The 120482-nt window shown below is 49.2% G+C and overlaps 9 protein-coding genes and 1 pseudogene across 14 annotated transcripts; 4 read left to right on the top strand and 6 right to left on the bottom strand.

Moving 5' to 3' along the window:
* Positions 1-1660: 1660 nt before the first annotated feature.
* MOSPD3 (motile sperm domain containing 3) lies at positions 1661-4935 on the bottom strand. 3 transcript variants are annotated; one of them, XM_087815565.1, is made up of 6 exons: positions 4885-4935; positions 4163-4428; positions 3195-3270; positions 2746-2975; positions 2009-2173; positions 1661-1886 (listed from the first exon to the last, which is right to left on the bottom strand). In XM_087815565.1, the coding sequence occupies exons 2-6, from the start codon at positions 4365-4367 to the stop codon at positions 1855-1857; spliced, it is 708 nt and encodes a 235-aa protein (XP_087671691.1). In that variant the 5' UTR covers positions 4368-4428; positions 4885-4935; the 3' UTR covers positions 1661-1854. The 3 variants fall into 3 exon arrangements, with proteins under 3 accessions (XP_087671691.1, XP_016073226.1, XP_087671692.1); XM_016217740.2 differs by lacking the exon at positions 4885-4935 and adding an exon at positions 4593-4616; XM_087815566.1 differs by lacking the exon at positions 4885-4935 and having other exon boundaries at positions 4163-4514.
* Positions 4936-6877: 1942 nt separating this feature from the next.
* Positions 6878-11999, bottom strand: PCOLCE (procollagen C-endopeptidase enhancer). Of its 2 annotated transcripts, XM_087815564.1 has the most exons (10): positions 11821-11999; positions 10877-10985; positions 10175-10433; positions 9898-9972; positions 9182-9306; positions 8519-8655; positions 7898-8181; positions 7560-7637; positions 7252-7422; positions 6878-7113 (listed from the first exon to the last, which is right to left on the bottom strand). In XM_087815564.1, the coding sequence occupies exons 1-10, from the start codon at positions 11913-11915 to the stop codon at positions 6947-6949; spliced, it is 1500 nt and encodes a 499-aa protein (XP_087671690.1). In that variant the 5' UTR covers positions 11916-11999; the 3' UTR covers positions 6878-6946. The 2 variants fall into 2 exon arrangements, with proteins under 2 accessions (XP_087671690.1, XP_016073227.2); XM_016217741.2 differs by lacking the exon at positions 9898-9972 and having other exon boundaries at positions 11821-11994.
* A 1189-nt stretch (positions 12000-13188) lies between these two features.
* Positions 13189-21956, bottom strand: FBXO24 (F-box protein 24). Its single transcript, XM_087815196.1, is given in 11 exon segments — positions 13189-13620; positions 13939-14109; positions 16650-16781; positions 17039-17160; positions 17420-17578; positions 18431-18665; positions 18889-19127; positions 20314-20497; positions 20598-20696; positions 20954-21095; positions 21934-21956. Coding segments are annotated over 11 exon segments (1869 nt in total). The 3' UTR covers positions 13189-13257.
* A 1372-nt stretch (positions 21957-23328) lies between these two features.
* On the top strand, positions 23329-33493 carry LRCH4 (leucine rich repeats and calponin homology domain containing 4). Its single transcript, XM_016217850.2, has 18 exons — positions 23329-23563; positions 27181-27325; positions 27482-27608; positions 27800-27905; positions 29632-29768; positions 29911-30026; positions 30171-30270; positions 30516-30603; positions 30694-30770; positions 30888-30949; positions 31048-31185; positions 31324-31392; positions 31485-31594; positions 31702-31785; positions 32004-32089; positions 32276-32413; positions 32513-32590; positions 32873-33493. Exons 1-18 carry the CDS (start codon positions 23344-23346, stop codon positions 33068-33070), a joined length of 2079 nt encoding a protein of 692 aa, XP_016073336.2. The 5' UTR covers positions 23329-23343; the 3' UTR covers positions 33071-33493.
* A 1065-nt stretch (positions 33494-34558) lies between these two features.
* On the top strand, positions 34559-36327 carry SAP25 (Sin3A associated protein 25). Its single transcript, XM_016217853.2, is given in 6 exon segments — positions 34559-34819; positions 35055-35155; positions 35239-35345; positions 35438-35591; positions 35715-35875; positions 35877-36327. Coding segments are annotated over 6 exon segments (1038 nt in total). The 5' UTR covers positions 34559-34625; the 3' UTR covers positions 36198-36327.
* A 362-nt stretch (positions 36328-36689) lies between these two features.
* On the bottom strand, positions 36690-38721 carry LOC148093520 (uncharacterized; annotated as a pseudogene).
* Positions 38722-38840: 119 nt separating this feature from the next.
* AGFG2 (ArfGAP with FG repeats 2) lies at positions 38841-65067 on the bottom strand. Of its 3 annotated transcripts, XM_087815563.1 has the most exons (13): positions 64632-64852; positions 56306-56399; positions 55059-55174; positions 53853-53982; positions 53102-53267; positions 52283-52408; positions 51555-51587; positions 45694-45814; positions 45426-45508; positions 45164-45247; positions 44509-44637; positions 44154-44239; positions 38841-43797 (listed from the first exon to the last, which is right to left on the bottom strand). In XM_087815563.1, the coding sequence occupies exons 1-13, from the start codon at positions 64850-64852 to the stop codon at positions 43738-43740; spliced, it is 1449 nt and encodes a 482-aa protein (XP_087671689.1). In that variant the 3' UTR covers positions 38841-43737. The 3 variants fall into 3 exon arrangements, with proteins under 3 accessions (XP_087671689.1, XP_016073334.1, XP_016073333.1); XM_016217848.2 differs by lacking the exons at positions 51555-51587; positions 64632-64852 and adding an exon at positions 65012-65067; XM_016217847.2 differs by lacking the exon at positions 51555-51587.
* A 28302-nt stretch (positions 65068-93369) lies between these two features.
* On the bottom strand, positions 93370-100221 carry NYAP1 (neuronal tyrosine phosphorylated phosphoinositide-3-kinase adaptor 1). The gene is made up of 6 exons (XM_087815091.1): positions 100149-100221; positions 98407-98762; positions 96428-97942; positions 95328-95546; positions 95033-95142; positions 93370-94482 (listed from the first exon to the last, which is right to left on the bottom strand). The coding sequence occupies exons 1-6, from the start codon at positions 100214-100216 to the stop codon at positions 94225-94227; spliced, it is 2526 nt and encodes an 841-aa protein (XP_087671217.1). The 5' UTR covers positions 100217-100221; the 3' UTR covers positions 93370-94224.
* Positions 100222-104526: 4305 nt separating this feature from the next.
* Positions 104527-115124, top strand: TSC22D4 (TSC22 domain family member 4). Its single transcript, XM_016217854.2, has 5 exons — positions 104527-104993; positions 105412-106450; positions 108732-108898; positions 113993-114041; positions 114458-115124. The coding sequence occupies exons 2-5, from the start codon at positions 105689-105691 to the stop codon at positions 114665-114667; spliced, it is 1188 nt and encodes a 395-aa protein (XP_016073340.2). The 5' UTR covers positions 104527-104993; positions 105412-105688; the 3' UTR covers positions 114668-115124.
* Positions 115125-115403: 279 nt separating this feature from the next.
* SPACDR (sperm acrosome developmental regulator) lies at positions 115404-119721 on the top strand. The gene is made up of 3 exons (XM_087815562.1): positions 115404-116398; positions 116664-116987; positions 119369-119721. Exons 1-3 carry the CDS (start codon positions 116345-116347, stop codon positions 119600-119602), a joined length of 612 nt encoding a protein of 203 aa, XP_087671688.1. The 5' UTR covers positions 115404-116344; the 3' UTR covers positions 119603-119721.
* Positions 119722-120482: the final 761 nt, after the last annotated feature.

The raw sequence follows: 120482 nt of genomic DNA, 5'->3' as shown, positions 1-120482 counted from the left end.
ATTTCCCCACATCTTCAGGAACCTCAGTGTTTCTGACCCATGGAAGTTGAAGTCAAAGGAAGAGACAAAATAAAAGCAGATAAAGGGACAAAAAGGCAGAAGAGGGTTCTGGGGATTGGAAGTATCCAGGCAGCCCTGGCAAGAGGCTCAGATGGCTCAAGACAGTGAGACTTGAGCTCTATAGCAGGTGGTGTTTTTTATCTTAAGGTATGTTTTAGCTTAGGTACATTGGCATAGGGACAGGATCTTTTTTAAAAAAAATTTAAATTTTTTTTTTTTTTTTTAGAGAGAGGGTAAAGGAGATAGGAACATCAATCTGCTGCCTTCTGCACAACCCTTACTGGGGGTCAAGCCCCTAACCTAGGCATGTGCTCTGACAGAGAATGGAACCGGTGACCTCTTGGTGCATAGGATGACACTCAACCAACTGGGCCACACGGGCCAGGCCAGGATCCTATTTTATAGGGCTAAAGGGGTTCTTTTTAAAATCCTCACCCAGGCTATTTTTTCCATTGCTTTTTAGAGAGAGTAGAAGAGAGAAAGAAACATTGATGTGAGAGAGGCACATTGATTGGTTGCCTCCCATACATGCCCCGACCAGGGCATGAAACAATGAAACCTGATTGAGCCTGAAGCGGAGGTATGTGTGACCTTGGCTGGAACTGAACCTGGGACCCTTCAGTCCTCAGGCTGATGCTCTAACCACTGAGCAAAAACAGCTAGGGTGCTAAAGGGGATCTTAAGAACTAACTTTCACCAGGGTCGGAATGGCTGAGTTGGCTGAGCATTGTCCCATGCACAGAGAGGTCGCCGGTTCCATCCCTGGTCAGGACAAATGCCCAGGTTACAGGCTTGATCCCCAGTAGGGGGCATGCAGGAGGCAGCCAGTCAATGTTTCTCTCTCTCCCTTCCTCTCTAAAATCAATACTTTTTTTTTTAAAGTATCAACTTTCCCAGAGATTGTAATTTGGTGCAGCCACTATGTGAAAAGTAAGAAGATTCCTCAAAAAATTAAAAATAGAGCTCCCATATAACCCAGCAATACCACTTCTGGGCATTTATCTGAAGAAAACAAAACAATACTTTGAAAAGATATATGTACCCCTATGTTCATTGTGGCATGCTTTACAATAGCCAAGACATGGAAATAACCTAGGTATCCATCAATAGGTAAATGGATAAAGATGTGACACATACACACAATGGAATATTATTCAGCCATAAAACAATGAAACCTTGCCATTTATGAAAATATGGATGGACACAGAGGGCATTATGCTAAGTGAAATAAGTCAGACAAAGACAATGTATTTCACTTACATGTGGAATCTAAAACTCAAAACAAGCAAAAAAAACAAAACAGAAACAAACCCATTAAATAGAGAACAAACTGATGTTGCCAAAGGGACGGGGGTGGGGGTTTGGGGGGTAAGTACCAATTTTCTCAATTCCCTCATTTAGTGGATAGAAACTGAAGCTCAGAGAAATTAAAGGACTTGCTCAAGGTCATAGTTTTTTTAGTGCAGCCCCAGAACTAAAACCCAGGTCTTTTAAATTCTTGCTGGGCCTCTTCACTGGCCCAGGTGCCTGGGTCCCCTGGGAATGGGTGTAGGAGGAACTGGAGGAAAATAAGTATGAAGAAAGGGGCATGTTCCCTACATTTCTCAGTTTAATATTGCAAATTTATTTTATTCAACTTGGAAAATGAATACAAATCCCTGGGTAGTTTTTGTCCAGGGTGGAGGGAGTGGCAAGAAGAAGGGAATAGGAGCCGAGGCAAGGTATGAGCATCACAGTGGCTGTCTCATGTCCACACCCCTGCCTAGGGAGGGGGGTGGAGGCTGAGCAAGGGACTCAAGTCCGGAGGAAGACCATGGTGAGGAGGCCTGGAGAGGGGAGAAGAAAAGAGCAAGGTCATGTGAGCAGCCCTGGAGCTCTGGGAGCCTTCTTCCCAGCCCCTACCCCTCTTTCTCCGGGGCCCAGATCCCCTCAACACTACTGTGCTCACCCAAGACATAGGCTGCCACCAACTTTTGTCCCAGGGAGACATGCAGGATTTGGGGCAGCTGGCTGCCGAGTTCATCCTGGAGTGGGAGCAGCAGGAAGGCCACGGAGACTATACCGGCCAGCAAGAACAGGAAGAAGGAGCTGGTGGCCAGTTGTGGTTGGGATTCTGGGAAACAAGGCTTGTCAGAAGCTCTAGCCCCAACTCCTCCCCAACCCAAGGTCCTCCTGGGAGGAGGCTGAAGATGGAAGGTGTATCCACTTTTTATTGCCCTCCAGGACACTGCCAGTGTCCTCTTCTCCCTGGAGCCTCTGTCCCCACAGCCACAAGAAACCCTCTCTCCTCTGGTCCCCCAGTATTTTTTTTGCTCTTCATTCTGCCTGATTACTGGTTTCTGTGTACCTGTCTGTCAGGCAGGGAATTCCTTTTCCCAGGCCCAGCATACAACTTGGTGTGGCATAACTGCTCAGTACAAGTTTCTGAACCGAACTGGCAGATGATAGGAATATTGAAGCTAAAGCTAAGGAAGAACTTTTCCATCTAAGTAGAAGCCAGAAACCAGGGAAATAACAAAATCTGCTTATTCCCTAACCTGATATAAAATCTCATCTAAGAACATTTCCACAAAAAAACAAAAGACTAAACCAGAATATCTCTGCAACTCCAGCTGAGCTCATCTCTAAGGTAATGCTAGGTCCTCCCTCCCTACAGAACTCAAAAATTCCCATCCCCCAACTCACTCTCAGGGAGGTGTCTGGTCGTGGGTGGTGCTGTCCAGGAAGGAGGCCCTGAGTGGGGCGTTGGGTCAGACTGTTCCTGAAGTTCAAGGGGGTAGGCTGGGGCCCTCAAAACCGAGGTGATGTCCTTGCGCCCCAACACTTGGCCCTCAGCTCCTTCCTTAGACAGCTCAATGCGGAAGCGGTCCTGGACATCATAGTGGCTGGCAATGGGGGCCACATGGCGAATCACACTGGTCCCAAGATGGGAGAGAGGTCCATTGAGAAGTGAGTGACAGGCAATGATCCAAGTGCATCCAGGCCCCACCCTCCCAGGAAACTTTCCCATAGGGTTGCTGACAGAAGGTTGAGAAAAAGGCTTGAAGAGGACCAGGTTTGAGACCTTAGACCATGGCTCAGTTAGTCAGAGAATGGTAGCAGCGACTTCTGGCTTCCCCACATTCCCAACTCACATGTCAATGCAGGACTGAGGCTTCACATATCCTTCTGCGTCAAAAACAGTGTATTTGGCAGGTGCTGTGCACAGAACTGAGGGATAAAGGCACAGAGAGACTGACTATTGCTTATGAGATGCTACACAAACCTTTCTCATGAAGGGACAATAGAGTCTCCCTTGCCTTCTACCCCCAGGGCTGGACATGACTCTTCCAGTCCGCCAAGGCTGGACTTCAGTCCATACTCATCTGACTCCTACAGCCCACACAGGCCCCTATGGAAGAAAAGGGGCCACATGCTAACCTGACAAGCTCAAGGAAGGCCTGTGCAGCGGCCTTGCAAACTCAGAGACCTAAAGTAACTAAAAAGGATGGTCTGAAATGAAAACTTTTTAACTAAAAGCAGTTTATGGCAGGTAGTCAAGTTCTAGGCTAGAATCTTCTTTGACAAATGTCAATCTTGACCTTAACTAAGCCTGTCTATAGTCTTTTGCATCCAAGATAACATTCCTTTGGGAAGTCAGGGTAACTCCCCTTTTCCCAGATCCCTCAGGGCAAAACCAGTGCACCAGGGTGGAGACCATAAATCCTCATAATTACTGTTATCATGTTAATTGTTGACTATTAACTATCCTGTACCCACTTAAGTAAAAGATGTACGTGTCTATCATTTTACTTTTCATCCAATCCCAGAAGTTTCCCTGCTTTGCTTTCTCTCACCTCCGTAATCTGTCACCAATGGATTTCATATAACCCACTACCATATTCTTTTTTGATTGTTATGTATAAAATAAAGCGCAAAACTGCCATTCTCTGGGGCATTATCTCAATCCCTTGAGATTTTGCTTCCCAGCAACTGTTGGCAGTTTGGCTCAAATAAACTCACAAAAATCCTCTGTAGGTTTAAAAGTTTCTTACCAACGCAAGACCCCCAATGTCCTTCCGCCAGCCCCCAGACCCCTAGCATGAGGCGCCCATCCCTTCACCTCGGAAGCGAAGCGCGGCTCCCGTGGGGTTATAGAGGGTCAGCAGCTGCCTGGGTCCACTCCGTTGGTCCGCCCTGAACACTAGATCCGGGGGAAAGACGAGGACCGGGACAACAGGTCCAGAGGGAGGAGGGGCGCCCCGGGACACCTGCCCAGGGGCCCCGGAACCCACGAGCTCCTGGTCCTGAGGCGCCCCGCGGCGCATGCAGGCTCTGGGCGGTGGACATCCGAGGGCTGAGCTCCGGGCACAGGGGCCTGGAGTCGAGCTAGGGGCGAGGGGCGAAAGGCAACGATGAGATCGTGGGGCCGGCCTGGACTGATGTCACCGCCACCGCGGAACTCGATTACATCGGGGTCCCTCAGACCAGGCCCAAGCCTCGGAAACCTTCCTTTCCAGCCCTGCCCCTTCCCTTTAGGCCCCAAGCCCCACCTCAATGGTCACGCCCACCCGGCAAATCCGGCCCCTTGCAGCTCCCAACAAGGGGCCCGGCCTCTAGGCCAGCTCAACAACTCGGAAAGCTCCGCTCCACTAGGCCCCGCCCCTTCCGGAGTTCCGCCGTGTTGGGCCTGGAACCGCTAGCCCCAGCGGTCTTCTCCGGAGCTGCTCTTTCCGCCGCTTGCCCCGCAGAGACGTGTATCTGTGCCTCCGACCCCTCCCTCAGCTCGGGCCAGTGCTTCTTTGGCCTTCCGCCTCCCATCGCCGCTCTTGCTATGATGCTCACCTTCTGGTCACAGCACCTGCCAATCAATTTGTGACCAGGCCAAGGCTGCCATCTGCTCGAGACCGTTTTGGCACTTCCGCCATTCGGTTTCTGTCATTGGCCAGGAAGGCCTCGTTTCCGCCATAAGTACACGCCGATTGGTGCGCTTAAAGACGGGCTTGACTAGATCGTAGGAACAGAAACTACGGGTGTCGTCTGGAACTCTAGCCCTGCAGTTACCCTGGGAAACCCGGACGGCCTTTGTTCCTTCCTCCCCACTCTGAGACCGTCCAGATCGCTAGAATCCCATCCCACAAAGAAGCCCTGTCTTTCTCCACTTCGATCCCAGGCTCTCCTAGAAACCTCTGCAGCGACCAAAGCCGTTTTCTACAGTACTAGTTGGAGGTTGGACTCGTCTCATCCTCGGTTCCTCTCCTGATTCCTTAATACACGGGACTCGGAAATCACTCACCTTTACGCAGGGAATTAAGATTTACCAACGCTGCCACTTACATTATCACTCTGAATCTTCAACTCTTACAGACAAGGAAACCTCAGCAAGGTGAAGTCTTACCCCAAGCTACACAATTGGTTAGCAGTGGAGCAAAAACAAAGTCGATATTGTCCGAAAGCATTCCCTGAGCACCCTATCAAATGTAGAATCCCCCTTTGTTCTCTTAATCATGCTTTTGTTTTCTTCATAGCACTCATAGAGCTACTTGTCCTTATGTTTATTTCACCATATCTCTGCTCCACAAGAGCAGGGACTTTGTTTTGTTGTACCTTTGGTGCCTAAAACAGTGCCTAGTCATTTATTTTTATTGATTTTTGAAAGAGAGAAGCATCTATTTTTTATTCCACTTATTTATGCAATCATTGGTTCTTGTATATCCCTCACAGGGGATCGAACCTGCAATCTTGGCATATCAGAGGACACTCTAACCAACTGAGCTACCTGGCCAGGGCTAATGCCAGCCATTTGGAATGAACAAATGACTAGAATGAAATTTGAGCTGAGATCTGATTGAAGGCAGGAATGGAGCCAAGAGATACCTATTGAAGAGAATTCCAGATAGAGGGAATAGCACAGGCAAAGCCAGTGAGCTAGAAATAGTTCAAGGAGCCAGTGTGATTGGAATAGTGACCTTAAGGGAGACAATAATCAGAGACGCGGGAGGGAGGAGGGTGAAGGATGCAGATAATCTAGATTCTAGAGCCTTCTAGCCCACAGTAGCATTTTGGATTTTATTCTGAGACTGATGGAAAACTATAGGAGAGTATTTAAAATTTCTTTTTAACAGCTTTGAAATGTCTTTGACATAAAAATTGTATATATTTAAGGTCTACAACTTGGTTTGTGTACATTGTGAAGATTACTATAATCAGGCTCATTAATATATCTATTACCTCTAAATACAAGGTGTCCCCAAAAAATGTATACATACTTTAACAGTTGATAGCTCAATTTTGAAAATGAAATGTATTTTTTGTTGTTGTTAATCCTCACCTGAGGATATTTTTTCCACTGCCTTTCAAAGAGAGTGGAAGGGAGGGAGGGGGAGAGAGAAAGGGAGAGAGAGAAACATCGATGTATCAAGACACATTGACTGGTTGCCTCTAGCATGAGCCCCAACTGGGGCAGGGAGCAAACCTGAAACCCAGGTACGTGCCCTTGACTGGGAATCGAAACCACCACCTTTTGGTGCTTGGGCCGACACTTTAACCACTGAGCCACACTGGCTATAGCAAAAATGAAATGTATTTTAATAAACACTGCCTTTATAATTATTCAAAGTGTATACATTTTTGGGGGACACGCTCTAGTTACCAGTGTGTGTGTGTTTGCATGCGTGTGGAAAATATGGGGAGTTTTGAGCAAAGGAGCGACAAGATCCAACTTAGATTCTTAAAAGATTATTCTGTGTAGTAAATGTCTGTTGAATTTAATGAATGAATGAAAAGAAATCTCCAAAGTGGGCACCAAAACCATAGAAATGGATATGTGAGCCCTTCCTCAGTCAAGGAATATTTATTTGGGTAAAAAATGGGTCCCTAGGGCCAAGGGCCAAGGCTAGCCTGGATTTCAGGCCTGGGACCTAGCAGCCCGAACAGGCTGGGAGGTGCACCTTCTCTTGCTGAGGTTGGTGAGGATCTGGTCCTGGTTGGGCCGGTAGAGAACCACGAAACTATCTGGAGGAAGGATAGGACCTCTGTTCTCTTCCACCTGGCCCATCAGCAGATAACTGGCTCCTGGAAGGGGGAGAGAGAGATTGAGGGCTCATGTTATATACCTTGAAGATGTACTTCATTGGAGCCCCTTATATTCTACCATCTCTATCATTTCCATGAAGCTAAGTACCCCTCTCCTCTACCCCACATCCCTATTACCTTTCTTCATGGGGGGGCACTGCTTGCAGGGTACATAAAACTTCAAGGAGGTGCCAGTGGGTGGAGAGGGCAGGTCCAGGCCTCCAGTTTTGTAAGCACCAATGAGACTGACAGTGACAGTGAGGCCTTCCCCTGGGCCCCGAACCATGGACTTCACTGTTGCGGTCACCACTGTGGGAGAGTGAAGGTGAGAGGTGAGGAGACAGGAGGCCAGGACAGGGCTGGAACCAGGAGGAGGAGGCACTTTGGGGACAGGAGGGCAAGTTAGAGGATCTGGAAATGTAGAGCATGTACATGAGGCTTCTTACCCAGGTTGCTGGTACAGAAGTTGCTCTGCAAAGTGCCTGTCCTCCTGCACTGCTTTGGGCAGCTGACACTGGGTGCATCTAGGAGGGGAAGGGGACATTGTTTGTGGAGTGTGACCTACCCAGCAGGTAGGAAGGACTACTTTCCCCATAAAAGCCTCATCGATCTGAACTTGTTCAGAGTTCTATCCAGCTTTGGGTCTCAGCACCCAGTACCAGCCATTGTTAGCACAGAGGTGGCACCTGCGAGTGTTGTATGAATGAATGAATGAGCCCAGGAAGGAACTCTTGGATACAGTTCTCCCAGTCTGAGTTCCATTCCTCCCTCTTCCCAGACTCACCAGGGCCCACAGGGGTTGCCTGGGCCTCAGGCGAGGCTTTTGGTTTCTCCGCAGGTGGGGGTTCCGGTATGACTTTGGGCGTGGCTCCGGGCTTGGGGCCCAACTTGGGGCTCAGGCCAAGGAGCGGGGGACCTGGCCGGGCGTCCTCCCCTGGGCTCCGAGCCGGCCCTTCTTTGGCAGCGCCCCGCGGCAGGGTCCTGTAGGAGGCTGAGAATCCATCGGCAGTGACGCTGAGGTCCGAGACGAACTGGACGAGGAGCTCATTCCCTTCAGAGGAGATAGGACTGCAGGCGGCGGCAGGGCATTGGGGGAGGCGTCAAGTGGGCCTGCACCCTGCCTATATTCAGGCCGTTGGCCTTTTAACCTCTGCCCCCACCCCAAGTTGGCTGCATTAGCTCCCGGACTTCGTAGGCCCCACTTGCCTCTTTATCCAAGGGCCACATGACTGGTGCCGAGTCTGGTACCCTACCTGCTCCACCCACTGGCTTGAGGCTCACAGATGCAGATCCTACCTCTTCAGCTAAGTCCCTCCCATCCCAACAGCAGCATGGGGTCAGACTCCAGCACCTGGAGAGGTGGAAACACCTTGACGGGCCACCCACCCAGGTCCCGCCCCCTCACCCTGGGGCTGTGTCTCCGCAGAACTTCCCCAGCCTCTTAGCGTCATCGCTCACAGCTCCATTGAACACGCTGACGGAGTCATAGCGGCAGTAAGTGTCGGGCTCCACATCAAACTTCCCGAAGGTCAGCGAGATTACCTAGTGAGATGGCAGAGGCTGCTCAGCGACTCACCTCCTCCACCTACTATCCCCTTGGGGATGCTTATAGAAGCCTCTTCTCACTTCCCCGGTCCCCTCGCGCCTCCTCTTAATGCATTCACACCACAGCTCGGAGGATCACATACACGGGAAGCCTGCAGTGGTGTCCCCCGCAATAGTGGGCAAGGTCCAGTCCTGGCTCATTCTCAAGGAACAGACCCAGAATTCACCTCCTTCTCCACCTCCTCCACCACCTCCACCTCCACCATCACCACCACCACAAACACACACACACACACACACACAAACACACACACACCACAGTTTATCGGCATCAAATACCTCGCTGAGCACAGGTGTAATTTTACATTTTTTGTTTGCATGCAAGCACGTTGGGTCTGTTTTTGCTCCCCACCAGCGCAAGCTCAGTGCTTAGGACATAGTAGATGTTCAATAAATCTTTGCTAGCTGCACCCTGGACGACGCCTGCGGAGCCCTGAGGGCAGCCCGGGCAGGGGGTCAGTACCTGGTTTGGGGGCGCAATGATGTGCCAGGAACAGCTGATGCCCGGGGGGTAATCAGACTCGGGCCAGTTGGGCGTGGTCAGCGTTCCCTGGGCCTTTTCCAGCCGCCCCCCGCAAAATTGGTGCTCTAGGGAGGGGAGAGAGGAGTGGGGGTGGGGGTAGTGGAGACCCTCAGTCAGCTTGAGAAAGCTCTAGGTTGGGAGCTCGTGCAGGAAGGTCGGATGTCGGGTCTCAGGATGGGGGGACGAGAAGTGGGGAAGGAAAGAGATGGGTAAGTTAGCAGAGGAGCAGCGAGGCACAGGGAAGTCTAGGACCTCCGGGCGCCCAGGCAGGCGGTGGAAGGGGTAGGAGGAATTGGTTGGACACACCCCTTCTTGCCCCTCCCCCTGACCCGCTGCCACACCGTTCCTCTTCCCCTGGTAGATCCCATCTCCCCCTCCCGGCAGAGAAGTCCCCTTTGCAGGTTGGAGAGTCCCCACGCTGCGAGTGTCCCCTCAAATCGGGGCATAGCCACCTAGGCCCTTTTGGGAGGTCCCTGCCTTAAACATTTTAGGGGAGACTTCTGCCGCCAGGAGGGGGTGATGGGACCGCAATCGGGAACCCCGGGCTGGGTGTAGGGGGGCCCTGGGTTGGAGGAACCTGGTCCCCCTTCCCGGGGTTGCCCCCTCGCGCCCGTCAGAGGGAGCCCGATTGCGGACGGGGGCGGGCAGTTACTCACCGTCCCAGTAACCCCAGGCCGCCCATTCCACCCGCGGGTCGGTGACCCATTTCCGCCTCGCGCCTGGGGTGGGGCCTGGAAGAGGGGGGTGGGTGGGAGCGGGAGAGGGGAGAGAAGACGGGGAGGAGGGACTGGAGGGGCAGTTAGTGAGGAAAAAGGGAAAAGGAGGCAATGGGGACCTAGGGTCTTGGGGTGGAGGTTAAGGCTGGGTGTGGGGACTTGCCAGGGCGGGGCCAGGAGAAGGGGAAGGGGAAGGTGAAGGTGAGGGAGGTCTCACCAGTGCCCGAGGTGGCCCGCCCGCTGTACCAGAGCAGGAAGCCTCTTCCTCCCGTGCCCTCGTCTGCTGTCATCTTCAGGGTCACCTGGTTGCCTGGGGCGACTATGGGGGCCGGCCGGAAGGTCCCGCAGAAGCGTCCTAGCCGCTGGCCTGAGGTTCCAGACCCGGCAAAGACCTCCAGAGCATCATATCGGCAGGCAGGGTGTAGCTCCAGGTCAAAAACGCGGAAGGAGAGGGACACAGTCTGGCCTTCAGGTACCTGATTGCAGAAACAGGGGAGGGGACCTGCAAAGTCAGGTTATACACAACCCAGGAAGAGGGCACTTCTCTTTTTCCAAGCATTTCCTAGAGAAACTTGGGCCTGAACAAGATGGGGGCCTGAAGGGACCCCAACAGGATGCAGAACAGAGGGCCTGTGCTCTGCATCAGGCTTGTGGCTTGTGCAGGGCACAAGACTTAAGGTCAGTAGAGAGATTACAGGGGGGCAGGAATGAAGTTGGGATGGAGTAGACGACTTTGAATTAAGGCCTATGAGTGAGGACACTTAGCACATATTATTGTGGACATTTATGCCATCAGTGACTGGAGGGGAGGGGCTTGGACTTCCCTAGGGAGAAGTGGTGCTGGGGGAGGGCCTTTGGCTGCCTGGACCCAGGCCGTGGAAACTTTGACAAGGGGTAGTGACCAGAGGGGCCTTCTCACCGTTATTGTCCAGATGCACTCCTTATTGGGGGGGTAGAGGTTGGGAAAACTCTCACTTGCCACGTAACCTGACTCCCCAGTCACATCCCCTCCACACAGGAACACAGGTCTGGAGGATAGAAGAGGGGTCAGCCATGGGTGGGGGAGTAGTGGACAGACTGGGATAGGGTAATGATAGGGAAGCCTGGGGGATGGAGAAAGGCCTAAGGGATCTGGGAGGGCCTCAGCCAACCAAGATGGAATTGAGGTGGGAAATACTAGAGGATCAAGAAAAACTGGGGCCAGCAACTTGGCTATGCCTCCAACCCCCAGTCCCCACCCCCAACCCAACAGGAATTCCCGGAATCCTCCTCAGCCCCCCTTCTTATTCTCCCCACTCGCACTGCCAGGCAGTCCACAGCAGCTGCCTAACTACTTCCAGATGTAGACAGGGCCACGAGTCTGTGCGGGGGAGGGAGCAGAGAGTTGAGGGAGCAGCAGCAGTGATGGCCCTCAAATTGAACCTGGAGACCAGGCTCCCTGAATTCTCAGCCTTTTCTCTGCTTCTGTTCCAGCTAACTACTGGAGTATCTGACTCCCAAGTCTCCCACTTGCTGCCCCCGCTTTCCCCCATAATCTCTAATTCTTTCCTGGAGTCCAGATGTGCAGCTACCAGGCAAGTTCAAGGTTTTGACTTTCTCAGGTTCCATGGAGGGGGCCAAGGGTCTGGGTGAATTAGAAGGCAGAAGACAGAGGTTGAAGAAATGGGGAGCATTGGTGACAGTGCTCAGGAGACAGTGGTCTTGCAGTAGGGAGGATGGACTTGGGGGCCAGAGAGGGGTAGGGACTGGGAGATCGCTGGGTAATGTGTTAGCAAAAGAATCCACAAGATCTGTAGGTATAACCCCTCAGGAATTGGCTTTTGAAGCTCACTCAAGCTAACTGGAAGGTGCCAAGAGACCTACCTGGTGTAGTTGGGGGTCTGGCCCTGGGCGAAAGGCAGCAGGGCCCAGGCAGTGAGGAGGGGCCCCAAGAGGGAGGCTGTGGCAGCAAGCAGCATGGCTTGTGGGGAGAGGCGCTGGGGTCCTCAAGACAGAGGCAGCAGCTGAGTTTAGCAGCAGCAGCGGCGGCAGCAGCAGGGATAATCAGTGCCAGATGAGGCAGCCTCGGGTGTGTGGGCGTGGGGACTGGCCAGTGGGGAGGGCGGTGGGGAAGGCGGGACAGGGAGAGTAGAGCTGGGACAGTGGTGAGTCCAGGGGCCTCTCTAGGTACAGGACACATAAATATTGACCTAAGTAGTGGGTGGAGCAATGAAGAGCCAAGGGAGCACCAGGCCCTCAGCCTAATCTAGGCATCAAGTAATGTCACCTAGAAGCCCATTCGGTCCAGTGCCCAAGCATCCTGTGAACACAGCCTCTAGTCCTTCCCAAAGATGCTCCAGCCCTGCTCATGATCCTCTCCACTGCCGCTTCCTTAGCACCCAGAGGAAGTCCTTTCCTGGAATCCCAACCTTTAAGCACTCACCCCCCCCCTTCCTGACCACTATCTGCTCCAACTTATTTTCCACTTCATATTTCCACTATCTTCTCTTTATCCCCAAGGATAAAGAGAAAAGAATTCTGCTCACCCATTTTCTCCCAAATTATCTGGAGGTACAGAAGTGGGGCAGGGAAGCATGGCATGTGGATAAAGGGAGTGCTTCCCTTCTGGAGGAAGAAGAGCATGGAGTAGAAAGTAGGGGAAAAGGACGTGTGACCAGACTGGGAAGGCAAATAGAAGGCAGACAGGAGGGAGGTTGACTTCACAGGGATGAAGGAAAATGGATAGCAAACTGTTTGAAGTCAGAAGTGGCTTCCTCAGGATGGGAATAAGAGGATCTAAGTGGGGGGACCAAGTAGCATATGTTGACTGAGTTGTTTCAGAAGGTGGGGCTAGGATTTCCAGTCAAGAAGACAGGATCAGGTCCTGGGAGTGGAAGGGGAAAACAAGCTGAAGGATTCCGGTGCTGTCAGCTCTGTGGGGCCTGAAAACTTGAGCAGCTTCTGCTCTGCCTGCCCCAGTCCATGTTCCTGCCCTCCCTCACCCACTGAACTAAGCATTGGGTCCCCCATCCCTTGCCCCATTGTCCTCTCAGGCTTCAGGGTTCCAAACTGGGCCTCACTTCAGCCTTTTATTCTATTTGTCCATCAAATCTCTTGTCCATGATAGTAAGGTTGGAGGCCCCTCCTGGGCAGCCCCTGAACATTTTACAAAACAGTTCCCTCCCCACCCTGGCATATCTAGCAGTCCCCACCCCACTGTGTCCCCCTTCCCATGCACAGTGTTCATTACTACCACTTCATTTCTCCTTAGCTTTTGGACCAGAGCCAGACTCTCCCTCCAGGGGTGAGACTGGGGGAGGGTCAGCTCTCAGAGGTTGGGGGGCCTTGGCCAACCCCTCCAGCAGCCTTCTGTAGCATGTCCAGAGCCTCCCAAAAGAAATCCTTCTGTGCAGCCAGCAAGGGCATCCAGCCCACGATCTCCTTCATCTTTTCCATGCGGTCCTGCAACGTGGGGCAACTGTAGATCTGGCTGAGGTACTCCTTACAGGCCCAAGCTGTCCCCCCAGGGTCCTGGAGTACTCCGGACCCTGGGTTGGGTTCAGGGGTCCCCACCACCTTGCTGGCTGGTAGGTCTCGGTAGGCAGGATGCTGCTCAATGTCATAGCTGGACAGCATGTAGAGACACTCTCTGGTAGAGCAGAGGGAGCAGGCACATAAAGGGACCTTGGAGGAAAGAAGGGGCATGGCTGAGTGGAGCCTTTACTGAGGGTTCCCACAAAGTCCCAGCTGTTGTGTTCCTTCCCTTCAGACCAGCCCTGAGCCAGCAAGTGAGCTGGCTGACTGAGCCCCAAGGTTGTGTGAGGTCAGAGAGGGCCAGCAGAATCTGCTAAGGGACAGAGCCAGGAGCCATGGTGCATGGCAGAAAAGGGAGGTGGGTGGTACTGGGGAAATAGGGCCCCTGGGTCCCTGAAGGAGCCCCAGCTACAATCCTGTGGGCTACCTGCCCTCCCTGGTTGCCCATTAGCCTGACTGTGCTCTGACCTTGACATGGAGTTTGACGAAGGAGGCGCTCCCCTTAGGCCAGCCGGGGAGGCGACCTCCAGCCCCACAGCCACAGCCCAGCAGCTCCTTGCTGAAGTCCAAGCCCTGGCTCAGCACCAGGGAGTGGTTGAGGCCACACCACAGGGCAATGGGGTGTTGTAGATAATACACCTGAGGATACAGGGCCAGGGTCCCTAAGGGGGGACACCAAGGGACTGGGGGCCCAGGTCAGGGAAGGTTGACAGGAAGGCTGAGGGCAGAATCTAGGGAAACTAGGAGAGGAAAGAAATGGGACCCAGCCCACCTTCCTCAGGAGGTCTGCCCTGCTGGATGAAGACCAGCAGCAGTCTTTCCCTACTTGGTTTTCCTGCAACCCCAGTCTGACTACACGAGATCTAGCACTTCTGTTGGTTTCTCATCTTTGCTTCCCAGGAAATAGGTTATTTGCCTGAAGCCAGGGCCTGCTGTTTATTCTCTCATTCTGATACCAGAGGCCTCAGCCAGTCCAGCCTCTCATCCAGCTTTCCAGACTCAGGGTGAAGAATATCCTCCCTCTTCCCAAGACTTAAAGACCCAATCTCTCCTTTGCAATCCAGGTTAGCCCCCACAAGAAGGTAGTCCTATCTTCCCTCTCTAGTATTTTCAGTTTTTCATATTATCTTTCCAAATAGCCACCCTATTTTGAAAAACATTTCTTCCTGATTCCTGCAGCCTCCTACCTCTGTTTTTTAGGCAGAAGAACTGGTTACATGACCACACTGAGGTTGACCACATTCTTGTTCTCACCACAGCCAGTCTTTCCTGAACCTTTTTGTGATCTGGCTTTTCTCCCTACTATGCTACTGACATGTTCTCCAAATGCACTTGACCTACCAGCTGCCAAATCCCAGGGCCTCTCCTGCATGTTTTCTCCTGACAATGTTAGCTCTTTTATTTTGAAGACATAGACAAGCAGTTTATGGTTAGTATAGGAACATTATAAGATATTGGCAAGCAAAAATTAATTTAAAAATCACAGGAAATCCCACCACTCACTATTAACCTCTTGCTGGATATCCTTCTTCATTGTTGCCTATACAAATGTATACAGTTGACCCTTGAACAATACAGGTTTGACCTGCACAGGTCCACTTATACTCAGATTTAAAACACAGGTCCACTTACATGTGGATTTTAAAAGTCTATATAAGTGGACCTGTGAGGTCAAACCTGTGTTGTTTGAGGGTCTACTGTATTTTCAATTGTGGTTGGGAATCCAAATATGTGGAGGGCCAACTTAAGTTACATGAAGATTTTTTAATGCATGGTGGGTTGGTGTCTCTAACCCCAGTGTTGTTCAAAGGTCAACTGTACACGTAAGTTGTCTTTTTAAGCAAAAGTGGGATCATACTATGTAGACCATTTCATCTTTCCATGTCAGTAAAGTATATTCCTACATTATCACCGTCACCATGAATCACTTCCTCCTGTTTGAAACTTCCTGTGCTTCTGGGACAGGGCATGCCTCCTGTGTCAGTGACTTTTTTATTCCCTCTGCCTATAATAGAGGCTCCCACCCAGGTTTGCTCCTCTCTCTCCTTTTGTCATTTCAACTTTTTCCAACTTGGAGCCAAATTAACAGTGAATCATTTCCACTTTACTGTCCTACTCTCACTGCAAAAAAGTCCAAATTCATGTTCTTTACTCAAAGCAGCATCCCCTTCCAACTTACATGTTTGTTGCTGATACCATTTTTCTTCAAGGGAACTACTTGCCAGAGCCACCATTGTCCTACACCCCACTACTCATAACTAATCAGTTTTCCAGGGCCTCTTCATTTATTTTTTATTTTTTTTAATCCTCACCTGAGGATGTTTTTTCCATTGCTTTTCAAAGAGAGTGGAAAGGAGAGAGAGGGAAAGAGAGAGAGAGACATGCACATACCCAGACCTGGGCTGGGGATTAAGCCTGCAACTGAGGTATGTGCCCTTGGTTGGAATCAAATCTGGGACCCTTCAGTCCGTGGGCCAAAGCTATAACCACTGAGCCAAACCAGCTAGGGCTTGTTCATTTTCTTTTAAAACATCTCATGTATCCATTCCTTTCTATTCTTGCTGCCACTGTACCAGCCACAGGCCCTTGTCTCAAGTGCTATTGTCACTCAACAGCCTCCTAGTGAGCTTCTCACTCGCAGCCTCCTATACACGCTAGCCAGATGATCTGTTCTCAATCACCCATGTGGGTTGCCTTCTCCTGCTCCAGAACCCAAAATGACTCTTTCCCTTATCTCACACCCACCTATACCACCTCATATGTACCTATTTACAAAATACTCTCTCCCCTTTAATCAGGCCAGCCTTTTCACTGTCCGTCATGTGTAAACTTTGTCCTCATCCCAGTTACGCAGATATGTTTCTCTATCCCCACCTGAATCCTTTCTAACCCACTAGGCCCTGCTCACATCTCACCTTTTCTAGTTACTACATCTCACCCAGGTCTCCCCTGCTTCACTAAATTCCTATTACACTTACAGCATGCACTGCACAGTACAAACTTCATAGTATCAATCCTGGATAAGACACGCAAAATATGATGGCCGTTACATACTGGTTGGCTTAACTTCCTAGGGAGTAGAAAGTGGATTCTATGGAAATTAGAGAAGTGGAGAGCTCCAGGGATCAGGGAGTTGGAGGAAGGGGGTCAGGGTGAGAAATGCTGGGGAACAGTCTCACCTGTGTGGGTTCCCCTCGGTCCATTTTGTCCCCTGTTCCCAGCTGCCCATATCTGTTATTTCCTTGCATAAAGATTCTGCCAAATTCATCTACCAAGCCAAGGTGATTGTAGCCAAGAGCACAGAATAGTATCTAGCGAGTAAGACAGAAAGGGGAGGTGGGCATTCAGTTCCCTCCAGAAGAATTCTGAACTCCAAAACCTCCCAACCACTAATCTGCTATCCCTGGCTGATTTCTTTTGGCCTTGCTCTCTATGCCACCCCTCTCTTTCAGTCCCCTGTCCTTCTCTGATCAATCATTTGATTCCTGCTTATATTTTAGACCTTCGGAAGCTTTCAACCCCTAAAGCCCTGCCTGCTATGATCTGCCCCATCCCTCTAGGATCCTACCTTGGCAGGCAGAGAGAGAGCAAGTGGCATCTGCTGGTCCAGGGGGTCAAAGGCTTGAAGGGTCCCAAAGAGATCACGATACACCCCTGGGGTATGCACCTCAAAATACACTCCCCCCTCATCTGAGGGGTCGGGTGCCCTCAGCTCAGCAGCTTTGGGCACCCATTTCCTAGGGATAAGGCCCCACCTGGGATGAAAACTACGAGATCCGGGGAGTCTCACACCCACTAGCAATGCACCAGCTATGATGTCTGGGAATCTAAACAACAACATCTTTCTAGGATGCCCTAGGGGTCCACCATAGAGCTGGAATAAGAATTGGGGGTATCTGGAAGATCTGTCCAAGGCTGGGGTCTGGAAAAAAAGGGAGGTGGTTCTTACCCGTAATGTATAGAGTACTGCTCTGGTTGGAAGCCATGCAGGCCACACGCAGGTGAGGCAGGCAACGGGACACCTTCCTCAGGGCCAGCTGAACTGTGTAGGAGCGTGGTTGGTCCAGCTGGGTTTCATTCACTACCAAAGAGTAGATCTTTCCTTCCTCTGGAGATTGGGGGGCAGACAATTATATGGGGGAAGGGACCCTCCAATATCCACATTAACTTCCCAACAGACACCCTAAGCCATACAGGATGAAACATTACCACCCTAGAGTGGGGTTGGAAGAAAAAGGGTAGAGATGAAATAAGGAAAGAGTGGCCTCAAATTTCCCAGATTCCCTTACCACCAAAAATAAACCAGGGAAGTCCTCTTCGGTGTGAGAGATGGAGAGAAAACCTAGTAGATTTAGCAGAATCCAGTCTGAATGTTGGGAATGATGTCTGGGGATTCAGGGCCTTGCATAGCATTAAGACGTCCAGAACGTCTCAGGCTTGGGAGCGTGGTCAAGTATAGGAAACATTGAGAAAGTAGGGGGGCAATTTGGGGTATAAAGTGAAGTGTCTGGCATGGAAGTTGGGGAGGTTAGAATTTATTTTTATTTATTTAAAAATATATCTTTATTGATTTCAGAGAAAGGAAAGGAGAGGGAGAGAGAGAGATAGAAACATCAATGATGAGTCATTGATCAGCTGCCTCCTGCATGCCCCCGACTGGGACTCAAGCCTGCAACCTGGGCACGGGCCCTGACCAGGAATCAAACCATGATCTCCTGGATCCTAGGCTGATGCTCAACTGCTGAGCCATGCCCAGCCGGGTGGGGAGATTAGAATTTAAAGCAGGGACCTTTGTGCATATGAAATATGCAGAATCTTATAGTAGGAGACAGATAAAAGCAGAGCTATTTGGTTTGAGATGGCATGCAGAACCCTGTCAGAGGCCTCCCTCCCCATCCCCTGCAGCAGGTCTTGAAGAATCTTCAGAAAACAATTTGTAAACCACTGCTTGAAGCCAAACCTGTGAGGAGCAGTAGAGCCCGCTGAGTCTCCTGACCAACCAGCACAATTTGTTTGAAGCTCATGGAGTGGTGGAAGGTCATTTTGAAGACCCGCTGCCCACTGGACTGCAGATAGACCTCGACACAGTCGCAGGCCCGGCTACCAGTTGTGCCTACCACTTCCAGCTGCTCCCGAGTGGCCAATACATAGAGGTATTTACGGTAAACTGTGTCACATCTTGGGTCTGAGGCAAACTGTAGGAAAAGACAAAGGTGTCTGGGATCTAGGGCTTGCAGTAGGATGAGGCTGCAGTGGGAGATGAGATACTTGGGTACGGAGCTGGGAAATGGGGACTTGTTTTCCAGTTCCTGGTATGGGAAGGCAGCTGTCCTGAGTAGAACACAAGACTAGTGTGGGCCCTGGGTCCCCATGTTCTTAGCTGCCAGAGTTCTTAGCTGCCAGAGTTCTGCTACTCACATCTTTGGCTCCTCGACACAATACAACATAGCGGCAGGCTCGCTTCCACTGGATTTGGCCAAGGGTGGAGGAGACCAGGGCATTTTTGAGGAAGAAGAGGGTCCCCGCATAGTCAAGAATGAAGATATGGTCCTTGGTGGGCAAGAAGCGGCGGTAGCCATGGGCTAGCAGAGGGGCTACACTCTTGCTAAGACAGCGGCGGCGGCCCCCAAATGCCTGGAAATACAGGCCTTTCGTGTCTGAAGAAGGGAAGAATATGGAAGGTTCAAGGGGTTGGGATGACACAAGGGAATCAGAGCTTGGGTGAACAAGGTTTCTCAGATACCCTGCTATTTAGCTCTTCTCTAACCCCAGGACTGGGAAATAGACCCTTTCCAAAGGATATATGGAGAGCTTAGAGGATATCCTTAATTATACCCAAAGTCTGAGTGTTAGTTTTCTGGCCCACCTCAGCCCAGGGCCATAAACATGTTTCTAATGAGCACTTCTTTAGTCCAAACTTCCATCAGAGACATCAAGGGAAATGTAATAGATACATAGAAAAGAAGCAGAGGAGGGGAAAAGAAAGAGTAAAAAAGATTGACTCAGAAAGACCAGTAACCCTCCCTCACCCCTAGCTCTGTATCTGCTATCCAGATCTCCCTTAACCTCTACTATGTAAGATGAAGGGGATAGGGGCTCCCTGGGAAGGGAGGGGGTTTAGAGCATGTTTCTCAATTTGAGGGAGAATTTATCCCTCAGGAGACATTGGTTGTCACAACTGAGGGAGGTGGTACTGGCATCTAGTGGGTAGAGCCCAGGGATACAGCTAAACATTCTTTAATGCACAGGACAGTCCCCCACTTCAAAGAATTATTTGGGCCCTGACCAGTGTGGATCAGTTGGCTGGGTGTCAACCCATGCACCAAAAGTTCATGGTTTGATTCCCGGTCAGGGCACATGTTCAGGCTGTGCCCATCCCCACACAGTGGGGATGTGCAGGAAGGAGCCCATCGATGTTTCTCTTCCTCTCCCTTCCCTTCTCTATCAAAAATCAAAAACATATTTTTTAAAAAAGTATTATTTGGTCAAAAACCTCAGTAGTGACAAGATTGAGAAACCCTGGTTTATAAGAGGGGAAACTTGAGGTTTGGGGAGTGGAAGATGTCTCTAGGGTAAGATCTGGAAGAGAGTTTGAATATGGAAGGAGACATGGCAGACATGCTAGTAATGGGGGCTCTGGGTGGGACATCTATCAGAAGGTGGCTCTAGAGACTTGAAGTATTCAATGGCATGTTTGAATCTAACAAGTTTCCTTCAGAGAAAGGGGCCCTGGAAGGTTGGCTGGGAATGCTGAGGTCATCAGAGAACTTTATGGAGCATGAGGGATCCCAGATAAGGTAGGTTCAGAGGCAAAGAGAAGTAGAGGTTCTGGGGAAGGTATACAGTTAAGAATGGCAGCTCTCTTCCAGGGCCGGACCCCAGAACCCTGCTCTCGTAGGCGAGGACTGAGCTTGCGACAGATGCGTCTCCACACTCCCTCAGCATCGCACACTTCGTGGAAGTAGTGGCAGGTCTGGCCTAGGGCAACTACATCTTTGACTGGGAGAAATGAGATGATATGTTCCACCTGGGGGGCAGGAAGGAGAAAGTGGAGGTCACTGGGGGCCCCTCAGTAGTCTGGCCCCCAGTCCTTTATTCTTAATACCTGCCCCTCCCCAAGGACTCACCAGCTCTGGGGGGAACAACTGAACAGATATAGGGTTCCCTCTTCCCTTCTTCTCTTCACCCCCAGGCTCTGGGCCACATGAAGGGCAGCTCCTCTTTACCTACCCAAGAAGAAAGGGGAGCACAGGGTTCAATGAGGATCATGCCTCTTTTTCTTCCTTCTCTCAGCCTGTGTTTCATTAACTACTATATTGGGGGCAGCTCTATCTTCCAGCTCTGTGCTGTCAATCCCTCTCATCTTTCTAGGTCCATGGCTTACTACTCCCTGTCTGCCCTGTTCCTTGGTCCAACTTCTCCAAGAACCGCTCCCTAGATCTCTTGCTGCCCTCTTCTTCCCCTTCTTTTGACTCACCCACACCACAAGCCCCTCCTCCCATCCTCACAGCCCAGTGAGTTTTTGCAGCTTCTGTCTCTGGCTTCTCCTCACCATCTTCACTGCCCACTCCCTGCTCCTGTCTTCATGTCTCTGGGCCCCTTGGCACCCATCTTGGGCCCCATCCCTGCAGCCTTTCCCACACCATGTCCCCTGCCTGGGCTTGGGGGACCTCTGGGGCCCCTCTGCCTCCTAGGCCCCTCCCCCATGGAGTCTGGGGCAGACAAACCTCTCTGTGACCTCACTGCCTAACCACTGTGACCTCTTTTCCCCAATCTTGGTGGGGATTTTCTGTCTTAGCTCCTTGGTTCTAGCTCAGCTCTAGCCACCCAATGGCTCATGGGATATGCATTTTACAGGAGAAATACAGTGTGAACTCCTGGTAGATGAGGCCTTTACTTTCAGGGAGTAGTAGGAGGTTTTTTCCACTTGAGGCCCTTTTAGCACTAACTCCTGTAGAAAAACACTGGTGAATTTTTCATATCTCAGCAAGCCACAGCCTCCTGGGCATTTGTAGCTCAAGAGTATAAACTCCAAAAAAAAAAAAAAGGTATAAACTCAGCTTGACAGGTGAGGGGGAAGGTGACCCTGCTAACGACCATCTATCTCACAAAAGCATGCACCAGATGAAAGTTGGAGCAATTCAGCACAGCTTCTTTAGTGTCTCATGAAAAATACACATCAAAAAGCAGACTGCTTTCCTGGGTCAGTAACATCACTGCATGTGTGAAGGGCAACCTATAATGGTGGAAGAAAAGGTTAGATTTACTCTGAAAGCTTAGGATATCTCCCAGAGTCTTGGAGTGGGGGAGTGATATTTATGAGAAACAGGAGTTGGGGTTGTGTCTGTCCAGGTAGGGGCAGATCTGCACCAATAAATCCAAGTAGTAGCTGGCTCTTCCAGGGGCACAAAGGAATCCAGTCTGGTCAGCCAGCCCTGAGCTGCTCACTATTACTTGGTTTACTGGGCGAACAGCCTGTCATCCATTTAATCAAACTTCCTTACGGTGACTAGTAAACAGCTGGTTTGGGCTACCTAAGATGAAATTTTAATAATTCAATAAATCTTTAGGAATGTCAACGTCCGAGATGTGATTTGAGTGGTTAGGCAACTATTAACATACTAAGGTGGACTATTTGGGTCCCCAAGGCATCTAAAAAGGATGTTAGATCTCTCAGCGGACAGAAAAAGCAGTCAGCTTCCTCTCATTTCTGGGTCCCTTTTATTTACTCTACTTCACTCCAGGCGGCAGAGGGTGAGAACAGAAAAAGCCCACGGTAAAAGCTGAGGCAGTGGGAAGCCTGGGCTCCAGTGCAAGCTGTCAGCACCTTGCTGTTTGCTCCTGCCAACTCATCCACTTCCCTCCACCTCAATTTCCACATTTGTAAAATGGTGGACTTCTAGATGAGAGACGGTCCCTTCTAGCCTAAAACCCCAGTCTTGTCATCACAATTCCTGCCCCGGCGCGCTCCTCTGGCTGGGCTGGCAGGCGGGCGGTAGCTCTCTAGGCTTTCCTGGGCTCCCGGAACGCTCCCTTCAGGAGATCTCCAGGCTCCGGGAAGCCGCCCGCCGAAGTTCCACATACACTGTCGCAGGGCCTCAGCCTCCGCAGCCAGAATGGCCTTCACAGTCGTTCCGGCCGCAACAACCGTCTGCGCACTAGTCTCGGCGTCGCTTCTCCCCAGTCTACCTCACGCCCTCAAAGCTGGCTCGCTCTTTAACACATACAGCTCGCACACACTACTTTTGCCTATGAAATGCTCCTAGCTCAGCCCCTGCGCAGCGCTCACATTTTTTACCTCAGTTCTAAATTTCTAGCTCACCCGCCTCCTTAGCGAAGGGACCGCCTTTTCGCCCATGCTATTGGTAGGTAGAGCCGTCCCTCAGAGAAGAGGTCGAACCAGGTTCCCTCCAGAGAATCTAATTGGCCTTCTTGACAGTCACTCGCCTGTATGTGGCTTGCGATTGGTCTTCATTAGAAGAGGACTGCGGCTTGCTGTCTCTCGGCCCCTATCACTTTTAGATGAGCGCCGGCGTCCCCGCCTCCTGGTTAAACCTTATTGGCTCCATCTCCAGCCCTAAGCAGTGTGATTGGATGCGGCTCCACAGGGCGAGTCAGGCTGAAGCGTCAGCCGTTGACGAGAGTTCCATTCTATTCCTCCTCCCTTCTTTCGCCTCTCCCCAGTGCTGGAGTCTCCACCCCCCGGGCGGGTTGTGATTAGCCACTTACGATATGTCTAGGGACCGCGATTGGTCCACCGAATCTCTGGTCCCACTTCCTCCCCCTTGAAGTAACTACGGCGGCTCCAAGGAGAGAAGGGGGGGAAGGGACGGCCGGTCCCATCAGTCAGGCTGCGGTAGCCGCCGGGAGCGGATGGCGGCGGCAGTGGCGGCCTCACTCGCCGCCGGGGGTGAGGAGGCGGCGGCCACGACCTCGGTTCCAGGGTCTCCGGGTCTGCCTGGGAGCCGCAGTGCAGAGCGAGCCCTCGAGGAGGCCGTGGCTACCGGGACCCTGAACCTGTCTAACCGGCGCTTGAAGCACTTCCCTCGGGGCGCGGCCCGCAGCTACGACCTGTCAGACATCACCCAGGCTGGTGAGTGCACCGGCCCTTGAGCCCAGCCGGGACCCTTGTTTGCATAACCCCGCCCCTGCGCTTGCTTCTCTTGGGGCTGGGGAGTCTCGCACTCCACCTGTCGGCGTTCTCGATCCTGCTGATTTGCATAAGCCTGCTATCACCCCCTCCCCACCTTAAGAACTACTGGAAGTTGAAAGTGTTTCTGGTTTGCTCCGAAAGCCCAGCGTTCCTAGCCTAATGTTGTGAGCCTCCCCCCCGCCCTCCGGTTCTCTTTATTTGCATATTGGCGCCTCTGTAGAATGGTCCCGCCCCTTACCTGGTCTGCTTATTTGCATGGTTTCTTCAACCTCAGTTCTGATCGTTCCATAAAGGAGCCCCCATGAACCCCTCTAATGACTCCTTTCTCTTCCTCCACTTCATCTGCAGCTCTTTCCCCATTCCACCGAGATCCCAGCAGATTTAGGACCTCCTCCCCATGGATTTGTCCCTAACAACCTGATGTTTCTGCTTACTTTGCTAGCAGTCCCGCCCCCTAAGGTCGCTGGCCCCTACACTCTTCGGCCAGCCAGCCTATGGGAAAGAAGCATATCTTCCACCTCCCCTCTGCTCCCCAACTCTTCCACCTATTATTCCTGACCCCCTTATCTGAGACTCCTCCTCCTTTCTGCGTGTGTGAGGTCACTATGGAGCCTGTGACCTCATAGGGACCCTAGAATTCCCATTTCTGTTTCTGCTTTCCCCGTGGGAAGAGACTTGAGGCAATTGCTAAAAGGAAGGAAATCTTATCTCCTGGCTCGGAGTGCTGGAAACCTAGAGACTGTCTGACTATCCTTCCACTCCCCACTCAAAGGATCCCTCTAATCATGCTTCCTCCACCCTGGTGTCTGTTGATGGTGGGGTTTGGGGGACTCTACTGTGACAGGTGAGTCAGGCCTCAGCTGCTCTGGAGACAACCTATGATCTTGGGCTGGCAGCTGTGTGTGTGTGTGTGTGTGTGTGTGTGTGTGTGTCTGTGTGTGTGTGTGTGTGGTGTGTGTGTGTGTGTGTGTGTGTGTGTGTGTGTGTGTGTGTGTGTGTGTGTGGAGGGGCTGGAAGAAGGGAGGAGGACTGCATTCCCGAAGCCTCACCCCAGCCTAGCCCAGGGTGGGACTTGGGGCTGGATGAGAGTGCCCTGTTGACACTGCCCTGGGACTGCATTTCTCCCCAGCAGGTGCCTACTAACCTGCAAACACTCAAGTGGGCACAGACCGACTCTCTTTCCCCACTGTCCTGGGGAGGACCAGTTTAAACCTTTCCATTTTTCTTGGGTTGCTGGGTAAACTGACTTACCCATTATACAGTGAGTGAGTTCAGGGAATGAGTGAGCCCCAAGAGCCATCCTCTATGTCTCCCTCAGCGCCTAACCTCCAAGCTCCAGATTGACCTCAGCAGCTGTGCAACACTCGATGTCTGTTCTCTTTCCCCTCCCCCTTGCTTGTTTTTTGACAAAGACCAAATGTTATTCTTTACTTCCTTAGGGCTCTGTCTCTGTGAGTGGACTCCTGGGGAAAACTACCAAGAACTCCCCGATCCTCCCAGCTCTCCCTCCCTCCCACTCTCCTCCCCCAGCATTCCCGCTCAGGGTGCAGCCAGTTCTCCTGTGAGTGAACTTGTGTGGTGAAGCGGGAAAATCCCAGCTTTCTGAGAACACCTCTCTGCCCCGCTCTCCATGCGGGAATTCTCAGAACTTTCAGGGCCCAGGTTCTAGGCCAGGTGGGGTCTATGTTGTCCAGAACTCTCTGTTTCCTCTCCTCAAGCAGGGTGCTTATAGCTTGGGGTGGAAAGGGGAAGTGACAAAAACACAGTGTTGCCCATACCCTGCCCTCCATACCTCTTACGCTCCAACCCAGACTAAAAACTTCATTACTCTGCTGTCAGAGTCATTTTCAAACTCCTCCTCCTGCTTTCCCAGCTCTTTCTGAATCAGTGTTTCCCATGTGTGTTACCTATGGTATAGGTCCCTGATATCCCTTGGACTCTATTCCTGATGCCTGATAGTAGGATGACTCCTGAGGTGGGAGGAGGGGCCACTCTCACAAAGGAGAAGTGCAGCTCATTCTCTCACAGACCACATCCTGTGCCCTGCCTCCTCTTGCCTGGGCTCCCTTCCGCTCCTACTCTTTGCCCCAGCCAACCACTTACTCTATCATAAATTGTTTTCCTCCCCCTTCATCCATACCTGTATCTGCACACACATTTGGTGGATACAGAGAAAGCAGGCAGGCAGACGGTGAGAGTAGGAGGACTGCATTTGGTCCTTCTGCCCTCTCTGGAACTGTCTTCTCTTGTGACAGGTCTGTGTGTACCAGGTTTGGGAGCAGAGAGGGAGAGAGAATGATTTCTGGGGCATCAGGCTGTCATCTGCTCTGGCAAACACAAGGCCCACCAGAGACAGAACCTGACAGATTGTTTTTACTTCATTTCCTGTCACAAGACTCATTTCCTTGGGGGCTATACCCCAGCTTCTCCTCCCCTCTGCTTTTGCTCACTCCTCCCTGGAGAGGACTATCTAAGAAGCTCACCCAAGTACTACTGCCCAGAACTTCCCCCAGCAGGCTGTAGGCCCTTCTTGATACAGGCCAAGCAGAAGAAACATAAACCCAGGCATAGAGGTCTAAGCAGTGAGTGCCTCCAGACTGGTGGGAACCCAAATGCCTGAGTCCTTGCATTGTACTGGCAGGCCACTACTTGAGTTAAGGGGACAGTAATAGACTCTACCCTCTCCTTTAGTCACTGTGTTCAAAGCACAGGCAAAGGACGTGATTGCTTGAAGTCTGGGGGCAGTAAGAGAGGAAGTAGAGGAGGGTTGGTAGGGCTATAAGAGGGTGGGAATGAGAGAGCCCTGAAGAAGGTGTGCTTGGATGGGAGGGATCAGAGGACTCTAGCTCTCACCTCCAGCTTGGTTGACTTGCCTTTCCTTCCTAGTCCTCAGGAGTCTATTACTTAATAGATCCTTGGACCTGGCTGGCTGTTTTCACAGGAGCTGGTGAAAAACCAGTCAAGTGTTGGGAACCTTAACTCCAGAGCCAGGCTCAATGATCTTTGTTTTTTCCCCCCTGGGTTGAATACAGGTTGAGGTTGGGAGACAGGACCCCTGAGGAAGGATAGGCTTTCTCATTGGTCTCCGCAGAGATTGTCCATATTCTTACCTTGAGCCTCCCAGTTCATCATCTTGCTGTTTTCTTCGGAACACTAGCACTTTCCTATGACCTTTGCCTTCCACCTCTTCTGGCATCACTGAGCAACAGGAAACTACAAGAGTTATAGAATCCAGCCACCCTTCCATTCCAGGATAGCCCTTCATTTGTTTGTTTGAAGACAGCATTCATGGCTTGTCCCCACCCCCCCTAGTCTGGGCTTCTCCAGCCCAGTGACCCTAAGGCCTTTGCCTTCCCTTGTTATTCTGGTCATTCTTGGAATGTGCTCCAGTTTGCCGAAGGCTTTGTTCTCTCTCCAGGTAGCCCAGGTTTATAGGCCTGATTCTTCAGGTCTGCTGAGAAGGTAGAGGGCTGGGCATATGGCTCTGGAGAAGTTCAAGGTCCTCCTGTCCAGGCTGGGCCTCTCCACAGCTCTCCCCTCACACTTGTTTCCCCTAGACCTGTCCCGGAACCGGTTCCCCGAGGTGCCAGAGGCAGCGTGCCAGCTGGTGTCCCTGGAGGGCCTGAGCCTCTACCACAATTGCCTGAGATGCCTGAACCCAGCTTTGGGGAATCTCACAGCTCTCACCTACCTCAACCTCAGGTAAGGAGACAGGGCCAGGGGAGGGTGCAGCTTATCCTTAGCCCCAAGCACCAGTGCACAATACCCTGGGAGACCCTCCTGGTGACCTTTAGAGGAGGGGCACACTTGGGATGCTCTGCCTGGGGAGTGAGCCCACTGCCTTTCTTCCTTCCACAGCCGAAACCAGCTGTCATCGCTGCCACCCTATATCTGCCAGCTGCCCCTGCGGGTACTCATTGTCAGCAACAACAAACTGGGAGCCCTGCCTTCCGATATCAGCACCTTGGGAAGCCTGCGGCAGCTTGTGAGAATGGGAGCTGGGCGAGAAGAGGGACTGTAGAGCCAGGCTCCAGGGACCTTTTTGGGGGAGAAGTTGAGGAAAGGCAGGATGTGTCCTAGGGGCAAGGCCAAGACTAAAGGAGGTAGCCAGAGATGGGAGACAGTTTCTGATGCCCCTGGTCTTGTGGCCCCTTTCTACTTTTTTCCTCATTCCAGGATGTGAGCAGCAATGAGTTGCAGTCCCTCCCCACAGAGCTGTGCAGCCTCCCTTCCCTGCGGGATCTCAATGTTCGGAGGAACCAGCTCAGCACCCTGCCTGATGGTGAGGAAAATGAAGAATTGGAGGTAGGGGGTGGAGAAAGAGACAGACAGACTACTTTGGAGAAGTCAGAAAAAAAGGAATCTTCCCCAGAAAAATAATGCTTAGTTGACCAGGGTTTTGCATTGTATAAAACAAACTAAATTACTTTATTTGTTCTTGACCAGCAACCCTCTGAGGCTGGCAAGGCATGGGTTATTAGCTATATTTTACAAATGTGGAAAAAGATACAGAAAGGGGACCCTGTAGAATCTCAAGGTCACAGGGGCTTTTAAGGTTACCCAGTGTCATCACTCACCCCAGGAGCTCTCAAACGCCTGAGTCAGATGATGCTCTGCATCTCCTCCCCAGAGAGCCTGAATCTGGGGCTTCATGTTGGATCCGAAGCAGCCCCATTTTAACAAGTTAATTGTGATGCACCCCAGCATTTGATAGCCTCTGCTCCAAAGCAGTCATACTTTTTTTTTTATTCAGCCCTCATTGTTTTGTGTATGTGTTCCCTGTGCTTTAGGTGGGGACCAGGTAAATGTGAGTGATGTCATTGAGATCTGGGGCCATCTCTTAAATTTTAATGGCTTAATTAAATCTTAATTTAATGGGAGAAACAAGCAGAGGGAAGTTCTACAACAGGATACTTTGAGAGCTACAGGACCTACACAGGGAGGCACCAGCTCTGTTGGGGAACTTGAGGAAGGTTTCACTTTAGAGGTGCAGCAGGAGCTGACCCTTAAAGGAGAGTTATCTACCCTCTGCATCCCAGGCAGAGGAAACCCCATGTACAAAGCATGTGGGTGGGAGCGAACCTGGTCCAGCATGGATGCAGTTAGAAAGGCAAGCCAGGGTTAGGCAGAAAGGATCTGTGCCATGCTAACCTTGGTTTTGAAGAACAAGGGAAAGGAGTCAGGTGGTCATCTGTTTTCTCTGGACTCCCCCTTACTCCTATGCTGGCTCTCTTCTAAGTCAGTTGGGGTACAAATAAGTTCTATCTGGGCCATAAAAAAGACCCCAGCAAAATGTCCTGGGGACACAGAGGAGGGAGCAATGAATTCCAATGTAGTGTCTGGAAAGATTGTATGGAGAAGGTGATGAACTGAACCTTGAAAGATGTGTGGACAGAACAATGGCATTCTCCTAGTTGAGCAAACAGCATGTGGAAAGACCCAGAAGCCAAGGGGCTGGAGGGTTTTCTGATGTGGTATGAGGATAGGCAGTGAGGTGGGAAACATGGGCTGAGCCAGATCAGACAAATATACCCCCTACCTGTGAGCAAGCACAGTCTCATCCAGGGGACAGAGCTTGGCTAGTGAATTGCGAGTGGGATTGTAGTCCCTCCTGCCTGGATGTCTTTGTGTGGGGCACAGCTCACCTATCCTCAGCAGCCTCAGCTGCTTGCTAGTCATGGAAAGTTTTTGAGCAACGTAGTATTAGTTTGGTTTGAGGCTTGTGATGATCACTTGAGAAAGAAGGAGTGGTTGGAGTGGGGAGTGCACAGGGAGGAGAAATGGAGGCAGTACCTGGGATGCATAGGAGGTGAAGTTGATAGATCTCATGAGGGAGGGGAGGCATGAAGGTGGGTCATATCTGCATGGGAAGAGGAACAGGGAGGCTATTCTTGGGTAGTGCCCTCAGCCAGCCAGGGATGACTAGCTGGCCAGAGCAGAGGGTAAAGGAAGTGAGCACAAGGTCCCCCCTTGGGCATACTCCTGACTCTTTCCTCACCCACCCCCAGAGTTGGGAGACCTTCCTCTTGTCCGCCTGGATTTCTCCTGTAACCGCATCTCCCGCATCCCAGTTTCCTTCTGCCGCCTCAGGCACCTGCAGGTCATTCTGCTGGATAGCAATCCCCTGCAAAGCCCCCCTGCCCAGGTAAGAGGCGGGCCTGGAGTGGATGTTGGAGGCATGGTTGAGGTTGGACAGGAGTAGGGGTGGGTCCCTTTGGTAGCCAAGCAGGATCTGGGGTGCCCCCTCGCTTCTCCCTAACTCCTTCCATGCTCCTCTTCACACTTAGATCTGCCTGAAGGGGAAACTTCACATCTTCAAGTACTTATCAACAGAGGCTGGGCGGCGCGGGAGCGCTGCACTGGGTGACCTGGCCCCTTCCCGCCCCCCGAGTTTTAGTCCCTGGTAAATAAGGATGTGGGAAGGAAGGAAGCTCCTAGATCCCTAATGCCCCTTCCTGGCACCAGGGTCCCCATGGTTTCCAGAGGGAGGATGGGGGGGGGTTGCTGCCTAGTATAGGACTGACCAGCTCTCCTTGGCTGGCCCTAGCCCAGCTGAGGACTTATTTCCGGGACGTCGGTATGATGGCGGGCTGGATTCAGGCTTCCACAGTGTTGACAGTGGCAGCAAGAGGTGGTCTGGAAATGAGGTAAGTGCCTCCTTTCCAAGGGACATTGGCAATCTCAGCCCTGAGGGAGAAGCTCTAAGTCAGGACCCTTTGCCTTTTACCTCTAAATCTCAGAGTAGCAAATGGCAGCTGGAGCTGTCTTCTTCCTTCCCTTGCCCAAGTATCCTGGGGAAGGGCTGGCTTAGCAGCAGACCCCAAGGCCCTGAACCCATGAGCCCCCAGTACTACAGAGGCTGTCTTCCATCTCTGCATTTCTGCATTTACAGTCAACGGATGACTTTTCGGAGTTGTCATTCAGGATCTCAGAGCTGGCTCGGGAGCCTCGGGGGCCCAGGGAGCGGAAGGATGGCTGTGGTGAGTGGTGGTGTCAGGGGCCCTGGGGTTGAGGGGAATGGACAAGCCTAAAGGCCCCCATCTGCTTGCTGATGTGTTCTGCCTCTCCAGCTGATGGAGACAGTGAGCAGATTGACTTCATTGACAGCCACATGCCTGGGGAGGATGAAGAGCGAGGTGCTGCCAAGGTGAGAGGTCAGCCCTTGTCCAAATGTCTATCTGCTGTGAGAGGAAAGCTGGAGGGAGGGACCAGTGCAGGCTTCTCCATCAGGTATTCCCTCAGCCCCTCTGCTGTTCTTTTTCAGGAGCAGCAGCCACCAGAATTAAGCCTTGCAGCAGGGGACAGGGAGAAGGCACCAAGCAGCAGGTACCAGAGCCAGCACCTCCTCTTTTTACTCCATCTCCCTGCACCCTCCCTCCTCTTTCCTGACCTGCTTTACCTCTCATCCTGCCCTTGCCCCTTAGGCGGGAGGAGCTGTCTGGAGAGGAGCGTCGGCGCCCTGACACCTTGCAGTTGTGGCAGGAGCGTGAGCGGCGGCAACAGCAGCAACAGCAACAGCAACAGCAACAGAGTGGAGTGTGGGGGGCCCCCAAGAAGGACAGGTGTGGGCACAGGGGTTACTTCTGGATGGGGGCCCTGGAAATGAGTGGAAAAGAGCCCTCCTGAGCTACTCTGCCCCTCAGGGTTGGCAGCCCCCTGCCTAACACTGTTGATCCCACATCTCTTCCTTCACTTTCTAGTTTTCTGAAGCTGGGGGTCAGGGCTGCTGGTGGAGGTGCTGCTGCCTCATCCACTCAGGCCACTTACAAGTATGTGTCCTCCCAGACTGCACCTCCCTGAGTCCTCTCCCTGCACACCTTCCCCCTGACAATTCCCTCTGATACCTGTTCTGTCTCCTCAGTGGCATGCCCAAGTCCAGTGCCAGCCCACTGGGAGCTTCAGGGGGACAGGGAGCTCCTGCCTCTGCCTCAGCCCCCACCTCTCAGGAGTCCCTTCCTATAGCTGGACCGGGTATGACAGGGGCTTTGGGAAGAGGATGGGGGCTTGTGTAGGTGAGGGGTGGTCTGAGGGAAGAGTGAGACACTGAAGGAATGTCTCTCTCACCTGCCCATCCCCAGTGACAACGCCTGCTCACCGGCCACTTGGCTCCATTCAGAGACCAAACAGCTTCCTCTTCCGTTCTTCCTCTCAGAGTGGCTCAGGTGGGTCACCCCTCCCCAATACTAACCCAGTGTTAACCCGGCACTAATCCCCAGGCTGCAATCACCCTTTTTGGCCTGGGAGTTTTTTGGTCAATTGTCTCTTTTTGTTGAAAATCCCATAAGCACAGAGACAGGAGATGTGGGTCCCAGACATTGCAACCCAGCTACAAAGTCAACAGTGGTAGTGGAGACAGCCCACACACCCTCCTTTTCTCCAGGTCCTTCCTCACCAGACTCTGTCTTGAGACCTCGGAGACCCCCCCAGCTTCTGGATGAGAAGGAGCTAATGGCTCAATTGCGCCAGGTAAGAGAGGTGGGATCTGCACGAGTGGGACCTGGGCTCAGCATGGCACCTCCTGGAGCTTCTTGGCCTTCCTCAATATCCTCTTTGTCCACCCTGGTGCTTTGGCTGAGGACAGGAGACGCAGGCTGGAGTTCCCTGCTGACTCTGATGTTCTCATCCCTCCACCCCCATTTCCCTCCCTTTCAGATCCTTGAGTCACGGCTACAGCGGCCCCTGCCTGAGGACTTGGCAGAGGCTCTGGCCAATGGCGTCATTCTCTGTCAGCTGGCCAACCAGCTGAGGCCCCGCTCTGTGCCCTTCATTCATGTGCCCTCACCTGCTGTGGTTAGTTGGGGCCCAGGGTGGGAAGTAGGGGATGGAACAGGGGACTTCTATGGCCTCTCCCTTACTCTCTTCTCTTCTTCCTTTCTTACACATCCCCAGCCAAAACTCAGTACCCTCAAGTCTCGGAAGAATGTGGAGAGTTTCTTAGAAGCCTGTCGAAAAATGGGTGTGCCTGAGGTATGGGGTGGTGATCTCAGGAGCCTGGGGCTGGTTTCTACCATAAGAGTGGTGGCATTTTGGGCTTAGTTGAGCCCTTTGCATGGGTGGCAGGGTTCCATTCATAGTGGTTATCTGCTCCCCAGAAGGAAGCCCCTATCCTGCATGTCTCCCTTCCCTGCACTCTGCATGTTGGCGTGGCTCTGGCCTTGGCATGTGAGGGCAGGGGGTGGAAAGAATTGTCCTGCTGCTGCTGATGTCTGCCCTTTGTCCTTGTCCATCTGTCCTACTCTCCCTTCCCAGGCTGACCTGTGCTCGCCCTCGGATCTCCTCCAGGGCACCGCCCAGGGGCTGTGGACCACCCTGGAGGCCGTGAAGCGGGTGGGGGGCAGGGCCCCCCCACCCCTCTGGCCCCCTTCTGGTCTGGGCGGCTTCATCCTCTTCTACGTGGTCCTCATGCTGCTGCTCTATGTCGTCTACACTCGGCTCCTTGGTTCCTAGGACCTGAAGTCACCTCTCCCCCACCACCTTGCCCTATTTCTATTTATAAGACTCATGTGTAACCCCCATGCCCACCAGTGGTGCCTTCAGCCCCTACCAAAGACACTAGTGAACCCCCCTGCCTTCACAAACACTGACCTCAGAGGCCCCACTCTGGTGCCCCCGGACCCTGGGCCCCCAGCCTCTGGCCCCTCCCATCTCAGCACTGATGGTGCCTTCATGCTCTCTCCCACCCAGCCCTGTCCTCTGCTCCCCCAGAGGGGATGGATCTTAACTTTCCTATTTTCACTCTATCTTCACCCCCTACTCCCTACCCCCTATATAGGGGGCTAAATTATATTTTGTAGAGAGAACTCTATATTTGTAGGAGATGCAGGGCCCAGGCTGGGTCCCTATCTCTTGTATAAATTGTACAGACTGTGACTGCCTGTGTGTGTGTTTGTGTCTGCTCCTACTGTGGCCAGGCCCAGTCCTGGCAGTGCCCATTGGGCTCTATGTGCCAGCCTGCCTACTCCAGCATTTCCCTCTGGAAATGACAGGTCTTTCCTCCCCCCTACGCCTTGGTCCCTGTGTCATCTCCCTTATGTTATCTGCTGGCAGCTTCCTTGCATCTCATTTGTCCCCAAGCCATGTCCAGGGTGCCCCTGACCTTCACCTCCTACATTTTTAAGGACCATCCTGTCAGCTCTCTTTGACCAGTCTCCTTTAGGGTGTCTCTCACCCTGCCCTCTGCCAAGGGCTGGGAAGCCCAGAGAAGAAGATATAAAGGGGTACTTAATCTGGGCCCCTCCCCACCAGGAGTCCCTGTGCCAGCCCCACCACATCCTGGAAGAGGAGGGGGCCCCGGGAAGGGGCCTCCCCTACATCGCTGCTGTCGTCCAAGCATTGCTGGAGCAGTCTTAGGGGTTGAGGTAGGGGCGCAGGGCCACGACCTGCCTAGGATCCAGGAAAAGAAGACAGCCACGCCTGGGCTCTGCTCTCTAGCGAGGACTGGTGAGGGTGGGCTGGTGAGGGCAGCCTCAGGCCTAGCCCTGTTTCTCATGCACCTCTTGTTCAAGGGGTTGGAAGCAGGCCTGCCCAGCAAGGCGCCTGGATTTCTCTGGGTGTGGCTGAGGGTCTGGAATGGAAGATGGGTCACCAGATGTTGTGTCAAGTGCAATAAAGAAGCCAGATGGTCTCTAAGTTGCCACTCGTTTGTCTGTGTCTGCTAACGAAAGTGGTGAAACCAATGCATTGTGGGAAAGGGGTCGCCTCCACGTCCACAGCTGGGTTCTAAAGTGACCTTTGCTCAGCGCCACCCTTTCACATGGTGCTGAAGGCAGGCCAGGCTGGGCTGACCCTGCCGACAGGGGTCGCCCGCGGTACCCCAGCGGGAGCGCATGCCACGTGGCCCGGAAACGCGCTGGAAACGCACTGAGCGCCGGCATTGCTGCGAGGCCCTGCGAGGTGGGTGAGGTGGGCGGGCATCCTGGGCTCACCCAGACCAGCAGGGTAGTGCCAAACGCTGAGGGAGGCTGATACTGAGTGCAGGCCAGGGGTGGGAGGCCTCGTTAGCATGGGGCACATAAGTGTGGCCCTGCGCTTCCCTCCCCCCAGACGCGGCATGTTGCCCTGGCCCTTGTGGCGATGGGACGGGGGCGAGGAGCAGGCGCCTGAGGAACAGGGCCCCTCACCATTCGGTGACCCTGGCAAGGCTTGGAACTCTGGAGGTGAAGCCCTGGGAGAGCCAGGTACACCCCCACAGGACAGGTGAGGGGCACGCTGAAGGTACTTGCGCGAAATCCAACGAGTGTGTGTGTGTGTATGGGGGGAGGGGGTGTCCCACAGTGTGCGGAAACTCAGTGGGCCATACCGAACAATGGTTATGTTCAGTCTCCCTGCACCAGGCACCTTTGGCCTTGACATCAAAGTATTCAGACTTGGACGGGAAAGGTGGGGAAGCTATGACTGGGGCATTTCAGTACACCCCCCCTGCCCCCCGCAGCCCTCAGTCCCGGTCCCCCAGGCCCTCCTGGACCCAGAGAGAACAGCTGCTGGCCCTGCCCCCCACAGGCCTGGTGGCCCAGCAGTCCCCAGGAACCCCAGGTAAGTACTGGGCCTTGCCTTCTCAATACCCTTTGACTGATTCCTGAGCCTGTTTTAATCTCCTCAAGCCCCCCCCCCCCCAGTTCCCCTTTCTCCCCAGATGGCCTGGGAGGTGGCCTCTTCAAGGATGACCCTGCTGGAACCATGGGACCCCAACTACGAGGCTACAGCAGGACCTCAGCTGGCATGGGTAAGAGGCACCTATGGCTATGGTCTCGGGATGGGACAAGGATGCTCTGGGAGGAGGCTGAAACTCCAGTGATCTTTCCTGTCCCTGCACAGCGGCCCAGCTGTGCTTCCGGTGCCTCCTTCTCAGGCCGCACTTTGTGTCATCCTTCCTTCTGGCCGCTGTATGAGGCAGCCTCAGGCAGGGACTGCAGACCACTTACTTCTGCAACAGTACATGAGAATGGTGAGCAGGCGCCCAGGGATGCAGGTAACTTCTCTTGGTCCCCTCAGGCTCTCAGGACTAATGCTTCATGAGCTCCTCAGGGAACCAGTGCAGAGCTCCATGGGATGGGAAGCGCAGCCTATCATCCTAACAGCTTTTTCTCCCCAGGGTTCCCGGTGATGTGCTATGAAGATGTCTTTCTTTCAGACCCTCTGCTGCCACCTGGGCAGCGTGTTCCCCTCTATCTGTCTGAGGCCCCTCAGCAGGTGAGCACTTTTTCTGTCCTGGCCTCATCTCAGCCTTCATGCAGGGCTTGGGAGGAGACACTTCCCCCTCCTCTCTCCTCAGGTGATGGGATCTCTGAAGCTGCTGCTCCCGCCCCCTATCATGTCCCACCAGGTCAGCCCCACACGATCCCCTGGCTGCTGCACCGCCTGGCTCAGTGGGCCTGAGCTGATCGCCCTCACTGGCCTCCTACAGATGAGCCAGGGGGAGCCAAGACCTAGCTCCACGGGTTCCTTGGCAGCTTCCATGCCCCCTTCTGGTCCCCCAGACCCTGTCTCTGGTCACCCAGGCCCCAGTGGTGACCCGAGCTGTTCTCACTGCACTGACCCATCTTTCCCATGGACCCCAGACACCAGTTGTCCTTAGCACCTCTGGGGCATCATGGGCTCCCTACTCTTTCAGGTGGTTAAATTGACAATAAAACAGTGTTGGTTTGCAAACAGGCTCCTTGTGGTGAGTAGCAGAATGGGGCATCCAGGCAGGGATGGAGGTCTCTTCCTCCATGACAGCTTTGGCTGCCCTCCCCTCAAGTTCTTTTTACTCATTGGCCACCTCCTACAGAGGGTAGGGGAATACATGGGTCTAATACCTTTTCAGGCTGACCAAGAAAGTCACCTTTAATAAGGGAGCCAGCCCACAGTACAGTTCCCTAGACTGAGTATATAAGAAGCAAAGATTCCATCAGCTCTGCCAGGCCTGGGAAAGGGAGGATTGTGTAAGCATGTGGCTGACATTGGGAGAGGTAAACTAGGGAGTAAGGGGGTGGCACATCACTTTTGGGGACAGTAAAGGTAAGATACCTGGTGTTTTCATCCTTTTTGTGCTGAGGTCCCAGAAGTTCAGCCTTGAAGCTGGGGGTTAGTTCTTTGGCTTGTTGGAGACAGAGGCAGGCACTGCAGGTGTGTGTGTTGGGGATGGGGACAGGTCTTCGTGGGAGTCCTCATCAGAGGCAGGGTAGCAGCAAAGGTTGAACTGAGACTCTGGACTGATACTGTATAACTTTGCAGGGGAACAGATATCAGTGCTTTGGCTGAGAATGCTCAGAAGTTTGTAGGATTTTTTTGGAGGTGGGTTGTTCTAGAATTTTCTCTCTTAAAAGATTCCAACTTCTTGGGGAAACCTCCTCCTGAAGATTTCCCACAGCTGGAAGGGGCAGAATGGGCAGCAGGCCCTAAAGGGCAGTTCAACACCTCTGTAGGTCACCCATCCTTGGGGGTGTCTGGGCCTTAGAACACCTCAGTTGTGGGAACAGGTGGAAATGCATTCCTGACGTTGCTATTTTCTCTCCCCCACCTTATGGTCCATCTGTCAGCTAGACATGGTGGGCTCTCACCCTTGCCTCCAGAATTGGCTCTGGAACTCGATTGGGGTAACTGTAGGGGTAGTGTGTGCTGGCCTTGGGGATGTTGCCTTGTGTTTCCAGAGGAGGGACCAGGTCCAGGTCAACTAGTTGAGGTGGCTGGCTGGGGGGTCCAGTATGGCAGTGTCCATTGCTAAGTTGTCCGGGGCAATGTACTCATTGCACACTTAGTCCCCAGCCAGCTTGGACAGCGGCTGTAAGCAGAGCTGATCCCCTGCTGCTCTCCAGCTCTCCCCAATGCTGGATGGGGGCCTTAGAGCCCGTGTCCTGGCTTCCTGGCCCCTGGCTTGTAGGAACGGGTTAGGGAGCTTGAGGAAGAGGACCCTGGTGGAAAATAGCTCATGGGCACTTAGTGTTCTCCCAATACTACAGTGACTACCAGGGTGCAGCATTGGCAGCAGCAAGAAGGCGAGGGGGGAGGGGATCCCTTGGCAGTGGCTTAGCCCTGCCATAGGCACCACCATCCCTAAGTCACTTCATGGAGGCCAGGAGAGTCTCGTGAATGCTTTGGGCCACCATGGCACCTAGCACTTGTAGCCACAGATCCCAGGGACAGGTGGGCACCTGAGCCACTGAGTTCTAGAGAGCAGGAGTCTGCGTGGCTGCAGTGGTACATACTGAGCAGGGACAGGAGCAGGGCCCAAGGTGGCGATGCCAAGGTTTCCCCAGAATCTCTGCCCCTGGGCTTCCAAAGCAGGCTCAGTACCCAGGCACAGGCGGTAGCCGCAGATGCCCAGGGTCAGGTCTGCCCCAGCCCCTTGGGCCACAGTGGCATAGGCCAGACATCCTGAAATAGAGTGAGGATCCAGGTCCCGGGGTCCTTATGGGAACTTTGACCTGGAAGGACAATTGTATGGTCACAGGAGGCACCTGGGTGGGGAGGTTGGAGTCAGTGTGCCCCGAGAACTGATAAAGCGTAAATGCTTAATGTTTGAACTTGATTTTGTTGACCTAGGGGAGGAAGAGGCTATGGATATACCAAATCCATGGCCATGAATCCCTGGCCCCCATACCCTCTCTGCCCACCCGTAACTTGGGCCTCAGGGGCTGCCGCCCTCCAGGAGGGCGCTGTACCACCTTGCAGCTCTACCTCACTGGTCACCAACACACCCAGGCTGCGGTCACGCGTGTAGAGGTAATCAAGTGGCCCTGGTGGGAGTCAGTGTGCTTGCTGATGGTGCACTGCCAGGCTCACGCTGAGCTTGGGTGGTATTCCACCAGTGCGAAACTTTCTCGTTCTGGTAACACTTGAGGCTTGGCAGGTCTACACGGAGCACAGAGAGGTGGCACTGGGGCTTATGCTTCCGCAAGTTGCTGCGGAGCCGTGGTGGACCCAGGTGCATGTTGACCAACTTTGACTCTGGTGTTGGGGTGTTGCCACGGGGTCACCACCTCTGAGATTCATTCTGGCCACAGGCAATAAAGTGGCCAGAGGAGGAGGGGCTGAGATGGCTGGGGGAAGGCCATTAGAAGTGGGATAGAGGTGGCTACTACCTGTCTTGATGCCCAGTGTCTTTCTCCTACTCCCATCTTGAAGTTTAGGGCAGGGGGTCTGCAGTGTCCCCTCGCTGCATGCAGTATGTGCCCCAGTGGCTGCTGGATGACCAGGACACCTGGGTCTCCCCATCCTTCTCTCCCCTCCTGCTCTCCAACTCCCCTCCCCCCAAGGTTAAAGCTCACAGGCCCTGGGAGCTGGACGTTTGCCCAGTGGTGGAGGTGGAGTTTGAGTCGCAGGCTCCACCCCAGGCCGCTGGGACTGGTCTTTGGCAGGGGAGGGGAGCTTGGGGGTGTCTCTGTTGATTTGAGCTGACTGCTGAGAAAGTGACCACGTGAGGCGAATGTGAATGGAACATTGAACTGTGTCCGCAGTGATTGTGCTGGCAGGCACATCTGCAGTTTTGTATCACCCACAGCTGAGCCCAGCCACCCTTACAGCAGGACCCTCTTCTGGTTCTAGCCTTCCAATACTCTTCCCACTCAGGAACTGCTTCAACAGGCCCATGGTGGCATTTTTGGACGGTGGTGAGAAGGGGCTGAGGGTAATGGGGCAGCATGGAAATGCCCCTGAGAGATGGTCTTTTCCTCCATAGGATCTCCTTTGGTGGTCTCTGATCACAGTACAGACTCTCTGGTGGGGGTACTCTTTGCCCTTTGCTTCTTGAGAGGTTTGAGATGGGGTTGGAATTCAGACATTATTTTAATTAATTTTAGATGAAGGAAGAGAAGCATTGACTTGTTGCTCCACATATTCATGCATTCATTGGTTGATTCTTATATGTGCCCTGACTGGGGATCAAACCCGCAACCTTGGTGTATCGGAGGGCACTCTAACCGGCTGAGCTACCCGGCCAGGGCTAGAATTCAAACATTTTAATACCCCATTTCTGATCTTCTATGGACCAACTCACTTGGGGGAAAATGGCACTGGTCAGTGCACACTCTACAAGACAAACCAGCAGTGGACTGATGGGGGCCTTAGAGGACCTCATACTATCACTCTCATGGCAAGTAAGATACCTAAAGGGGGGAGCTGAGAGCAGGGGAGAGGAAGAGGGCAATGTGTAGCCACCACAAGATGGTGTTTGGGGAGGAGCACAGCCAGGTAAAGGAGATGCAACAAGAGTACTGAAGCAAGGGAACCTGATTCTTTTTCTGACTAGTCCAAGGGCCAGGACAGCCTGAGCAGGGAGAGTAGAGCTGCTCCATTTCCCAGGCCTGGAATACTGGAGGAGCCAAAGGTGCAGTGTGCGTGGAAGCTATCCTTGAACGCCTTGTCACGCATGATGCTGAGTGGGATATGGGAGCCAACCAGCATCCTGAGGGTGGGCATCCAGCCAGCAGGCACGCTATGCCTAGGCCCACTTCCAAGTGCCCCTCAGTCAGCCAAAGCCCCATCAAGGTGCAGGAGAAGTGCTAGCAGCTCAGGTGGTGCACTGGGGACAGTGGTAGCAGCCACTATTGGTTGGTGTTGGCCAGGGAGAGGCAGGTATGTGGATCCATAAGTAGCCACCAAAACAGTATGTTCAGGGCCACAGTGTGGCCTTCATCTTTGTACCATATGCCAATGTGCAAAGTGGCTGGGACACAAAAGCCATCTCCAGGCCCCTCCCCTTCCCAGTCTGGGTGCTGCCTTGAAGAGCAGGGCACCCACAGGGCACACATACCTGCTGTGGCCTGGAGCCTTACTCCCCAGGCTTGATTTGAAGTTACCCACGGGAGGGTCTTGTCATACCTACTCCTTTCCACTCCCCATCAACCAAGCCACCTTGCAGCACCCCAGTCCTGTGAAATAACAGCTGCTGTCACAAAGTGCAGCTCCAGATCACCTTAAGCTTAAGTGCTGCGTAGACAAAGCAGAAAGCAGCAGGGATCCTAGTGCCTGGGTTCTGGGCAAGTAGCAGTGGTAGATGGGTTGGTAATCAGTGCCAGGTGATTTAGCCTGCTGGTACCAGGAAAAGCCTGGAGCCAAACTGGCCTAATCAGTTGCCCTAGCAACACTGCCCTTGTCCTTACCAGACAAGATTTATTCTAGCCTGTTGCCCTGGTAACTTGAGTTGCTCCCCAGGGACAGGAAATGGCAGAACCTTAGCTCTGCTGGGTGAGAACACTTCTCCCAACTAGAGGGGTCCACCTGTGCATCACCCTGCCAGGTGCAGGGCAGCTGTGGGATGGTATCTCTCTACATTCTAAGTCCTTATGGAAATATCTTGTTACCCGGGAGAGGAACCTAGAGGGAGGAGGCTGGGGTACTAAGGCCAGGCTGTTCCCATGTGCCCCTCCCTCCTCTATTTGGGTTCCCACTCATCTGTGGAGGGTGATGCAGGGACAGCACCATACATTTAGCCCTTTCCTTTAGCCCTCCCCCACCATGGCTCCAAGGCTCCAATGTGGAAGACAGAAGAGCTCTTCAGAGGTCCTGGGGACCTGCACCTGCTACCTCACCCACAGGTGACCTGCTGAAGGCTGGAACCAAGCCAGAGGATGGTTGTCTGCAGAGCATGGTCACCGCAATGGTCAGGGGGGGGGACATGAGGACTTGGTCAGAAACGTGGTGGGAGCCTGGGTGAGTCCTTCCAGCCCCATGGTGTGTGCGCAGTGGGGTTCAGATTTGTAACTACCAGGCAGGGCCATGCAGGGATACCCCAGGGGTTAGGGTAGGAAGAACACAGCTCAGTCATTTAGACATTTTCTATCAGGCCAGGGATTTTTCCATTCTTTGCCACTGGCCTGAAGAGAGGAGACGCAGCTGCCAAGAGAGGCAGCTGCAGTCCTAGTCTTGGCTTATGGCTGGGGAACTCTTGATTTTTCTGCCCTGGAATCAGGGGCTGACCCAGTATAACTTCTGACTGGTAACCCAGCTCTGGCCAGTGAGCTTGCTGGAGTCCTTGTCAGACAGAGTGACTGGGAAGCAGGAAGAGGGTACTGCAGGGACGTCCTGGGCCCAGGAGATCCCTGGGAAAAAGTAGGACTGTGACTCAAACATGCAGTAAGAATCACTGCAGCTCCTGGTCCTTTAAATCTCACCTCCAAACTTCAATGTTTTTGGTTAGGAAAGGAGGGGTGGGGGAGCTGGGGAGAAATAAGGCTCCTTCCCCTACTACACAGCAACAGATATCAGCTTCCCCACCCTTCCCTGGCTCTGAGCAGAGAGAATGCCAAACAAAGAGACAGGGCGAAGGATATAGATAATCAAGGGTGACAGAGAAAAATACTAGGAGAAGGGAACAGACAAAACATAATAAATCCAGGGGGAAAAGGATGGTGGTCCACCCTAGGAGATCCCACCAGGAGACAGAAGGAGGGGAGAGGATGGGAGAATGAAAACAGACACAAGACAGCACGGGTGGAAAGCCTGGGAAGCCATCCTTGCTGGGCAGATACCAGCAACTGGAGGTATTTTCAAAAAAAATCTTCAAAGTAAATAAAGTGGTAACCCAATACCTGTCTCCCTGCTGTTATGCCGTTAAAGGTCACTGGGTAGAAAGACCCAGAGAAATCTTATAAATGGCTAAAGGGCCAGGAGTTCTTGGGCAACTTGGAACAGGCGGGAACCTCTTCTGACAGCAAGGCTGAGTCCTGTGCCTCTCCTCAGCCAGGCAAGGTGTTTAACCCAAGCCATCTGTCTTGTCACCAAACAGCCCAGACACCAAGGCTGTGGCCATATCCTCAGGTGGAAACAGTCTGAGGAGGGGCTGAGAATGAACCTGGGAGTGGCCTACTCCCATCTCCCAGCTGGCACCTCCTCTTTTGCCCACCCCCACTATAGCCACCTATCTCCCGTTCCTGGCAGAGACAGGCTTTCTCCCGTTCTGCTCCCTCCGATTGCTAACATGGGACTCCAGTTCAGACAGGGGCTGGCTCTGTGGGCAGTGAGTCCTGTCCTTGGCCAACAGCACGCAGCATCACAGGCAACATGATCACCAACCCAGGCAGTCATGTTGATTGACGTGAGGTCACTCAAGCTGGCCCAAAGCAAGACCATGAGAGCCATTTTTTTTTTCTTTCAAATGTAGTTCTTTTCCAACATTGCCTATAACAGCTTTGGTGCAGAGATTTGGGAGCCGGGGAGGTACATGGAAAAAAGAAAGGAAAAAAGTAGCCACAAAGCCTTTCCCTGGAAATGTCCAGTCTCAGGGGTGGTCAGAACATGTGGCTGCCCTCGCCCCCACCCTCTGGAGCTCTGGCTTTGCTGGTCGAGGCACAGATGGGATTCATCCCATTCCCCATGTAAAAGAACTGTCTTGGAGAGGGAGAAAGACTGTGTGTATGTGTGTGTGTGTATAATAGCTATATTAGAAAATTCTCTCTATGTATAAATATAAAACACTGGTATCCAAACATGACACCACAACTAACTAAAGTGCTTAACAGGAGTTGGACATGTCTAAGTATGTAGGTAAAACTAGTCATTCTGAGTGCCCAGGATGAGGGAGGGAGCTGGGGAAGCAAAAATGTGGAAAAAAAGGTGTGCTGGCCCAAGCCAGGGCACCAAGGGCACTCTGGTCCCCCGGGGCCTTCTCAGCCTGTCTAATCACTATCCCACGTCAACACCACACCTCATCCCCACCTTTACCATACTCCTCCCACTGTGCTTCTGTCCACGAGAACAGTGTTGGAAAGTTGGGCATGAGGAAGAGTTTCCCCAGGGGAACACTGGTCAGCCTGTGCCCATAGCTTCCTCTGCCCATGGGGTTGGGAATGAAGGGAGTACTGTGTATGCTGAGGGCAGGAGAGGAGGAGGATTACTGCCATCGTAATTAATAATTTGAGAAATAAAACACCATTGCTCCTCTAGGCCAGGCCCTGCCTTCTCTCCTGGGCCTCCTGCTTGTGTGGAGGCTGGAAGGAAGAAGGAAGCTGCCCTTTTATATGCAAGCTCCAAGCAAAGCATTAGCACCTCCACCATCTCCAAGACCCTACCCTGCACAGCAAGGCCCACTCTGGGCTCAGACGCACAGAAATGCCACAGGCAAGTGGTCACCAGAGCTCCAGGGAGTAGAAGGACCCCAGAGAGCAGGGAATAGCCCCCCTCCCCAGGGCACAGTGCTACAAGAATGGGTTGGTGGTTGGAGGTTTGGAGGCAAATGGGCTTGGTGAGGATCCAGTCTGGAAAGAAACAACAAGAACCACAAATTGTTAGATTAAAGAAGTAAAGCTGGAAGCCACAGAAGAAATGTAGTTCAGGATTCCTTTCTCCCTCAACATTACTGTGCTGAGGAAAGTGGGAACATGAAGGAGATTAAGAGGCAAGTGGAGGGGGTGGGTGTTGGGGGATGGGGGAGGTGACAGGGCAGAGAAAGCCCATCAACTACCCCAACTCATCCCTGGCTTGGACAAGGCAGAACTTTATGAAGAAGGGGCCTGAGTTCTATCCCACATTACCCCCTTTTCCTGGAAGGATTCTGTCCCCAAGCCCCAGAGTGAAGGGTATGGGCCACACCATGGTGCACTGGGGCACTCACCATGAAGGGGTTGGTGGAGATGCCCGCTGGTTGGCTCAGTGGCCTCTGTCCAAGCTTAGTTGATCCTAAGTCACCGAAGGAAGATCCTGGGAAGAAAGAGTTAAAACTCAGCAGACGCGAGCCCTGCCCCTCTGTCTACCTCCCTGCAGGGCAGGCACAGCTACCTCCCAGGTGGGCAGTGAGAGGGGGCCTTCCTAAAGACGGGAATGAAGGTATGGAGCAGTCAGAGGACACAGGCAGGCCTGGTGCTTCCCTGATTCCTCCCCTATGGTCCAAAATGGAACCAGCTCACATGTCTGGGTCCCTAATATTCCTGCGGGGAGTGAGGAAGGAGGGTGAGGTCTCAATCCCTTACCATTCTGCTGCTGAGTCATCGGGGTCTGCAGGGAGAACATTGGTGGTGGAAAGGTGCTGGAAAAGGCCCCGGTGGGTGGCACTGTCTGGGGGAAGCCAGACCCAGTGCTGCTCATCCCAAAGCCAGGTCCTGTGGAGTGAGGGACACGAGGCTCAGGCGAAGTTCTGGAACGTAGGGTGGAGAACAGTTCTTCCTAAATCCAAAATTCCTATTTTCTCCAAGATGGGAAAATAGGATGGAGTTTTTCCCTAACCAGAGGTACCTAGTGGAAGTACCCTGAATGAGCCATGGAACTCTTCAACTTCCATGCAGCCCACCAAACCTGCCCACTTCCTGCCCACATGGCTTGTGGCATGGAGAGCATGAGCACCGCACAGAACTGGGGGCAGCTTTAGGCTACCTATTAAACTGCATAAACTAAAGCTAATTAATAGCCCTTTCTGTGCCTCAGTTATCTCATTTCTAAAATGGGGCAGTACCTATCTCCTGGGGCCACTGTGAAAATTACATAACAGATGTAAAGCACTTAGCACTAGGCCTGCCACATGCTGCACCTCTGGAAGCTATTCTTCTTCTCTGGGGTGAAGGGAGAGAGGTGCAGGGAAATTTGTGCTGTACAGAAAGACAGGGCCATGGGACAATCTGGAAGGCTTACCTGTGGCCAACCCATTGGGCTGGAATGGGTTTGTGGAAGGCAGCTGAGGGTGAGCAGCAGGTGCTGTGAAAGGGTTGGTGAAGGCTGCTCAGGATGGGAATGGGCAGAGGTGAGAAAAAAAGATTTTTTTAAAAAATTTGCTTAATATTGTGATAACTGAACATTCCTCAATCTTCTCTCCATTCCACCCACCCCTGCCCAGAGTCCTCAGTTCCCTCTAGGACTTGGATCCCCTCCCCGGGTCTCCACAGGCAAGACTCACCTCCAAACGTAAGCCCTGTGCTGCCACCTCCACCAGTTGTGGCCGACTGGAGCATGGGGACCTGACTGGTCATCCCAAAGATGCTGCAATATGGGGAGAGAGGTTGGCATGCACATCTTCCGGGACCAAGGAGATAAGCTAGGCAAGGGACTGGGACGTGGCAAACCCAGTACTGCTAGACAGGAGCTAAGTAGGCTGGGAAAAGTAAGGCCAGAGTTCCTTGCCCTGCTCTCCTACCCCAAGGCAAACCCCTGATGTGTGTGCCTACCTGCTAGGGATACCTCCAGCTGATGTCCCAGGTCCCAGGAGGCTACCCATATCTGTGAGGCTGTTGGGCTGACTGGCAGGTGCAAGAGGAGAGGCACCAAATGGAGTCACCTGGCTGCTCCCTGGAAAGTCATAGGAAATAAAACGGAATGTTGGGCTGAGACAAGGTGGTAGGGGCAGAAGAGGAGGAGATGGGGTGCAGTGGAGGAGTGGAGTGATCACATGAGAGGCACCACCTGGGTTTTCTGAGCCAGCACAGTCTTCCCACAGATCACCCAGTTCAGGAGGGCTTGTCTCCCATTGAGAATTCCAGGCAATGTGATACTTAGCTTTTCTCAGTCTTCCTAGTGCTCAAAGCTGCCACCACTGAGAGAAAAGCATTTCTTCCTCATGTCAGGTCACCATCCCTCCTGCTCTAGTTTGACTTACACTTTTCATTTTCCCCCTCAAGAGACTGTAATTTCCTCAAAGCAGCATTTCCATTTATGGATAAATCATATGAAGAGCAGGTAGAGGGAGTGGGGGAGGAGCTATGAAAGGCAGAAAGGTTCAGGGACACTTGGGAGACTCATGGAGATGGCACTGGAGGTGATGAGCATAAATCTCCAGCCATCAGCACTCCCATTGGAGTCACCTCTTTTTTGGGGGGCCACCCTGATGCTATGAGCTTAGATCAGGGCTTAGGCACATTGCTCACTGGGCAGAGCCGACTACAGGGTTCTCCTGACTTCCCTGGTGTTCACATCTAAAAAGCAAAAGCAAAGGGCAAGCCCCATGTGGCAGTTTTACAAAATAGTCCACAGAGCAAGAGCCCTGGAAATCCCGAGCAATCTTGTCTCACAGGAAGAGGCCTAAGGCCCCATTATTTTACGAAAGCCTCTTTATCTATGTGTCTTTGTCTCATCTGTCAACCATTCTGGGCTGTTGTGAGGGTAAGACAAGGCTACAAATGGAAAAAAGTTTTATATTTATGAGTGCTGGAAGACTCATTACTGAAGGGAAACACACTGCACAGTGTCTGCAACATGATGGTGCTCAAGAATGAATGAATAGCCCTGGCTGGTTTGGCTCAGTGGTTAGAGCGTCGGCCCATGGACTGAAAGCTCCTGGGTTCAATTCCAGCCAAGGGCACATATGTTGGTTGCAGGCTTGATCCCCAGCCATGGTGGGGGCACATGCGGGAGGCAACCAATTGATGTGCCTCTCACATCGATGTTTCTATCTCTTTCTCCCTCTCCTTTCCCCTCTCTAAAAAAAAAAAAAAAAAAAATCAATAAAAACATTTTTTAAAAAAAAGAATGAACAAATAGCTCTGGTGGGGTAGCTCAGTTGGTAAGAGCATTGTCCCCATATGCCAAGGTTGCGGGTTTGATTCCCAGGTCAGGACACATACAGGAATCAACCAATAAATTCATAGATGGGTGGAGCAACAAATGGATGTCTCTCTCTCTCTCAAATCAACTAAAAAAAAAGAATGAGCCCAGCCAGCGTGGCTCAGCAGTTGAGCATCAACCTATGATCCAGGTGATCGCAGTTCAACTCCCCGGTCAGGGCGCATGCCTGGGTTCCGAGCTTGATCCCCAGTCGGGGGCATGCAGGAGGCAGCTGATCAATGATTCATCATTGATGTTTCTATCTCTCTCTCCCTCTCCCTTCCTCTCTCTGAAATCAATAAATACATATTAAAAAAATAAAAATAAAATAAATAAATGTCAACTTCTTCCACAAAGCCCACAGTGACCATTCTATTAAAAAATTTTTTTGAATAGGTTAAGTGAGAACTGGATTCTACTTGTAGCTCTACCATGTGCTACTGCTGTGGCTATAGCAAACCATTTCATTTTCCATTTCTCACCCTCACAGGGTAGCTGTAAAGACCATCTGAGATAAGTGTTTTATTTGTTTGTTGCTGTTTTTTTAATCCTCACCCGAGGATATTTTTTCCATTGCTTAGGGGGAGTGGAAGGGATAAAGACAGAGAAACATCGATGTGAGAGAGGCACATCTATTGGTTGACTCCTGCACATGGGGATTGAGCCTGTAACCGAGGTACGTGCCCTTGGCTAAAATCGAACTCAAGACCCTTCGGTCCACCAGCAGGTGCTCTAACCACTAAGCCAAACTGGCTAGGGCTGAGATAAGTGTTTTAAAATCTAAAATATAACACAAATGTGAGGTATTATAACCTATGACTTAAGAAATGATCTGTGAGGTCAGAGAAGCAAGACAAAGTCTCAAAGGAAACATATGATAGCTGGCTCAGATCATGAACACAAGTGAAGAAGACCTTCCTGGACCCTCAGCTCCAGCCTTTCTACGTGCTCTGCCTCTACCTTAAACAAGAGGCCCTACCCTTGCCCTAGCCAGTTTGGCTCAGTGGTTAGAGCGTCAGCCTTCAGACTGAAGGGTCCAGGGTTCAATTCTGGCCAAGGGCACATACCTCTGTTGTAGGCTCCATCATCAGCCCGGTTGGGACATATGCGGGAGGCAACCAATCGATGTCTCTTTCACACTGATGTTTCTCTCCTCTCTCTCTTTCTCTCTCTCTCTCTTCATTCCACTCTCTGAAAAGCAGTGGAAAAAATATCCTCAGATGAGGATAAAAAAATTAAAAAATAAAATAAAAAGAGGCCCCACCCATGGCCTTGGCCTGCTAACTTCCGGCTTAACAGAACCATGTCTGTAGATGGGCCTTTCCTGATGCATTAATGTGAATTCAATTCTGGTTTTCCTTTCATAGTTTCTTGTTCTTTTTCTTCATAGCACTTGACATATTTGTAATAATAAATAAAAATACTGCTAGACCAATTCCACTGCAAGGAATTTTCTTACAGATATAACTTGCAAGTGCAAACATGACATACAGGGTTATTAACTGCAGCACTGTTTAACAACAAAAAGCTGAATCATCCTAAATATTCATCAACAGAGGATCGATCAAATAAATTATGGTACATACATATGCTAGACTATAAAAAATGAGGAAGCTGTTAATATGCTGATAAAAAAATATAATACTACCCTAAAGTTTAAAAAAATCAAGGTGCAGAACAGAATGTATATTATGCCATAAAATCTGTAAAAAAAAAAGGAAAAAGAAATAGGACAATAAAAAATGAGTAAAGCCATCAGCTCCTCTTCCCAGACGTATGGCTCTGGAAAGGAGTTGCAACAAGACACTAGCATGGGTAAGGCTCTGGAAACATTTTGTAGAATGGGAAACTTAAAGCATATTTGTGGGAAAAAGGGAATATGCCAGTAGAGGTGAATTAAGTGGAAGTGTTATTAAGATAAAGATGATGGGACAAAATCCTCCAGAAAGTGGGAAAGGGTAAGGAAGATCCTTTACAATGTAAGATACTTTTCCTTTCAGAGACAAGAGGAAAAAGATAGGAAAGGAAAAGATAAAGACAGGAGATAAGGAAGGAAATAGTGAAGCCAAGCTGGTTCTCAAATCCATGTTGCTCTCTGGCTCCTTCAAACCTCATCTTATTTTCTCGTCAGTAAAGTTTTTGGCTTTTTTTCTGAATGCCCAGAACTGTAATTTGAATCTCCATGCTCTTTTGTTTCTAAAGGCTTAGGATGTATTTTTCCAAAACCCTTTTTAAGGGTATCTTCACTGTACTAGGCACTAAGCATAACTGATGGTGACCAGGCTCTATCTTGTAGAAGCTGAGAATCCAGCAGGGAAGACAGGTGCCCAATGCCTGCCTGCTGCAAGGTTCCAAAGATGGGCTACTTCTAGTGTGCCAGCACTTAAAGACAGTGCTCTGCTTGGCCACTCTTCCTCTCCAACCCCTGAGCTTCCTGCAGGAACAAGTGCTTGACTATAATGCTACTGTACATACTTAGTCTTCAATCCTCTCCACTCTACAGGCCATGAGGAAGGCTGGAAAGCCAGCAGGGTGACACTCGATCCTCTGATTTTCCAGCTCCTGGCCCTTCTCTTGCCTGATTAACTCAGGGTACATAGAATTTCTCAGCGAACACAGCTCCCTGTCCTCACTTAGCTCAGTCCTGCTTGGGGTCTTCATGTCAGGGAGCTCCCTCAGTGAGGACCAGGTCCTCTGCCCTCCCAGGCTGGGAGAAGGGCTGTCTGTCCATCTGCAGGCAGTGTTGTGTCTCCTTGTGGACACTAGAGGGCAGAGCTGGCCCTCACTCGAAGTGAACACCTTACAGAGAGCACATTTTCAGAAAGGAGGCCACTGCTAGGAATATCTGTGCTTGAGTTTGCTTCTAACACACTTCCAGAGCCCCACTCCTGGAGCTGTATTTGTACACATGCCTTATCACAGTTTCAAGGGGAAACTGCAGTTTTAGAAACCTTCCCTCTCCATACTCCCTTTCAGAAATATAAAAATACAACCAGGTTTGTCAGAAGAAATACCCATCTGTCACCAAATCTCCCTACTTCATACCCAATAGTTCTTGATAAGGTCACACTCACAGAAACAACCTTGTGATCATGGTGTAGTACAAAGCAAATGGAATCTGCCACTTATCAGCCATTCAGTTTTGGCCAAGTCACTGATCAAGTTGAGCCAGTTTCCCCTCCTGCAAAATGGGGAATCTTTCATTCCTCCTGGAGATAATCCATGGATGTTCCTAGCAATGGCAAGAGCCTCAGAAATGCTGTTTGGCTCTGGATATGGCTGCAGACTCTGCTTTTTGAGACGGTCAGACACTGGACAAAAGTTTTACTACAGGTTCACCCAGGAATGGCTCCAGGGCTAATGCCTTCTTTCTCTCCTTTAAATTATTTAAAACCATCAATTGTGCTAGGAATGCATTTCTGAACAGACCAATTTATAACAACTTTGTATAGGCTGTTTCGTTTAGAGCTCCCATTCCCAAGAACACTTCCTTCTTGCTAACCTGAATATCCCTGTACCAATTTATATTCTTACCAACAGCACACGAAAGGGCCCATTTTCCCACACAATATTGGCAACTACCAGTCTTTAAAATTTTTGCTAATATAATGTGAAAAATGATTATTTTATCCTAATTTACGTCTTCCCTGATTAGTTAGGTTAAAGATATTTTCATATTTTTCCTGGGTATTATCTGCTTGTATCCTTTGTCCATTATTCTATTCTTTCTTATTTATAGGTGTTTTAAAAAACACATTATGGCTATTAGCGTTTTATCTGTTTTCCATGTTGTAAGTATCTTCTCCCTGTTTCATGCCTTTAAGTTTTATTTAGGACATCTTTTATCATATAGAATGTGACCTGTGTAATTTTGATTTGTTAGAAGTTATGGAGATTTTGTTTCCCTCTATACGGTCAAGTTGTAAAATGGTTATATGTTTGAAAATACTATATATTCTGTCTTTTGGTTACAAAGTTCTACTTATATTTATTAGATCAAACTTGTTAAAAGTGTTACTCAAATGGCCGACTTCCTTCCTTAGTTGTCTATCTACTTTATCTATTAGTTTTGTGACAGTCTATTATGGTCTCCCTCTCTGTTGGTTTATTAGATTTTCATTGTCTAACAGTTTTTGCTTTATGAATTTCAAGGCTGCCTTGTCAGTTAAACTTCTTTTGTTAACTTTTATCACTATAAAAAATCTCTTCTTGTCCCATTCAAAAAATTAAAATAAAATAAAAACAAAAGCAAGTAGCCAGTTCACAGTATCACAGTGGGAAGGCTGTGGGCAGAGCGAGAGTTAGGAAGTCTGGGCCTGGAGTTGAGCTCTGCCATTCTGTGGGTTGCACTACTGGAGAAACTACTGAACTGCCTCATCTGGAAAATGCTAAATTGGAAGGGTTCCTTCCAGACCTGAAAACTCTAGGATCAGAGGACTTGAGGTAGGCTCCTACCTTGGGTAGGCTGTGGGTGGGCAGAATAACTTACCAAAGCTGTAACTTCCAGTTAGCATCCGACTGGCTGGCAATGAGGGTGTAGGAGGGAAAGGGCAGGTAGGTGGGGGAAGGGAGAAAAAGAGTATTACGTCACTGGCTTTCCTCAGACATCTGCTCTTTATAGTGCTCCAGCTGCCCTTCTGCATCCAAGGATGTCCAAAGGAAGAGGGGCAGTTCAAAGGCTCTGAAGACTCGATGCCTGGGCACTTAGGGAGAAGCCAAATGCTTTAAGGCAAACTTCAGACTCTTTTTCAAATGTATAACATAAACTACACAACATAGAGTTTACAGGCTTCTGCTCTAAGAGGGATGGGTGAGGACTTCTGGAGATTGCCTTGGACTTTGAGACAGCCCTTGCCCTTTAGGCATTTTGCAACACAGACCATCCTAGTACTCTAGAAGAAAGGTCATGTCCTTTTTCCATTTTTCTAGGACTCAGGTCTCCCATACTTCCCAGTCAAAAATCTTTTAGTGTATGACCTGCACAGCTCCTGCTGCAATTTTAGCCATTTTCTTTCCATGAAAAAAGAGAACAATAGAGCCCCCTCTTCCTCACAAGAATCTCATCAGACTCCTCTCAGCCTTTCCTGGAGCTTCTTCTCTTTGTCTCCTTTGCACAATTCTCTAGCTTGGTGCAGGAGTGAATGAAAGGTGATGTATGGATATGAACAATTGGATACAGTTGGAAGAGAGAAAGGAAATCGGTGAGGCAGAGTTTACCTGTGGCTGTTGTCTGGGCCTGAAATGGGGCTTGGCCAGCTAGAGGAATGCTTCCAAATGCAGAAGAGCTGGGGCTACTGCCAAAGGCATCGAAGTTGGCAAAGCCCCCATGGGAAGGTGTCTGGCCTATAGGTGAAGGGAATACAAAGATTATATAGATAAAATGTATATTAATCTATATAATATACACTAATTCTTAAGGCATTCAAAGGCCACTCAATGGGACATCTGCCTTTTCACAGGGTCCTCTTCAGAGGGAGATGGCAGGGGCCTTGGGCAGAGAGTTAGACACATGTGGGGGAAAGGAGATCTCAGAGGCCTCCAAGATCCCTCCCCACCACCTTTTTATCCTTACTCCATGAAGCATTAACATTTTTGTCAGAGAATAGTTTGGGCAGAGTCATGTGGGAAAAAATTTATTTTTTGGGGAGGAAAGGGGTTTGAAAAGAGAAGAGTGAAACTAGATACCACTTTATTCAACTCTATTATTGGCTATTGCTCTTCTCTGGGAAGAGGGGAGGGGAAATGGAACACATGATAATCTCCCTGCTCCCATTTTAATAGAGAGGGAAAGTAATAAAAATGATATTTCCAGTGTTCTAAAAGAACGTGTTAGGAGCTCCCAACTTCCAAACACAATCCCTGCCATACCCATTTGACTCCAACTCTCCCAGCCTTAATGCGTTAGAATTACCATCATGTCTGTTCGTGTGAAGATAATTAGGGCTGAGTAAAACCTGGTCACCCCCCGAAGGAGAGAGTTTTTGGTGTTAAGGGTACATATGTTATAGGAAGGTTCTTATCCCAAGTCCCACTTACCCCCAAAGGCTGGGAATGCAGCAAATGATGATACTGCCTGGGGAGCAGCAAAAGGGTCTCCACCGATGTCAGCCAACAGGTCAGTACTGGCTTTCTTGACCGAGGAGTGAGGAGGTGGCTGAGCACTCCGGGGCTGAGACACCCGAGCCTGAGACTGACTGACAGACTTGAAGGAGAAAATATTACATATAGCACTTGGAATCCCAGACATACCCAGCAGCTGCAGGGCTCCCCAGGCTGCCCCCAGATAGGCAAGTGGAAAGAGAAGAGAAGAAGAAACTTCCCTCAACTGAGAGGATTCCTGGGCAGAAGTTGCCTTAGCCTCTCTCATACCTAATTCCTCTGTCTTCTCAGTACACCAGCTCCCAGAACCACACATTTTAGAACATATTAGTCAAGGTAATGCTGAGATATACAGGGATGTTGCCCAACAGTCCCCCTGGAGCTGTTACCTCCTTATCTTTCCCAGGTGCTTGAAGCAGAGTCCCGGCCCCTTCTGTGTTTCCTTGGAGGAATGGTCAGGTTTGGAGTTCATACTCTGACTTCCCTAAATACCACTTCCTGCTGGGTTCTTTCTTCCAAAAGATACGAGTCCAAGGTGATAGATGCAAGACATAGGTAACAGCAGGGCTGAGAACCAACTCACAGCTCTGAACTGTTGTCTGCTAAGTTCAGGAGACTTGATTTAGGAAACTGACACTCCTGTCCCCCAAATCCCAAAATAATCTTGAAGGACAGATTTGAGAGTTACCTGGCTAGAGGTGGAGGCAGCAACTGAGAGAGATGGCACAGGCTTCCCTTCTGGGATGGAGCCCTGGATAGGGGTGGAGGCACTGCCTTTGGTATAAGTGGGCCCCTTGACCTGATCCGGGGGGACATACCTTTGAGAAAGAATAGTTAGGTTGAAAGGACAGGGATAAAACCTTGGACCATGCACAGCTTAGGTGCTTGGGAAAACACAGGTTACAGCAGTCAAAATCCTTTCTCATTTTTTCCTATTAATTCTCTTTTTTGAACTAAAGGGAATTTAGCAACATAGCAAAATTCTGTCTATCTTGAGATTCCCCTTTACTGTCATGTGCTCATTTTTTTCTGCAAGAATGTTCAGTTTGCTCTGGCTTGTGCCAGTTATTCCCTCCTCTTTCTGATATGTCAAACCATCCGGGTTTCAAGTGTAACACCTGCAATAATGCTGATGAACAGGCAATCCCATTTTCCAACTTCCTCCTTTTATTTCCTGGGTGTTTTCTTCATATTCTCAGTTCCATAGAAAAACTTTCTGCCACCTCATCTTCTAAGAGCTCACAATCTCTCCTCCCAGTTCCTGCTACTTTTGATAAAATTCCTCCCACTATAGTGTCTCTACTCTGGAAGAATCTTCTTTCTCCTGAGGACACCCCTAGGAGGGAATCCAAAATGCTGCTTTATCCACATCAATCTCCTTGCTCTCTGCATTCTCTTCTCCACCCTATAGTTACTCCCAACATGCACACACCCCAGAAATCAAACAATAAGTGACACCTGGGGAGATAAAAGGCTAGGGAAAATAGAGATGTTGTTTTCCTCTTCCAGAAAACAGCATACATACAAATTATGAATGAAATGATGGCTAAAAGCATAAAATTATATAGGACATGTGCTTCCAGCCACCTCTCTCCATATATGAGATCAGCTGAGCTACAAAAACTAACCTCCACTCCCACAGGCCTACTTCCCCCCTCCAATCAGTTTATCATCTCCCCAAAAGAGGGGACACGAAAGCTGCAAGGTTAGTGACTGAGAACGAGTTGTCTTTCCATGTAACTTTATTATCTTGAAGGCAGAATTTAGCCCTAACTGAATCTGAGTGAAACAGATTCAACCCAAGTCTAGCTTTTGAGAGAAGCCCCAATTCAACTCTCAGATGAAGTATGTATTGAACACATGTCTCCATATCAATCTCTTTCTTCCTCCTTACCATCTCTTCTTCTCATATTTTTCCTGGAGAAACTCCTTCACTTTCTGAGGATCCCTGGAATCTGGTATTAAAGATGTCCGAGCATCAAAAAGACCCAGCCAAATCTTCCTGCAAACCTAAAGGAATGGAGTTAGGTGACAGAGGATTTGGGGCAGAAAATATGAAATGGGAATGATGCCACTTCTAGTTTATTCATCAATAAATATTTATTGAGCATGGACTGTGTGAAAACCTGGATATACCTACAAAACAGACAAGATCCCTGTCCTCACAGAGCTGTTATCTAATGGGGAAGTCAAGCCTTATTTTTATTTATTTATTTGTTTATTTATTTATTTTTAATCCTTACTGGAGAATCTTTTTTCCATTGCTTTTCAGAGAGAGTGGAAGGGGGAGAGAGAGAGAAACATCGATGTGAGAGAGACACATCAATTGGTTGCCTCCTGTATGTTCCCCAACTGGTGGGGCTGGTGATCAAACCTGCAACTGAGATATGTGCCCTTGGCCAGACTCAAACCGGGACCCTTCAGTCTGCAGGCGGACACTCTAACTACTGGGCCAAACTAACCAGGGCTAGGGGAGGTCATGCTTTAAATAAATAAAAATAAACTTATAAATATATACTGTGACACATAAAAGAAATTAGAGGTCTGTGAGAATTATGGGGAACTAAATTTGGATGGGGATGGGGTCAGGAACAATTTTCAGAGTTGTGGCTTCCAGAACATCCTCTAGAGGCCCTTGTTTGCACCTTCCAAGTAAGTCAATCACTCATAAGCTAGGCACACTGCTAACACCAAGAATGGCATCTTCCTATCAGCAGCTTTAGCTAAGGAAGGGGTTTAACTCACTTTCAAGTAAATGGCATGGCCTTAAACCTGGGTTGCTGAGGCTCAGGTCAGCTCCAGGAGATCTTAATCAGAGGGGTAGGCCCAGTCAACTCTAAAAGCTCATCAAGGTGGAGCTCTAACCATTTTCCCTCTCAAGTGAGCAGGGACAACCCTTTGCAGAGATTTTGCTCCTTTCCCTGATTCCTCCAACAAGGGGCCTAGACAAACCACAATTTTTATAACTAAGATTCTGCAAATATACAAATATACATAAGACAAGATGTCTTACATACTAAAAAATAAGAGAAGCTTGATTAGAAAGAAAACTGTAGGGTTTTTCTATAATCTTGAGACAAAGCTCCCGAGCAAGTAAGGCAACTACATACAGCCTGTAACCCTCCATCAGCAGTAGCTTACCTCGTTTCCTCGGGATTGCAGGAATACTACTTCAGCCTCAGTGAAAGTTGTCATGGAGATGGACTTGACTCGATGAGGGGGGTTCAGGCCTCTCCTGTGGGAGAGAAATAGAAAGAAAGAGAAATATAATGCAGTTAGTGCTGCAGGTCTGTTTATGGGAGGGGAGGAAGTGAGAAAGGGTAAAACAATGCGTAAATTAAGCTTAAGTAGAACTCCCTGGCCTGAAGCTACTTCCTAATTCAAGGAAAGAAAGGAAGCAAGAATGTTTTGAAGGCTTCTGATAAAAGACAGTAATGACAGAGTGAGGACATATTGTGATTCCAGTCATTCTGCTCCTCCAGAAACCTTCTCTACCTTGGCTCAGACCCCAACAGTTCAGTGTTCAGATGAAGGGGCACATCTGGGAACTCAGATGTGCAACCACTTCCCATTTCCTCTTTTATCATTGCATTGGACCTATAGACATCTTCAAGGTCCCAGAGTCCATGAGACATAAATTCTTCAAGAACAAGGGAGGACAAACATGAAGGTGCCTGACAATTCCTGATAACACCAACAAGGATAAGATTTGGAGACAAACACCAGAGTCCTAGCCTAGCTGCCCCTCCTCGTGTCTACACAGAAGACTGGCATGGTGGTAGGAATGGAGAGTCCCTCTCTTTCAGGAAGAGACCTCTGGGAAAAGAAATATTCTGGACTTTCTCATTTCTAGATCTTTCAATGAAGCAGGAGGAAGTCAGGTTCAACAATGAGACATGAGATTGGTGTGAGTCAGGAACATATATCCATGGGGGTGCTTTTGTGCCAGCTCTGTGTTAATTCCTTGGGAGTCCAGTTCTGCCCATGGAAGCCCTATGGAGATTATAGCAGAGAATAAGGTTTTCTTGACCTCCCCCCTCAACTGCCCTCCAGTGTTCTAACAGGAAACTTGGGGCTAAGCCAAGCAGGGTTTCACAGGTTCCCCTTCCTTATACCTTAAGCTTGACTCTGGTCTAGATCTACTGCCCTCATCAGATTAAAACAAAACTGGTTGAACCAAAACAAATAAACAAAACCCTGGGACCAGGAATGAAAAGACCACAAGCACAGTCAGGAAAGACAGTCCAAATGATGAGGCCTCTTCAAACTTTTATTCCCTTGTCAAAAATGGGTGAATCAAGATGTGAAAATAAAAGTACTATAAGTCTAGAATAGGGTCCTGGTTGATGCCCACAGGAAAGCAAAGGGAGAAAGAAGAGATAACAAAATTTACAAAATGGAAGTCCTAGACAAAGGTGGGAAAACACACATTCATGCTTACACAGCACACACAGAATAAAGGTGCTCCTACCAAGTCTGGAAGAACAGTAGTGTTTGGGTTAGTGTAAGTGAAGACAGTGTGGGTAGGGAGGGAGAACAGATGGCATAGTACAGTGTGAACAGTAAAGGCAGGCCCCTTTTGGATGATAAATTACTGATTATGGATTCTAACAAAGGACAAGACACTAGAGGCTACAATTGAAGATACTTTCAGTAATTATGCTGCTAGATTTTTCAGTAAAGGGTCTCAACATACCCCTTTAAAAAAACAAGCAATATCAATGAGGACTGATGCCCCTAGTAAAAAGCAGGGAGAACCAAAAGCCAGGCTTTGTTACTACATGTCAAACAATAGCTCTTAAACTTGATCTGCCCTGAAGACTCTCTTCTGATCACATTTCAGAGATATTCCAGTTTTCTCTCCTAAAGCCTCTCTTACTAATGGTTTTGTTTTGAAGTCCAGATAGCGTACTTCTACATGCCTTCCCTTGCCCTTTTTCACCTTAATAACTAGGCCTTTTCCCCTCAGAACGCCAGACCTCTTTGAGGTCTAGCCAGAGCAGACCTCTCTGTCCCTATGACCCTGATCCTCTTCTTCACCTCCCACTAACAAATATTTACTTTGCCAAAACACAAGGCACTGTGGTAGGCACTTTGGAATTTACAAAAATTATAGAACCCAGTTCTCAATCACTGGACTGCTGGCTAATAAAGGACCCAAGAAACCTGGACAAGAGTACTTCTCAATGCGGTAGGGTGTAATTTAGGCACACAGCTGGATCAGGGAGAATTAGCACCCTGATGCAGCAGTGGGGGAAGGAAGAGAAATGATCAGGGGAAAAGTAAAAATGTATTATGTTTACACTAGAAAAACAGATTCTAAGCCTATCACACAAAGGTCATTGACTTTTCCGGAAAGGAGAACCAGGAACTGTTAGCAAAGTATAAACAGGGAGGTGTGCTTCCTTGTGGGGGGAGGGGAAGGGACTTGACCAATGCATCAATCTAGAGGAGATACTTAGAACAACAGAACTTTCTATGGCTAAGCTTCAACTGAAGGGTTTTTTTGAGAGGGAGGTGGGATGATACAGGACGAAGGGAAGACAGAGAAACTTAAGTGATTTAGGTGTGTTGGGCCAAATGAATCTGATGGAACAGGATGTTTCCATAGCACAGTACAAAAACCACTGCTTTGACCTCGATGTCTGCAGACTGGATTCTATAACCAGAGCCACAGTTTGGGGGCAGAGAGAGTTCTCTACAAGGCAACACAATAATCTGCAGCCCAGAAGAGGGACTAGTTACATGGCCTATGAGTCAGAGAATTTGTTTCTGAATCATAGAGGACATTGCTGGCTGAGAGAAGCAATTTAGAAACAAGAGCCCCTCCCCTCCCAGTAGATGACATCAAGTTGTCTAGGAGTATTGCTTTCTCTTGGGTACATACCAGGGTCATACAATGGGCCAGATATGAGTCACTGGCCTGGAATTAAATAGACCCAACTCTCCAACTTGTACGTAGTCTCCCCAAATTAACTCTCAGGTTCTCCCCAAAAGAAGTGAGAACTAGAAGGAGGTGCTGCCCTTCAGTTATTACAGCAAATCCATTCTGTTTTTCTAGCCAGGAGGTGCTGGGGGAAATATAGAGACACATTTATTTGCCCAGAATAGTGCAAGTTGTTCCAACTGAAAGCAAGTACATTATTAGGATGCATGCCTTCAGCCTAGTCATAAAATCTTTTTTCCACTTCAGTTTCCTTTTCACAAAAATGCACCTAAGTGACATTTGAAGTACTCTGAATCAATCTTTAAAGTACTCTGCGTTACTTGGCAAGTGAACCAACTTGCAGAGATACTAAAATCTGCCCAATTCTCCCTCTCTTAGTCTTTCTCTCCCCTCCCTCTATTAAGCACCCTACTATTTCTACAAATACCACAACTTTTGTTTCTCTGTGGTCATCACCCTCAAACTGGCCCATATTTTGCTTCTAGCTTGCTTCATAAAAGCCTCAAACCTGCTCAGCTGCTCAGATAAGAAGGTTCTGCCAGGTCAACAATGGAAAAAAACAGTTCCACCCAGCACCCGAGTTCTTTCATTTGTGCCAAATCTGAACTTGGGAATTCTTTACCTCTGAATATTTGTGTTCAAATTTGTACACCCAAGTTTGTATTTCTTTCCTCCAGGAGATCCCACTCCTCTGCCTAAGCAGGGTTTAGCTAACCAGTTCAGTCCTTATCTTGAACCCAAACATCACCAAGAAGAGTCCCTATTAGAGACCCCTAATAGTCCCTAACAGGAAGGCTCCTCTATTACCCTGCTCCAGGGTCAATTTCACTAATTTTAGGAAACTTCTTCCTATCTAAATTCCCCTGCTTCAAGCCATTTCCTGTTGTTGTTCCTCAGTGACAATGATAAACAGCTGTCCTCTCTTGTAGAGTCACTAGAATCCTGATATTATCAGCTGCCTTCCTCTTCAGGCTCAATGCCAATCCTTTCACATTTTTTTCCTTTCTTCTCATCCCTTTGGTAATTTATTATTTTCTTAGGGACTTTTCAAGTTGTCCTAGGGGCCCCTATGATAAAGTGCTTAAGTCTGTAATTTAGTGAAACTCTGTTCACCTCAGCCCAGCAGACAAATGAAAGGTGAGGTGGGGAGGGGATGGAGGAATGGGACTAAAATAAGGGCAAGGTACATGTCTATCTCTCCAACCCAGACAGATGGAAAAGTAGTGAATTATTACCATACACCTTTCTCTTCATGGAGATAAAAAGTGCTTCAACTAGAAGCCACCACTAGCAAGCCAGACAGGGAAACTAAAGGACAAGGAGGGTAGGAATCTATCATAAATGAAGAGCTATCAAGCACATCTCTTGACACCCAGCCCAGAGGTCTGTCTACTTTAATCCTGACTTAATCCCATCATTAGGATAAAGTTGTGCAGAAGTAGAAGAGACAAGTATCCACTACTGAGACTTGAAGGACATGGCTTAAAGGATGGATGAAAACAGGTCAGTGAAGAATGTCACATACTTTGCTGGAAAAATTGGGTATCAGAGGTAATGCCCATCCCTGATTCAATGAGGTTTCATACCTCAACATTTTTTTTTTTTTTTTTTTACAGAAAAGTGGTTTATTCATTGAGGCATGCAAGCAAACCAGAATAAGAAAGAACATCTAAGGTTCTGCTGGAAATATTTTTTAGCAATTTTTACCCCAACCTAGCTTCTAATGGCAGATTCATCCTCTAGTAGACATTAGAAATATAAATAAACCAGCACATGTATACATACAGAGTGGGGCAAAAGTAGGTTTAGAGTTGTAAGTATGCGAAACACAGTTTCTTCTTGTATTACTATTTAATAATTATTGTATTATTTTCCATATGAACATGGGCAAATTAAAAGGATTTATATCAGGTTAAGGAAATTAGGTATTGGAAGAAACCCAAATGAATAAAAACTAGGTCAAATTTTGGACCTACAATTGTGGTAGCATGTATGTAAATTTAGAAACAGCAGAAACTAATAGTCTCTCTCTCTTAAGCCCTCAAACCAACACTGTGGGTTTTTGTTACAGCTGAGAAAGTATTTCTCATTAAAAAAGAGATGGTGAGAATGAGCTTACATGTGCAGAGATGAAGGCATAGTCATCACCCACCCACCCACCAATATTAAAATCTGAATTTTTCTTCAGATCTTGGGCAATTCAACTTTGGCTGGAACAGTCAACTTTGCTACATCAGCCAATCCAGCCAGCTGGGAACTCTGGTTATTCTTCTCACTGCCCCCAGAACACTCTATCCCTCTAAGAGGTAGACATATTTGCAACACACTCAACAGAAAGCTGGCTTTTGAAATACAAAGCCAATTCTGTCTCCTTTCTCTGGCAATGGTGCTAAGTATGGTACTCCAATTTTCTCCCCTCAATAAATATCCTCTTCATTTTAACAAAGAATAGTTCTTCTCTTTTTATCAGCATACCTCAATATGAGTTGCCATCACTCTCTGACCCATGCTGAGCTCTATTTTACTTCATAACATGTATCACTACCTGCAATTATATATTTAATGATTTATTTACAGTCCATGGCCTCTACTAGGATGTAAGCTAAATGAATATGGGTACTTTGTCAATTTTGTTTATTTCCATATTTCCGACACCTAAAACAGTGCCTAGGACTTGATACTCAGTAAGTATTTGTTGACTGACTGAATAATGAATAAATGAATGTACAGGCTTTTGACTTACTACAATTTTCACTTCCCAGCACCACAAAATCCTAACCTATGGGCAATCAGTCATGTGGATTTATGATGTTAACTTGTGCATGTGTCCCTGTGGAGCCATGCCTCTCCATTGCCTGCTGGACCGTGTGTGCTCCCTCCTCACTCTGTAGCCTGCAATAAGTATGTCCCACCTCACACACTCTGCCTCTGGCCCACTTGCCAGTTCCCAGCCCTTCCCACCTCAGAGGACACAGCTAGTAGTTTGTTAAGACCCCTTTAAAAGCTTTATATGCCCTGCTCTAGTCCAGGCTAATTAGAATTCCAATTAGCAAATGAGAAGTACTACCAGAACTCAGGCTGACAGTCACAGTCAAGGAAATTGAAACTTTCTTATAGATTTCATCTGATACTTCTCTCCTTATAATCTCAACATGCCTTCATTTTAGCTTTATTTACTGGCCCAGCCTCTTCTTGATCATTCACTCTACTCTGACTTCCTGCTAACATAGGGTTGGCCTAGCTTCTCATTTCCCAACCACCAAAATGTGTTCCCTAAAGTCTACCACTTCAAGAATCACTTGGAGTGATTCTTATAATGCGTTACCAAAATACTAACCAAAAATATCCTTTCTAGAATTTTTTAAAACTGAAAAAAAGGGGGACTAGTCAATTCCTATCACTTGTTCCCATTGGAACTTAAGTTCCTAAAAAGCTAAGCCCTAGTTTGAGGTACATACACCTCAGACAGAGCCAGGCCTCTTGGGGTACTTTTCTATTCATCTATCCTTAGGCCATGCTCACCTCCACCCAGTGTCTCTCCAGATCACAGGCATTTGACTTTTCATTAATGGGATCAACAATAATGACCACAAGAGAAAGTGATGAAGTTTTGCAAACTGTGAACTGATGTTTAAGGAGTTAACTTTCCCAGCAAAAGAAACCAGGTTTTTAATGTGTCCCAGATCTCTTGCCCCTCCTTCTGTCCTGATTGAAGGATATTCATTATAGAAGGGAAATGTTATCTGTGGGATACTTTAAACCAAGATCTATAAAATAATGATGATGATGTCAGCATTTTCAGCGTTTTATCTTTCATTCCATCACAGCTAACCATGGGAATGAATTAACACTGTTTCTTCCTAGGACCAGACTCTGATATATCATCAGTTTTAACCCCCTGCTTCCCTTTACTTTTTTCCAGACTCTATAATCAGATTTTCCTTTTCATAGCAAGATCTTCAGGAATCTGCTCTCTCTTTCTACTTTATGCTACAAATATTCCTAAACTTTGCTCCTTCTCTCCTTAGAGTATTTGTCCCAGTCTCAAGTTTCTAACCTTTTGCTTCATTTGTGTCTCTATCACAACTTTTCACACATTTCTGTTTGGGTTCTAAATCATTGTCCCAAGAGCCATAGTGGCTTTTACTTAGACCAAAGTCAAGTCCATTCTCACAACACCCAAGTGAGGTTGATCAGAACATAGAAGTTTGGCAAAGGAGGTAAAAACTGCGTAGAGAAATAATCCTAAACTGTATCTTAGAAGACCTAGATCCTCATTTCTGTTCTGCCATGATCATAACTAATATCAAACAACAAATGCTGAAAACAGCAAGCCCCATAGGGCATTGGATAGGTTACTAAAACTCTCTTTGCTTCTGTTCTTCCATCTGTCAAGCAAGAACAATACTGCTCCCTCCTTGGCTCCTAAAGGTGTAAGAAGAAACAAGGAAAGTGCTCCTTGTTAAAAATGAAACCAACAACCAAACCAATGTATTAAAACATACTAAAAAATGGTCAAAATAAACCCCTTGATAGACTTATAAAAATAGAGACACAGGCTTGGTAGCAAATGTTAATCATGAAAAAAAACAAAAGTTAATCATGCATCTAACCAAATAATTCCCTAAGGGGGAAAAAGAAACTTACCATATAACCAGAAATCTGGGCTAGAACTGTGGTTCTAAATTAGCTCAGGCATGGCCAAATACAGTGCCAGTGCCAAGTGTAGTGAATCAGATTATACAACAATCTGCCTCTCCCCCCAAATCTAGAAAGAGTTGCTAGATGTTACTATTAGGATCAAGCCATGGCAACAAGGAGCTTAAAGATGTAAATTATTACACTTAAGGATGGCTCATCCAGATCTACAAACCTTTGGAAAAGTTAAGCTCTCTAACAGGGCAACCCATCAGCTCTCATCATCTCTTAGATTTGTTAAGATATCTGCTTCTGGATAGCATTTCGAAGCCCTGCAAGATTAGCATCTGCACCTGAACACTGGAACCTGGCTCCTTACCTGCCACTATCTCTGTGCTCTCAACTTGGGCTACTTTGCCTATTTTAGCTTGGCTTCTCCATCTCATACTCCAGGACGGCCACAAGCCAGAGGAAGAAAGGGGTACTCCTTCATCTTAAGCCCAATTTGCCCTACCTCTTTCCTTCTTGCCCTCCATCTATATGAAGTTCCCTTTTAAGGTCTGTCATTCTCTGGCTTTTTAAATCTGTAACCCCTCCCCCCAGTTCCCTTCAATTATCCCCACTTTCGGTTCTCCTTGCCTCCCTTAGGGAGTTTCTCCATTTCTCTCCGGTGTCCTTCCTTTCCCCTGCAACGCGACTCCAATTGTGTCTTGCCTCCGCTACCCCTTTCCTTCCCCCATGACACCTCTGCAACGGAGGACTCTCTCACCACATCCGGCGCGTCCCCAGGCCTCCCCGCCCTCCCTCATCCCTTCGCCCCGGGTCTCCCCTGGCCCCTAAGCCGACTCTCTGCCACTCCTCCCCCCGCGCCGGTCCACTCACAGGAGGCCGGAGCAGGTGGTGCAGACGAAACTGCCCACGGTGATATCCACGTAGGTGACCCCACGCTGGGCACACTCGAAGCAGTGGCGGTTCCCGGCCTGGCTGCAGCCACCCAGCTCCCGCACCCGGCGACACCACACCTCCGAAGCCGCCTCGGCCTCCGCCTTTCCCCCGCCGACCCCGCCACCCGGCCCTGGGCCCTTCTTCGCTGCCATCACCATGGCTGCCCACTCCCTCGGGCTTCCTCCCGGCAAATCAGCAGTCGCCCCTTCCCCTTCAAGCACTACCGCCTTCCCGCCTCCGCACGCCGCACTGCCCTGACAGGAGCTAGGGAGCCCACAGCATCCGCGCGAGACTCCTCCACCCCAAGCCTCGCCTACCCTGCACACTGCTTGGCCAGCCTCCTCCCACCTCCTCACTCTGATTGGCCCGACATTAGGCGGCCTCTAGTTGCGGTAGCCGGCTACACCCCGCTGCCTTCAGACCTCAGGCCTCTACGATTGGCCCGCAGAGATCCTGGCCGCGAAGTCTGTGCGTGCCCTCTCCTTGTCCCCGCCCCCTCTCACCACGGCCTCCACGGCGGCCCGCCTCCCAGAACTCGATTGGTGAATTCTCGGAACTCGGGCCCTGACACCACCTCTGATTGGCTGTCGAGGTAACAAAGTTAGCTCGCAGGAAAGTGTATGTGTGGTGCATGCGCAGTTCTGCCACACCGCTGATGACATTAATTCCCGCCAAATTTCAAAGGCCTAGTTTTAGGTAGACTGTGCAGAGAGGCACGCAAAGCAGAACAGAAGTGGCCATAAGAAGGCCGAGGGGAAAGGGAAAGAGGGAGTTCTCAGAGAAGGGAGGGAAAAGGAGAGGGAGTGCTTTATAAATGCTATTTTATTTATTCCTACCCTATGCCATAGGAAATCTCATTTTACAGAGTCCTAGGTTATACAATTTGCAGTCCACATAACTGGTACGTGGCCCAGCCAGGATTCTGATCTGGCTCATCTTACTTTAGAAAGTCTGCTTTTGATCACCACATTATCCATGGAATAGTATTTGACCATTCATTTGACTATTAAGTTTCAGGCACTGTTCTGGACAACCAATCAAAATTCCTATCCTCATGGAGCTTACATTCTAGCGAGGAAGAAAAGTTAAAGAATCATCAGTGATAAGTTCTATGCAGAGAATTAAAATAAACTACTGTAAAAGAGTGTGACTTAATAAAGTACTGTAAAAGAATTGTTCAGTGGAACTATTTCTAATGCAGTGATATTGAAGCTGAGACCCGATTAACAAAAAGGAATCTGCCATGAGGAGATCTGAGGAGGAGCAAGCCAGGCAGAGGGAAGTATAAAGGCCCTAAAGCATGAAGAAGTTTTGTGTGTTAACCCAGCAAAAAAGAAAGGCAGAGTGGCTGAAGCATGGTGAAATGAGGGAAAAGTGGAGGGATTATACTGGAGTGGAACCAGATTATGCAGAACCTTCCAGACTTTGGTAAGGAGCATGGATTTTCTTCTAAGTGTGATGGGAAGCTGGCTGTATTCATTAGAATTAGGTCCCGCTGTGACAGAAAACCCTGAATAGTTTGAGCTTAAGCCAGATGAAATTTATTTCTCTCTCATGTGCAAGTCTATGTAAGCATTCCAGGGCTAGTGGGCTGCTCCACTGTGTCAGAGACCCAGGCTCCTTCTATCTTGTTGCTCCATAATGCATTACCTCTACTCCCAAGTTTACCTCATGCTCTATCCTAGCTTCAGCTATCACATCTGTTACAGCAGCAGGAAGATCCTGCTCTTTTTAAGGACATGCCATGAAACTGTACACAACCACATTGGTCAGAACTCAGTCACATGAACACACCTAAGTGCAAAGAGGGACTCTGAAAAATGTATTCTTTATTTTGGGCCTCCATGTGCTCACCTAAACTTTAGAAGTTCTCTTACTGAGTTTGAAGAAGAGAAAGGATATTAGGATAAAGCCACAGTCTTGGTCACAGAAACCACTGGAAGGATTGTAGCAGGGGAAAGATGTGATCTGATTTTCAGTTTTGAAAAAAATAATTCTGTCCACTATAGGGGAAATGGTTATAGGTAAGTAAGATTGGAACTAGGACAATTAGAAAGTGATTTCAGCAGTACCATGATGACATAGACCATGATGACAGGAGTGGGATGGAGAGAAATGGATTGATTCAGGGAATGTGTTGGATGCAAGATCCATAGACCTTGTTAATGGACTATACGTAGGCGGTGAGGGAAAGAGGAATCGATGACACCTCTTTAGAGAGGTGCCATCCAATAAAACTCTCTGTGATGGTGGAAATGTTCCATATCTGTCTAATAATGGTAGCAACTAGCCACATGTAGCTATTGAGCACTTGAAATGAGGCTAGTAAAACTGAGACCCTGAAATTTTAATTTTACTTAATGTTAAATTAAATTTAAATTTAAATAGCCACATGTGGTTAGTTGTGGCCATGTTGGACAGGGAAGCTCTAGATTTTTGTTTTGAGCAACTGGACAGCTTATGGTGTCACTTATTGGAAAAAGGGGGTACTGTAGCAGGATCAGGTTAGAGAATGCTGATAGCCAAAAGTTCATAGTTTTGCTTTGGACATGTTGATTGGAGACCCTTGAGAGGCCTCCAAAGAGTTGATCAAATAGGCAGGTAGATATATAGTCTGGATTTGCAGGAGTTTTAGTAGTCATCAGTATAGAGAAGTTATTTAAAACCATGGGACTGGATGAGTTTGCTTAGGTACAGCATGTAGACTGAGAAGAGGGCCCAGACCTAACTAAGCTCTGGGCACCCCAATGTGTGCTTTGTTCCATTTCTCCAGTTATCAAAGCCACAAATGCACTTTAAGTCCTTAAAAGGAGGCAACACCAAGTCACATCCAGATATGCAGATGTGACATCTCATATCACTTTAAACATTCCTTCTAAATTTCCAAGTTCAGTTACCAAGTGCTGCACATTCCTCCTATGGTTTCTCATTGGCAAAGGTTATTTCTTATCATCTTGAAACCTTGGAAAAATTGGTTCTTAGCTACCACCAAACCCTGATGTATACAATGGTGAGGGAAGAAAATTAGAATACCAATATGGATTGTGATAGCTTTCTGTTAATTTGTACCACTGGGTGTGGTGTGGTGGTGCAAGGAGGCACCCACTTCTATCTCTCCCAGGCCCTATCGGAAGTAACAACCCTTCATAATCAGGCAGAGCACACTAGCACAGGAGCATCCTTTTCTGCCATTGCCCTCGTGGCAGGAGGAATCCCAAATGGAGAGGTAGAACCCTTATTGGGTTCCCTGCTGAAAACACCTCATCCTTAGGGGATGGAAAGCAAACATGTTTAGAGAGAAAAGTAATAGTGAGAGCTGCCACCCTCCTCCGCCCACCCAGCTCTTGGTTTCTGGACCTCTATATTGGCTGAGGGAGAAATGACACTACATTTCAGTCGCTGTTTGAGATCACATATCACTTTCTGCAAGAAAGCATCTTAGCTTCACAGGTGCAGTCCCCTGGATACTGCTAGATCTGTTTTCAGAACAACATTTCATTGTTCTATAAGGCCAGCTGCTTTTGGTGGATGGGAAATATGATAATGGCCCATGGCTTGCCAACTGTCTTATTTCTTTCACAGGGAAGTGAGTTTCTTGGTTGGAGACAATTTTGTCTGGATCACCCTGTGTTATACAAAGTCAGTAATTCCAGGGATGGCGAAATAGTCAGGCATGACCTGCTGGGAAAGAAAACCCAAATACAGAATAAACCATTTTTTCCCAGAGCTTATAAATCACCACACCCTCTATGAGAGAAGGAATCTGATAGAGTTGAACCTGCCACTAGATTCCTGACAGGTTCCCAAGAAGCTGGGTGCTCTATTACAGCCTCAGGACTGTACCAGTCTCCTAGTGAGTTCACTGACTGTTTATAATACTTTTTTTTAGCTTCTTATCTTCATTTTTCCAGGTGGAGATCATGTTATCTTCAAATAATGACAGTTTTAACTTCTTTTTATTTTTTTCTATCTCTAATTACTTTCTCTTGTCTAAGTAAGTTATTAAATATCTAGAAATAGTTAATTAATAGTGGATATCTTTTCTTATTCTATAAGGAGAGAAATATCTGAAGAAACTCTTCAGGAAAGCTGAAATAGTTTCAGCTTTCCCTGACTGTGACTGTTTGCCTGGGTTCTAGTGGTACTTCTCATTTGCTACTTAGAATTCTAATTAGCATGGACTAGAGCAAGTCATATAAAGCTTTTAAAGGAATCTTAACAAAATATTACCTGTGTCCTTTGATGTACTATGGGAAGGGCTGGGAGCTGGCAGGTGGGCCATAGGTAGAACGTGTGAGGGGGGGCATACTTATTGCAGGCTGCAGAGTGACAAGGAAGCACACACAGTCCAGCAGGCAGCAGACAGACATGGCTCCACAGGGACACACACACCAGTTAACATCTTAAATTAAAGATCTTAATATCCCTTCCTTTAATGAAAGTATATCTTTATTTTCCCATAAATCTTGATGTTGACTATTGGGTTAACAAATATATTTTATTATATTAAAGAAGCATCCATTTATTCCATTTTATTTATCAGTTCTCTTGTGTTTTTTGTTTTGTTTCATAACTTAATTTCTGATTGTATCCATTTATTTCTTCTGTTTCTATTAGGTTTATTTTGTTATTCTTTTTCTAATTTCTTGAGTTGGATGCTTCTTTTAATTTTTATTAAGTAAGGCCAAAAACATTTTATATGAGCATTATTTGAGTTATAGCTCATAGATTCTGACATGTTATGGTGTTTATTATTATTTTCTAAATATTTTGCATTGTGATTTCTTTTTCTTTATTGGCTCAAGAGTTTCTTTTAAAAGAGAACAATAAAAATTGCCAGGTGATAGGGACGTTTTTCCTTAGTTTTAATGTTCATATCTAGTTGTATTGCATAGTGATCAGATAATGATAGATATATATTATTTCTGTTTTTTCTAACTTAATGAGGTTTTCTTTGTAGCCTAATATGTAGCCAACTTTTGTGAAGCTTTTCTGGGTGCCTGAAACTAAGGCATGTTTGATAATATTAGATCTACCTTATTGATTACATTACTGAAATAATCCAACTTCTTACTTACTTACAGAGTTTCACAATATAAAGTCCTTCTTTCACCTTGCTACCCCAGAGAGAGAGACTTCATTATGCAGCAGCTTGCCTGTCTGTCATTCGTCCCACCTCCCAGAGCTGAAACTAGGTCTAGAAGGCTTCTGCCTGCTTCTCTGCCTGCGCAGTACTCCCATCTCAGACACCTGAGACAGACTCTGACGTGGCTTTTGTGCTTCATGGTGTACTCCTCACCCTTGAGAAATGTATTGTACTGGCTCTTTTTAAGATCTGCAGTAGCAGTGACCTTGCCACCCTCCTTCCACATGTACCTTTGCTGGAATTCCACTACTTTTCGGCAGCCCTTCCATTTGAAGCTTTATTGGTCTGAAGCTTTATTGTTCGTTGTTTTGCTGAAATTGGAATTTGTACTTTGGTTTCTTATTTTCCCCTTTGCTCTTGGATGGTTGCAAGATGGAAAGGGTAAGTGCTGCCTTTATGCTACCATCGTGAAAATGAAACTTTCCATGGGCTTTTAATGTAATAATGACAAGCCAGTCCACTTCTGGGTGGTGCCAGCATATTACACAGAACCATCTGTAAATCCAGCCAGAGAGGTTTTTTTAACCTTTGTTTAACTAATCATAGGGGATGCTCTCCCATGCAGCCATAGGCTTGTGTTGAGGATGAATAGCAATGGGGCAAGTGTCACATATGATTTATATGTGACAGGGGAGGGGAGAAGTGTATGAAGACGTAAACAATGTGCTCAAGTAACTTACTTAGGCCTTCAGATCTGGAATGTACTTAATAATGGACAGCTTCTGGGTTGCCCAATTGTGAGGCAAGATGGATTAAACAATGCTTAATTTGGGTTTCATGGTAACTTTTTATCTTAAATATTTACACTAGATTTCAGGAGCAAGCTAGGAGATATTTTCTAAAAGAATAGTTATCTGTTGAAATGCGATCTTACGTCAAAACCTCAGGGACCCCCACTGTGACTCTCTGTTGGGTATGCCAAAGGTGCAGTGAACTAGACACCTCCAGCACAACTAAGTTGGCAAGGCCTTAAGGGCATCTGCTCTGCAGCCTAGACTAGTTTCAAAACTTCCTTTTCTTCTTCTTTTCCCCACTCAAATGGACATATTTTTAGGCTAACCAGTAAATGCGTCAAATAAGGACTCCTGAGCACATTTGCTCTATATGTGTTGGCGATGGGCCTTTCCACAGATTCTTCTAAAGAAATCAACTCATCTTTCTATGGCCCCCACTGAGTGGACAACCCACTGTAGCACTAAAATTTGGTACTACAGGTCCCTGGCCACAATTGATTGGAGGGTGGGAAGACCCAGGATTCTAAGACAGGCAAATCATATCATGGCCTATGGCCTTTAAAGTTGTCCAATGTGAAGAGACAAGCAAGGAGACTTTAGCTCTGCCCCAATGGAGTAACGAAGGCTGCATTCACCCGCTCAAGTTAAAGGATTGGAAAACGGAGAAAGTGTGTGAAACAATTGTTCTCAGACATTGAACAACAGGTAGTACAAGACTGATGCCTGAAAAAAAGGAAAAGAATGAGGTTAGCCTTATCATTGCTCTAGCTTACTGCCTGGAGATATTCCCAGTCTTCAGTTCAAGGAAGGGGGACCCACACAGAGACCACTGGGTTCCCTGAGTTAAAGAAACAGAGCTAAAAACTCAGGGAGGCCAATAGAGCTCAAGTTTACAAGGCAAAGTATTGGAGGCAGTACAGAGACAGAAAAAGAGCTCCTGAAATCTTCCGAGGGTCCCTCTCAAATCTTCAGCCGAGCACTTACTATCCATGTGTATAAAGAAACTACTTAAGTCTGGATAATGAACAACCAGAAGGGAACAGGTGAATCAATTTCTGGAGATTGCACAAGTCTAGGAATAGGTCACATTCCTAATAGCCAGAATGGAGAAACCTCATTGTACACAAGGCATAGAGAGTACTCTGAAGGGTACCCTCTGTGAGCTAGCCAAATTCGCCCTAGACTGAAGGCTGCTTTGGTCCCCAATGACAAAACTTAAAAGTGGACCTTGAGAAAAACCTACCAAACTATTTCCAAATAGCTTGCTTAGCTGCATCCCAACAAAGAAGTACAAATAGTTAAAGGAATACAAAGAAATCCAGCACCCAAATGTAAGATTCACAACCTGGCGTCCAGTAAAAAATACCAGAGATGCAAAGAAGCAGGAAAATATGATTCATCGAGGCAAGAAAATCAAACAATAGAAACAGATCCAGCCCGGCCGGGCGTGGCTCAGCAGTTGAGCATCGACCTAGGATCCAGGAGATTACAGTTCAATTCCTGGTCAGGGCACATGCCCGGGTTGCGGGCTCGATCCCCAGTCCGGGGCGTGCAGGAGGCAGCCTATCACTGACTCTCTCAACACTGATGTTTCTCTCTCTCTCTCTCCCTCTCCCTCTCCTTTCCTCTCTCTGAAATCAATAGAGATATACTTAAAAAAAAAGAAAGAAAGATCCAGAGATGACACAGATGATAAAATTAGTAGACAAGGACATAAAAACAGCTATTAAAAATATATTTCATATGTTGAAGATAGTAGAGGAAAGCATGAACATGATAAGGGGAGATGAGTATATTAAAAGGGCCAAATCTAAGTTCTAGAAATGAAAAATAAAATGTCTCATATAAAAAGTACACTGGAGTAACAGCAGTTTAGACATTATAGAAGAAAAGATGATGAACTTGAAAACATACCAATAGAAACTACTGAAGATGAAATACAGGGAGAAAAAAGATGGAAAAAACACATACAACGACCCACAAACAAAGAGAACACCAGTAAGCTGTGGAACAATTTCAAGTAGACCCATTAATAACTGGTGGCAGCAGATACCTCTGGAAGTGGGGTAAATGTGGAGACTAAAAACCAGAAGATTAGCTGAAAGTCAGTTTTAAAAAGCATTAGGCTCAACAACAAAAAGACAAATCACCCAATTAAAAGATGGACAACGGACTTGGATGCACATTTCTCCAAAGAAGATATACACACAGCCAATAAGCACTGAGATATGCTCAGCATCATTAGTCATTAGGAAATGCAAATGTCCACACCCACTGGGGTGGCTATAGTTTTTTTTAAAAAGGAAAAATAGAACTGAGAATTGTCAGTGAAGATATGGTGAAATTGGAACTTTTGTATATTACTGATGGCAATGTAAAATGGTGAAGCTGCTGTGGAAAACAATTTGGCAGTTCCTCAAAAAGATAAATGTATATATACTTTGATTTCTCTTCAGATTGTATAAAGTAGTAAACAAAGAATTATGAAATGATTCAGCAGTTCAGCAGTTCCACTCTTAGGTATATACCCCCCCTCCCCAAATTGAAATCAGGTACTCAAACAAATACTTGCTCACAAATTTTCATAGCAGCACTATTCACAATACTCAAAAGTTTCTAAGGGTACAAACAAATGATCCAAATTAGAATTTATAATAGCAACTCTAGACACTAGAAGGCAAAAGGAGCAATGCACTAAAAAATTCTGTAAAAAAATAATTTCTAACCTGCAATTCCATACACAGCCAACCTACAATTATGAATTATTCCAGAATAAATACATTTTCATTAATTCAAAGTTCAGATGCAAGAGACAGAAAACCCCTTACAATTTTATTTCTCTCTCACATAAAAATCCAGGTTACTAGAGTGACTCTGTTCCATGAAACTCTCAGGAACCCAGGTTCATTCTGGCCCCCACTCTGCCATACCCAGGGTCCAAGATTGGTAGCACCTTGAGTACCAGGCACCAGGTGGAGGAAGGGACAATGCAGAGGGAACAAGGAACATTTGCCAGCAATTTCTTCAGGAAGTTTCTCAGAAGCTGCCAAATAACACTTCAACTAACATCCCATTGATTAGAATTTGTTCACATGGCCACATCTAGCTGCAAGGGAGGCTGGAAAATGTAGAAATATAGATTTTACTTTGGATGGTCTTGTGCCCAGCTAAAAAATCTATTACTCTGGAAAAACAGAAGACAGACATGGTGGGATAAGTCACAGTGTCTGCTGCACAGTCTTGAAGGCTTTCTGAGCACTCTTTTTCAAAAGCTATTGGTGGAGTATCTACCAAAGTGAAGGGATAAAGCAGGAAAAAGGAAAATTTGAGATCCGTAAATAAGGATATCAAACACAAGAAAGATAAAGGGAATCTTTAGGGTGTTGGTGCAAGGAGATTCTGAGACAACAGCTGAGCTGCAGGCCTAGACGGCAGCCAGTCCATACTGGAGAAGGCTCTAGGAGGGATTTCTTTAAGAAAATGAAACTGTTGGAAGATCTAATAATTTACCTTCACTTTACAGGCACAGCAATAAACCTTTACTTCTGCAACAGTCTACTCCATCTGTTTAAGCATAATGAGAAGACATTTATACATCAGGGATTCAATTAGAAATAAATACCTAGAAAACTAGGCAAACAAAAAGACAAGAAAATTATTAACTCCAGGGAAAACAAATCGAAAGTAATAATATTAAAACATGTGGCTAAATTATGAATAGCATTTACATAGTAGTAAAAATATAACCCTAAATAGCTTTCTGACTAAAATGACAAACATATGTTCAGAGTATGGTGACATGAGAAGTGTGTGTGTGTGTATGTGTGTGTGTGTGTGTGAGAGAGAGAGAGAGAGAGAGGGAGGGAGGGAGGGAGGGAGGGAGAGAGAGAGAGAGAGAGAGAGAGACTGGGAAATGAGAGAGCTAGATCTCATTGTCCACAATGGTAGGTCAATAAGTAATGGCTAAAACTTAAAAAAAGAAATCAAGAATTCAAAACATAACTATATTATTTGGAATTATGGAAATAAATGCCAAAATAATCAACTACAAGAACTGAAAATACTTGCTTCTGAAGAGCTAGCTAGAAATGGAGAAGCAATGAAAGGGGTCTCCTATTATTTTTTCTAGCAAGCCATTGGAAGTATTTAACTCTTTAAATTATGTACATGTCAAATTTTATTAAAAATAAAACATAAAAAAGAAAAGGGAGTCAGATTCTCTTCCCTGGACTTTCTGGATGAGAAATATGGAATCAGATGGAAGGAAATATCAGTGGGAGTGGTGGACAGTGGTTAAGTCATATAAACAATCTGGTATAGAAGAAAATTCACAAATTCCTATTCCTGGAGTTTTCTTGGAACCAGAATTTCCTTGGGTTTCAGTCTATATAAAGTTTGACCCTACCATAGTTTCAGATCTAGGATATTTGATCTCTCTCATTCTCTTATCTATCTGTTTTCCTTATCTGAGCTCTGTTGTGTGAACTTCTGTTTTTTGCAGTGGAAAAAAGCCCTGCTAAAATACAGGTATGTGCTGCTTCCACAGTTCCTTGTTAGTTGAAAGGGTATAAAATGTAGCAACTTGCCCTTTGTTCAGCCCCCCACCCTCTTCATTTTGAAGGAGATAGTCTATTATACTTTATTCTAATCACCTCCTAAGAACTTCACTGATTTGGCAGGTTTTATTTCACATCCCCATTACATTCCTGTCTCAACTAATGTATCAAAGATAACTTGCTACTTCCTAATGTCCAAGGCAAATCCACATGGTACCATCAATGTAGAAGATTAAGGTGACATCTGTGGAGGAATAAATTAATGTGATCAACCATCCCTGTTTGCCAGGGATCAAGGTTTCCTAGAATGCAGATCTCAGACAGTCCTGAGGGTTGGTCACCCTAGGTAAAGTGAACTAGGTCCCTGTGAAGATATGCTGCTACACCTACCAGCTGAAGACAAATAGTTTCCGATGGTGTGGATAAAGAGAAACAGAAAAAAATAGTTTTATCATATATCACCTACCCACCTAATTCAGCTTGAGGTAACCCACCATTATTATTTTTTAAATTTTATTTTTGTTTAAAATATTACAGATGTTCCTTTTTCTCCCCAATGACCCATTCCACCCCTTCCCATCCCCCTCCCCAGTCCCTCTCCCCACCATTGTCCGTGTCCTTGGGTTGTGCATATATGCATATAAATTCTTTGGTTACTCTCTCCCCCTCCACCCACCCACCCTCCTCCATCCCTCTGACATTTCCATTATTTTTCGAGTGCGGTCAATCTTTGGTACTAACCAGCCCGGGGAACTGAATGATGTTGTAGCAGCCTTTCTCTGAGGTTCCCACCCTCCTGTTCAAGGAGATCTGGGTCTACGACTCAAGGATGGTTATGGCCAGAGGGCCTGTGACTACGTAGTATGCTGGCTTGAGTTACATCTTTGTATGTTAAACTAAGGAGTTATTTTTCTATACAAATCAAGTGGAACCCAGGCCTGCGCATCTGTTCTTTTCCTGCCAAAACCTCAGCTCAGTGTATTAGGCCTTTTTTTTTTGGTACCAAAATTATCACACCTATTTGGCTTTTGCTTTTCTGTGGCCACAACTAAGGGTGATATTCAAAATATTTAGCAGCTGGTTACCACATAGTCACCAGCCAATTAGAATAGACACTGACTTTAGCACTAAGTCAGATTCCTGAAGACATGACAGCTGTGCCTGGTATTAACCATTTTGTTGCCAGACAAGAAGAAAATCTGGTGGCCTGAAGGGAGGTAGATGGGGCTGAGAGCATCAGGAGACATTTTACCAACTGATAGGAAAGCATTTAGGTATTTCAACAACCAGTATGGCCACCGGCAGAATGTCAGCCTGGCCTCAGCAAAGAACAGAGATTGAATGGTCCACCTGCCTCCTTGCTTTTAATAACTGCCTCCTCTTGGTTTTAAGCACATAGGGCCCTCCTTTCCCAGTGTTATCAGTAATTTCATTTTGGTTAACCGCACTCATTCCATGTTTCTGGCTGGGACAGCTCTCCTGATGACCCCTTCCTCCACACACAACAAAGAGGTGTGGCTAATTAGTCTTTCGTCAGTGATACATTTTTCTAAAGAAGAGGAGGTATGGATGTGGGGAGGCAGATGGATGTGTGTTAGCAGGTCATTGGTAACATACTGTAAGTCCCTCCTCTTTCAGTTTTGACATTTATTCATCTACAATATGCCAAGAGTCATCAGGCTCTTTAGTGTCAGCTTAACAAAGAAGTATAGTCGGCCAAACTGTGCAGGAAGAGAAGGAAAGCGGGAGGGATGGGGACAGAGGCAGAGAGAAGTAAGTGAGGGGAAGAGGGAGGAAGGAAACAAAGTAGAAGTATGCCCTCCTCCATGTATTTCATTCTCCTTGATTTTGAGCCCATGGGTTCGAGTCCACATAGTCACCTCTGCAACAACGCCCTAGAAAATTCCTGCAATTCATTTTGCCTGTAATTCCTCTTTTCCCTGCTCAGATTGTGCACACCATCCTTGGATTCATGGTATTTTCAGACTCCTATGACCAGATGTTCCTCATTATGAGGTGGTTTATCGCATTTGCTTGGCAATTAGGAATGCAGTAGAAATTATTTGGAGGGGCCCAGGGGACTGGGAGCTCCATCCCCTCACGATATTGCTATTCCAATTGCTAGGATTTCAGGCTTTGATAATGAAGACCTGAATTTTAATCACAGAAGCCCAGCAGAGTTGTGAACATAGCAAATGATGCAATTTGGCAATTTACAGTGTCTTTTATTATTATAAAATATTTGGCAGAAAATTTTTATAACATATTTGAAAATATACAAAGAATACATATTACATATATTAGTTATGACTTATAAAAATAAATGAACACTGTCCTGGCCAGTTTGCTCAGTGGTTGGAGCGTCAGCCTGAGGAGTGAAGGGCCCCGGATTTGATTCCCGGTGAAGGGCACATACCTGGGTTGCAGGTTCTCCCTGTCCCAGTCAGGGCACAGGCAGAGGCAACCAATCGATGTGTCTCTCAAATCGATGTTTCTCTCTCTCTTCTCCCCCCTTCACTCTCTCTCTGAGAAAAGCAATGGAAAAAATATTTTCTGGTGAGGATTAACAAAAAATAAAGTAAAATAAAAAATCAGTGAACACTGGTAAGTTAAGAAGTTAAGCTGCCTGGACGGGCGTGGCTCAGCGGTTGAGCATCGACCTGAGATCCAGGCGATCGGGGTTCAACTCCCGGTCGGGGCACATGCCCAGGTTGTGGGCTCGATCAATGCCTCTCTCATCATTGATGTTTCTGTCTCTGTCTCTCCCTCTCCTTTCCTCTCTCTGAAATCAATAAAGACATATTAAAAAAAAAAAGAAGAAGTTAAGCCACTCAAGATAGGAAGTAGAATATGATCAATATTCACTTTTGGAATCTAATTTTCAGTGGCTTCCAACCATTGACTAACAGTAAAAGGTGTTTCTTGTTGCAGGGCCACAGGGTGGCCTTGAATATTGTTACCTGATTCTACCCAGATACCCTGAGGCTACAATTTGTTCCTTCTTGATGCAACTCATCTAATGCTGTGAAAATATCCATTTAGCTATATAGTCTTTATGTTCCTTATTCCCTTAGAATGTCTCTCAGGCAACAGTTTTCAAACTCTAATGTAATTTGAAATCAACTGAAGAGATCTGAAAAATCCTAATGCCCTAGCCCTTCCCCAGAACAATTAAATAAGAGTCTTCGGTGGTGCAACCCAGGCATCTACGGTTTTAAAAGTAATTCCAGAGATCGATCTAATGTGCTCTATAGAAATGCCAATAAAATCCACCAAAACTTTACTTTCAATGGACATAGTATCTGAATAGAAGTCTTCATTAACTCTTTTATAAATCCATAGGCTTATAATTTGCCATTCAGGGATACAGAGATCATTTCTTCTTCTTCTCCTGTATGTTATTATAGAAAGCTTCATACCTCTTCTGAGATTCTGTTGCTTGCAACTCTACTCTTGGAATAAACTTCTACGTTTGTTAGGATAGTTTGGTATTTTGTTTGTAAGAAACAAGGTCTAACTGAAAAGTTTAGGTAAAAAAGGGTATGGGTAGCTTGGCCGGCATCAACCTATGATTCAGGAGATCAAGGTTCTAAAACCTATGATTCAGGAGATCAAGGTTCGATCCCCGGTCAGGACATATGCCTGGGTTGCCAGCTCGAGCCCCAGTCAGGGGCATGCCAGAGGCAGCTGATCAGTGACTCATCATTGATGTTTCTATCTCTCTCTCTCCCTCTTCCTTTCTCTCTCTGAAATCAATAAAGACATATTTTTTAAAAAAGAAGGGGTGTGGGTATACTGTAAGGATATAGGTGGCCTGGAACTGGAAATCTACTCAGAATCTGAGGTTAGGCTGGGTACTGGTTCCTGACTCTTATGGCCCACATAACCTCTCTCATGGCATCCTTCTCTCTCTCACTGTCACCTCCCTAAGCACTGGGAATCTCATTAAGTTGGTGACTCATTTCCAGACTCAAAATGTCCTTAAATCCAATCATTTGTGGTCTGGTTCCAGTTAGGATCACTCAAAGTTCAAGGCTGCAAGTAAAAAGATGAAAAAGTTACCATGAAAATAGCAATAATAAAGATGGAGAAGCCATACTAATATTAGACAAAATAGATTTTAAAACAAAATACAGAGATAAAGGGAAACATTTTATAATGATAAAAGGGTTAATCCATCAGAGAGTTGTAACAATTATAAACATATATGTATCTAATAATAGAGGCCCAAAATACATGAAGTAAAAACTGACAGAATGAAAAGAAGTACACAGTTCAATAAAATAGTAAGAGACTTTAATACTCTGCTTTCAATAATAGAGAGAACAATTGGGCAGAAGATCAGCAAGGAAATAGAAGATTTGAACAACAGTATAAACTAGACCTAACAGACATCTATAGAATATTCCATCCACCAACTGCAGAATATATATTTTCCTCAGTTGCACTTGGAACATTCTCCAGGATAGACTACATTAGGCCATAAAGCAAATCTCAAAAAATTTAAATAGGTTGAAATCATGTAAAGCATGTTCTCCAACTGTAATAAAATGAAATTAGAAATCAATAACAGAGAGAAATTTGGGCAATTCACAAATATGTGGAAATTAAACAATAGTGCTGAATAACTCTGGGTCAAGAAATCACAAGTAAAATTCAAAAATTCTTTGAGATGAATGAAAATGAACAGTATGCACAACTTATGAGATGCAGCTTGTATTTAGAGGGAAATTTATAGTTGTAAGTGCTTACATTAAAAAAGGAAAAAGATCTGCTATCAATAGCTAACCTTCCACCTTAAGACACTGGTAAAAGAAGAGAAAACTAAAACTAAAGCAAGAAGAAGGAAGGAAACATGACATTAGAGTGGAAATTAATGAATAGAGAACAAGAAAATAGTAGAGAAAACCTATGAAACCAAAATTTTGAAACCAAAATTTATTTATTTGAAAAGATAACAAAATTGACTAACCTTTAGCTAGACTGAGCAAGAAAAAAAGGGAAGACTCAAATTGCTAAAATCAAGAATGAAAGAAGGGCATTACTACTGACCTTACTGAAATAAAAAGAATTATAAGGGAATACTATGAATAGTTAGATGCCAATATATTAGATAACATATGAAATAGACAAATTCCTAGAAACACACAAACTATGAAAATTGAGTCAAGAAAAAAATCTGAATAGACACATAACAAGAGATAAAAGTATTAAACAAAACAAACTCTACACAAAGAAAACCTCCGGCCCATATGTCTTCATTGGTGAATTCTACCAACATTTAAAGAATTAATACCAGACTCATCCAAAAAAATAGAATAGGAGGGAGCACTCCCCAACTCATTCTATGAGGCCAGCATTACCCAGATGTCAAAACCAGACAACGACATCAAAGAAAAGAAAACTACAGACCAATATAAATATGGGCAGAAAAATCAATAACAAATTATATGAACCAACTGAGTCCAGAAACGTATAGAAAGGATTATATACCATGGCTAAATGGGATTTATCTGTGGAATGCTAGATCAGTTCAATATCCAAAAATCAATTAATGTAATACACCATATTAGTAGCATAAAACCCAAAAAAAACAGATGACCATAAGAAGGAATAAAGTACTGCTACATGCTACATAGATAACCCTTGAAAACATTCTGCTAAGTGAAAGAAGCCAGACACAAAAAAGACCGCACATTTTATGATTTCATTAATATGAATAGACAAATCTATAAAAAAAGAAAGTAAATTAGTAATCATCTAAGAGTGGGAGGGGATGGGGGCATTGAGGAGTGTCAGGTAAATGGTATGGGGTTTCTTTGGGGGATTATAAAAATGTTCTAAACCTGATTGTGGTGATGGTTGCACAACTCCCTGAATACACTAAAAGCCATTGAAATGTATACTTAAGTGGGTGAATTGAACAGTATGTTAATTATATCTCAATAAAGCTGTTACAAACAATAAAAAATAAAAGATCAAGGCTGTTTTTCTTTAGCAGTTAGAAGCAATGTAACTGGAAGTCACCATGAAGATAAACCAGCCTTTCCTAGACAGCAGGCCAAGATGGGGAAGGCAAAGCTAAGGCAGTGGCAGTGGAGGTGCTAAAATCAATAGCAGGTGGTGATTTGATGCATATGGGGACTGAGGAAAGGGAAAGGTCCGGTAAGAATCTCCCTTAGTCTCCATGTTCAATTAGCTACCATGTCCTTCTGACTCCTAACTGATCTCCCTGTTGCTTATCTCTCCCCCTGCTATAGACTGAATTTTGTGACTCCCCCTAACAAACAAAAAAAATCATAGATTGAGGCCCTAACTTGTAGTGTGATGCTACTTGGAGGTAAGGCCTTTGGTAGGTGGGCTCTTTTGGCAGAGTCCTAGTGAATGTGATAGTGCCCTTATAAAAGAGACCCCAGAGAGCTCACTCACCTTTTCTGCCACAGAAAGACACAATGAGAAGATGGCTATCTATCAACCAGGAAACAGGCCCTCACTAGACACATATCCGCCGGCACCTTGATCTTGGATTTTCCAGCCTCCAGAACTGTGAGAAACAAATTTTTGTTTTTCATAAGCCCCTCAGTCTATGATATTCTGTTATTGCAGTGCAAATGGACTAAAGACACCCTTCATTCAATCCTTCTTCTAAACCACCACCATAGTTTCCTTCCTAAAACTACAATCTAATTGTGTCACTTTATTTCTCAAAATCTTTCAAAGAATCTGAACCTACTTTATCTCTCACAGCTCTTCCACAAACCCCCTCCCTCATTGTGCGCAAGCGCGCACACATGTCCTTCATTACAGCCACAGCCTTCTTTGATCTTGCCACATGTCTCCTTTGCTCACCCTGTTCCGTCAAGTTGGAATGTCCTTCCGCCTCCACATCGACAGGGGTTGAGATTATCTCCATTCCTCAAGGCCTGATTATAGTTCCACCACCTTCATGTAACCTTTTTCTTTTTTTTAAATTTTTCCCCATTTTACTTCCCACTCTTAGAGCACACAGTCTGGTAAAGGAGATAAATGAGACAATTGTGTTCTGTATTACAACGTGATAATCTCTGACTGGTGTGTGCACAGTGTACTAGAGGACAAGGGAGGAAGGTAGAAACTGTTCATTCAGTCAGTTGAAAGATTGAAAATTCCACACTCAACTTAACTTCCCAGTCCAAGGACTTAGAACTTGGTGAGGAGGTATTGATTTAATCCTAACGGGTACCTTTCTACTAATTGGCTAGTTTCTTAAGAGCAAGGGCTATGTTTTTAGTTCCTGTACCCACAGCACCTAGTAGGGACCTGGCCAGAAGTGATAGCAATAAATCTTTCCAGAAGACTGAATGAGTATGAAGGGCTGTCTAACTCATCTTGGAGGAGGGGCAGGAAGTACTTCCTAGAACAGGTAACACATGAGTTGAATCCTGGAATGTCCATGGAGATGAGTCAGGGAAGTTAGGGGAGTAAGGGGGCTCCAAGTAGAGGAATGTGAGCAATGGATGGAGATATGAGAAACCCAACTCCTTCAGGAAATTGGAAGGGGTCAGCAGCCCTGAACCAGAGGGTTTGGAAGAGAAGGCAGAGAGAGAAAGCTGAAAAGGGCCAGATCACAGGGCCATGAATGTCATGCTGATGAATTTAAAATTGATGCAAAAAGAAGTGGGGAGCTACTCAAGGATTTTATGAGAAAATTGGATAGGTATGAATGATGTTAAGGAGACAGAATTGAAATCTATAGATTTCTACCCATTTGGAGGACTTAACTTTTTTAAAATTTCAATTTAATTTGGTTTTGAAAAATATGCAATATAGTCACATCATTCAAAATTCAAAAGGTACTGAGAGTATATTGTGAAAAATCTCTCTTCCTAGCCCTAATTTCCAGACTGTGTGGTCCCCAGCTCCTTCTCTGGGGGAAACCAAATGTACCAGTCTTCAGTACTCTTATGGGCATATATACAACTTGTATCCTGCTGCTTTTGCAATTTGTTTTTTTCAGTTAAAATATGTTAGTTAGAGACTGTTCCACAGCAGTCCCTAAAGAATGTCTTCATTTCTTTTCATGGCTGTTTAATATTCCATTGTATGGATATTCCATAATTTAGTTACATTTTGCACAGGTACAAATACTGTGGCACTGCTTTTAGGGATCTCTCCTTAACACCAAAAACTTTCACTGATCCCCATGAAGATAGTTGTACTGCCTGTTCATGGAAAAAATACACATTTCAAAAGACTGGTTTGAATTCAGGAATACTTTTAGGTGAATTTGTGCTTTGATATGTTGTTAACATGTTATTTCTATAAATTTGAAACTGTGTATGTATATGAGACATATCATGTATCCAGTCCATACATAATACTCAGTGCAGATATGGATCCAAAGACCCTCATGCACTAGCTGGTGTTTCTCCTTGGGTCCCTGCTTGTCATTGCAGGATTTACAGTCTGAGTTGTTTTGGGGAGAAAGCAGAGGTGGAAAATACAGAATGGTGTCCAGGCCTTTGGTGTCCTTTATTGAAATGATGACACCAGGGGAGCAGCAGGTTTGGGAAAGGGACAGGCACATAATTTGGGCATGTTGAGTTTACCGTGTCTTTATTTATTTATTTTTTAAAAATTTATTTTATTTATTTATTTATTTTTAAAATATATCTTTATTGATTTCAGAGAGAGGAGAGGGGAGGGAGAGAAAAAGATAGAAACATCAATGATGAGAGAGCCATTGATCGGCCGCCTCCTGCACGCCCCTGACTGAGGATTGAGCCCACAACCTGGGCATGTTCCCTGACCAGGAATTGAACCCCGATAGCCTGGATTCTAGGTCGACCCTCAACCACTGAGCCACGCCTGGCCAGGCTACTGTGTCTTTAGAATATGTATGTTGGAGTTCAGGTTCTGCAGATTGTATTAATATCTTACCCTAAATCTTGAAATGTCTTAACCAAACTTGAGGAATTTTCTAGGAGTGTTGAGGGCATTTGGAGGAGAGGTTACAAAACCTGGACCCGGCATCTGAATTTCTTGAGCTCATTTTCAGGAGCCAGAGAAGTTCTGACTGCCCTGTAGTCAGGGTGATTAATTCCTCTGATACCCAAGTAATGCTTAAATATTTTTTGAGCACCCCCTTGGTGCCAAGCCTTGTGTCAGAGCCTTGGCATGGGGGTGCCCACAAGCTAGTAGAGGATACACAGAGAAACATGTAATTAAGTAAGAGGTAATGCATAGTGATTGTGGTGGTTCTAAGATATGTCCACAAATTCTATGATGCTCCTCCCTCCACAAAGTAGAATCTAATTCCCCTCCCCTTGAATGTGTGCTAGGCTTAGGGACTCACTCCCAACAGATAGAATGGGATGGAAATTACAGTCTGTGACTTCTGAGGCTAGATCATAAAACACATTGTGCTTCTGCCTTGTTCTCTCTCGGATCACCCATTCTGGAGGAAGCTAGCTGCCATATCATGGATCCATCCAAGCAGCCTGTGGAGAGGCCCACACAGGAAGAAATGGAGGCCTGCTCCAGTAGGCAGCACCAACTTGAAGCCTTGGGTGCGAACCATCTGGGAAACGGGCTCTCCAGCCTCCGTCAAGCCTGCAGCCTTCTAGACTTCAAGCTGAGGCCCCAAACATGTGGAACAAAGACAAGCCAATCCCACCATGTCCTGAATTCCTGACCCATAGATACTGTAAGATAATAATTGATAGTTGTTGTTTTAAGCCACTATATTTTCAGGTAATTTGTTATTTAGTAACAGCTAACTAATACAACAGTGGCAGTTGTATTAGAATACTAAGGGAATGCAGAGTGGACAATTAGCTCAATAGGAAAGGTCTAGAAGGCTTTCTGAAGAAAAGGAAACTTGAACTGAATCTTGAATGGTGCATAAGAATTGTCAAGAAAGACTGGAAGGGCACGCCAACCACATGGAACAGCACAGGAAGAGGCAGGGAGGCTTAAAACAGCACGGAGTATGGGAATGAGCTGCATAGATAACTTACCCCCTTCAAATCAGGTTCAAAATGAATGGGTTTGATGCCCAGTTCTGCTCTAGAATAACTATATTTATTACAAGTTTCCCATGGGCAACTATACTTAGCAAGCAATGAGGTGTCTGAACTTTTTAATATGTTGACCTTTCACACAAAGAATTTCATAAAAAGAAGTTCAAGAGTCTCAGACCACACACAATTTGGCATATTAATTTCTTACCATTGGAACACTCCATTTTCTAAAAAGAGATTTCCAAACCTAGATGAGCATCAGAATCATCTGGGAACTTAAAAAATCAGATTTCTGGGACCCAACCCAGAGCTACTAACTCTTACCTGGTAGTGCTCAAGGTTTAACCCAGCCTTCTCACGTCACAGGTGAGAGCAAGAGATGCACAGAGCAAGCTGAGACCGGACTCCTGGCTTTTCCATTTCCATTTGAGGCCTTGCTGCCTTATCCCTCTGCTGCCTCCCAGAGCATCTTCCTTTCTCACCGCCCTGGCCAATCATAGCTGTGTGCGGTTAAATATTGTGTGGGCTACAGAGGTTTAGCCTATAATGTACATCTTGATCTTCACATTCTGCCTCTCTGTAATCCAGGACCGAAAGAGAATTGGATGTACTGCTGAAGTTTTATGTCGCTTACTTAAAATATTTTTGTCCTGCCTTTCACTCCTATTCCTAACCACATACATTAAAAAAATTGAGATGTAGTATAAATTTCACAAAATTCACCATCTTAAAGTGTACAGTTCAGCACTAGTTGGTTTGGCTCAGTGGTTAGAGCATCAACCCGTGGACTGAAGGGTCTTGGGCTCTGTTCCAGTCAAGGGCACATACCTCGGTTGCAGGCTCAATCCCCGGCCCTGGTGGGGGCAATTGGGGCATGTTTGGGAGGCAACCAATCGATGTGTCTCTCTCCCATCGATGTTTCTATCTCTCTCTCTCCCTTCTACTCTCTCTGAAAAGCAATGGAAAAAAATATTCTCTGGTAAGGATTAAAAAAAAAAAAAAAAAAAGTGTCCAGTTCAGTGGTTTCTAGTACATTCACAAGGTTATGCAACCATCATCAATCACCATCTAATTCCAGAACATTTCCTTCACTAAAAAGAAACTTAGTACTCGTTAGTAGTCTTTCCCGATTTCTCTGTTCTCTCCATCCCCTAGCAACCACTAATCTACTTGTCTACATTCTGTCTCCATAGATTTGCAAATTCTGTGTATTTCATATAAATGGAATCATACAATATGTGATATTTTCTGACTGTCTTTCACTTAGCATAATGTTTTCAAGGTTCCTCCATGTTGTATTTATCAGCACTTTATTTTTATGGCTGAATAATATTTCATTATATAAATGTACCTATTTGATTTATCCATTCATCTGCCAATGAACATTTAAATTACTTCCTCGCCCAGCTGGGCGTGGCTCAGTGGTTGAGCATCGACCTAGGATCCAGGAGATCACGGTTGGATTCCCAGTCAGGGCACATGCCTAGGTTGTGGGCTCGATCCGCAATCAGGGGCGTGCAGGAGGCAGCAGATCAATGGCTCTCTCATCATTGATGTTTCTATCTCTCTCTCCCTCTCCTTTCCTCTCTCTGAAATCAATAAAGATATTTTAAAAATAAAAATAAATAAATAAATACATATGGATGCAAGTCTACAGAGGAGTCAAAACTCATCAAATTGTAACTTTAAATAAGTACATTTTGTTTTATGTAAGTTATACCTTTATAAAGCTGATTTGAAAAAAATAGCCATGTGCCCTAGCTGGTTTGGCTCAGTAGTTAAAGCTTCAACCTGCGGACTGAAGGGTCCTGGGTTCAGTTTCGGACAAGGGCACGTACCTCGGTTGCAGGTTCAATCCCCAGGCCTGGTTGGTGTGTGTGCAGGAGGCAGCCAATTGATGTGTCTCTCTCACATTGATTCCTCTCTTTCTCTCTCTCTCTCTCTCTTTCCCACTCTCTCTGAAAAGCAATGGAAAAAATTTCCTCTGGTGAGGGTGAAAAAAAGAAAGAAAAAAATAGCAATGTGATTTCAGAGCTTCCATTGTACATGCATCAGAGGTTAATAAGCAGTTGTTAACAGGAGATAATACAAACTTAAAGTGCTAACAAATGATGAAGGTTGGAACTTAAGGAAGGTTTCATGTAATTTTCTACCTTCACCCAGTCTTAGAAGTCTTAATTGGCACACTTGAAAACAAACACACAAAAACTTGTGGAATGAATAAAGCTGTTAGGTTTTACTATGTTCTTCATGTTAAGATAGTCTCACTTAGAGTTTCTTAACCTCAAGACTCAAGGCTTCTCCACCTCAATGCGATGGACATTTCAAGTCAGGTGCTTCTTCATTGTGGGGAGCTATCCTATGCAGGATGTTTAGCAGCATCTCTGGCCCCTACCTGCTAGATGCCAGGAGCAACCGCATCCTAAGTTGTGACAACCAAAAATACTGCCAGATGTCCTCTGGAGAGCAGAGTCACTTGGCTGAGAATCATGTTCTAGCTACCTGGGTGGAAGAGTTCCCTCTTAAGCTGTGATACCACCAGGGTCAGGGATTCAAGTCCACTGACCAGGGTGTGGAGGATTTCTAAATCACCTTCTGGACACCTGGGCTCATCACACTCACCCTCTGGGAGGGCCAGCTGTTGCTTGCCTCCTTGGGAGGGTGTTTCTACTGCCGAACCCTTTCCATCCCCCCCCCATCCCCTTGATCTGATGGTTTTATGCTGCTCCCTCATCTGCATCTCCAGGAGCAATGGCTGTCCCCTCCCCACCCCATACACCGTAAAGCCCGAGTGGTCTCCCCCTCCAAGGTGTAATGAGTGGTGGGCTGTTGGTTGACAGGTGCAATGCCTCTCCTGCAGACGTCCCCTCTCTCTCCTTCAGAACGGCAAAGGAAGGGATACCTCCTTCCACCACAAGGAAGGGTGGGCTCGGAGCACGTCTCTTTCAGAGAAATGACTGAAGATGCCAAGGTTGGGTGAGCAGCCTTCTACCTCTGTTCTTGGGAAGGTGACTTACCCCCACCCCCACCCCAGGAGGGAGATCTAGAAGTGAATTGTCCCTCCTCAGATCTGTTTTGTTGCCAGGAGCCCTTCCCACCCTGGGTGAAAGGGTTTGCCTCTGTAAGAAATTCTTATCAGGGGCTGTCTTCTTTCCCTTACCTGAGGACCTCCTAAGGGGGGGGGGGGAGAGACGGGGAACTTTTCCTCACAGAGCTTTTCACTCACCAAAGTCAGAATAGGAAGTGGAATGAGAGAAGTGTTCTCCATTTTTTAGATTTCCATATCTCTGAGTAGACCAACCATGACAGTTTTATGACCCAAATGCAAGGATGCATTTTATGTTACTAAATGAGCAAAGTGACTTCAGATCTGATTGGACAGGAAAATAAATACGATTTAAATATATTTAAAACTTTCCTTCTAGTTTCTAATTTTTCCAAAAGTTTTCCCCACATTAATCTGAAATTTCTGGAATGTGTACATTTCACTGCCCCACCCACCCCTGGGTTTTAAGGAAGGAATGTCAAACACAACCAGTATAAGGTCACCTCTTGGTCAGTGGAAATTTTTTTTAATGATGGTAACACCACCTCTGGTCTTCCAGCCTGTGTTTTCTGGCTCCCGGCCATTTTTGGTGGCAAAAATGGCTCTGGGGTAGTGGCAGAAGCCAACACGCTCCTCACTCTATCCTAGGGGCAGTTTGGAAGCTGGACCCTCAGAATGGGCTGCCACTCTGAAGGTGCATGCACGAGTTTACCTGGGTCTGAATAGCAAGAGGCTCTACTCCCTGTGCTTGCCAACCATAGGGGCACCTTGAGGAAGCAGCTAAGCACGCGCAGGGAGTGCGACCTTCTACAGGACAATCGGTCCAGTCTGTTTCACCAGTCAGAGTTATGGGAACAAAAGAAAAGATAATGTGTCAAGTTAGAAGAGACAAAGAAACATAACAACTGGATGCATTGTATGGTTCTGGATAAACTCTCAATTTGAAATTCATATGATGAAGCCCTAACCTCCATTATGATGGCATTTGAAAATGAGACTTTGGGAAGTGATTAGGTTTAGATGAGGTCATGAGGTGAGGGCACTCATGATGGGATTGGTGTCCTCTTAAGAGGAAGAAAGACTAGAGCTGTTTTCTTCCTGTCCCTGTCTCTGTCCCTCTCTATGTCCCTCTCTAGGTGACCATCCACAAGCCAGGAACTGAATCAGTCAACCTTGATTTTGGGCTTCCCAGTCTGCAGAGCTGTGAGAAATAAATGTTTGTTGTTTAAGCCACCCAGTTTATGGTATCTTGTTATGGCAGCCTGAACTAAGATGCTAGGACACTTTGAGACACAATGAAGGAAATGTATATATGGCCTAGGTGTTAGATAAGATGAAAATCTATTGGCATGGGGAGGTGGAGACCATTAACAGAGAAAGCAGCTTTCAAAACAAAATGTGCAGGATGATCTCATTTTGTTAAAAACATATATTCAGAGAAAAAGTCCTGTAATGTTATATAGTAAGCTGTTAAATGGTAACCTCTGGGTGGTAGAAATATGGTGTTTATTTTTGCTTTTAAGTATTTGATAAGTTTCTACAATGCAAATGTATATTGGTTTTTTTATATTTTAATTTTAATTTTTTAAAATATATCTTTATTGATTTCAGAAAATAAAGGGAGAGGGAGAGAGAGAGTTGAAACATCAATGATGAGAGAATCATCATTGGTCGACTGCCTCCCCGACTGGGGACCGAGCCTGGAACCTGGACATGTGCCCTGACCAGGAATCAAACCATGATCTCCTGGATCCTAGGTTGATGCTCAACTGCTGAGCCATGCCAGGCTGGGCTATATTGTTTTTTTAAAAAAATAAAAGGGCCCTGACAGGTTTGGCTCAGTGGTTAGAGGGTTGGCCTGCAGACTGAAGGGTCCCAGGTTCAATTCCAGCCAAGAGCACCTACCTCAGTTGTAGGCCCCATCCCTGGTCCGGGTTGGGGCACATGCAGGAGGCAACCAATAGACATGTCTCTCTCACAGCGATGTTTCTATCTCTCTCACTCTCTCTGAAAAGCAATGGAAAAAATAAATAAAAGGTTATTTTTAATTAGAGAGTGTGTGCTGGGAGGAGCTTCCCAGATAATTTGCTCCCACCCTTCATTTTTTTCAAAGGAGGAAAATTTTTGACTCATCACAGTGACTTTAAAAAAACACACAAAAATACTTTTTATTGTGGAAAATTTCAAACAGACCTGAGTGAGGACCAAACATTCATCAGCCTCAACAATGATCAACTCATTCATTTGTTCCCCTACACTTTCTCCCTTTTCATTTCATTTTGAAGTGAATTCCAGACCTCATATAATTTATTCCATTAATATTTCAGTATTATCTCTTCAGGAACTCTGAAAAATACATAACCACAATACATTATTACACCTATAAGTTTAACAATAATTCCTTAATTTCATCAAATATCCAGTCAGTCGGACATATTCACAATTGTCTCATAAATGCAATAAGTGAGCTTTTTAAAAAGTTCATTTGATTGAATTAGGACCCAAATAAGGTACATAGATTGCAATGGGCAATTATGTCTTTTTTAGTCTCTTTTAGTCTACAGGTTTCTTCTCCATCTTTTTATTTTCCTTAGCAATATATTGGTTGAAGAATTCAGGGAAACATATGAGATGTTTCCCACAGTATTGATTTTGCTGATTTCATCCCCTGGTGTTCAATGCGTTTCCCTCTCCTCTTTATTTCCTGTAACTGGTAGTGGCATGTACAGGCTTGATCATATTTCTAAGTTCAATATTTGGGGGACTAAAACCCTTCTTAGATGGTGGTGCATTCTTCTATAAGGAGGTACATCATGTCTGGTTGTCTCTTGTAATGTGATATGTGGTGCATGGGATGACCCTCTAACCAACTGAACCACACTGGTCAGGGCAGTTCTTACCCTTCTTGATGCTTGAATTATCCCATCCTTTGGTCATTGAGAACTCTTCAAATTTGCTCCCGAGTCTTTTTGACATGACCCTTTGATAGAAATCTCTCTTCAGAGCTGAAATATGATCTCAATGAACAAATTTGCCACGAAAAATAAGGCAGCATATTATTTCTGAGATACTTTTCTCTCCCATTTAATTTGAATGGGTTCCCTCCCAATGAAGGTTCTCCTACCCAGCTCCTATCACCTTCTTGACTTCAATGCTCCAGGACCCTCGCACCTTTGGCTCTGCTGCCCTAGACTTCCTTGCTTTGCTGGGGTTTCAAAAGGTGGAAAGTCAGAGTTGGAAGTGATTTAGTGGCCCCAGGAGGGCATCCAGATGTTTTGCCAAGTGTCAGGCTGACTTTCCAGGGGGTGCTCATCCCTCCATGTCTCATGTGAGATTTATAGTTCAAGCACAGCCTAAGGTGGTTTGTTTTGTTTTGTTTTTAACATATCTTTATTGATTTCAAAGAGAGGAAGGGAGAGGGAGAGAAAGATAGAAACATCAATGATGAGAGAGTCATCATTGATTGGCTGCCTCCCGCATGCCCCCGGACTGGGGATCAAGCCCGCAACACAGGCATGTGCCTTGACCAGGAATTCAACCTCGATCTCCTGGATCCTAGGCCAGCGCTCAACCGCTGAGCCACACCTGCCCAGGCAGCTTAAGTTTTTAAAACTTTTTTAACTCCTTGCAGGCCTCCAATATTGTACATCTAGCAGAAGGTCTGGGTTGCCCTGGCTCACAAAATCCTCAAGCACTTGCCTTTGAGCCCTCCAGACCCTGACTCTATCCACTCCAGTGTCTCACTCCAGCTCTGCTGAGAGTCCAGTCTTTCTCATCTTCATCTCTGTCTCTACCCTTTTCTTTTCAGCCTTTAAGTGCCCATCTGGAATTTGAGCCCACACATGCTGGCTCCACAGTACCTGACACTTAGTGCCTACCTCTGCTTCTTGTCACTGAGCACAACCCCTGTCCTCTGTCTTTATCCTCTTTGAACAGTTAACTATTTATTTCTCTTTTTTGAAAATAATACATAGTTTACTGATTTCAGAATGAAGGCATACACATAAAAATTCAACCAATCTAAATTTATTTTTTAAAGCAAATTAAGCTTTCTTCTCAGATCTCAAAAGAATCACCATCAACTATTTGATGTATTTCCTTCCAGACCTACATAAAAATTTACAAATAATTTTTCTAAAACTGTGTTTTTTTTTAAAGTTGCCTATTCTTGACATTTATTTATTTATTTATTTATTTATGTTATATGTCTTTATTGACTTCAGAGAGAGGAAGGGAGAGGAGAGAGATAGAAACATCAATGATGAAAGAGTCATTGATCGGCTGCCTCCTGCACACCCTCCACTGGGGATTGAGTCCACAACCCGGGCATATGCCCTGAGCAAGAATCGAAAAGCGATCTCCTGGATCCCACGTCGATGCTCAACTGCTGAGCCATGCCTGACTGGGCCGAGGCCCATCTTTCTAAACCAGCTTCATCATGGCTGTCTCTGTATTGCCCTCTGTGTTATTTATTAATCCTCATCTGAGGATATGCTTTTTAAAAAAATTGATTCTAGAGAGAAAGGGAGAGAGAAACGTTGATGTGGGAGAAAAAAATAGATCAGTTGTCTCCCATACTTATCCAAACCAGGGATGGAGCCCACAACCTAGGCATCTGCCCTGACCAGGAATCAAACCCACAGCCTTTTGGTGTACAAGACAACGCTTCAACCAACTGAACCACTTGGCCAGGGCTGCCTTCTGCATTATTTAAACACACTTCTTGCTCCAACCCCCATCTTCTACTGTTCTAAAGACAATCACACTGTGACTTTGGGACTTTCTCTCTCCCCGCCTGCTTATCCAAACTTTACCTGTCCTTATAGGCTCACTTTCCAGGAAGCTTTCTCAGATGATTCCAGCCCTCTCCCTCTCTTACTCCTGGAGCACTGTCTAGTGTCAGCTCAGGTAGTTCACCTCCTTGGGTAGATTACAGCTGTTTGAGAGCAGGTTTTAGTTTGAATATTCCTTCTGCATTGGTACATTGCCAAGCACATATCAGATGCTTCATAAATGCTTGTTGAGTCACTGCATGGTGTTATTTCTGAACACTTACCTCAAACCCCACCTGTCCCTGTTACCACAGCCACTCAACCCTCCCTGCATAACCTTCAACTCCCACAAACTGAGGGTCAGAGGGAAAAGGAAACAAATGTAAGAAAGGCAGAGCACATTGAAATTTAAGAAGCCAGTTTTATGATCGTTAGTCTTTTAATATATTATTCTGAAAGAAAGGAATTAAAAAAAAATTCCTGACATCTCTTCTGATTTTTTAAAATTTAAATAAATACCCTGCCCTCCCCCACCCGCTTAAATTTCCCTCCTTCCCCATCATCCCACCCACCCCTGGTGCCAGATCCTCATTCCAGAGCTAAATAAAATGCCAGTTTCAGAGCAGGCCACACTCACTACCAAATTCTGGCGACTTATAAATACTGCAAATGAGTCTGCTGCCCTGCAGACCAATCCCTAGCTTTGAGGCAGGCGTGGATAGTGGGGCCTTTAGGCATTGGGGAGAATGCAAATTTGCTTCCCTTTAATTGCTCACGACTCCCCACTCCCTCCCTGCTCAGGAGTAGGTGGGTGGGTGGGGGGCAGAATTGCCCTCTAGACTAAAATAAATAAATTAAATATGCCCTCCCCAATTCCCGACTCTATAAGAGCTCCTTCACCTCTCTTTAGTCCCTCTCCTTCAATAGACCCGTCCCCCTTCCTCCCTAACCCTTCCCTCCACCCCCATGCTGACCGCTGGCTTGACTTTTGCCCTCTCATGAGGGGCCTACCACTCTCAAAGCAGAGAGCAGGGAGGGCCTCACTCCCAACTTCAAGCAAACCCTCCTCCCAAATTTCTGGGGGGGGGGGGCTGCTGCTAGCGCCTCAAGCCCTGTGGGCCTGTCAGACTCCCCATCTGTGGGGGTTAGGATGGAGGGCAGGGGTTCTCCCTGGCTCTCTCTCACCTGGTCCTTCAAGTGTCCCTCTTTCAAGGCAAGTCTCTCTGGGAGCCCTGCCCTGCTCCCCAGTTCGGGTGCCCCGGCCTCCCGCCGTCCTCAGATGGCAGTGTCCCAGAGGACGGTGTGCTGCCGGCGGCAGGGCGGGGTGCCAGACTTGCGGGGCTCCGGCCCCCGCCTCCAGCTGGGGAGGATGGGCATGCTCTCCTGCTTGCAGAGACCCCGGTCTGGGCGGTGACGCGCCTTGATCTCCTTGCACACGCAGCGTTTGCGCTCGATTACCTCCAGCAGCTTGCCGTCGCGCTCTCGGGCGGGCGGGGGCGCCAGGGGCAGGGGGAGAGGCAGTGCGGGATGGGTCTGTGGCCCTTCCTCCCGCCGCCGGCCCCGACGGAGGGAGAAAGGAAGAATGGGGGTCAAGGACCTCAGAGCGACTGGGCGCTGTCCCCACTGCGGAGACCAGTGCCTTCTCCCAGAAACAAGTCCTCTCTTGACCCTGTCCTCTCCCCCTGGCTGGGGGCACCGATGGGAACAGAAATCCAGACTTTGCACCCTTTGCCCAGCTGTGCACCCTGGTGCCAGGCCGGGCCTGTCCCACCCTGTGGAAGAGGGCACCTTTTAAAAGCTGTCTTCCTAGTGGGATGCATTTTGCCAGTGGTCTCCCCAGAGGGGACGCCTTTCTCTAAATGCACAAAGGTGCACTGTCCGCCAGTGGCGGCCCTTGCCTGGCTTGCCCATCATAAGCAGCCCCTTTCCAGGATCCTCCCCCACCTCCTTCCCCACCCGGCCTCTACCTGGACCCTGTTAGTCTGTGCCAGGCCCCAGCCTGACCTCATGCCTTTCTTTCCACATTCTGGCCTTCTCTATCTGTTCCTTCACAAATAAAACCCAACCTCGTTTTCCTCCTCACCTGGCTGGGGACATCCCGGGGCTGACTGCAGGGCCGGGGGTTGTGGAGCGCGGCCTGCCGGACTCCGGAGGTGGAGGCAGAGCGTCCCAGGCGGTAGCCTCCCGTAAAGTCTGAGGAGGAAGTAAGGGAAGGTGCGTTCAGGTCTCCCACCCGGTTCCTGAGGACAGCCCCTTACAGGTTGCCCCCTGCCTCATTAGAGGAAAGGGGATGGAGATGTGGTATTAGGGTGTAGGTCCTGGGAGATTCCCCCCAGCCAACCCCATCTGTGTACAGGTGTTCGAGGGCCAGGTGTCACCTCCATTTCGGTGGCAGGCTGGAAAAGTCTGGCAGGGTGTGGGCAGCGCTGTGCGGCTCCCTCCTCGGTCCCCTCCATGGTGGATCCTGGACAGCAGGCCCTCTGCCCCCTGGCTCCTTACTGGGATCCCTGATGCCATAGGACCCCTGTCCTCACGCTCCACCTTGGCTGGACCCTCCGCACTGCCATTCCAGGCCCGGGCATTGTCTTCAACCTCTGCTGGGATGACAAGGAAAGCTCAGTGCCTGTATGTGGGAGGGGTCTTGCTATTCTCCCAGCTCCACACACCGCAGCATGGGTGGACCAGAAGTAACTGCCCTTTGCAGGTCAGGGCTGGGAAGAGAGGGGCCCTACTTCACACTCCCCCAGCACATTCACACACAGGAGGGACCCCAGTACTGCTACCTTCCATTGAAATCATTGGTACCATCTCTGGGCTCATAGATATTTATTCTTCCAAACCCTTTTCCCTAGCAGAGGGGTCTACCCTATCCCAGCGTTAGCTTCTGAGCCTCTCCAGCCCTATAGGGCTAGAATGACCACCCTCAGAAACAGACCAGGGACCCTATCCAGGAGGGGAAGAATCCTAAATCTTGAGCCAGGAAGTGTGTGTGTGGGGGGAGCTGGGGGGAATTGTTGGAGGAAGGGCTGACTGTGAACTAAGCTCATCTCTGAGTAGGCCTGGCAGAGCATTGTGTTGCCAGGCAACAGTAGGGGCCTCCCTCTCCTATCCCTCCAGCCTGGATGAGTTGCCATGGTAACAGCTGGGAGGCAGCTGTGTTTAGCTCCAAGTGTGCGCACACTCACACACATCCCTGCAGCCCAGCAAAGGGAGGGGCAGGGAGTACAGTAGGATAGGGCAGGAGGGGGTGGCTGCTGCTCTGGGGGCCAGATTCTACCTCCCCAGCCCAGATCTTCTGACCCTTCAGCACACACTTGGGGACACCATCCCTTTAGTCAACTGCATACCCCCGTCCCTCTGGTCTCCCAGAACTCTTCTCAGTTCAGGACAATGGGCCATGGCTTCCAAATAACTCCTCCAAGGCCTCCCCTAAATCACCATGAACGACCCCACCCCTCCCCATCTTTCTTTCACTCACTGTCCAGCTCTTTTGCCTTCCTCCCTCCATACAGGACCTTCCGCTGCAGAGCCCAGCCTGCCCCAAATGTCGCGGCGCCCATCTCTTCTTCCTCTTCTGGTGTCCCTGCACTGGCGATGACGTGGGCACAGGAGATACTGGCAAAGGCACCCCCATCGGTCCCTTGCTCTTGCAGCTGGATCTTGACCATGGGGGATGGGCCCCCCATTCCACAGCCCTTATTCAGCACCCCCCCAGCCTTGAGGCTTTCATAGGCAGGGGGTCTCTTAAGCCCAGCTGTTGAGGCTGGGTAGGTCCAGAGGGGGGTCAAGGAGCCTGCAGTTGGGTCCGGAAGGCTGTGTGGGGAGGCCAGGCAGCCTCGGTGGTGGAGAACCCCAGCTGCTGCACCCATAGCTCCGCTGTGGGGGCTGGACTTCCCAGGTATGGGGGGCCTCGAACTGGTGCACAGCATCCCATGGAGGACTGATATCTCCTTCTCTGTCTTTGGCTCCCCAGCACCCAAGGGAGGCCCAGCTGGCAGGACAGAGTGGGTGGTCACCTTGACTGCTGAGTACACCATGGTATAAGACACGGCCTTGTCCTTGGGGGGGCCAGGGAGCAAGGTGGCTGGGGCAGGAGGGGCTGCCGGCGCCCCTGCTGCCTTGGGGCAGATCATGCTGTGGGAGTTGGGAAGCTCCCGCTCTCCCCGGGGCTGGCCAGAGCCCTGGGGTGGCAGCGGTGTTGAGTGGCTCCGGGCCCGGCCTGAGGGTCCCAGCAGCAGCAAGTTGGCAGCAGGAGGCGGAGGTGGTAGGGGAGGCGTCTCCCGCTCTCGGGCAGGCACTTGGGGAGCTGGGGTGGAGCCCACTGGCTCCTTGGAGTGGCAGAGGACTGGCAGCCTCGAGACCCCATCGCCAGGGGTTCGGGAAGCAGACTTTGCTTGGGGGAAGGCCAGAAGTGGAGGACGATGCTGGAGGAGGTTAGGGAAGGGCGGGGGGATTTCACAAAGAGTAGTCTTGGTGGGTGTCCCATCCCTCCGGCTTGGGAGGGCTGAGGCTGGACGATGGTGGGTGTGGGGCTGGAGGGCATGAGGCTGGTGTGTCGAGGAGGTGGTGGTCAGTGGAGGGGCCCCGTTGGCCCGGCCTTCCCCTGCCTCCTCAAGCAGCGGATATTTCATCTCCTCATATATGGCCTCACTCTCTTCCGAGTCTGAGTCAGCGCCAGCTGGAGGGGTCGGACCCCCACCCCCAAGAGGGGGCCCAGTCAGGCCCCCTCCACTTCTCCCTCCTCCTCTGAAGATATCCCCCACCATCTCAATGTACACTGGCTCTTCTTCTTGGGAACCCACCTCTGGGTCCCCAGCGATGCAGGACCCTCTACTGAGGCGCTGAAGGGGCAGGTTTCCCCCTCGAGGAGAGGGGGCTGGGGGGCAGGACTCATCGAAAGAGACCGAGAGCTGGGTGTTGGGGCTTCGCCTGGGCTTCTGTGGAGGAACCTTCCGGCTAGACTCTCGGCTCTCTTGGGTTGGCTTCTGTGAGCCTGAGAAAAATGGAAAAGAGAAAAATAAAGTGGTCTCTTGGGTGGGGAAGGGAATGGGAAGATCCTTTCTGACCTCTTGACCCATCTGCAAGGACATAGCTGCCTCTTCATTTTGTCCACAGCCCTCAACTTACAGGTCCAGTGGGTTCCTATCCTACCAGTCAGCCCTCAGTCCTAATAAACTCCTCAGAATCTGCAGTTCCCACCCTAAATTCTCTCCCACCCTCATATACCTCCAAGGACATGACACCCCTTTCCCAAGATTGAACTTTTCAGGAAACTTTCCCTGTCCTGGAATAATTCTTATCAAGCCCTTCTAAAAAGGAACCCCCCTCCTTTCCCTCTGAGAATGAAATCTTCCACTTCCTTGGTTCTTCCCTGAATGAACCTTCCCAGGCCTCCCCTGGCCTGGAATGGATCCTTCCAGCTCCTGCTCCCCCTGGGGAGAGTTGGGGGTATCTCACCTGCCTTCTTGCTAGGGGGTGTCTCTGCCCCGGACCCTGCCATGCTGAGCTTGGTGCTGGGGTGTCTCCGGGGCTTGGCCGGGGGTCTTCGTGTGCTGCTGTCCTCGGTGAGACCCCCACTGCCTCCCCCAGGACCACCCCCCATACTGTCCATGCTGCCCACCGAGTGGCAGGAGAGGGAGCGTGGGGCCATGGCGCTGCGGCAGGGGTGGGGGGTGTGCTCCTGGGAGGCAGGCATAGTCATGAAGCCCATCCTGAGGGAGCGACGGAGAGAGGCGATGTCCCGCACACGGACCCCGGGCCCTGGGCCAGCCCCAGGCCCTACTGAGCCTGCAGGAGCCACCTCCTTACTGGAGCTGGGGAGAGAAGGCCAAGATGGAGCAGAGGTCGGGGTTTGCAACCCTGTTGCTTCCCAGGGAGAAAGAAAGGGGACTAGAGTCGGGATGAGGAAGGGAAGCCTGAAGGTCCAAGGCACTGAAGTAGAAGCTTTAGGCATATTCCCTGGGCTTTAAAAATGGGATGAGTGAAGGGGTTAGTATGTGTGCAGGGAAGCATCCTAGTGCTGGCCGATCCCAGCCTGGGCACACCCAGCACACAGCACACATGTGGATGGCTTCATACACAGGCAGAGAAATCCAAACCCAGGCAGCACAGCCTCACCTGGTTCACACAACTGCCACCACAGTTCTGCTCCTTTTCACTGACCCACACCTGGCCTCTGGCCTTCCCCATGTCCAGCCTCAGTGGCCTACACTGCACACCACACACTACACCTCCTCTCCCAGACTTGGGGCTGTACCGCCACATCACTACAGCAGCCTCCCCAGGCTGAACCTTTTCTTTTTTTTTTTCTTTCTTTCTCTCTCTCTCCTCAGTGCTGTCCTCTGTCACCCTCCCAGGCACACCCCCATTCCCTTTCACTGTCCCCTGAGCTTCTGGGTGAGTGAAGGGTGGGGGCAGCTGGCAGGGAAGAGGGGAGAACTGTGGGGTGGGCTTTCATTAAGGCCCTGTACACTAACCCTTCATTAGGGAGAGATCACTGTAGTGATAGTTCTGATTAATCTAATTAACAACAAGAATTAGACTCCAGTTGTAAGGAGGGAGAAGGGAGCAGGGAGATGGCTCTGACTCAGGCTCCAAGAGGCTGTGTAGTCAATAGGAGTGAAGATGAGAAGGAAGCAAGACAGAAGAGGCCAGGCCGCAGGTCCCTAGGAGGGCAAGGAGAGAGGGCAAGCCCTGGCTCTTGTGCAGGGCCTACACGTCCCTCACCACACACACACAACCCTATCGCTTGGCTACTCACTTCCCCCAGCAGAGGCTGAGAGAGGGCCAAATGGATCTTCTCTGGTGCCCCTCAAATGACCCCGTCACTGGACTATGAGGGCAGCTTGGTCTGCCCCTTCCAAGGTCAGATGACAGGGGAGCCAGGAGTCAGCCCCAAATTGAGAGAGAAGACCACAGGCCAGAGGTGAGTTAGGAAGGAGTGACGGGCCTCTGGGAATGGGGAAGAGTCCACAGGGTGCTCCTAAGCTGGAAGTCCCCCTAAAAGGGCAGGGCAGGGCAGGGGCTGGAGCCAGGAGCAGGGTAGGGACAGGGTGTGTGCCATTCCAGCAATTCTGTACAGACTCTGAGATCAGACTGATGACCAGGCTGCTGGACCCAGGAAGGGAAGAAGGGATGTGGCCCAGCCAGGGGAAGGCAGAAGTAGGCAAGTGAGGGGACATTCCAGGACGCAGCCTTACCTCCTCTTGGCCTCCTCCTCCTTGTGCTGCCTCCATTCCAGCTTGGTTTTTCGGTAGAGGAGGTTCATGTCGTGAAGCAGGAGGTGGGGGCTGGGGGGCCCTGCTTAGCGCCACCAGGCCCGGAGGGCGGCCCTCCCTGGGTCCCGGATCCACTTGGTGGGGGGATGGGAAGGAAAAAAAGAAAGATGTGGGGTGGGTGGGGGCCAGGAATAAAAGAGAGAGACAGAGAGAGAGAAAGAAAGGAACAGACATGACTCGGGTCCTCAGAGAGAAAACGGAGGCACACAATAAACCCAACACCACCTCTAAGGACCCACAGACAGACAGACATAGGTGGACATTTGTACAGTCACACACCCTGTCAAAGGTGTTCAGAGCCACAAATACACACTCTGGAGAGATCAGATTGACAGAGATTCTCATCCTGTAAATACATCCTGATCCACCAAACAGGCCCCACAAACACACATTCAGACACACAAACCACGGGGCCATAGACCCATAACTACAAACAGAGGGCCAGACGCATAGATCAGTGTAGGTAAACACAACCTAGGAACAGTCAGACACACACAGACATAAACACTCGACACACCCACAGCACACACAGATCTCCAGACAGACACACACAAACAGGCTGCAAAGAACTGGACATACCTACACACAAGGAGTTATGCTGGGGCCTACTTGCGTACATTGCACCCCACTGGGGAAGGGGGAGACAGTCAGATTCCCCACCCCATCTTGGGCCCTGAGGCTGGGGGGTGTCATGAGAGCAGGGCTGGGATGCTGGAGAAAGGGTAGGGGCACTCTCAGTTGGGCATCTACAACACTACCCTCCAAATATCTTTATCCCCTGCTGTCACCCCTTCCAGTTCTTCGCCTGGGCCCGGGCCTCAGTCCACCCCTCATCCTGCACCCTGGCTCCTCAGCGATGGTCTCCACTTCCTTCGCTGATGGCCCAAATCACCTTCTTCCTCCTCCAGGGTCTGGGAGGCTCACGGCTACCCTCTTGCAGTCCCCGCCCCTCAATCCCACCCGGGTATCTCCAGTCTGGCCCCTTAGCTACCTTTTGAGCTGCGGCCTCCATACCTGTCTGGTTTCCCTTCCCCCAAACACACTCTCCTGCGCCTCAGCCTCACCTCTCCTCCCAGGCGACCCTCCTTACAGCCGTCCTCTCCCTTCCCCGTCGGTTCCAAACCTGGTCGGCTTCACCCCCCCCTCTCCATCCAAGGACCCCAGGTTCACGGGCACCCCTCCCCTTCCCCTTGTCCTGCTATCCTGGGTTTCCCGGTCTCTCGCCCCACCAATCCTCTTTGCCCCTGATTTCCCCCATTCCACCTCCCCGCACCAAGCATCCCCAATTTCTACATCACCGTACCTGGCCTGCCGGGCGCCGGCCCCCCCATGCCGGGCTCCGCCCGGAGCAGGAGGAGGGAGGAGGAGAGACAGAGAGACCGGGGGGAAAGCCGAGCTGGGTCCTGCCGCAGAGACAGCCCCGCCTCCGGGTCCGCCCCCAGACCCGCCCCCGGCCCCAAACCCACCCTTCCACACCCTCCAAGGACGGAGGGGAGCGGCTGCTTGGCTGGGGTGGGAGGTGCGGGGTTCACGGAGTCCGCGGGGGGGGGACTCGGAGAAAGGTCGTGGGGCGTGAGGGACCCGGCACCAGCCAGCCCCCGCTTTGGGGCGTCCGCTCCTCGCCGCCTCTCGCCCGGTGCCCGACCGGGCCGTGCTCCGTTTGGTGGCCAAGGTCCCCGCGGCGTGAAGCCGGGAGCAACGCGCAGCGGTGCCCCCCAGCGGCAGCCCGGGGCCTGCACCCGCGCGCGTCCCCTGTGCGCCAGGCGCTCCCCAGCTGCGCACCCCGCGTCGGGTCGGGGCGAGGCTGCGGCTGCGGAGTCCGGAGTGCAGTGAAACGGCGAGGCCGGCAGGGGGTGCCGCTTTCTGGGTAGAGGGGTTCTGAGTCCAGAGCCGGACCTTCCGTGTCTCTGCCCAGCAGGGGGCGTGCGCCACTGGCTGCACGCCATCTTCCCGCCGCCCCCCAGGTGCGGGGAGGGCACCCTGCTGGCTCGCTTGGTGCTGGTCGTCTATTCCTCCAGCCTCCCAGGCTCCTGGGCCTTGTTTCACCTTCTGGGCTCAGTCTTCCTCCAGTCCGCCTCCGCAGCCTAAGTCATCCTCCCCGTAACCTTTGACTTCGCGGGCGGAGCCCGCTAGGACCTGGGCGCTCTGGGTTGGTCTCTGACTGCGGCCACCTAGGCCAAGGCCACGTTTGGCCTCCATGGCCGCTCACGCAACCTCGCCCCCTTCCTCCATCACCTTTCTCATTAGCTCCATGAGAAATTCCTGCCTTGGAGTTCCCTTTGGTGCAGGTTAGCTGCAAGAAAACCTCAGTTCTACCCTTAACTGGCTGAAAAATGGACCCCCAAAAGTTATCCACGCCCTTAATCCCTGGAACCTGTGAATGTAATATGGCACCCTTTGCAGATTTGCTGTGTGGCTTTCCTCTCTGAGAAATGCCTCGTCTCATACCTACCTCAATAATGTTGGGGACAGTCAAGTAATGAATACAAATGTAAAGGACCCATATATTAAAGGACTATTGTAAATGCCCCCAAGAGACACAACAGTTTTTTTTTTCCACTTTTATACCTTAGTGTAAATGAGTTTTTTTGATTGATTAAACAAACATTTCTGCCCAATACCCAATACCCAATACCCTGGTCTGAGATAGTGGAAAGGGGAGGGTCTAAAGATGGGTTTTGAATAGTCTGTAACTAGTCAGAGCTGGAGGAAGAAGAATCTGAGGGTGGAGCAGCAGGAATGTGTTCTGAATATTGCCAGAGAAAGATTGGGGGGGGGGGGGAAGCACAGGGGAGGCTGCCTCTTGGACTTCAAGATTTGGGAGGCCTCAGAACCTGGCTATGGTAGTCATTGTTACCATGAAGGGAGAGAGGCAGGAGTGCAGGTGCATTTTAACAAAGAGATAAATGATAAATATATAAACATGGGAGCCCAAGGGGCTTTGCATCATTTCATTTTTGCCCTAATCCTAAATATTGGTTAAAAATTTCCATGAGCTAAAGCTGAGGAAAGAGGGATGTCAGACAGGCCAGTGCTAGTCTCATTGCCACCTACTAGCTCTGAGGCCTTGGGCAAATAACTGAATGCCCCTGAGCCTCAGTTTACTTAGCAGAAACACTGGAACTCAAAACCCACCCCATTTCTGCCCAGGGCTCTTTGAGAATCTTCCAGATAATTATGTGAAGTGAACAAATATGAGGAATTTTTAATATATCCGAGAATAGTTTCGTTTGATCAAAATTAATTAGAATTCATTTCTTTCTGAACCTAGGAGTGAAGGCAGAAGTGGCTTTCACTAAAACAATTCCTCTTAGAATGTTGGTTGGGGTGCCAAAAAAGAGACAATGGCAGTTGGAGCTTTACTCTTTCACACCAAGCACATGGTTGGCCCTTGATGTATGTGAATTCTCCATAGTGAGCAAGGGATGGGTTGGGAGAGGTGGGACATGCTTCGGGCCAGCAGTTCATCCTCAGGTACATCTGTGTGGGTGATTGTGTGTACATGTATGATTTTTTTTTCTATATGGGGGCCAGACAACGACACACCTGAGTGTGTGGAATGTCTCTGTTCTACCATTGATACCCTTTCTGAACCTCCTGAGTCTCCATTTCCACATCTAAGAAGGGAAATAATATGATGTCTGGGATTTAGTTCAAATAATCCAGCACAGGACAACAGGGGTTATAGATGAAACAAGATTGGCTGTGAGTTGATAATTGTTGAAACTGCATGTTGGGAACCTGGGAGTCCATTATACCATTCTCTCTACTTCGGGGCAGTTTTGAAAATTGTCATAATAATCCACTTTTTAAAATAGGGAGGGAGAGGGGAGAATAACAATACTTTCCTCATACAGTGACTGTGAAAAACAGTGAAAAGATAACAATAAAAGCTCCAGGAGCACCATAACATTTACCCGGCGTTTATGGGGTGGCAGGTACCAGTAGAGCTCATGATCAGTTCCTTCCCACTCTTCTGTGTGTCTGCAGGCCAATGGCAGCAAGTGCCTACAAGTAAGGGAATCCCTGGCCGCCCTGCAGGCTCCTCCCCTTTCTCTCCGCCCTCCGCAGCCTCTCCAGACAAGGAAAAGCTGGGCTTGCGCCCAGCAGGTGTGGGGTTAAGGGAGTTTGGTCGAGGCCCCAGGAGCAACAGCAGCAGCGGCGGCAGCGGCAACTGCTGCTGCACTAGCAGCGGCGGTGGCAGGCCTGGCCCCGCGCCAGCTGGCCCGGAGCCCCAGGAGGGAGAGAGGGCGGAGGAAGGGGAGGAAGAGGGGAAGGAGGAGGAGAGGAGCAGTCAGCAGGCCCGAGGAGGCAGGACTTCCTGGTGTGGGGGTTGTCAACAGCCCAGAAAGAGGGAGACTGTGAGACTGAACCAAAAGGAGCTGGGCAGCGGAGGGACCCATCGGTGCCACGCGGGAGAAGACTTGGGAGACCCACTCGCCCGGACCACCGAAGTAGCTCCACCTGGAGGATTGGGGGGCTGAGCCGCCCCCTCCCGCATCAACCCAGAGACACTTGGGGCTTCAGAGGCCGCGCCTGGGCTCCACCAAGGAGGCGGGGGTTCCTTCTCTTCCGGAGCGCAAACTTTCCACGGAGATGCCTTGCGGGTTGAGGTGCGGCCCCCGAAGAGCAATGGACAGCCTCTGACCGCCGCCCGCGCCGCCCGCGTCCCCCGCGCTGCTGGGGCCAAGAGGCCCCAGGGAAAGGACAGCCCGACATCTTAGGCGGCCGGGACCCCCGGCCCAGCTTGTTGGCGGAGGCCGAGAGGTGAGGCGCTGGGCTGGGCGGGGCGCCGGGGCGGCGGGCAGGGCCTGCCCCAGGGATGGGGGAGCTGGGGCGCGGGGGGCCTTGAGGACCCGCAGAGGCCTCCTAGCAGCCGGTCAGGCCGAGGAGCAGCTTCACCCCTGCTCACCCAGGCCCTGGAGCCCTTTGCTCTTGGGACGACTTGGAGTCCCGTGAGTTTGACTCCCAGGCGAGAAATGCCCAACTTTGGGTCTGGGCTGCCTCTTCCTGCTCCGTGGGCCCACTCTGACTGTACTCTATTCTCTGGTCTCTGTCATCTCTGCCTGTCTCTTTGTCTCTGGTGGTTTCCCCTTCCTCCCCCATTCTGCTCCCCAGAGAGGAAGACCCGGAGGTGGCCTGCCCACTGCTTTCTCACACACACTCTCTCACTCTCTTTTTCCAGTTTGCAAACTCAGCTCTGGAGTTCGGCAGCAACAGCAGCAGGAAAAACCTGCCCCTGCTCCCCCTTCTCTCCGCCTCCCCTACCCTGTTCCCCCTTCACCACCCAGGCACCCCCAGTTCCTGCAAGGCCCTCCTGCCATGTCGGACCCAGACGTCCCCAGGGGCCCTGATGTCCCTGCCATGTGGCTCCCCTGTTCCAGGGGTGCCTGAGCCCCTTCGAAGAGCCATCACCGCCCAGTCCCCTGCCCGCTTTGGCCCTATCCTGAGCCCCAGGGACCATGAGTGGGGGCAAGAAGAAGAGTAGTTTCCAAATCACCAGCGTCACCACGGACTATGAGGGCCCCGGGAGCCCTGGAGGTCCAGATTCCCCTGCTCTACCGGTCCCCACTGGGCCCCCACCCCGCCTGCCCAACGGGGAGCCCAACCCCGAGCCAGGGGGTAAGGGCACCCCCAGGAATGGTTCCCCACCGCCTGGGGCCCCTGCCTCCCGTTTCCGGGTGGTGAAACTGCCACAGGGCCTGGGAGAGCCTTATCGCCGTGGCCGTTGGACGTGTGTGGATGTTTACGAGAGAGACCTGGAGCCCCCGAGCTTTGGCCGGCTCCTGGAGGGGATTCGAGGGGCCTCAGGGGGTACTGGGGGCAGATCTTTGGATTCCAGGTTGGAGCTGGCCAGCTTGAGCCTGGGCGCCCCTATCCCACAGCCAGGCCTGTCTCAGGGTCCAACCTCCTGGCTTCTCCCACCTCCCACTTCCCCTGGACCTCAGGCCCGCTCCCTAACCGGGGGCCTGGGCCAGCTGGCAGTACCTAGCAAGGCCAAGGTGGAAACACCCCCTCTGTCAGCTTCCCCACCCCAGCAGCGCCCCCCAGAGCCTGGGGCCGGCGATAGCGTGGGCACATCCAGGGCAGCCACGCCCCTGTCCTCCCTGAAGGTGGAAGTGGAGGCGGGGGGCTCAGCAGCTGGGATTCCTCCACTGTCCCGAACTAAGGATGGAGCCCTGCGGCTGAGGATGGAGTTGGTTGCTCCAGAGGAGATGGGGCAGGTAAGAACTGGGTTCCAGGGTGGGGGGAGACACCTGAGGGGTGGTGCTTGCCCATCTTGGCATTGGCTTCCACCTCCATACTGACCTCTCCCCACTCCATCATCACCTATCTGTCAGATCAGATAGCCGCTCTCTTTTCTTCCTGCCATCTCACTTGGAGTTCCTTTTCTACTTCTCAGGCAGCCTTTGTTTTCTCTCTCAGGCTCCCTCTTCCCTACATTCTGTACCTTTCTTTCTCTTTGGCCTTTCATTTGTTGTCTTTAACCCAAGTCTCCATCTCCATATAGCCAGTCCCATCTCTCCATCACAGAGATGTGCCCTCCTCACTGTGGACTTCACCTTCTGTCTTGGTCTCACCCTTCAGGCATTGAGGGTGGAGACCCCTAGGCAGGGCTGGGTGTTTGGGCCTCTGGGAGAAGAGCTGCCAGGGTTGGGGGGAGGGGCAAAAAGTAGGCATTCTGCTGTCTCTCCTTTGCAGCCCCATTCCCAAGGTGGTGGGGGTCTTCTTTCTTCTTATGAGCTAGCCACTTGTTCCAGCCCCTCTTTAGCTTTGACCCAAGCCAGATTTCTCTGAGAAATTGAGGAATTGGGTGATAGTGGGGACCCATTACAAGGATGGAAGGTATTGTCTGTCTCAGTTCCCTGTGTCTGGGCCTCTCCAGGATCAGTAACTGGGGTTCGCCACTGTGGTGTGGGAGAGAGACAGGAAGCAGCAGAGAAGGAGTTAAATCCTTGCTCTTTCTGTTTCCTGTCTCCAAAAGAGGAACAAGTCTGGGCTGGGGGGCAGGATTCCTGGGTCTCTGGGGTGAGGGGTGGGCAGCCAAGGATTGAGGGTTGGATGTGTCTGTCCTAGAGGAGAAAATAACACCTTGGGCTGCAGGAGGAAAGGCAGGGAGTGTGAGGATGGGAACTTTCTCCCTTCCTGGCCTTGGGCACAAACCACAGTATAAAAATAACCTGAGACTGGATGCCTGGGCCCTGTCAGGACCGGTCAGGACTAGCTCCCCCCACTCCCTCCTGGGCTGAAGCTCACATCTCTCATCTCTCATGCCCCCCCCCCCCTTACTTTTCTTGTGCTCTTTCATTCAGTTCCTACTGAGGGGAGAAGATGCTGTTTCCTTTACTGGTCCCTTCCTCATCCCCCACACACTCTTCCAGAGGGAGCCCCTTTGCCCCCAGCCTCTGCTCTCTCTATCCTTAAGCTCTACTTGAGCTTTCCTTGGGCCCACAGACCCTGCCCCTCTCTTCTCAATGCCCCTAGCCCCCTTTTCTTCTCTCAGGCCTTGATCCTTTCCTATGTGCATGCATCTGTGCTACTGCTTCCCTACCCCAAATTTAGTCTTCCTTCTACATTCCCCCATGCCTCTTCTCTCTCAGTTGCCTCTATCAGGGGCCAGGAGGAGAGCTGGGGACGTCACCTGGGCTCCCTTCCTCTGTTCTATCCCTCTAGCCACCCTGGACTCTGTGTTCTTGGCTTTTGCCAGACGCTGGGGCCTCCTGGGGCCTCACAGGGGCGGCTTGTTCCTGTGGCCCCCGCCCTTTTGCAGCCTCCCCCAGTGCCTGTTGGGCTGTCCACGCCCAGGCTCCGCCTCTTCCATCTCTGCAACCCGCCACCCCAGGGCCAGAGAACTGGAGCATAACTTCACCTGAGTCCTGAAAAGTTTGAGAGGAGAGGCTTGAATGGGTACAGGGGGTGGAGTGGCTGGATGGGAGGGTGGAGGACCACTTTCTGAGGATTCATTCATTCTACAAATAGCTATTGAACAAACTATGTTCTGCCCTCTGGAGCTTACCTTCTAGCAGCAGAGAGGCAAAAATACTTTAATTTCAGGTAATGTTAGGTGTTATAAAAAAACACAAAACAGTTCAGTGGAATTTACTAGTCAAATAGTGGGGAAATGCCTCTCTGAGGGAGTGACATTTAAGATGCTTTAAGAAGTTACACACTCTCTGATTAGCCTCTGATTAGGGGTCTGGGCTCAGCTGGTGTCAGGGTGCTGTGCAGATCAGAACCCTTCTCTGATACCTTGTGAGCCACTTTTTAGAAGCTACTCACCCAGTCCTCAGGATGGGCACTGTTTCCTTGCCTCTAGTACCTGCCCAGTGCTCTCCCTAGACTTGGCGAAGAAAGGGACTGTAAGGGCAGGACTCCTGGGTCCGTGAAAGAGAGCAGGAGGTTTGTGGGGAAAGGTGGAGAGGTAGGAAGACTACTAGGCAAGTTGTAAAGTGGTTGGTTTCTTTCTCTTGCTTGACATGATAGATCCTACCTCTCTGCCTCCAGGTACCTCCACTTGACTCTCGCCCCAGCTCCCCGGCCCTCTACTTCTTCCCTGATGCCAGTCTGGTTCACAAGTCTCCAGACCCCTTTGGAGCAGCAGCAGCCCAGAGCCTCAGCCTGGCTCGATCCATGCTGGCCATCAGTGGCCACCTGGACAGCGATGATGATAGGTAGGTGGGCTCCACCTCTGAACCCAGCACCTGGGATAGCCACGTGAAACTGCCTGGTAGATGTCCTTCACCCAAGTTAAACTCAGAGGGGACCTCTTAAACAGAGAAACCTGGCCTGGGCATAACACACTATGCAGAGTTGATTTGGGACCCACTCCCTCTCTGGAGAGAGCTGGATGGGACTCCCTGGTTTAGGATTGCCAATCATAGTACTTTTTTGCAGTTTGAAGGGAGTCATTGTCAAATTCCAGAGCTCTTGCAGATTTAGCGATCTTTGGGCAACCCTAAGAACTTACTGGCAAATGTGCTATGGATGAGAATAGAGGGTCAGTCTCCTCCCAGTTCCCATCTCGCTCTCCCTGCAGAGGGGAACGGAACTCCTGTTTTTAGCGGTAACATCCTTACAGCCCACGTGTACTACCTGAGGGTCTTAGGATCTCTAGTAGCAAGAAGCATATTCCTAAGGTTCTGTTCTCTGCTACAGGAACACCCGAGGGCTGAGTCCTCCCCTTGGCTCAGCCAGAGCCATAAAAAGGGTGGCTGCGGTGCGTAGGGAAGGCACAGGAGAGCAGATCTGCTGGGGTTTGCCCTTCGGGGGAGAATATCTGGCTCAGTTCGGAGGCGGTGGGCAGAACTTCCTGTTTTAAGGGCCAGGTTTCAACATAGGAATGTTAGCAAGCTGAAAAGGGAGGAACAAAATTGCAAGTCAGATAGCCAGGCTGCTCCCTTCTGGCTATAGACTGATAGGAACCCAGGAGAAGGGCTAGGGAGTCATAACTTTAATTTTGGAGGGAGGAGTGGGACTTCCTGTTTGAGGCTTTGGGGGGAGGAACTTCCGGTTTGGGGGCGAGGGGCGGGGCTTGCCGATGAGTGAGTGGGTGCTGGAGGATCATTCTTCCTCCTTCCCCTCTGTGAGACCAGTCCCCAGAATCAGGACTGAGTCTCGCCAAAGAAAAAGGCCTGAGGTCTTGGGGAGAACTGGGAGCCGAAGAGGAAAGAGCAGCAGTGGCTGGGATCTGGTGGATGGGATGGAGGGTAAGGGGCCCAGTGGAGGCCACGGAGAATGAGAGGCAGAGCTGGTGTGGGCAGGGCCCTGTCTGGGCTCCCATCTGAGCTGGGGCTCTCAGGAATGTGTGAGGTGTGAGGTCAGCCAGGGCCTGGAGAGTCACCTGCCCCCATTGCTGCTATTCTCAGCTCTTCCCACCCTCTCCTCCTCCCATTTGGGAAGTAACCTGGCATTAGGGTTCCCTGTCCCTCCTCCACCCCTGTTGATTTCAGAGCCCAGCCTCCTGCTTTCACTTAGAGAGTTCTGCCTCCAGAAGCCTCCTCAGCTGTATTCTTTTGGCTTGTCCCCTCCCTCCCTCCCTCCCTCTCTCCCTCTGTCCCATCCCCTCTACACACCCCAGTCTGACCGGTCCAGCTCCTAGCTTCCACTTTACCCTGCTCCACTGCAAGCCTCTGGGGCTCTGGCCCAACCCAGCCCCTTGTGCCCCACCCTGCTGGGCCAGCGGGTTTGGGTTGGGCCACTCCTTTGGCCCCCTGGGATGAGACATATAGCCCCCACCTCACCTCTCTGGTTTGCTGGAAACTGGCAGGAGAACAGTCGGAGTGGCATGGGACCTCCCTTTTGAGGGAAAATGGATTGGGGTGTTAAATGCCTGGATCCCAGATGGGGAGTTGAGGATGCCTGACCAATTTCAGGGTCTGGGGATGGGAGAACAGAGGGTGCCTGGTGAATTCAGACTGCTCAAGTGCCCCTGAGTTGCAAGAACATTTGAGTCCTCAACAGAGCCTTGAAGTTGGGAGGTACTTGAATAATCAGATAGGTGGATGGTTTGGGTAGGTGGATGGATGGATGAGTGGATGACCAACATTGGGGATCCAAGTATTATAAGAACTGAATTCCAGGAACTCAGGAAAGAAAAGGTACATTTACATCCGGTGTCTCCTTTGGGTCAGGTGCTACATTTTATGTCACATAATCCTAAAAGCAACCCCATGATACCCACTTGAAGAAACTGAGACTCAGAGGAGGAGGTTTTATAGCAACTTGCCCAAGGTCACCCAGCTAATAAGTGGCAGGACTGCAATCAGAGCCTGGGTCTGACACCAAAACCATGTTCTCTCCACTTTCGTGCTGGATGCCTATGTCCCAAGAGAAGAGGAGGCAGCAGCCATCTCTAGGATGCCCTTTCTCTCCAGGACAGAGGCAGGGACAGCTCTTCCAAGCTGGGCAAGAAGCCATCCTCCCCCCTCCTAGCCTGGCCCCACCCCAAAGACACCACAGATCCGGGAGGGAGTGTAGACAGGGCAGCCGGATGCCACTGTGTTGGCCCCAGGCCCAGCCCCTGGGGGCTCCTTAGAACACAGTGAGGGAGCAGGGCTGGCCCTTGTTCCTGGGATGAGAACCTTCACCTCTCCCAGATGTCCTGCTTCTTCATGTGATCCTCATTTTGAGGCTGTTTCATTTGACCTTCAAAAAGGAAGACCAACTCTAAGGCTGTCCTTGCCCCAGGACCCAAGTATCCTACAGACCCAAAGTTCCCAGTTGTGCACATTGTACCCTGCACAACTCCAAAGGGTGCCACACATATTTGAAGTCACTGTTGACACTTGAATTCATGACAGTTTTCTGGAAGATGGCAATAAGTGTCTTGAAGAGGGGGATATTTCTAATTCACAAAGTCTCCTTTTGGGCTTGTGGTGAAAGCTGATCTCACCCAGCCAACCCCAAGCTTTTGGCTCCTGACCCTGCCCAGGAATTCTAGCATAGTGCCTGCTGCCCCTTACTCAGGGTTCTCAAAGGGAGGGCTTGGGTTGCCAGCCAGAGTCTTGGTCCCTTGAAGTGTTAATGTTAGGATGTGACAGTGGAAAGTGCTGTTAAAAACTCTCCAGCACTAGACAAACAGGAGATAGTCATCTATCAGCCAACAAATGTTTATTATTGTAGTATTCCTTTATTTCTGGCAAGAATGAACAACTTACTTGGCATCTTTACCAGAGTGTCCGCCAAGGAAGGCTAGGGTTGCTATTCCTATGAATCTGCCCCTCTTTGGTTTCTGTGTGTCTGTGTTTATGGGGAAGGGAAAGGGGAGGTTCTATGGTGGCCCAGTCTCCACCGAGGTGTCTCAGATTGAAATAGCTTGAAAGCTGCTTTGACTCTCCAGCTGGCCGGCCTGCCCTCTACTCTTAAACTTGTCCTCTCCCCTCCAATTCCAGAGGTTCCAGGTGTCCTTCCCCCACCCCACCTTGTGCTATTCTCTAAGGCCTGGCCACCCCCTTGGTTACCCACCTGTCAGTGCTGTGTGCACCCAGAGCTTGGATGGGAAATGGAAAATTCCCAGCTCCCTCGTGCTCCCTTCCTGGCTACAGGGCCTCATTCAAGGGTCACCTTGAAATGAGTGCTAATCCCCCCCCAAAAGTGAGTTGGAAATGACAACCACGAGAGAGGGCTTGACAATTGAGCATAAGGGCACAGGATGCAGCATGTTGGGGCCACCTACTCTGAGAGAAGGGAAGCTGGGAGCAGGATGACAGGGCTGGTGATCCTGCAGCACAGGGTGAGGGCTGGAGGGTTGGCCCTGGGGCTGAGGCAGCTGAAGCAGAAACTGGACAGGGGTGGGTTGTGAGCCAGGGGGTGATGCAGGAACTTGGGGCCTGAGTGGTGGGGAGAAGGAGCCTTGGAGGATAGGGCAGGGCACAAAGGATGGTTCAGGCCCTGGGCCTCCAAGAGATAGCCTTGAGAGAGAGTCTGGTTCTGGGACCCAGAGCCTGGCCCTGGAGACCGTTGTGCCAGGCCTGTGTCGACCTCTGGTGGCCACTTAACAAACTGCAGCCAGACCTGGTCTTCCCTCCCTGTACTCTGCTCCCAGGGGTCTTCAAAAAGCCTCTGCTACTATTCCTGGTGTCCCACCTCCAGCTTCACCTTTCCACCTTTTCTCAAGCCCTCGCTTCTTCAAGACTCCAGACCCCAGAGCCAGGACCAGAGGCTGTGCTTGTCTTTTAGGGCTCTGGGCTTTCTGTTGCCATGGTAACCTTTCCCATTCCTCCTGGCCCTCACCATGGGAGGTGGGAGACCCTCTGGCCAAGTACCAGGGGTGACCTATGATGTAAGCTTTATGTTGGCAAGGGGGTTGCTTACCGTCCAAGGAAGACCACAAGCACATCAAACACCTACCCCACCCCCTCCGCTGTCATCCCGGCTGAGAGAAGCTGAGGCCTTGAGGGAGGTCAGTGTTAGACCAGGGCGGCAGGATGGAGTCAGAGGTGGGGAGAGGCCTCCCAGCGCCAGGCTCTCCCTCAACCTTTACACCTCTCCTGGACCCACAGCCCCTCCCTGGACCAGGCCTGCCAGCTGACTTCCCTCAGCCAGGCTCCCTCCCCTCTGCTCTGGGACTAGTGCCAGGGTAAGAAGGGGACACTGGCACTGACTGAGTCTGGGAATTCCCGCCCACCATGAAGCCAGTGGGAGGGGGTCCCCGTGTCCCTGAGGAGCCAATAGCAGTCAGGCTTTGCCCTGGGGGTTGGTGTATATCTTTCAGACCAGCACCCCCTGGGCACTGTCTTCTCTCTGCCTTCCTGGCACCAGCCAGATACCACTCTGCCCGGGGGGCTCTGAGCCCCCCAGGCAGTACTGATACAGCCCTCTCCCTTTGTGGGGGGCCTGGGGATCCTTCCCCTCGGGGATGGCCCAGCCAGGAGTCTCTGTCAAGTCCCTGGTGTCATCATTTGAGACCCGAGTGGTAGGGATGGCTCCAGGGCCTCCCCGGAAAAGGGGCTGTGTCTCCTCTCCTTGCTCCCCTAGGGGAGCATCCCCCAACCGAGGGGCATCTGGACCCCCACCCCACCGGGGCCTAGGGGGGCCTGGGCAGAGACCCTCACCCCGCCGGGGGATGGACAAAACCCTCCTCTCCCTGATTCTCTACTGTCACAGGTACAGGCTGGGGTATGGTTGGGAGGCTGTAGCAATGGGGCTTGTGGAGGCCAGAGCCTGTTCTTAGAAACACCTGGAACGCAGCTGGCTGTGGTGTCCAGACACCTGGCTTGGCACCTACTCCTCCTCCTCACCTCTCATCTCTCTGTCTCTCTCTCCAGTGGCTCCGGAAGCCTGGTTGGCATTGACAACAAGATTGAACAAGCCATGGTAAGAAAAGCCATCTTTGCCCCAGGAGGTCCCTGCTCATGTGCTGATGCCCAGGTCCTGCCTCCGTTAGCTGGCCTGCTGCTCTACTCCTGCTGTCCTCATTATTAGGGAACAATGCCCTCCACCTGCTCCCAGCTGGGTTCCCATGGGCCCTCCACCCCTTCCAGTCTCCACCTGCACCCTTCACTTCCCTTGGTCTCTGACTCTGCTCCCCGCCCCATCTCTGTCTTTGAGCCCTACCTTGCCTCTGGCCTCTTCCCCTGTTCTCCCTCTACCTCTCCCCTCGTTTGCTTCTTCCCCAGTGGTCCCTCATTACCTGGAAGCAGGGCTATTTCTTGAACCCAGCCCTTCAAGTTACTGGGCAGGCAATGAGGTTGGGGTGGCCTGGGACCCCTGATGCTTTGCCTGTCCCCCAGGACCTGGTGAAGTCCCACCTCATGTTTGCGGTCCGTGAGGAGGTAGAGGTGCTGAAGGAGCAGATCCGGGACCTGGCTGAGCGGAATGCCGCACTGGAGCAAGAAAACGGACTGCTGCGTGCCCTGGCCAGCCCTGAGCAGCTGGCCCAACTGCCCTCCTCGGGGGTCCCACGGCTTGGGCCCCCTGCGCCCAATGGGCCCTCCGTCTGAGCCTCCCTTCCCTCACAATGTGCCTTTGGGGGCTGCTACAGCTGCCAGGCCTTGGGTAGCTGCCTGCCCCCTCTTCCTATGCAGCTTTAATTCCCCCTTATTCCTGGGGATGGGAGTTGAAGGCTCAGAATTGGCCTGTCCCCCAACCCTTCCTCTATCTCCCCTTCATGCCCAGGGACTGGGCTGGGGCATCCCCAGGCCTTGATGGAGGAGGGAGGGCTTCAGGACTGGTTGTTAGATGGAGGTCCCTCCTCCCTCCTTAGGTGTCAGTGTTCTGGGACCCCAGCAGTAGATGGCTTGAGGGAGTTGGAGGCTTTCTGGCAGACACCCCATCCTTCTTCCCTGGAAGTGCCCCTCTTCCCTGCCCAGGGGAGGGAGTATGGACAGCATCTGGAAGTTCTGGGATTCAGGTTATTAAAATAATAATTATAATTAAAAAAATCTGAAGAAACTTGAATCTGGAAGTTGGCATCTCGTTGCTTGTGTCCAGACAGTGGGGCCTGCACCAGCAATTTCTACTGTGGGAGAGGGATTAAGGCTGTAGGCTGCCCTGGAGATCTTGCCCTAACTGGGGAGGTTTAATGTGGCTCAGAGTGGTCAAAAGAGATGCTGGAAAGGGAGCTAGTGAGTGGCCTGCCAGGTCCTGGGAAAGGGGCAGGCAAGGCAAGGTGGAGGGAGGGAGAGAGGGTGGAGGGGGCTGTCAGCCCACGAGCTGGGGGGGGGGGGGCGGCACAGGGAAACAATGAGGCCTTTGGTGATTGTGCGGGATCCACCCCCAGCTTCCCAGTGTGTCCCCTCTGCGGGCTGGATCCGGGTGGCTGCTTGGGGGTGGGGCAGGGGGCCCTGAATGGGCCCCTTGTCTCAGCCCTGGGTGTGGGCCAGGCTTCCCGGGCACACAGTGCCCTCGCCAGGCTTGGCCAGCCTCTGTGGCTTCCACCCCCAGCTGGCTGAGGACGGTGCCCTGCGAGTGAGCAGGCCCCTCCCAGGCAGCCTCAGCTGGGCTCCCATCCCGGGCCCTAGAGGCAGGTAGGGATAAGGATCCCATCTAGTGGGGAAGAAGGGAAAAGCAGCTGCCTCAGCCTCGGGAGGACCCTGCCCCCAGACCAGAGAGGACCCTTAGAGAGCTGGATACTGGAGGCCGACCTGAGTTGGACTCCCCACACTATAGCTCCCTATTATTATGACCTTGGGCAGGTTCTCTGGTTTCTCTGAATCCTTGTGGGTAAAATGGCACTGACAAACCTACCTGAGGGCTGCTGTGAGAATTGTAGGACATCATATACAGAAAATGCCCAGCGAGTACCAGGTGCTCCGTAAATGTTAGTTTCCCTTCCCTGTCTCTGGAGGAAGAAGGGCTGAGGGCACAGGAATTGGCCTGGAAGGGCCTCGGGGGTTGGGGTCAAGGCCAGGCAGGCTCTCACAATGGGCTAGAACTCTCCCTCACTCTGGGTTCTCATTCACTTTGACTCCTCTCCCTGTCCCAGGGAGGGGAGGGAAGGCCTAGGATGAATCGTCAGGGGGAGCTTTCCCCCTAGATTCTCTATTTCTTTCTTCACTGCTGCGCTTGAAGTTCCCAAGAGACCCCTTAGGTAGCAGCCACTGGCCTGCAGCTTGTCCCCCACCCCCCATACCAAATGCTAGTTTTGCCCCCTACTTGGGACTCGTGAATTGGGAGAAATGGCTATAGTCATACGGTTCTTCCGATGGGTTTGGCTAAAGATTTCTTACGTGGTGAGTTTCCTCCCTCATAACGTGCTGGGGTGGGAAGTGCTGGTCAATGACTTCTAGGTCACAGAAACACCCCCTCTACCTGGCCTCCCTCCCCTTCTGGCTTCCTGGGGTCAAACAAGACAGGCAGAGAGAAGTGAGGGGTGGGACAGTCAGGGAGGAGGCCAGGACACACACTGTCCCATCCCTTCCGTGCCTTTCCTTCTTCTAACTGTTGTCTCCACTCTGGCCCTTTCTCCTGTCCTTCCTCTCCCTTCTTGGTTCTTAGGTATTTTTCTGGAAGCACAAAACTAAGTCAGCCATCTCGGAACACCCTGACTCCAAGAAAAAGGCGTGGAAGATGGAGAAGGCTCCCAGTGTGGTTGAGACTTTCAAGTTGGTTGAGCCCCCTAAAGAGGCTAAGGCCTCCAAGATGGAAGTGTTACTCAAGGTGGCCGATCCCTGCGTATTGGCCAAGACAGCAGATGGGTCTAAAGTGGAGCCGGGCCGTGGGGGCCGGTCCCTGTTGCAGCTGCCCCAGACAGCTGTCAAATCTGTCTCCACCCTCATGGTCTCGGCCCTCCAGTCTGGCTGGCAAATGTGCAGCTGGAAGGTCAGTACCATATCCCCCTTGTCCCCAACAACCTTCCCACCGCTACCCCCATGACTCATTCCTCCCTCCATTCACTTGTTCAGCATTTATTTCCTGTACCTCTACTTAGGGCCAGGTGCTGCGGCAGGGTCGGAGGATACATGGTGAATAAGATTTACCCAGACTAAAGGGCCTACAGAGATCATAGGCATTGTTGGTTCAGTATCATAGGGGTGTGACATGGGATGAACGGGGTCTGTGGGAGCCCAGGGGAGAGGCAACTCATCCAGGCCTGGGAAGTCAAGGAAGGCCTTCCTAACAGAAGAGAGGGTAAAGCTGAGATCGAAGGATTTACCTTGGCTTGGAGCAGGGTGGAGGTGGTTAAAGGAAAGTGGAGGGAGTGAAAGGAGCATTTATGAAGGAAGAGCATGTTTGGAGGGCTGGCTCAAGGTGTATGGGTCAGAGTAAAGCAATCCTGGAGCTGAGGGTCAGCTAGTACAAGGGAGGGTTGGTGGCTAGTTGTGGAGTTTGAATTTGGCCCTAAGAGCAATAGGAAGGAGGCCTTGCAGACATTTGAGCGGAGTGACACAATCAGATTTTGATTTAGAAAGCTCACCCGCACTCCTACGTTGCTGGTGGGAATGTAAAATGGCACAGCCACTCTAGAAAACAGTTTGGTAGTTTCTTTTTTTCTCTTTTTATTGATTTCAGAGAGGAAGGAAGAGGGAGAGAAAGATAGAAACATCAACGATGAGAGAGAATCATTGGTCAGCTGCCTCCTGCACACCCCCTACTGGGGATCAAGTCAGCAACCCTGGGCATATGCCCTGACTGGGAATTGAACCATGACCTCTAGGTTCATGGGTCAATGTACAACCATTGAGCAACACTGGCCAGACCAGTTTGGTAGTTTCTTATAAAATGAATCATGCAACATTCATATGACCCAGCTGTTGTACTCTCGGGCATTTATTCTAATGAATGAATGAAATTTTATGTTCCCACAAAAATCTGTACATGAATGTTCATATTAGTTTTATTTGTAATAGCCAAAACCAACCCAAATGTCCTCAATGGGTGAATGGTTAAACTGTGATATATCCATTTTCAGCATAAAAAAGAACAGACTATTGATACATGAAACAACTTAGATGAATTTTATGGGAATTATGCCAATGAAAATAACCAAGCCCTAAAAGTTATATACTTACTGTGTGATTCCATTTATATGATATACCATTCTTGAAATACTAAAATTATAGAAATGGAGAACTGATTAGTGGTTAGTGGTTGCCAGGGGCTGAGGAATCCTGTGATGAAAATCTCCTGTATCATCTTGACTATAGGAGTTGGATACGTGAACCTGCACATATGATATAAAATTGGGTAGGATTCAACACACACACACACGAATACAAGTAAAACTGGGGAAATGTGAATAAGATCAGTGGAGTGTATCATTGTCAATATCCTATGACATTGTGCTAGAGTTTTGCAAGATTTTACTATGGGGGCCGGGGACTACAGGGTAAAGGTATATAGGAACTCTATTATTTCTCACAACTACATATGAATCTACAATTATCTCAAAGTCAAAAACTTAATTTAAAAAAGGGAAATGTGTAGATCTTGGCCTTGAATGAAGTATTGCAGCATTAATTTAAAATCACTTGGCTGCCCTGCAGAGTCAGAAGGGGACAAGAGGAAAGGCAGGAAGACCCACTGGAGGTGTTGCAGTTGACGCTGAGAGAGGAGGATATTCTGGACTGGGGGAGAGGCATCAGGTAGAACAAGTTCATGGATTGGAACGATATTTAAGGGGTAGAATTGTACCAAGTGTTTGGTTGGAATATGGTGAGGGGATAGAGAGAAATAGAAGTCAGAGAAGGCTGGAGCCATCAAGGGGAGAGAATAAAGGAGCAAGGACATACTTAGGAGAGATGATGAGTTTAGGCTTTGGGACAAGATGAGTTAAGATGCTGATAAGACATCTGCAGAGAGATGTCTAGGAGACAGTGGGAATATACAGACCTGGAGGTCAGAAAGGAGCTCGGGGCTGGAGACAGGTCCTTTTTCATCTTAATATACTTTCCATGGAACACTAGTGGGGACCCAAAGGTGGGTCAGACATGGTCCCAATCTTCCAGGAGCTTGCATTATAGTGTTGAAAACAGACAAGTCTGCAGAACAAAGTGATGAAACGTGGTATGACAGGGCAAACACAAGGGTAGAGACGAATGCCTAATGTAGACTGAGACAACTTCCTGGAGGAGGCAATACCTGAGCTGAGGCCTAACAAAGGAAGTGGAATTAAATAAAAGCCTTTGCTATTTATCTGCAGGTGAAACCTGCAGTTTCTCCCTAGACCGAGCTGTTTACATGTGCACATCTCTCTCTTTCAGTCATCTGTGAGTTCTACCTCAGTTCCCTCCGAAATAAGGACTGGGTCCCCTTTGCAGTCACCGGAAGCTGAGATGCTGCGGGAAGTGTATCTGGTGCTGTGGGCCATTCGGAAACAACTACGGCAGCTGGCCCGCAGGCATGAGAGGCGCAGACGGCGCCACATCTGTGCCCACACTAGCCCCAAGCCTGAACCAGTTCAGGGCCTGAAACAGGATGCCCGGAGTCCCCTCTAGGGGGGAACCCCACATCCTTCGAAAGCCCCCACCTCACTCTTAGGTAAGGTTGATAGGAGAGGCTAGGGCTGCAGGCCAGGAGTTGTGGGCGAGGAGACATTTTCATACCGTCACCCCTCATCAGGAGCCCAGGGCCAGGCCTGGGATCCCACTTCTCCCCTTCATTTCTTTTATTCAATTTGTAAAAAATTTTCAAAATGTTGGGAAATAAATATCAGATATTTCTGAGTAGGCTTAGAGTGTTTGTGGATGGCCAGAGGCATTAAGGGTAACTTGGGTGAGACAGAGAGGGGCACCTGAGTTGCTGGATCAAATATGTTTGGGAGTAACCTCTGGGCCTTTTGGGAAGGTGTGAGAGCTGGGGGAGGGGATCAAAAGGACCTGGCCCTGGGCCCACACGCACACTTAGGGGCTGAACTGTCTCTGCCTGGCCAGTAAAGATAGCAATAGCACCTGTTCGTTGAGTACACCCTGCGTGCCTGGTCCTGAGCCTGTTCTCCCTCGAAATACATTTGTCCAAGGCCCTACAAAGACCTCGCTGGAAACTGCCCCCTCCAGCAGCCAGCCCACTACCCTGCCTCTCTGGCACTCTTGGAGTCAGTGAGTCTGAAGACGCGTATGGCGAGAGCAGGCGTAGCGTCTGTGGGAACGGCACCCGACCTCGCTGCCAGGGGCCCCGCCGAGAGCCGCGGAAGACTACACGTCCCAGGGTTCCCGGCGGTGACCGGGCAGAGGCTGGCCGCCCGTGGCGCTGCGGCGTGGAGAGCGTGGGCTCTGCGCTGCGGGCTGAGCGCGTGGGTACGAAGGCCTGGCAATGTGGGGGGAGTTTGGTTGGCGTGGTGGGCGGTGGGCATGGAGTCGCAAGTTCCCTCTCCAGTTT

This window comes from Miniopterus natalensis, chromosome 3 (assembly GCF_054644295.1).
Source record: "Miniopterus natalensis isolate mMinNat1 chromosome 3, mMinNat1.hap1, whole genome shotgun sequence".
In the NCBI taxonomy this organism is placed as follows: Eukaryota; Metazoa; Chordata; class Mammalia; order Chiroptera; family Miniopteridae; genus Miniopterus; species Miniopterus natalensis.
Note: the sequence above shows the minus strand (reverse complement) of the source record. Positions and strands in the feature narration are given on the sequence as shown.

What these genes read in the sequence shown, in the direction of transcription:
- MOSPD3 (XM_087815565.1), bottom strand. Translation starts at nt 4,367, where the DNA reads ATGCGCCGCGGGGCGCCTCAGGACCAGGAGCTCGTGGGTTCCGGGGCC. An exon ending in AGCCGCGCTTCGCTTCCGAG is followed by an intron (nt 3,271 to 4,162) that starts GTGAAGGGATGG and finishes TTTATCCCTCAG; the next exon opens with TTCTGTGCACAGCACCTGCC. An exon ending in GACCAGACACCTCCCTGAGA is followed by an intron (nt 2,174 to 2,745) that starts GTGAGTTGGGGG and finishes CTTGTTTCCCAG; the next exon opens with AATCCCAACCACAACTGGCC.
- PCOLCE (XM_087815564.1), bottom strand. Translation starts at nt 11,915, where the DNA reads ATGCTGCTTGCTGCCACAGCCTCCCTCTTGGGGCCCCTCCTCACTGCC. An exon ending in CAGACCCCCAACTACACCAG is followed by an intron (nt 10,986 to 11,820) that starts GTAGGTCTCTTG and finishes TCTATCCTCCAG; the next exon opens with ACCTGTGTTCCTGTGTGGAG. An exon ending in TCATTGCGCCCCCAAACCAG is followed by an intron (nt 8,656 to 9,181) that starts GTACTGACCCCC and finishes CCATCTCACTAG; the next exon opens with GTAATCTCGCTGACCTTCGG.
- LRCH4 (XM_016217850.2), top strand. Translation starts at nt 23,344, where the DNA reads ATGGCGGCGGCAGTGGCGGCCTCACTCGCCGCCGGGGGTGAGGAGGCG. An exon ending in TGCAAAGCCCCCCTGCCCAG is followed by an intron (nt 29,769 to 29,910) that starts GTAAGAGGCGGG and finishes CTTCACACTTAG; the next exon opens with ATCTGCCTGAAGGGGAAACT. An exon ending in CCCCCGAGTTTTAGTCCCTG is followed by an intron (nt 30,027 to 30,170) that starts GTAAATAAGGAT and finishes GGCTGGCCCTAG; the next exon opens with CCCAGCTGAGGACTTATTTC.
- AGFG2 (XM_087815563.1), bottom strand. Translation starts at nt 64,852, where the DNA reads ATGGTGATGGCAGCGAAGAAGGGCCCAGGGCCGGGTGGCGGGGTCGGC. An exon ending in CACAGGGCTTACGTTTGGAG is followed by an intron (nt 45,248 to 45,425) that starts GTGAGTCTTGCC and finishes CATCCTGAGCAG; the next exon opens with CCTTCACCAACCCTTTCACA. An exon ending in TCTCCACCAACCCCTTCATG is followed by an intron (nt 43,798 to 44,153) that starts GTGAGTGCCCCA and finishes GTTTCTTTCCAG; the next exon opens with ACTGGATCCTCACCAAGCCC.
- NYAP1 (XM_087815091.1), bottom strand. Translation starts at nt 100,216, where the DNA reads ATGAACCTCCTCTACCGAAAAACCAAGCTGGAATGGAGGCAGCACAAG. An exon ending in GAGGAGGAGGCCAAGAGGAG is followed by an intron (nt 98,763 to 100,148) that starts GTAAGGCTGCGT and finishes TTCTCTCCCCAG; the next exon opens with CTCCAGTAAGGAGGTGGCTC. An exon ending in GAAGGCAAAAGAGCTGGACA is followed by an intron (nt 95,547 to 96,427) that starts GTGAGTGAAAGA and finishes TTGTCATCCCAG; the next exon opens with CAGAGGTTGAAGACAATGCC.
- TSC22D4 (XM_016217854.2), top strand. Translation starts at nt 105,689, where the DNA reads ATGAGTGGGGGCAAGAAGAAGAGTAGTTTCCAAATCACCAGCGTCACC. An exon ending in CTCCAGAGGAGATGGGGCAG is followed by an intron (nt 106,451 to 108,731) that starts GTAAGAACTGGG and finishes CTCTGCCTCCAG; the next exon opens with GTACCTCCACTTGACTCTCG. An exon ending in CTGGACAGCGATGATGATAG is followed by an intron (nt 108,899 to 113,992) that starts GTAGGTGGGCTC and finishes CTCTCTCTCCAG; the next exon opens with TGGCTCCGGAAGCCTGGTTG.
- SPACDR (XM_087815562.1), top strand. Translation starts at nt 116,345, where the DNA reads ATGGCTATAGTCATACGGTTCTTCCGATGGGTTTGGCTAAAGATTTCT. An exon ending in GGCTAAAGATTTCTTACGTG is followed by an intron (nt 116,399 to 116,663) that starts GTGAGTTTCCTC and finishes CTTGGTTCTTAG; the next exon opens with GTATTTTTCTGGAAGCACAA. An exon ending in GGCAAATGTGCAGCTGGAAG is followed by an intron (nt 116,988 to 119,368) that starts GTCAGTACCATA and finishes TCTCTCTTTCAG; the next exon opens with TCATCTGTGAGTTCTACCTC.